General features: G+C 43.2%; 6 protein-coding genes and 3 long non-coding RNA genes across 18 annotated transcripts; 6 read left to right on the top strand and 3 right to left on the bottom strand.

The window, feature by feature from the left end:
* Nucleotides 1–15,224: 15,224 nt before the first annotated feature.
* Nucleotides 15,225–21,361, bottom strand: LOC143514169 (uncharacterized). Of its 4 annotated transcripts, none has more exons than XM_077005042.1 (9): nucleotides 20,951–21,361; nucleotides 20,342–20,467; nucleotides 19,997–20,089; nucleotides 18,940–19,011; nucleotides 18,610–18,702; nucleotides 17,535–17,606; nucleotides 17,373–17,435; nucleotides 17,050–17,142; nucleotides 15,225–16,869 (listed from the first exon to the last, which is right to left on the bottom strand). In XM_077005042.1, the coding sequence occupies exons 1-9, from the start codon at nucleotides 21,036–21,038 to the stop codon at nucleotides 16,328–16,330; spliced, it is 1,242 nt and encodes a 413-aa protein (XP_076861157.1). In that variant the 5' UTR covers nucleotides 21,039–21,361; the 3' UTR covers nucleotides 15,225–16,327. The 4 variants fall into 4 exon arrangements, with proteins under 4 accessions (XP_076861157.1, XP_076861156.1, XP_076861158.1 ...); XM_077005041.1 differs by having other exon boundaries at nucleotides 20,327–20,467; XM_077005043.1 differs by lacking the exon at nucleotides 17,373–17,435 and having other exon boundaries at nucleotides 20,327–20,467.
* An 11,436-nt stretch (nucleotides 21,362–32,797) lies between these two features.
* Nucleotides 32,798–33,704, bottom strand: LOC143514170 (uncharacterized). The gene is made up of 4 exons (XR_013130779.1): nucleotides 33,545–33,704; nucleotides 33,387–33,464; nucleotides 33,116–33,212; nucleotides 32,798–32,993 (listed from the first exon to the last, which is right to left on the bottom strand). It is a non-coding gene; the product is annotated as an uncharacterized LOC143514170 (long non-coding RNA).
* Nucleotides 33,705–33,784: 80 nt separating this feature from the next.
* LOC143514171 (uncharacterized) lies at nucleotides 33,785–38,361 on the top strand. Its single transcript, XR_013130780.1, has 2 exons — nucleotides 33,785–34,699; nucleotides 38,086–38,361. It is a non-coding gene; the product is annotated as an uncharacterized LOC143514171 (long non-coding RNA).
* Nucleotides 38,362–40,090: 1,729 nt separating this feature from the next.
* LOC143513792 (uncharacterized) lies at nucleotides 40,091–40,982 on the bottom strand. The gene is made up of 4 exons (XR_013130665.1): nucleotides 40,834–40,982; nucleotides 40,676–40,753; nucleotides 40,404–40,500; nucleotides 40,091–40,291 (listed from the first exon to the last, which is right to left on the bottom strand). It is a non-coding gene; the product is annotated as an uncharacterized LOC143513792 (long non-coding RNA).
* A 4,104-nt stretch (nucleotides 40,983–45,086) lies between these two features.
* Nucleotides 45,087–52,081, top strand: irak3 (interleukin-1 receptor-associated kinase 3). 4 transcript variants are annotated; one of them, XM_077005048.1, is made up of 13 exons: nucleotides 45,088–45,253; nucleotides 45,363–45,545; nucleotides 47,488–47,519; nucleotides 47,686–47,752; nucleotides 47,926–48,077; nucleotides 48,497–48,561; nucleotides 48,691–48,802; nucleotides 48,932–49,050; nucleotides 49,160–49,358; nucleotides 50,670–50,732; nucleotides 50,821–50,988; nucleotides 51,190–51,610; nucleotides 51,792–52,081. In XM_077005048.1, exons 1-13 carry the CDS (start codon nucleotides 45,139–45,141, stop codon nucleotides 51,917–51,919), a joined length of 1,824 nt encoding a protein of 607 aa, XP_076861163.1. In that variant the 5' UTR covers nucleotides 45,088–45,138; the 3' UTR covers nucleotides 51,920–52,081. The 4 variants fall into 4 exon arrangements, with proteins under 4 accessions (XP_076861162.1, XP_076861164.1, XP_076861163.1 ...); XM_077005047.1 differs by having other exon boundaries at nucleotides 45,087–45,253; nucleotides 50,670–50,988; nucleotides 51,239–51,610; XM_077005051.1 differs by having other exon boundaries at nucleotides 45,116–45,253; nucleotides 45,382–45,545; nucleotides 50,670–50,988; nucleotides 51,239–51,610.
* Nucleotides 52,082–52,267: 186 nt separating this feature from the next.
* helb (helicase (DNA) B) lies at nucleotides 52,268–61,721 on the top strand. 2 transcript variants are annotated; one of them, XM_077005045.1, is made up of 13 exons: nucleotides 52,268–52,654; nucleotides 54,997–55,365; nucleotides 55,834–56,069; nucleotides 56,181–57,092; nucleotides 57,189–57,357; nucleotides 57,549–57,690; nucleotides 57,831–57,967; nucleotides 58,880–58,967; nucleotides 59,234–59,293; nucleotides 59,506–59,656; nucleotides 59,870–60,028; nucleotides 60,204–60,689; nucleotides 60,839–61,721. In XM_077005045.1, exons 1-13 carry the CDS (start codon nucleotides 52,456–52,458, stop codon nucleotides 60,959–60,961), a joined length of 3,231 nt encoding a protein of 1,076 aa, XP_076861160.1. In that variant the 5' UTR covers nucleotides 52,268–52,455; the 3' UTR covers nucleotides 60,962–61,721. The 2 variants fall into 2 exon arrangements, with proteins under 2 accessions (XP_076861160.1, XP_076861161.1); XM_077005046.1 differs by lacking the exon at nucleotides 52,268–52,654 and adding an exon at nucleotides 53,310–54,362.
* A 208-nt stretch (nucleotides 61,722–61,929) lies between these two features.
* On the top strand, nucleotides 61,930–69,054 carry dera (deoxyribose-phosphate aldolase (putative)). The gene is made up of 9 exons (XM_077005052.1): nucleotides 61,930–62,089; nucleotides 62,446–62,543; nucleotides 62,635–62,782; nucleotides 64,840–64,935; nucleotides 65,056–65,190; nucleotides 65,401–65,529; nucleotides 67,357–67,469; nucleotides 67,663–67,812; nucleotides 68,626–69,054. Exons 1-9 carry the CDS (start codon nucleotides 62,059–62,061, stop codon nucleotides 68,680–68,682), a joined length of 957 nt encoding a protein of 318 aa, XP_076861167.1. The 5' UTR covers nucleotides 61,930–62,058; the 3' UTR covers nucleotides 68,683–69,054.
* An 18,336-nt stretch (nucleotides 69,055–87,390) lies between these two features.
* Nucleotides 87,391–90,215, top strand: LOC143513793 (microsomal glutathione S-transferase 1-like). Of its 2 annotated transcripts, none has more exons than XM_077004513.1 (4): nucleotides 87,391–87,476; nucleotides 88,565–88,703; nucleotides 89,370–89,464; nucleotides 89,544–90,215. In XM_077004513.1, exons 2-4 carry the CDS (start codon nucleotides 88,587–88,589, stop codon nucleotides 89,788–89,790), a joined length of 459 nt encoding a protein of 152 aa, XP_076860628.1. In that variant the 5' UTR covers nucleotides 87,391–87,476; nucleotides 88,565–88,586; the 3' UTR covers nucleotides 89,791–90,215. The 2 variants fall into 2 exon arrangements, with proteins under 2 accessions (XP_076860628.1, XP_076860627.1); XM_077004512.1 differs by lacking the exon at nucleotides 87,391–87,476 and adding an exon at nucleotides 87,504–87,610.
* An 87-nt stretch (nucleotides 90,216–90,302) lies between these two features.
* On the top strand, nucleotides 90,303–92,020 carry LOC143514176 (microsomal glutathione S-transferase 1-like). Of its 2 annotated transcripts, none has more exons than XM_077005053.1 (4): nucleotides 90,303–90,437; nucleotides 91,003–91,166; nucleotides 91,332–91,423; nucleotides 91,578–92,020. In XM_077005053.1, the coding sequence occupies exons 2-4, from the start codon at nucleotides 91,041–91,043 to the stop codon at nucleotides 91,822–91,824; spliced, it is 465 nt and encodes a 154-aa protein (XP_076861168.1). In that variant the 5' UTR covers nucleotides 90,303–90,437; nucleotides 91,003–91,040; the 3' UTR covers nucleotides 91,825–92,020. The 2 variants fall into 2 exon arrangements, with proteins under 2 accessions (XP_076861168.1, XP_076861169.1); XM_077005054.1 differs by having other exon boundaries at nucleotides 90,328–90,437; nucleotides 91,011–91,166.
* The last annotated feature ends 17,556 nt before the right edge of the window (nucleotides 92,021–109,576 follow it).

The raw sequence follows: 109,576 nt of genomic DNA on the forward strand, positions 1-109,576 counted from the left end.
AGTGCTCAAAACAAAGGCATGTAGCAACATCAAGGGCATGCACTCAAATCACAAACTTCCAAAGCCAGGTTAGAGAAAAATATTTACAGTGTGAAAGGGATTAGCTGATAAAGTATGTAAATACAAACGCAAACTGAAAACTTCACATCAAAATTACACACATCAGAATGTTGACACATTTAAGATTACATAACAGCATGTTATTGCATTGTGGGCATGTTAACAGGACATTCTGAAAAATCGACAACATGAGTGTATGGCAGCTGATATGAACGTCTGTGTCTTCCAAAAGCTGGGGACAGGAAGGTTGGTACTTTATAAAACATTCTTCTCTATAGGAATACTTGCAGTAGATTTTGGGCTTTTATAATATGTTTTCTCCACATCCAGGTCACTCTACCCTGAGGTAACACATCTCAAATGGGTGCAGTGTGAATCCTGCAAGGAATGGCTACACACAGATTGTGCTGGCGTGAGTGACGAGGCCATGGACGTAATTTTGATTTCAAAAGTGGGGGGGACATGGATTCGTTGCTATTTAAATATTTGGTTTTAACCGTAAAAACTGGGGGGGACCAAAACCGGCTTTTGAAAAAGTGGGGGGGACATGTCCCCCCTGTCCCCCCCCAAAATTACGTCCGTGGACGAGGCTACCAAGGATCCTTTCATGTGTGGCTGCAGAAAAAAAATGCCACTAAATGTTGATAGGTATGTGGTTACTTTGGTTTGGTTTTCTCTTGTTTCCAGTTTAAATGTCTCAGTCTCCTATTCATTTTAGGCTTTTATGAATGTTTGACTGACGACTCTTATTGTTTGTAGGACTCTTATGATACTGCATGAAGATGGAATGGAGGGTCCCACTGGCACTGAGGAAATAAAGGCAAGTCTAGCTCACTAAGCAAATATGGAAAATACACACCATCAAAACTGTTTTGTATGTCTAATACTCTGCATACAACCTCTCGGCAGAAAGTCCATCGAGAACTCCATTCAGATGAGCTAAAGTCAAGTCGGATGTATCTTTGGAAACATCCTGCAACATCATTACGACTCAAGCAGCTTTTAAAGCCAAAGTTCTGCCATTTCAGTGAAGAGAATGTATGTTTACATACACTTAATTAGTTAAGATATACTGCCCACAAGCACCCTGAATGATTTCTGCTTTCATATGTTCATTGCATTTCTGCATACAAAACATGCATGCATGTCTATACATTTAATGTGCATCTTGTCAAACATATGGCCAAATAATGAATGTGGGAAAACAGAATTGGTAATGTTATTTCATGTGAAACATTGCACCTTTATTTGGTGCTGGTAGTCACCAACAATGGTCAGTACCACATTTTTGAGAGTTCATTTAGTCTCTTATCCACTTTGGTGTGTCACACATACAAATATATGTGCAAAATAATTACTATGCAAGATTCCTTGTATATGCACCATTAGGCCATCAAACTGACTGAAATGATCAGGGCAGCTTTGAAAATGGGAAATGACCTTCAGGAACTGGATTTATTCTTTGATGTCGTGATGCCTGAAGTAAGGAAAAATCAACCCAAGGTACATCACAACATTACATTCCTTTATTAATCACAACTATTTCCTGTATTTGGTTTTGACATCTCTGATGCTATTATGTTTGATGTAATCTATAAATCAAGTTTTCATTATTGTTTTTCATAAGATGACCATCAACATCCTCATGAAACATGAAGGGTTCTCAAGGTACATGGCTGAGTTATTTATTGCATCAGGTTCTACACTTGAATAATGACTAGAAATGTAAGTATTCCGCATCAAACTAAATTCTGGTGATTCTTTAAAAATCTCTTTTGAATCTCTTATCTAAGTTTTTTAACCTTTTTTTGAACCGTATATATTTATTTATTTATTTATTATCTATTTTTTTATTTATATTTAATAAGAGAAATAACATTCTATTTTATTTTTAACAATAGTTTGTCACTGTAAAATAATTTTATTTTTTTTTGTTTAGTTTGTTTCCTCTTTGGTTATGTGAAATAAAGACTGTGGTATCCAACACTGGACAATTCAGTCTCAGTCTCTCTTTCTTATATATGGTACAAACAATTGCATACCGAAAATAGCCAAATAGGCTGTAGGAACTATGACAGTATCTCTGTTTAGGTACACTAGCAATATGTAATAATAGCGTATGTGTCAGACATGAGGAAATTGGGTGTATTTTTGGGTTATTTTGATGTGTGGATTTTTGTTGTGGATTTATTTGGATTATGTTTTTTTTGGTGTTTGTTTGCAGTGTGTTTCCACCTGGTGTACTATTGTCTGCGCTCATAGGACAATTCTTCCCCATTAGAAGGTTCCTATTTAATTGGCTTGATGGACAACTCGGTAGCGATTCATAGGACTCCTGGATAAAACTGACAACCAATGGCATTGCCGTAGGGTGGAGCATGCACTCGGTTGTTGGATAAAATACGCGGGTGAAACATTGGCAAAAGAGGGGCGGGCGACATACGAGAGCAGCGTGATACGCGCACGGACGGGGATAACCGGGCTGCACGATTGTACTGGGCTCGAACAGGAAGCTGCTGTCATTCCGCCAGCCTTGGGTAAGGGCATTGGGGGGCTGAATGACGGCAGTCTCAGCACCGCCATGAGAGAGTCACGCGGACCGAGACGCCGAGGCTGCTAGGAGCCGAAGCAGACGCTGCTAATCCAACCAGGCTTGAATCGCTCACCCTGGGAGTTGGTGGTATCCGCTCCCGGGTCAATTGTGAGTATTGTTCATTGATTTGGGGTGGAAGCTAGACATCTAAGCTTTGAATCAAACGGCGAGTTGTGTTGGAGTACTGCTCTTGGTGTTTGTCATCACAGTGGGCGGTTGCTGTGTCCTGTGGGACCGTCGGTCGGACGAAGTGGAGATCGCGCTGGCCGAAGAATCGCCCTGTACTACGGTTACCCCTCCGTCCGCTCGGATTGACTGTGTTCTGGCGACGGCCGTTCTTGTCCTCGTGATGTTTTTATTATTGTGTTTGAGTCATAACTACTGCATCTTAGTCGTACATTAAGCTGTCTGCCGTGTAGCCTGACGTTGGGTAAAGTTGTTCTTTTTATGATTTAAGTTAATGGGTTGCTGCAGCATTTCCAATTTCTGATTTTTGAGTTTCCATTTGTTATTGTGTCTTTTAAATAAATTGTTATTTCTTACATAATTTATGTTGGTGTCTGGAATTGCTCACCCCCAGATTTAAAGAACCTGCGAGTGGTAAACTTGAACACCTTGACGGTTTAAACTTAATGTAGAGTTCCTAGGCTCTTAAAACCCTAGGTGGCGTAGTTGGCTACATTGATTTATTGTAGTGACCCAGCGTGCGGCCCTACATATGCTGTATTTTCATTTGAAAACATTCAAGAAATTTATAACATGCAGGCGTGTACCCTAACGATATCCCACGGAATTGTTCGATCGAATATTTGTAGTTCCCATATTTTATCTACCGAAAATTACTACCAAAAGTATTTTTTGCTTTTTTGTTTACAAAAAGTGCGGGGCGCATGCGCAGCAAATACACTTGTTTAGAGGACACCGAACGCAAGCCAACAGAACTTTCGCGAGCCACCGCTCCATAACTGACGCGAGACAACGCTGTGAGCCACCAGGCAACTGTTGCGCGGCACTGAGCAATACCTGTTCGCGGCACAGGTATTGCTCTTGGTTAGTGGTGCGCGACAGCAGCAACAGTACAGTACAGTTTTTGCACTAACCGGTTCTCCAAATTTGGCGGCCTTAGTCCACCATTGGTCCACCATGACCAGTATGGAAGTATTATCACGAAAAAAAAATCCACGGACACAAATGGGTCCGCATGGGTCACATGGGCACACAAGACACACGACCCTACAAAATCCCTGACCTCCTGATCCATACTAGGCCACCAAAACCATCTCTGAAGGAGCTCGAGGGTGTACCGGAAGCCAGGATGGGCAGCAAAGGGCGAGTCATGTCCCCATTCCATGACTCGCTTACGTAGGTGTGGGTGGACAAACAATCACCCTGCAGGTTCACCACCCGGGCTAGGAGTAGTGGCTAGGGACTGCTTAACAGCAGCCTCAACATCCCACTGGATAGGAGCGGCAATCTTGGCCACACGGATGACGGTGCTGGGGCCTGACTGTTCCGGAGATGATGCGAATTGATGGGAGAGTGTATCTGGTTTAGCGTTCTTAGTCCAAGGGCGATAGGAGAGGATAAAATTAAATCGCCCAAAAAACATGGACCATCTAGCCTGCCTAGGGTTCAGGCGTTTGGCTTGTTGGAGGTAAGCCAGATTTTTATGGTCAGTCCAGGCCATGAACTGGTGTTTGGCCGCCTCCAACCAGTGCCTCCATTCCTCAAGAGCCAACTTAACGGCTAGTAGCTCTATCTCCCACGTCATAATTGTGCTCAGCAGGTGTAAGACGGTGGGAGTAATAGGCGCAAGTGTGTAACATAGGAGGGGTGCCCAAACGTTGGGACAAAATAGCCCCGACACCCTGGTCAGAGGCGTCAACCTCAACAACAAAGGGGAGATCCAGATCAGGCAAACAACACTGGGGCAGAAGTAAAGTGCTCATTGAGGGCATCGAAAGCCCATTGAGCCTCCTCAGTCCATCTGAACGGACCCGGCGTCTTCCTAGTAAGAGCTATGAGAGGCCCAGCCACATCACTGTAACCTTTAATAAACTGCTGGTAGAAGTTGGCAAAACCCAGAAACCTCTGAATCAGATGGAGTGACTTGAGGACTGGCCACTGAGTGACGGCCTTAACTTTAGCAGGATCCATGGCTAGGGTGTTCCTAGCCACAGTAAAACCCAAGAAATGTACTACTTGGGTATGGAACAGGGACTTCTCCAGCTTAACAAAGAGGTGATGTTCCATGAGGACCTGGAGAACCCTATGTACATGCTTAACATGTTCCTCTTTGGTTTTACTATAGATCGGGGCCCGGTACAGCGACAGCGCAGCCAGAGCTGACCTGAGAAGAGGTATCAGCGAGGCCAAGACGGTGTACAAAAGGAAGATAGAGGACCACTTCGCTGGAAATGACCATAGAATGATATGGCAGGGCAGAAATCACATCACTAACTACAGATGCAGGAAACCGGACAACGCTAGTACTGACTCCTCGCTGACAGAGGAGCTGAACCACTTCTTTGCCTGTGTAACCCAGGTGGGAAAAGAGACAAATAATTAAACAGATCAATAGATTTATATACATTATATAATAAGAATTCATATATAATAATTTGTATAAATAATTCTATTTCATTTATTCACGTCGGCAGAGTTTATTTATAATTATACATCAATCTGATCACGAGGTGTGGTTAGCCAATCAGCTTAGAGATGTGGAGCAGGTGAGCTGTTTCCGCGCTTTTTCTCGTCTTTTTTCCGGTTCTAGTGCGGTGGTGGAAGAAGCTGCGTTTCTAATACGTTGGTAAAGATAAAAAATATATATATTACTCTGAACTAGAAGGAAGTGGAAACCTTGCACTTATCTACTTATTTGAGAGTCGGGAGTCGAATGACTGAGTGAAAGACACGAGTTACGTCGGTAAGACGTGTTGATTATTATTATATAAAAGGATGCTAATTAATATTTACCGCTATTTATGCTAATGCTAGTCAGTCTAATCGTAGGTTAATCACTGCCGTCCATTTTGCGAGTCGCTGCAGCCCTGATGTCAGCGTGCTTGGCCTAGAAATGTAGAACAACGGTAAGAGGAAGAAAATACTTTCTGAATGCTGTGCGCTAACAAGTTGCTAATGAAGTGAACCTGGTGAATAATTATTAATATAATATATATTTAATTATATTAATAATTTTATTATTCTGTGCTGATGTGAATATTTATATGGATGTATGAAGACAAATATATATATATATATAGATATATAAGAAGGTGATTTATTTTGTTTAAGAATGTGAATCTAGATTAACTAGACAGATAATTTTTGGTGCTGTTCTATCACACCAGTAGGCTTGTAGCATATAGCTAACGGAGTATATTTCTCCAATATCTCTGAATATCTTACAGGATGTATAAGTGATACATCATCTGTTATTTGATTACATATATGTATCATTCAATTGATGTATAGTATACATATGAATAGGTAGATATATGACATGACATATTCTGATTGTTAATTGAACACTGTTCACATAAACAGTAAGTTCTTTAAATGAGTTCTTTAATGTTTAGCTCTCATAACTGAACTTTGGTATCTGTGTTGTACAACTAAAGTGAGACAACTGATAATAAGATTTAAAGATTGCTTGATGTTTGATGCAACTGTAGCATGTTAACATTTTAAACATATAATGATGCATCTATGATACTGAATACAGAGTTGAATGTGATATATATATGACCTTGTCTATAGGTCAGGTTTTTTTGAGAGGACAAGATCATTCGAGAACAGGATCATTTGAGGATCAGGTGATCCCGATTTCTGTAGATGGCGAGCCAGGATCTTTGAAGGAGAGACCCAGATAACAAGATCTACCGTACCTCTTTTCACACACTCACATTCATGAACATATAGAATCAGGTGCACCTGCTACTGCAACAATTTTTATTTTTTGAAGGATCCCAACGAACAGTTCATACTTTTTGATTTTCCGTGCACACACATTTTGTTTACTTGAGAATTGCTTTATAATATTGTACAGATTTTATATGCTTTGTTGTGTTATATTCAATTACAGTATTTTCATGTTACATTTAGTTCTGTGTCTGGGTCATTATTGTTGCTCAACCAATTGGCTCCCTACGAATTTGGTAATCTTCTGATTCTGGCCGTGGTTTATTACCTGTTAAACTATCTTATACTGTAATTCACTCTTAAACTGCTAAAGTAGGTTACAGAAGTGGCGAGCCAGCCAGGAGCCATTTGAGTTGAGCAGCAGTATTGACACAAGGATCAGTATGGATTTCATACATAAGTCTGGTATCAAAATTCCAAATGCAGTAATTGTTAGTGGTGTAAATGGAGTAACTGAACAAGATGAACCAGTGATTGACTTTCTCAAAGAGTATGGTAAAATCCAAAGAGTAATTCCTGTTGATGATCCATTGTCCGAGTTCTATCAAAACCTGATCGTTGAATATTCGAGTGGTGCAGCATTAGAAAGCTTAGAACCCCGCTTACCGTATATGTTCACTACACATATTGACCCCACCATTAGCTATGAAGTAAAGACACTAAGTAGCATATACACCACCAAAGTAGGGTCTGATGTTACAAAGATGTTCTTAACAGAGCTCAAGGACCTTGCTAAGCTAAGTGGCAAGGATTATGGTGAGGTGTTGAAAGAGATGATGTCGCAGATTGGAAGAGATGTTGAAGCGTTGCAACCCTCCACTGAACAAGCTTTCCCTACACATCTTGAAACCTCTAGTTTGTCACAAACTGCCCTTAAAGAGCAAGAACCTCAACCTTCATTCTTAGATGTCCCGGAAACCAATAGTGGTGTCACTGAACATGTTCTAGTGAGTAATGGTGGGAGAGCACTGTCCTTTCCATTAAGTGACATAAACCCACCTGACATCCAGAAGGTGGTAGTTGAGCATGTTGTACGAAGGCAGGAAGCCGTCCCACACATGCAGTCCCAAGTGCGTCTCCGTTCCTTCTCCGGAAAGACACCCAGACCTAATAGCGAGACGGATTATGACACTTGGCGTGCACATATTGAACTACTCCAAAATGATCCATTTATGTCCCCTCTACAAATCTCTAGGAAGATCTTTGAGAGCTTGCTCCCACCAGCAGCTGATGTAGTCAGGAGCTTAAGGCCTGAGTCACCACCTGTAGCTTACCTGCAGCTCCTAGACTCTGCCTTTGGGACAGTGGAAGATGGGGAGGAGCTTTTTGCTCAATTTCTAAACACTCTCCAAGATCCGGGTGAGAAATCATCCATTTATCTTCATCGCCTACAGCTAGCATTAAACCGAGTCACAAAGAGGGGAGGAGTTACAAGTGAAGATGTAGACAAGCATCTCATCAAGCAGTTCTGTAGAGGGTGTTGGGATCACACTCTTCTCAGTGTCCTGCAACTTGAACAAAAGAAGAGCAACCCACCTACCTTCTCAGACCTCTTATTAATGATCCGTTCTGAGGAAGATCGACAACATGCAAAAACCAATCGTATGAGGAAGCATATTGGCACCACAAAGCAACGAGCTCAGTTGCAGTTCCATAGTGCATATGATAGTGAACCAGAAGAGAGACAAGATGGCAGCCTCAGTGCTGTTGAAGATCTGAGAAGGCAGGTCGCTAGTCTGCAGAGTCAACTAACTATGTTCATGTCACAGAAAAAGACCAAGGGAGATAGCAGTAAGGGATCTGCAAAGAAACCTCCGAACAGAAGATCAAAATTAGATGATGTGGATATAGACCTGCCAAGGCAGACTAAAAAGAAGCAGGTACACAAACCTAAGCCTTGGTACTGTTTCAACTGCGGGGAAGATGGGCACATTGCCCCCTGCTGTACGGAACCTGCGAATCCCATTCTAGTGGCAGAGAAGAGAAGGCTGTTAGAGGAAAAACAGCACAAATGGGAAACACAAAATGATTCAAGTTTATCTTTAAACGACTAACAGTTCCTGTTGTGGGGCAGACAGGGACTGGGGCAAGTCAACAACGTCCCTCAGATGTAAAGACTAGCGGCAACCGAAAAAGAAAACCAGCTGAACCCAACAAAGGATGCAGTATACCGGCAGAGAATGTAAAAGCTCAAACATGTTCTGCTCTCCAGCACTCGAGACAAACTCAACCGTTCCAACTCCCTAAACGGCTGGTTGGCATCAAGAGTACAGCTCAAGTGACTGTAAGGGGCGAAGTCATCAACTGTTTGCTTGACTCAGGTTCACAAGTCACTACAGTACCAGAGTCGTTCTACAAGCAACATTTTTCAGACCAAAAGATTAAACCCCTGTATGATCTCTTAGAAGTTGAAGGTGCAAATGGCCAGCTTGTGCCCTACCTTGGCTATATCGAAATGACCATAACCTTCCCAAGGGAATTCACAGGCGTCCCTATAGATGTGAGCACACTCTCCCTGGTCGTTCCTGACAGTTCACAGTCCCTTGTGCTTATAGGCACGAACACACTAGACATATTGTTCGACATATACTCAGAGACTGACTTGACTTATCGTCAGCCTCTCCCACATGGCTACAAAGTAGTTTTTAAAGTTATTGAGCTAAGACGAAAGCAGGCACGTGACAACCACCAGGGGGTAGTCAAAATGCAAGGCAAGAACCCTCAAGTCATTCCAGCTGGCAGAACTGTGGTGCTGGAGGGGGTTGCCCTTGTCAGTGGCCTTCAAGACGAGAAGTCTGTTGTTGTTGAGTATCCATCGTCATCTCCCTTGCCAGGTGGTCTGTTAGTTAAAGCTGGTCTGGTAAATTTTCCTCTGCTACGACCTCATAAGCTGCCAGTCGTCATTAGCAATGAGTCTGATCATGATGTGGTCATCCCTGCAAAGTGCACTATTGCAGAAGTCAGTGTATATCAGACTATCCTTTCAAAAGTACATAGCACTGTCAAGCAATCAGAACCTCTCCAGAGACCTCCAGAGACCCAACCTACTTTAGATTTTAATTTTGGGAACTCCCCAATCCCATTTGAATGGAAGGAACGCATCATTCGGCAGCTCAATAACCTACCAGAGGTTTTTGCACATCATGACTTGGATTTTGGCCAGACGGATAAGGTGAAACATCGCATTAACCTCTCAGACCAAACACCCTTCAAACTACGTGGCCGACCGATACACCCACAGGACATTGAAGCAGTCCGAAAGCACATTCAGGAGTTGCTTGATGCAGGAGTTATCAGGGAGTCAGAGTCACCATTTGCGTCACCCATAGTAGTAGTCCGGAAAAAGAATGGGCAAGTACGATTGTGCATCGATTATAGGCGTCTAAACCTCCAGACTATAAAAGATGCATACAACCTTCCAAAGCTGGAGGACACATTCTCAGCCTTAAATGGTTCTCAGTGGTTCTCTGTTCTCGACCTCAAATCAGGGTACTACCAGATCGAGGTGGAAGAAACGGACAAACCAAAAACAGCCTTTGTATGTCCTCTCGGGTTCTGGGAGTTCAACAGGATGCCTCAAGGTGTGACTAATGCCCCTAGCACGTTCCAAAGATTAATGGAGAGGTGCATGGGTGATATGCACTTAAAAGATGCATTGGTCTTCTTAGATGATGTAATAGTGTTCTCCAGAACCCTTGAGGAGCACGAAAAGAGGCTGATGAAGGTGCTTACTCGTCTAAAGGAGTATGGGTTGAAGTTATCCCCAGAGAAATGTACCTTTTTCCAGACATCAGTACGCTACTTGGGCCACATAGTTTCCAGAAATGGCGTTCAGACCGATCCCGAAAAGATTTTGGCTCTGAAGACATGGCCTACCCCTAAGACTCTACGAGAGTTGAGGTCTTTCCTTGGTTTCGCCGGGTACTACCGGAGGTTCGTTGAAGGTTACTCCAACATCGTGAAACCTCTTCACAACTTAACCTCTGGTTACCCACCTCTCCACAAGAAATCAAAGGGAAAGCTGCTCAATGTCAGACAGAAAATAGGTCAATATCATGATCCCAAGCAACCTTTCGGAAGCCGGTGGACATCATCTTGCCAAAAGGCCTTTGAGACAGTAATTGAAAACCTCACCTCTGCTCCTGTTTTAGCCTTTGCTGACCTTCAGAAACCTTACATACTGCACACTGATGCCAGTACCACCGGGCTCGGTGCGGTGCTGTATCAAGAGCAAGAAGATCAACTTCGAGTCATAGGCTATGCAAGTAGAGGATTGTCACGAAGTGAGAGTCGCTATCCTGCACACAAGCTAGAATTTTTAGCACTAAAGTGGTCCGTGACAGAAAAGTTTAGTGACTATCTTTATGGCAATCACTTTACTGTTGTAACGGATAGCAACCCACTTACTTACATTTTGACCTCAGCAAAACTTGACGCGACCAGTTATAGGTGGCTAGCTGCTCTGTCCACATTCTCCTTTAAACTGCTTTATCGTCCAGGACGACAGAATGGAGATGCGGATGGATTGTCCCGCCGACCGCAAGGGGTGCTAGCAGATGATCTGAAATCACAGAAAGAGAGGGAGCGCATACAACAGTTCACCCAAGGTCACCTTTCTGATCCAAGTAACATTGATGCAGTAGACCAGTCTGTGGTAAAAGCGATCTGTGAGAGACAATTCGCTTACAGCGTTTGTTCAGATGAAAGAGATCGAGATTGTGTCGCCTTGGTGGAGACCCTTGCCATGTCCTCTAGTGCAGTACCTGACAGTTACGAGCAAGAGGAGCAGCTTGGAGGTTTACCAACCATTCCTCATCTGTCTGAAGCAGAGCTAGCACAAAAGCAAAGAGCCGATCAATGCATAAAGCATGTCATCTCCCAGATCAAACATGGTGAGACACCACCACCAAGCTTGCGCACAGAACTTCCTGACCTTCCACTCCTACTTCGAGAATTAAACCGGCTTGTGTTTCTTAAGGACATCTTGTATAGGCGACGTCAAGTCGGGTCCCAAACAGCTTACCAGCTTGTACTCCCAGCTGAACTTCGAGAGACAGTTCTGACGAGCCTGCATGACCATATGGGTCACATGGGAGTTGAACGTACATTGGACCTTACCAGAACCAGATTCTATTGGCCAAGGATGGCTATGGATGTTGAAAAGAAGGTAAGGACATGCGGCAGGTGCGTGCGGAGGAAGGCGCAACCTGAAAGAGCAGCTCCTTTGGTCAACATTAGTACCACTAGACCTCTTGAACTCCTCTGCATGGATTTTCTGTCCCTTGAAGCTGACAAAAGTGGGACTAAAGACATACTGGTGATAACGGATCATTTTACCAAGTTTGCGGTTGCCATTCCAACATCAAATCAAAAGGCCCGCACAGTGGCAAAATGTTTGTGGGAGAACTTCATGGTGCACTATGGTATCCCAGAAAAGCTACATAGTGACCAGGGTCCTGATTTTGAGTCCCGCACGATTAAAGAACTTTGCCAGGTAGCTGGTATCCACAAGGTTAGGACAACCCCGTACCATCCTAGAGGCAATCCTGTGGAGCGATTTAATCGCACGCTTCTTGACATGTTGGGCACTCTGCAGGATCAAGACAAGGCCAGTTGGCGGGATCATGTAAGACCTCTGGTCCACGCTTATAACTGTACTAAAAATGAGGTGACTGGTTTTACTCCATACGAACTCATGTTCGGGCGCCAACCTAGACTACCAGTTGACCTTGCATTTAGGTTGCCAGTACAAGAGGATCAACATTCGTCTCACTCTGAGTATGTACAAAACCTCAAGTCACGTCTTAGAGAAAGCTATAAAATAGCTATGGACAAGGCTGCAAAGATAGCTCATAAGAATAAAACAAGATTTGACAGACGTGTAATTACTTCAGACCTAGAACCCGGAGATCGAGTTTTGGTCAGAAATGTCCGTATCCGGGGCAAACATAAGATTTCAGACAAGTGGGAATCCTCTGTTCATACAGTAGTGAGAAGAGCAGGCACTCTCCCGGTTTACACGGTTAAACCTGAAGGCAGAGATGGTCCCTTAAGGACATTACATAGGGATCTGTTACTTCCTTGTGGGTACTTACCTGTCGACAGATGCAGTGAGTCTGTACAAAAGCCGGTACCATGCAGGCCAGCAACTCGTTCACACCCTGTTGTACAAGAAGAGAATTTTTCAGATGAGGATGATGTACTCATTCCCGTTTATTTAAGTCCTGCTGTTCCCACCATTTATGATAATCCTGTACCGGGTGATCTACCTACAACACATGGGCAAGATACTCAGCACACTGAATCTCCAGATGTTCGTCCAGTTGAGAGTCCTGTCAAAGGTCAGAATGATGAGAATACTCCTGACATTGACATCCCACCTGATATGTCCAGTAGTACTTCAGACAGTCCTTTGATGCACATAGATTACACTTCGCATCATAGTGATACTGAGCACTTACCCATCAATATAGACACATCAACCGAGCAAGCAGACAAAGCAGATTTGATTCAAGGTGTTTCAATAGAGGAAAGTCTTCCTGATGTCCTGGAAGAGCAGCCTTTGGTTTCTCCAGATTTGTTAGATAGTAATGCAGAAAGGGATGGTCTCAGTACTGCAAACCTTGGAGAGAGAATGGATGAAGTGGATATAACAGAAGGAAAGGATGAAACAATTCAATTGGATGCGAATGAGACACATCCAGAAAATTCTGCCAGGAGATCTGAGAGAACCCGTCAGCCACCACGACGGCTTGATTACACTGAGTTGGGACAACCATTGCTTACAGCAGTGAAGTCATTCTTTCAAGGACTGTCCTCGGCTTGGGCAGATGTTATTGTTGATGATGAAAAGCCTGGACAACCCCCGACCTTAGTTCCTCGAATAATTACTATTTAAATGGTTACCATGTACAGGGACGTACATGAGTTCAGGAGGGGAGGGTGTAACCCAGGTGGGAAAAGAGACAAATAATTAAACAGATCAATAGATTTATATACATTATATAATAAGAATTCATATATAATAATTTGTATAAATAATTCTATTTCATTTATTCACGTCGGCAGAGTTTATTTATAATTATACATCAATCTGATCACGAGGTGTGGTTAGCCAATCAGCTTAGAGATGTGGAGCAGGTGAGCTGTTTCCGCGCTTTTTCTCGTCTTTTTTCCGGTTCTAGTGCGGTGGTGGAAGAAGCTGCGTTTCTAATACGTTGGTAAAGATAAAAAATATATATATTACTCTGAACTAGAAGGAAGTGGAAACCTTGCACTTATCTACTTATTTGAGAGTCGGGAGTCGAATGACTGAGTGAAAGACACGAGTTACGTCGGTAAGACGTGTTGATTATTATTATATAAAAGGATGCTAATTAATATTTACCGCTATTTATGCTAATGCTAGTCAGTCTAATCGTAGGTTAATCACTGCCGTCCATTTTGCGAGTCGCTGCAGCCCTGATGTCAGCGTGCTTGGCCTAGAAATGTAGAACAACGGTAAGAGGAAGAAAATACTTTCTGAATGCTGTGCGCTAACAAGTTGCTAATGAAGTGAACCTGGTGAATAATTATTAATATAATATATATTTAATTATATTAATAATTTTATTATTCTGTGCTGATGTGAATATTTATATGGATGTATGAAGACAAATATATATATATATATAGATATATAAGAAGGTGATTTATTTTGTTTAAGAATGTGAATCTAGATTAACTAGACAGATAATTTTTGGTGCTGTTCTATCACACCAGTAGGCTTGTAGCATATAGCTAACGGAGTATATTTCTCCAATATCTCTGAATATCTTACAGGATGTATAAGTGATACATCATCTGTTATTTGATTACATATATGTATCATTCAATTGATGTATAGTATACATATGAATAGGTAGATATATGACATGACATATTCTGATTGTTAATTGAACACTGTTCACATAAACAGTAAGTTCTTTAAATGAGTTCTTTAATGTTTAGCTCTCATAACTGAACTTTGGTATCTGTGTTGTACAACTAAAGTGAGACAACTGATAATAAGATTTAAAGATTGCTTGATGTTTGATGCAACTGTAGCATGTTAACATTTTAAACATATAATGATGCATCTATGATACTGAATACAGAGTTGAATGTGATATATATATGACCTTGTCTATAGGTCAGGTTTTTTTGAGAGGACAAGATCATTCGAGAACAGGATCATTTGAGGATCAGGTGATCCCGATTTCTGTAGATGGCGAGCCAGGATCTTTGAAGGAGAGACCCAGATAACAAGATCTACCGTACCTCTTTTCACACACTCACATTCATGAACATATAGAATCAGGTGCACCTGCTACTGCAACAATTTTTATTTTTTGAAGGATCCCAACGAACAGTTCATACTTTTTGATTTTCCGTGCACACACATTTTGTTTACTTGAGAATTGCTTTATAATATTGTACAGATTTTATATGCTTTGTTGTGTTATATTCAATTACAGTATTTTCATGTTACATTTAGTTCTGTGTCTGGGTCATTATTGTTGCTCAACCAATTGGCTCCCTACGAATTTGGTAATCTTCTGATTCTGGCCGTGGTTTATTACCTGTTAAACTATCTTATACTGTAATTCACTCTTAAACTGCTAAAGTAGGTTACACCTGCTTCAATACAGTCAGACCAGCAACAACAACTACACATTCACCACTCTCAATTAGCACTAGCATGTTAACTCTTCAGGAACATGAAGTGAGACGAGTACTGAAGGCGGTGAATCCCAGGAAGGCGGCTGGCCCCGACGGCGTACCTGGAAAGGTGCTAAAAGCGTGTGCCGACCAACTGGCGGGGGTTTTCACCTGCATATTCAACATGTCCCTGTCACAAGCCAACATTTCCACCTTGCCTCAAGTCCTCCATCATCATACCAGTTCCGAAAAAAGTCCGTGGTGGAGAGCATAAATGAGGCCTGTTTACAGGCCTGTTGCACTTACACCAGTAGTCATGAAGTGCTTTGAAAGACTGGTCTCTAAACACCTCAGAGTCTGTCTATCTCCCAACCTGGACCCCCATCAGTTCGCCTACTACACCGTAGGCATGCACCGACTACACCTCCAGATGAGGGGTGATAAAAGGCATTTCGCATAGCCTTGGAGAACTGTTCACAGGTAGTGACAGTCTCTGATTGTTGTTCCCATACTGGCGTTGCCCAGTTTAACGCCTTCCCTGAGAGCAGAGTCATGACATAGGCTATCTTAGCCTTTTCTGTGGGAAACCGAGATGGTTGTTAAAAAATGAATGAACATTGTAGCAAGAATCCTCATTCTATAATGCAGTGACTGACTGAAACAGTAAGCACTGAAATTAAGTGGACGCGCTAAAGAGAAAATCAACTAAAGACGCCAGGGGAAGTATCCGGCTGGCAGGCGAACGCCACAACAAACAAAAAACCCTTCGTAAACTAAAGCAAAAACACACAGGAAGAGAAACAGCAGGGGAAAAACTTAAGAAAGGCCAGGGAGCGTCGCAGGAGGTAAGTACTCGAGCAGGAGACAGAACAACAAACATGAGATAAACTGGTGACAAAACACCAACGACCACAACCGGGAACCAAACTACATAAAAGGGCTGAGTGACATGAGACATAGAGAACAAAACAAATCAGCAGCACTACTGATTGCGGAGACCCCGCCTGGAACTGGCTTGTGGACTCCTCCTAGTGGTGGTCCGGGGAGTCGCATCCGAGCCAGCCCTGACACTCAGATAGAGAAGCCCATCTCTGCAGCTACATCCAGAATGTTCGGAATCCCCTCCAGCAGGTCTAGGATGTGCTCGGAGAAGATCACTTCTCCTTCCTTTGTAATGATGGCATCAAATATGTCCCGCTCCTCACTGAGAAGGTTTACGTGAGGTCTCTTGCTGGGAAAGGTCTCCCTCTTTCTCTTCCTCCTCATAGGTGGTTGAGTTGTCCTCTTTTGCCTGACAGCTTTCTCCATGCGGATTTGGTGGAAGGCCGCACGATATGACTCCATGTAGGACAGGTAGGAGGTGTGGCTGTGTTCATGCCAGTCCCTGTAGAGAGGCAGACACTGAGGATGCTGCTGGCAGAGCTGCTGCCAGTAGAGCTGCAGTCTGTAGTACTCTTTCAAGTACGGGTCCTGCAAGTAGAGCTGCTGCAGGTACAGCTCCTGGTCTGCATGAGGATCTTCTAGGCTGCCAGGCATCTGAGGACACTCAGTGACATAACCACCATCCCCAGTAAAGACAGGCACGGGGGGAGCTGAGAGCCAGGGTTTTGCACCTGTTATGGACACACATGGCATGATTCCAAAGACTGGTTGCTTTCATTACTGTACACAATGAATGACAATGTTTTGATTTTTGAGAATTTCAGTAAGTCAGTTCTAGCCCATTTGTACAGAATTAACAATATCTTATCAATGTTTATATGAAAGAAGACAGTTATCAATGAAGAACCCACCTGCAGGCTGGAGGTAGACTGGCTGCATCTGCCTCAGAACCTCCCCTTGAACATGGGGTTGAGGAAGGTGTCTCTGCCTCTCCATGTCAGGGTCTAAATGCAAAACACCAACGCAGGGCACAGAGAAAGTATGAGTGTGTACTGTTAAGATCATCGGGTCTATAAGAAGGGCTACAGTGCCATGTGAATTCATTACAATGTTGAGGAATATGTGATGTCATATTTTCTTTTCCATTTTTAAATTGTACACCATTGGATGATAATATTTTGATTACAATGTTCCCAGCTACAAAGATTGTGAAAAACCTGAAAGCATTTCTTACCTACTGATGTTTTCCTGGTCAGGTCATGTGCAGGAAGCTGGTGGTTCTGCACCTCTGCCAGACCTTACAAACAAATGTAATAAATGTTTTTGTTTTTTATTTTATCATGGATGGTTATTTGGTTTGTTGAATATGCATGTAATCTTCAGTGTTACACAGTACCAGTGTGGAGTGGACCTGTGGGAGGGTGGATGACCCATACAGATGGTCCTTCTTCAGGTGCCAGTCTGGGGTCTAATCAAGGCAAGATCAGGCAGGTGCGTCAAACTTACTTGTAAACTATTACATGTTACAAGTTTTGTAAAGTTTATTATGTCCCAGTACATATCACCTAAGGATTGTTTTTGCCAAAAGTTACAGATAAAAGCTAACAAAAATAATTCAAGTTAAATACAATTGATTTAAATAGAACAAAAATTAAATAACGAAATGTTAGAAACAAGGAAAATATATGATTAAAATAAAAATAAAATGAAGACATTTAAAAAACAAATTTGACATAAAAGATATAAAGTGCATCAAATCAAAGCTACAGAATAGCTATGCAAAACTTCACCTGAGAGCTAAAACAGCCGAATTAATCTGTAAGGCACGGGAGCACATGTTTTCAGTTTCTGAAAGTGGCTATAGTCTGTGCACATCTCATGACTTCAGGAAGCTTATTCCTCCTGACTGCAATGTAATGTAGGAGCAGTCATGGGCTGGTGTTAGGGAACTGGTCTTGTGACCGGAGGGTCATGGGTTCGATTCCCAGACCTGAGGCCATGATTGAGGTACCTTTGAGCAAGGCACCTAACCCAAACTGCTCCCCAGGTGCCGGGCTAGGGATGCCCAACGCTCTGGGCATGTGTGTGCCACAGCCCCCTAGTAATCACTAGTGTGTGTGTGTGTGTGTGTGTGTGTGTGTGTGTGTGTGTGTGTGTGTGTGTGTGTGTGTGTGTGTGTTCTAACTGCAAAGATGGGTAAGAAGTAGAGGACAAATTTCGATTGCGGTGAAAAAAATCACAATTAAAAAAATATATAAATATTTTTAAAAATAATAATAATGGCCGAAGGCCACGTCACCATATGTAGTCCTTATTTAGGGTCCGTTAATAAGTCAGACTCCACTGAGCCGAGGTGTGTGTATCGTTCCAGCATATCAGTAATGTAAGTCAGTTCTAGCCCATTTGTACAGAAGTAACAATATCTTATCAATGTTTATATGAAAGAAGACAGTTATCAATGAAGAACCCACCTGCAGGCTGGAGGTAGACTGGCTGCATCTGCCTCAGAACCTCCCCTTGAACATGGGGTTGAGGAAGGTGTCTCTGCCTCTCCATGTCAGGGTCTAAATGCAAAACACCAACCAAGGGCACAGAGAAAGTATGAGTGTGTACTGTTAAGATCATCAGGTCTATAAGAAGGGCTACAGTGCCATGTGTATGCATGGGTCTGCACCTCTGATGGTTCTGCACCTCTGCCAGACCTTACAAACAAATGTAATAAATGTTTTTTTTTTTTACTTTATCATGGATGGTTATTTGGTTTGTTGAATATGCATATAATCTTCAGTGTTACACAGTACCAGTGTGGAGTGGACCTGTGGGAGGGTGGATGACCCATACAGATGGTCCTTCTTCAGGTGCCAGTCTGGGGTCTAATCAAGGCAAGATCAGGCAGGTGCGTCAAACTTACTATTACATGTTACAAGTTTTGTAAAGTTTATTATGTCCCAGTACATATCACCTAAGGATTGTTTTTGCCAAAAGTTACAGATAAAAGCTAACAAAAATAATTCAAGTTAAATACAATTGATTTAAATCGAACAAAAATTAAATAACGAAATGTTAGAAACAAGGAAAATATATGATTAAAATAAAAATAAAATGAAGACATTTAAAAAACAAATTTGACATAAAAGATATAAAGTGCATCAAATCAAAGCTACAGAATAGCTATGCAAAACTTCACCTGAGAGCTAAAACAGCCGAATTAATCTGTAAGGCACGGGAGCACATGTTTTCAGTTTCTGAAAGTGGCTATAGTCTGTGCACATCTCATGACTTCAGGAAGCTTATTCCTCCTGACTGCAATGTAATGTAGGAGCAGTCATGGGCTGGTGTTAGGGAACTGGTCTTGTGACCGGAGGGTCATGGGTTCGATTCCCAGACCTGAGGCCATGATTGAGGTACCTTTGAGCAAGGCACCTAACCCAAACTGCTCCACAGGTGCCGGGCTAGGGATGCCCAACGCTCTGGGCATGTGTGTGCCACAGCCCCCTAGTAATCACTAGTGTGTGTGTGTGTGTGTGTGTGTGTGTGTGTGTGTGTGTGTGTGTGTGTGTGTGTGTTCTAACTGCAAAGATGGGTAAGAAGTAGAGGACAAATTTCGATTGCGGTGAAAAAAATCACAATTAAAAAAATATATAAATATTTTTAAAAATAATAATAATGGCCGAAGGCCACGTCACCATATGTAGTCCTTATTTAGGGTCCGTTAATAAGTCAGACTCCACTGAGCCGAGGTGTGTGTATCGTTCCAGCATATCAGTAATGTAAGTCAGTTCTAGCCCATTTGTACAGAAGTAACAATATCTTATCAATGTTTATATGAAAGAAGACAGTTATCAATGAAGAACCCACCTGCAGGCTGGAGGTAGACTGGCTGCATCTGCCTCAGAACCTCCCCTTGAACATGGGGTTGAGGAAGGTGTCTCTGCCTCTCCATGTCAGGGTCTAAATGCAAAACACCAACCAAGGGCACAGAGAAAGTATGAGTGTGTACTGTTAAGATCTTCAGGTCTATAAGAAGGGCTACAGTGCCATGTGTATGCATGGGTCTGCACCTCTGATGGTTCTGCACCTCTGCCAGACCTTACAAACAAATGTAATAAATGTTTTTTTTTTTTACTTTATCATGGACGGTTATTTGGTTTGTTGAATACGCATATAATCTTCAGTGTTACACAGTACCAGTGTGGAGTGGACCTGTGGGCTGGTGGATGACCCATACAGACGGTCCTTCAGGCATGTTAATATGGCCGACATTTGATGGTCCCGCCGTACTTCTGTGAGGGAAGGGTGCCGGTCCACCTTGGGAGTTGTAGGGCACACCTGAAAATCCCACAGCAGGTAAAGTAAAACCTAGCACAACGCACAGTGAGGCTCATATGCCTTGTAAGTGTTTCCCAATGAACAAGTGATTATAAGAAGGGCCATGGTGCCAAGTGATGTCATTAGAATGTGGGGAGAATGCTCTAGAATTTGTGATGTCATGTTTCCTAGAAACGTGTTTCTTTTTAAAAATGTTTATTTTTATTTGCTTTTTCCATGGCTGTGGGATTTATGAAAATTGTGCTGAGTCAAAGAAATAACCCATGATCCATTAATTATATTGTGCTGTACACAGGAAATAAATAGCTTGACAGTCATTAGTAGAAAAAATAGACATAGGTTATTTTTCTAAACCTTAGAAACCTACTACATATATTCAATTTTTATTATGAATAAGGAAATCCATACTCATAAGAACTAAATCTACTGTCTTATATAGAAATATAATATTATGTACAGTATATGAAAATGTATTTTTCTCACCATGAGTGGTAAACCCTGGTGTGTCTGTGAAGTAGTTCTGTTCTTCTCCAGGCCTTGGCAGGTGAGTTCTCTGGGGGTAAAAACTCATTCTCAAAATTAAAAGTAGAAAGAATAGAAAGATAGAAAGATTCAGAAAAAATAGAAAGATCTGGGATTGTAAATCAAAACTTGTTTGTAAGATTTGTAAAGCTTGTAAATCACAGAGCAAATTCTCATATGACCGGTTCTGAGCTTTTCAGCATCAAAACTGAAATCCAAACATTCCACCTTCCCAACCAAACATTCTAAACCAAACATTCCAAAGTTGCTCGTGATATCACAGTTTCCAATTTTTTAAAGGGAACCCCGGCTGATAACATATGTAAGCCTTAATATCGTGTGATTACTCTAAATTATTAAGACACGTTGTAAAAAATCACAAAAAGTAGCAGATTTATTAGATTTTCGGTAAATTCCCGCTGCACGTAGGTCGCCATTTTTATAACTGCTGACGGGCGCAGCAGGTAGTGACGTCAAATGGTTGCAGTGACTGGCCGTAACTTTTGTCTTACCGGTTTTTCTATGCTGACGTCGCATATAAGGTCAAAGGGCTTTCTTTTATACATGTCTAGTAGTGACTAAATTCCAATAGTAAGACTGAGTGACAGGCTAATATGTTGTGATTCACATTTAATTAACCCTAATCTTTTTGGCCGCTGCATCTGATGAAAACGTCATGTCCGAGTTGCGTTATCCGTCTTGGATGGAGAACACTACACCTACGGACTCCTCGACTATCTGTAATTGATTCGTATCTAGCAGATCGTCAGATTTATCAATGACCGCTAATTATATTAAACTATATTAAATTTTGAAAGGTTTAAACGTTAGCGGTAAACGTTGTTGCCGGGACGCCAGTAGAGAATCCAGCGCATGTTTATGTTCACGTTTCTTCGTGCGGCTCTCACTCCACATTCTGGGGCTTTTGGACTTTCTGTGTAGGAAAACTGTGGGCACTGCATTGTGTTTTAGTCTACGTTTAAAACCAACAGCACCCGTCAACTCTCTCACCAGTCGAGCTCTACTGAATGACTCAAACGCATCGGGACTGATGTGAGCAGAGCCGCGGGTCTTTTGGTAGCTGTATTCTAGTGATATGTCGGTCGCGGACGAACCGGTTCAAAGAGCCGGCTCTTTTAATTGAACGACGAGAGCGGGTTCCCCTCTAAGACTGAGCCGGTTCCCCTCTACATTCAGCAGCAAAATAAAATTTTCCAATACTCACTTTATTGGAAGTGCATTTTTAACAGTAACAATGTATTGAAGCAGGTTCGGTAACCGAGGCAGAAACTGCTTAATCCAAAAATCCAGAGGAGGAAAACTTTATTGATAACGCAACCCTGGCGCACGCAGGCTCCGCCCCCCCAGTGTCACTTAAAGGGCCAGACTCCTTGAGTGGCCAAGTGTCCGTTAGTGAACTCGCCGTGAGCAGTAGTAGTCGCTACAGTATCTCCTGACATTACGTTTGTGTAGCTGCGCGGTATTATTAGTACATTTATTTGTAAACGTAATACAAGCGAACTGTTCAAGTCAGACAGCTATTTGTTGTGAAACGAAATACCATTACAATTTCAAGCATTTTAAAGTAGGCTACGTTAGTCAAAATTCCAGCACTTGCAACACAAAGCAACATTAAAGTTCGTCAGGTAAATGTTCCTTCCACTGTTTTGAGAGGTGTTTCTTTATACTACCACATATCGTTACGGGAGGACACTGCAAAGAATGTCTTGTAAAACGTGCTTGCGCTCTCACAGGGTCACGCGCAACGTGCGGAGTCGAGCGCTACGGTCAGACGCAAAAGTAGAATTGAGACAAGAAGAAAGCAAAATATATATATTTACTAGGGAAAATAAAAATAGTAACGCACAGTTACTTGGGTAAGTAACTTTAATCTGATTACTGCACTGGAAATAGTAGCCCAACCCCCCCGTCAACAAAGTACGTTCGCCACCCCCCCCTAATAAGGAGCCATTTGGGAGCCGAAAGAGCCGACTCTTTATGAGGAGCTGAGCCAAAAGAACCGGCTCCCTAAAAAGAGCCGAAATTCCCATCACTACTGTATTCGTCCAGTCAAGTTTAGCGCGCTGCAACCCGTTTGACGTCATCTACCCAGCAGGCATTGCGCGTCAGAAAACATGACTGCGCCCATATGTCAAATATTTCGAATAAAAGCGTTGATTTGTAAATAAATCTGCTGCTTTTGTGATTTTTTTACAACATGTCTTAATAATTTAGATTAATTACAGCATATTAAGGCTTACAAGTGTTACCAGCCGGGGTTCCCTTTAAACCAAAACACCAAATCAGCCAGACTGCTACAATAACCTGGTTGTTGGTTCATACACATGGTTCATACATCTTTTCCCTGGTCAAATTCAAGCACTTTCAATGTCTATTTTCAATATTTTCCAGTACCTTCCAGCTTTAGTGAATTACAAATCAGTGATTCTTGAGACAAGGGACAAAACAAGTCTGCCAGATGAAACTCAGATTTGGGGTTACAAATATGCATAAAATTGTTTTTACATTCAACCAAAGGACAGACCAGGGCAATGTTGGCACAACTTATGATTTTATGTAGTTGTATAAATATTTTTTTCATTTTACAGTTTTTCTCAGTCGATTTGGATCATTTCTGAGATCAGAATTGAAATTCTCAAAACTGTTAATTCAATCTCCACATCTCCTTGTCACTTGTGCACATCATAATTGCATTTCTCATTGTGTTTCACATTTTGCAAATGCTTTTGTACATTTTGCAAATGAACATGGACAATTGTCTGTTGTTTTTTACATTATCAATTTCTTATATCATGTTTATCAAAATGTGTTGTACGGAATGTTTGTTGAGTTGTCTTACCCTCCAAAACATTTAGTCTTTAGGTCACCGCCTGGGTCATTGTATGCAAAAGTGCTGAACATGTCGTCATAATCTCTAAGTCATCATTTTACATTTAGTTATTTAGTTTATTTATTTGTTATATTTTGGTCATTTATCATAATTTGATTAAATTGTTTGCAGGTGAACATTCAGTTAAAGTAAGAAAGGGAATTGGTGAAGGTTTAGATCAACCAATGGTTTCAACCATAGGTCAGAGGTGCATCTCACCCTGGTTTAGCATTTTCCTCTTGGGTTGATTACTGCCAGTTGGGTTGATTATAAACCAGTTTGTGATGACATGAGAATGACAGAACGCTACATTGTCCCATCACAAATGTCCTAGTGTTTCCTCCCACCTGTTGACCAGTTGTTGGTAGAGTTCATTCAAAAACGAAAGAAGGAGGTCACTGTTATAGGGACCAATCTGGCATTTGTGAAGGACCAAACCAGCACTTGAGATTGCAGAACAAATAGTTATATTTGCTCCTCTCTTGACCAGGTACATTACTGTACTTCATTTTATTTAATTGTGTAATTGATCTATATGTACAAAAAAATATGTATTACAGTAATAGCTTTTCAGCTGCCTTTGTTTTTGGAGAACTTTGCATTTTATACAATATTTAAGGTTTTGAACCTTAGGTTTTCATTTTTGACATGCTGTGTGCAAGCATTTGTAAATAAGACAAAAATGATCCAGAATTTTGTTATTGGATATTGTGTGTATAGAAAATGTAAGCATTATAGAAACATGTAAAATGACTGGATTTTGTGCAAAAACAACATGAATTGTACTAATTGCATAGCCACTGAAGACTGATGTTGTGTTCACTGTGTTTAGAGTTTTGAAAATGTGACTACAGATTGGACAAACGCATGTTAGCAGTCATAAAAAACTGTAACAATATTAAAACATTTGTCAGTGCTCACTGATAAAGTAATGCATAACAAACCATATAGCTAAAAAAAAACAGCAAATGTTTTCTTCCCTTTGACAATAATGTATGTTGCACTGTTATGTTGCACTGCATTTACTTGACTTCTTGTTAATCACTGAGGACCAATCACTGGTTTTCCGTGTTTCCCTGCGTACACCAGCCTGTGGAGAATCTTCCTTTCCAGCGCCGTGGCCTCCTGTCCTTGACCCAGCCTCCAGAGGTCAGGGGAGCCTGGGGTGCTGATGTCTCAGTAACCCCCAATGCCCTGCCTGACAATTACAATTACCCACTATCAACTTTTATTGTGGACTTAAGATGTCCAGTGAAATGTACCTGACACTTGACAACAGGTTTTAGGTGTTTTCTTGTTTTAAAAAATTCCCCCAGAGTTTACTGACAAAGAGTTATCCCATCTATAAACACAAGTCACATGCAAAATTCAGAAAATGCTGTTGCTACCCCAAAACCGCTTCACCAGAATACAACCATGCTTCTGTTCATTCTTCACAGCAACCAAGAAGAAGATTTCTGCATGATATTTCTGCATGATATAACACAGTACACTGAGTGAAAACATTAGTGAAAGTGGTAAGCAATTCAGTAACAGTTTGTACAGCCCCAGAATACATTAACAGACAAACAAGAATGTAGAACAGTTTAATTTGCTAGATTTCATGCAAGTTTGGACAGTGTCAGGTTACAGAAACATTTGCTGGATGTTAGGGTAATGTCATCAGGCAATAGTGATATTTGAAGCAAAACAGGAGACTAAAGCTGTTCTGAAACACCTGGCTGCAGTTTTGTGGCGTGAGGGGAGAGCTGAAAAACAGCAATGCAGTGGTTACAGCAGCTCGATTATGCTTGACTGACAATAACACAATCAGTTAGATACCAGAATAATGCCTTCCCTTTACTGTATGCATGTGGAAGCGTAATTCATCTGGAAGAGAACAGACCAGGAGCAGAGCAGGAGCTAGCTTAATCCACCTGCTGAGCAATGGAAGATACACTCATGTGTATTTTTGAAAATACGGCAGCAGTTTTTTTTTTTATGAGAAAGGATCCAAATAGCCTTTTTTGCCAGTGATGCCTCATATACTAAAAGGGATTGTCTTCATTGGTTACTAAAGTGGATGTTCTTTGCGTGCCCATACACTCCAGTGACACTCTTGCATGCACCCACCAGGGTGTGCTGTTGGAACACAACGGTGGTTGGAGGCTGCCGGTATCCTCTTTCTATTAGACATCTGTCTCGTTAAACCTTCCAGACAGTGGGTTTTCTCTGGCTCCAATGATCAGCATGTCAGCATTATCTATCAGACAGAAGGGGGGAAGGGAACCTAACACATGAAAGACCAACTGTTGCAGATGCTTAAGTGAAAGTCAGAAACAGAGCGAACCTACTGCTGTTAAATATCATGCTCCATTCTTACTGTCATGTCATGTCCCTTGAAGTGTTGTTTTACCTTTTAAAACGTGTTATTGGCTTGTGTGCTTCACGAGTTCAAATCGTGTGTTTACACAGTTAGCTGCCGTGTTGACACATTAGTTGTTTTCTAGCTGTCCTCTTTGTGACAATTTGTCATTCCCTATTTTTATCCTAAACACAACCTTTTCGAAGAGCCTAAATGGTTTTAACACACAGGAATTTACAAACGTCCCCAGAACTATTCCCACTTGAAGTAACTCCCAGTCAGAGTTTTTAAGGTAAAACAGGACAGGCCTCCACAGTCTCCTCCATTTTACTCCAGTCTTGACATCGCAAGGGAAACTAAATCTGTCATCCACATTGACAGCAGTTGATATTTTGACTACTTAAAATGGAATCTATGAAAACTCTGTAAATACTGTAAAATGTCATGAAATCAGGGAGAGACAAACACAGATCATAGTTGAAATGTGTGGAAGAGTCCACCCAGCACTCTACAGTCATGGCCAAAAGTTTTGAGGCCTCAGGTTTTTATGGTGGCAATTTGTATTAACTCTAGATTGTGAAGAGTGATTAGATGAATTGCAATTAATAGCAAAGTCATTCCCTGTCATGAAAATGACCGTATCACAAAAAATACTGCATTCCAGCCACAGCATTCAGCAGACTGGTTGCTTTTAAAGAGAGTAAGTTACAGGGTGATCTGTGTAAAGTTAGAGATAGATGGGGTGATGATGAATGTCATCAGTGCTTACGCTCCTCAGGTAGGTTGTGACTTGGAGGAGAAAGAGGAATTCTGGAGAGAGTTAGATGAAGTTGTTTTGAAGGTTCCTAAAGAAGAGAGAGTGGTTATTGGAGCAGATTTAATGGGCATGTTGGTGGAGGGAACAGTGGTGATGAGGAGGTGTTGGGTAGATATGGTGTTAAATGAAAGGAATACAGAAGGACAAATGGTGGTAGATTTTGCTAAAAGGATAAAGATGGCTTTAGTTAACACTTAATTTACGAAAAAGGAAGAGCACAGGGTAAGGTATAAGAGTGGTGTTACCAGGGGAGAGTGTAGCTAAACAGAATAGGATGGTGATATGTAGGATGTAGATGGTGATGTGTAGGATGTAGATGGTGATATGTAGGATGTAGATGGTGATATGTAGGATGTAGATGGTGATATGTAGGATGTAGATGGTGATATGTAGGATGGTTTTGGAGGTGAAGAAGAGGAAGAGAGTGAGAGCAGAACCTAAGATCAGGTGGTGGAAGTTAAAGGATGAGGACTGTGGTGTAAAATTCAGGGATGAGGTGAGGCAGGTACTGGGTAACGGTGGTGGTGTTCTGGATACCTGGGATGAGACTTCAAATGCAGTGAGGGATGTGGCTAGGAAGGTACTTGGTGTGACCTCAGGACAGAGGAAGATAGACAAGGCGTCGTGGTGGTGGAATGAGGAAGTTCAGGAAAGTTTGAGAGGAAAGCGGTTGGCTAAAAAGAATTGGGATTTTCAGTGAGATGAAGAAAGTAGACAGAGGTACAAGGAGATGTGTCGTAAGGCAAAGAGAGCAGTGGCAGAAGCTAAAGAGAAGGCATATAGCAATCTCTATGAGAAGTTGGACACTAAGAAAGGGAAAGGATCTGAATGAATGAATGAATGAATGTTCGATTTATATAGCGCCTTTCCAAATTCCCAAGGCGCTTTACAATTTAACACAGGTACAAGTCACAGACAACCAATCACACACACACCGGCGAGAAGCGGCAGCCAATTGCGCACAGCGTACTCTCCACCAGAAGCCACAGTCCCCTGGGGGACTGAATGGGGTGCAGGAAGGGGAGAGAGGACAGACCCTAGTGGCAGAGCACCATCCACCACTGGGCATACAAGCACACACACACACACACACACACACTCAGACACTACTTTTTATTGAACATAGAGACACAGACACACACTCAGGGAGAATTTGTTGACTGCCAATTTACCCAGGATAGGATAGGATCTGTACAGATTGGCCAGACAGAGAAACCGTGATGGGCAGGATGTGCAGCAGGTTAGGATGATAAAGGATAAAGGTGGTAATGTGTTGTCTGATGAGGAGAGTGTCTTGGTGGAAGGAGGTGGAAGGAGTATTTTGAGGAACTGTTGAATCAAGAGAATGAAAGAGAAAGAAGGTTAGAAGAGGTAGAGGTTGTGAATCAGGAAGTGCCCCAGGTGAGTAAGGAGGAAGAAAGGGCTGCAATTCAGAGAATGAAGTGTGGTAAGGTAGTTGGACCGGATGATATTCCAGTGGAGGCATGGACATGTTTGGGAGAGACAGCAGTGGAGTTTTTGACTGGGTTATTTAACAGAATCTTGGAAGGTCAGAAGATGCCTAAAGAGTGGAGACTAGGGCTGGGTATCGATTCAAATTCCAAGAATCGATCCGATTCCGATTCTGAAGATTAAGAATCGATTTATTTCGATTTAATCCGATTTAATCGATTCGATCCGATTCGATCCAATTCGGGGTTTAGTGTTATTAAAAATGTATTTATTTGAGCTGTTTCCTGACTATGTACAGAAGCAACATGTTAAAACTAGTATTATATCAATATTAATCAGCAAATAGTTACTGGTAGTTGGTAGTTACTGATGGCTGGAAGACTGGTGAAAAGGGTAATCATAAATCTACCTTCAAGAAAGGTAATCCAGGACAATAAACAGAGGACATCTTTGAGGTGTCTATATCTGCAACAGTGGACTCCTACTGGGACACTAACCAGTGCATTATTATTATGATTGAAATAATTAAGAAGTCACCCAAAAGCTGTTGCTACCAAATGCATTTTTATTTTAAAAGTGCTCACACTTAATAAACTGAAAGTATAAAATGTAAACGTGTATTTTTCTTTAAAGTGAGAATATATTAACAGAACTGTCACGTTACGGTCCCCGACCCCTCCCTGTTGGGCGTGTGTTAACGTTGTCTGCGTCTACTCGTCTGCGTATCTCCGCGGGTGCGGGTGCGTCTTGTGATAATCCTCACCTGTCGCTCGTCTCGTCATCACGTGGGGTTTGTGTGGTTTGTCCATTTAATGTGCGTTCGCGCAGCGTCCTGTGCTCGTCGTTGTTTGAGTCACACATGTTCTATGTAAACGTGTTTTATGTGCGCTGTCTGCGCTTCGGTAAATGTAATAAACGTAATGATTTGGAAAGTGCAAAGGATTCTGTCTCGTCCATCGCCTTGCGCCCAACGTTACAAGAGCATTTTTAACTTTTTTAAACTGTAAAAACACTGGGTAAACTGTCAGTGACATGGACTAAATGTAAATAGTCACTGACACTGGATAAACTGTCCTTCTGTTTTTAGATTGCCGATTTGACTATCGTCGTTACCGTCACTGTCCGTCGCCATGTTGTTTTACAGTTAGTTAGACCGAGCACGCCTGGGTGAATTCAGTGACGAGGCGGGGGTAAAAGTTCACAAAAAAATCGATCTTTGGACGTACGAATCGATAATCAGATCATCATATGCGAATCAATTCTGAATCGGAAAATCGATTTTTTCAACAAAGGCCTAGTGGGGACCATGCATAATGGTGCAGATTTTCAAGAATAAGGGCAACATTCAAAGCTGTAGTAATTACAGAGGAATAAAGTTGATCAGTCACAGCCTGAAAATCTGGGAAAGAGTAGTGGAAGCTAGGCTTAGAGGAGAGGTAGAGATCTGTGAGCAACAGTATGGTTTCATACCAGCTAAGTGCACCACAGATGCTATGTTTGCTTTGAGAGTGTTAATGGAGAAGTATAGGGAAGGACAGAAGGAGTTACATTGTGTGTTTGTTGACTTAGAGAAAGCTTATGATAGCTGTGGTATTGTATGAGGAAGTCAGGAGTAGCAGAAAAGTATGTGAGGGTGGTGCAGGATATGTATGAGAACAGTGGGATAGCAGTGAGATGTGCGGTAGGAATGACAAACGGGTTTAAAGTGGGGGTAGGACTACAACAGGGATCAGCCCCGAGTCCCTTCCTGTTCGCAATTGTCATGGACAGACTGACGGATGAGGTTCGGCAGGAGTCCCCTTGGACTATGATGTTTGCTGATGACATTGTGATCTGCAGTGAGAGTAGGGAGCAGGTGGAGGTGAGCTTGGAAATATGGAGATATGCTTTGGAGAGCAGGGGAATGAAAGTGAAGAGGAGTAAAACAGAGTACATGTGTGTGAATGAGAGAGCAGACTCTCTTGAGATTCTCATTTGGAGTGACGAGGAAGGATAGGATCAGAAATGAGTTTATTAGAGGATCAGCACATGTAGCATGTTTTGGAGATAAAGCTAGAGAAGTGAGATTGAGATGGTTTGGACATGTACAGAGGAGGGAGGAGAGGTATATTGGTAGGAGGGTCTTGAGGATGGAACTTCCAGGCAAGAGGAGGAGAGGTAGACCTAAGAGGAGGTTTATGGATGCAGTGGTAGAGGATATGAAAGTGGCTGGTGCGTCAGTGGAGGACACTCAGGACAGGGCCAGATGGAGGAGTTTGATCCGCTGTGGCAACCTCTAAACGGGAATAGCCCAAAGAAGAAGTCTTGTATTTTATAAGTGCATGAATAAGTGAGATCTGGACACAGAGAGCTTTAGCCGCTGCACCAGTTTCACGTGCGACAAGACCTGCATAGGACACCACCTCAGAATAGCAGTGCTCACTACCTGAGGGCAGGAGCAGCTATATAACCACTGACACAACAGTAGCCGTATCAGAATTCGTAGGAGGTAAAAGGAACTTTGCGTTATCATTTCGGAACGGTTTAAGCCTGGCTACAGAGTGCAACAAAAGTTACATAAGAACGTAGCTACATTTTGGTTGGCGTTAAGATTCTGGTAGGGGGAGTAGACATCCAGTTATAGGCCAGACAGTCTGTTTATTCAGCTCCAGTCCTTTGCCTGAAAATACATTTAGGAAAGGGTGTAATGCATTCTATAGACTTCTATAGGACATGCAAGACTTAATTCTGCAAGATGTCGTCAACTCTGTTGAGTAAAATATTTATATTACAGACTTCCAGATAAAATAGGTGAGGTTTTTGTTGTTTTAATTTTGGAATTTGTATTGTCCTTTTGGGGATGTGACATCCTACATTAAGGGTTATTAAAGTCTGCATAGATGCTGATGTTTTCTATGGGGCATTTTGGCAGAAGACTATAGGCCTTTTCTATATTTTATGTATAAATAACTTGATTATACTGAGTATCCTGATTTATGAAATGGTCTAAATGATGGAGATAAGTTAAGACTGAATGTTTGTGTTCATTTAATGGAAGCTTAAATGAGATTTTACATGTCACGTTTAGCAAAATTATAAATGCTCAGTCTCTTTGACAGCTAGTATCAGGCCAAGATAAACATCAAAACTCAAAAGGAATGAAGAAAAGGATGAAAATGTACAATTCTTCGATGGCTCTCCAAAGACGTATCCTACATGTTTTGCACTGCTAGAATACTGTTCCAACAACCGCTGGCCAAAAACTTTTGTTAAATTGTTGTTGTATGTTCTTTCAATCCTAACATTTGGTTATAGACGGTGTCTTGAAACAAATCAGAGTCTATGACTCTCTAAGCCTCTATCTTTCTCCAAAAGACTGGGAAATGGATATACTAAGGTAACTAAAATATACTAGTTTTGTTAAGAAAGCAATTATAGACAGGGGTTTCAGGAGACCTGGAACCTTGCTGAATGGAGCATACAGTATCCACAACAGTGGCTCCAAAGAGATTGCCAAAACTGTGGTGTTTTCGTATGCACAGTAAGTAAACAAGTGTTGCTTTTTCTCCCCCTCTATACCTTAGAGTATTCTTTATTCCTCCATGTTTTCTGTTTTTTGCATAGATGGCTGAAATGGAGGTGCGGGGGATAAAACTTGGAGAAGGTATTGTAGTTGGGCCTATGGCTAATGCCCTCACAGGTAATCAGTAATCTTTAACCAAATACATTTACCATCCCAACCTCGTTACATTTTAATGGTTTAAACCTCACTCCGTTTTCATTAGCTGTGACATCCATCATATAGGTCCTAAAATAATATTTGGAGTGCTTTTAGAGCAAGACAACATGTAGTAGCCCAATTGTGTCCAAATACATTTTAGCATTGAAAATGCCCAAGTCTTTAAAAGCAGATGTCTTTTATACCAACTCCTCCAAACATGTTTTAGTACATAATACACACCTAAAAGGGTTAGAAATAGGCTATATTTGAACATAACATGTAAGAAGTCAGCACTTAGTGCAGATAAAATCTGCAAGAGAACATGGACCCTTATTACAAACCCTCTTCAATTTTTAAGTGTAGCAGATAACTTGAATCTGATAACCATGAATTGTTCTCCTGGTGCCAGTTATGGAACACAGAGGGCTCAAATTTACACTGCCATGTGAACCCTGATGGCTATGACCTACACACGATTTCAGGGTCTAAAAATGTACCACCTTGAATTCTACTCCAGAGCAGAATAAGGAAGTAGCTAGGGGCCATCTTACAGAACCATTAGTGGACTAGCTTTGTCTTTGAAAGAAGGCAAGTTGAGCAGCAAGTTCTCAAAAACATTTATTCACAAACCACAGGCAGAGCAGATTTGAAGTTGCTGGAGCCTTTGATCATGCACAGGTCTGTATCCAAGTACACAGAAGGTTGTGGTCTGGAGTGCTGCAGGACGTTCAGGGCACAGCAAAGAATGCCAGAGGTCCCAACCCCATAGAGATGGTCCCACTACATCTGCTTTATTAATGCCTGGGAGGAACATGGGGAAGTCGGTGAAAAGGAAGTTAGCTAAACAAAGTGAAGGCCAGGAACCATGCAAGGTCTCCAGAATGGGGAAAGCACAAGTAGTAAAGTAAAAGTAGTAAGACTACCTTCCAGGTCATTCTTTCACTTGCTCAAGGTCCAACTCAGTCCCTGACCCTTCCACAAGCAGCAGTTTCTTGAGCTGGCCTGGTTCACCACGAGCATCTATAAACAGAGATTGCACCCATAATGCAGATAGCTGTAAGGTTTAGGTCAAGCCACAAAAAACGCCACACTAACCAAATTAAAACTAGAAGCCATGAATACAGTGCATCCAAGACCTGATAGTTGTGTCCCAGTAACTGTTGGGAGACAGCGCTATACAGAAAACACTCAAACCTTTGTAGTCTCTGATCACTCGTGATAGCAGCAGGCCAGTTTCACGTCGTTGTTCTCGCTCTCCCGTCGAACCGAACGCTGCAACACGAGAGGACGACAAACTCAGAAACCCCATAACTGAACCAATACAAATACAACAACCACACAGATAAACTTACCGAGACTAACGACAGCGATCAGAGTCATAAAAATGAAGACTCGCTGAAGACCCATTACGACTACACACTAAAATATCAAACTCGTATTGAAACACATCTTTGCTGCTTGGATCGGACATTAAATAGCCGAGTACAAGTCGTGATCAGGTGTCCATCTCGCCTGGCCTTCATTAACAATTACCGTTCATTTATCTTTGGGAACTAAACAGTTAATCCGCGCAGTTTGTTATGAGCTCGTTTGAAGTGACGAATAAACGCGGTCTAACAAGAGGATGATGCGTAGATATTGCATGTGTGGCAGAGTGAGATTTTTGGGGGTAATCTCACTAATTCCCTCCCTAATTACAAATTGTGGTGGAGCCGTGTGAGTCGCGGGGTAGGTGTATCCTGGGGTTATAAATAGCAGGGGTGTGGTTATGTGGGCAGATCCCCTGCTGTCATCAGGTTTTTCCAGCACCTCTAATGGTGGCGAGTCATCATTGTTGGACCAGCTTAATACCGTCGAGTTCGGTGGGCGCGTCAAGAGAATTACTGTGCTGATATCTACCACGGGTGGGCAGTTGCTATTTGAGAACAACCTGGTTAGTCATCGCGCTGTTGTGAAGAATTCGCCGTGGCTGTTGGAGCAACCAGCGGATTCCAGTCATAAAGGGGAGAGAATACAACAGCAACTTTCACCCAAAAATAAAGTTTGCGCGTGGTTCCAGTAGCCGGCAGTGCTGCTGTTTTGTTTGGGCCGTTCGTGATTCACGTCGTTCGAGTGATCGTGTGTTTCGTGTTTTCTATTTGTTTTCCCTGTTACGTGTTTAGGCTCAGTTTGGCGGCGACCTTCTTCTTAGTTTTACATGTTTGATTTGGTTGAGTGTCTGGTTTTTATTTCTTTATCCCTTTTTCGTTTGCAGTGATTTTGTGGTGTGATTTGTTTCGTGGTTTCTTTAAATAGTGTTGGTGCCAAACTGCGCTGCAAAGCGTTTGGTTTTTTGGGTTGTGTTTGTGACTTATTGGTCTTCTTATTGTCCGGGTTTTGTTTAATTATTTGATTGTTTGTGTAGGGCAGGAGCTGCAGGCCGGACAGAGGCAGATGTCCCAGGTGGTGGAATCTCGTGCACGGGTGTGGTAGTGAGTGAAGAGTATTGAGTGTGAAGTGTGGTCACGGTGAGCGTACAGTATAGAGGTGATCTCATAGCTCTCATCTTAATTACCAAGGCCGCAGCCCTGTTCCCTCTTGTTTTACTTGTCATTGTGAGTCTGTGCAAATTATATATTTTTATATACGATCCATAAAGTGGTCGAAGTATATTTTTATATTAAAGAAATTATTGAAACTACCTCTCTGGTCCAGTGGTCTTGAACTTGTGTCCTTTTCGTTAATGGTTTTCGTTTGTGCTGAGGCTTTCATTTGCCCCAGTATAATTCCTTGGGGTGAAATTCCCCTAGGTGGCGTAGTCGTGCATCTTCTTTTTGGGTTTTTGTTAGTTCTGCTCGCCACATTTTGGCAGTAGTCGGCAGGATCCACTGAGTACCAGAGACGTAGAGTGTATTAGTTTGTATGTTTTGGGGATTGATTATTTTTTTTTTTTTCTCTTTTTTTTTTGATACAAAACAGCAGCATTTGTTTGAGGGACTGGTAGTTTGACTGGGTTGTTTTTGTGTTATAGCACACCTGCTATTAAAATGGAGGAAGAGATACAGCAGCTTCGAGACCTAGTCATGCAGCTTAAGGCTGATAATGAGCGATTACTCCAGGAAAGGGCTACTGTACCAACTGGTGCTAGTGTAGTTATCCCAGCTGTTCCTGTTGGTGTAAGTAATGCCCCTTCAACGGGTGCTAGTGTTACGGAGCGTTTGGTGGTTGTCCCTCGCGATCGTAAATGTTCGTTTTTTAATGGTAAGACTGGGATCGGTATAGTGGAATGGATAGAAGAAGTTAAAGCTTGTATGCGAGCCCGCCATCTCTCGGTATCCGATCAGGCTTTCTTTATTTTTGACCATTTGGAAGGGGAGGCAAGGGAAGAAATAAAGTACCGCTCTAATATAGAGAGGGGGGATCCAGCTAGCATTTTTACCATTTTAAAAGATCTTTACGAGTGCTCACAATCTTATGTAACATTACAGCAGGCCTTTTTCTCAAGAAAACAGCAGGAAGGGGAAACATTACAGGAGTTCTCATTAGCATTGATGGCGTTGATGGAACCGGTAAAGCAACAGGCCCCAGAGGGAATGTTAAACGCGCAGGTTTTACTTCGGGATCAGTTTGTAGAACATGTTTTAGACGGTGCTCTCCGTAGAGAGCTGAAGCAGTTTGTTCGGCAGCAGCCCACTGCCACATTGTTAGAGGTGCGTGGAGAGGCCATTCGATGGGAGAGGGAAGGATTGCCAGGGGGTGCCAGGGGACGTTGTCTCTCCCTACCATCTGCATATGGCTTACAGTATGGTGTGCAGGGGAGTCCCTGTTCAGTTTCACCCAGTGCGTCAAGGTCATCTGAGTTGCAAGAGTTGAAAGAGTTGATGAAGCGTCAGCAAGCTCAACTTGATAAGTTAACTCAAACTGTTGCTTCTTTGCAGACGTCCTCAGAACGTAATCGTCCCTTTCAACAAGGGCGTGTCATTTGTCGCCGATGCCAGCGGCCTGGTCATTTTGCAAGAGAGTGTGATGGGGAACGAGTGTTGCACTCCAATCGGGGCCCACCCTTAAGGGCAGCAGAGTCCGCTCACCATCAGCAGTCGGAAAACTAATGCCCACTGAGCTGCAGAGCCACAGTTCAGAAGGGGTATTTTTGGGCTCTGAGGCAGGTACTGTTTCTAGGCTAATGTCATCTTGCCCAGTCATTGATATTGTAATTGGGGGCGTTTCAGTCTCTTGTCTGTTGGACACGGGTTCTATGGTGTCTACTGTCACCGAGAGCTTCTTTTTGCAGCAGTTTGAACCTTGGGGTCAGGACCGCCTCCAGTCCTGTCATTGGCTACAACTACGGGTTGCTAATGGGTTTGATATCCCATATATCGGTTATCTGGAGTTGGATGTAGCACTTGTGCGGAGTTACCTTTTGGTCGCTCTGCTCTATTTGAACCTCCTGAGGCTGGGTTGCCAGCCGGGCTATCGGCCTCTTCCTGCCTAGTTCCGGTGGATAAGGGTACAGTGTATGTTCCTGTCGTCAATGAAGGAACAAACACACCTTGGGTTTTTAAGCAGTGTTCAGGTTGTTAGCCTTCCTACTGGGGTTATGGATGTTAGGTCCACCACTGCTGCAATGCGAACCTTCGTAGCAGCTACTGCTGTGCAGCCTGGAATAGAGGCTGTGGACTGATCGGCACTGACAGACCAGGAACCGAGTGAAGTGAAGTTTTTTCTACAGGATTACAATTCAGTTGTTAGCCCATGGGTGATCTGGGTTGCACCAACCTTATAGCACCTGAAATTCCTTTGTTGGATAGGGCACCAGTGTGGCAGAGGTATAGACACATTCCTCCATCCGAGTATGACGTCGTAAAGGCTCATATCGATCAGCTTCTCGAGTCTCGGGTAGTGAGAGGGAGTAGTAGTGTACGTGCCTCTCCTGTCGTGTTGGTGACGGGGAAGTATGGGAGTTTGCACATGTGTGTAGACTATCGGTTGCTTAATAGCAAGACCTGCAAGGATGCGTGCGGTCGGTGGGGTTTGTGAGGCAGACGAGCCACACAGCTCTGTGTCAAATGTACAGTTGGCCGTGTTTGGACCATGGCACTAGTGGTTTCTACATGGGTTCATCGTCGGGGCGACGATATTAAATGTGGGGGTAGAATGTGGCAGAGTGAGATTTTTGGGGGTAATCTCACTAATTCCCTCCCTAATTACAAATTGTGGTGGAGCCGTGTGAGTCGCGGGGTAGGTGTATCCTGGGGTTATAAATAGCAGGGGTGTGGTTATGTGGGCAGATCCCCTGCTGTCATCAGGTTTTTCCAGCACCTCTAATGGTGGCGAGTCATCATTGTTGGACCAGCTTAATACCGTCGAGTTCGGTGGGCGCGTCAAGAGAATTACTGTGCTGATATCTACCACGGGTGGGCAGTTGCTATTTGAGAACAACCTGGTTAGTCATCGCGCTGTTGTGAAGAATTCGCCGTGGCTGTTGGAGCAACCAGCGGATTCCAGTCATAAAGGGGAGAGAATACAACAGCAACTTTCACCCAAAAATAAAGTTTGCGCGTGGTTCCAGTAGCCGGCAGTGCTGCTGTTTTGTTTGGGCCGTTCGTGATTCACGTCGTTCGAGTGATCGTGTGTTTCGTGTTTTCTATTTGTTTTCCCTGTTACGTGTTTAGGCTCAGTTTGGCGGCGACCTTCTTCTTAGTTTTACATGTTTGATTTGGTTGAGTGTCTGGTTTTTATTTCTTTATCCCTTTTTCGTTTGCAGTGATTTTGTGGTGTGATTTGTTTCGTGGTTTCTTTAAATAGTGTTGGTGCCAAACTGCGCTGCAAAGCGTTTGGTTTTTTGGGTTGTGTTTGTGACTTATTGGTCTTCTTATTGTCCGGGTTTTGTTTAATTATTTGATTGTTTGTGTAGGGCAGGAGCTGCAGGCCGGACAGAGGCAGATGTCCCAGGTGGTGGAATCTCGTGCACGGGTGTGGTAGTGAGTGAAGAGTATTGAGTGTGAAGTGTGGTCACGGTGAGCGTACAGTATAGAGGTGATCTCATAGCTCTCATCTTAATTACCAAGGCCGCAGCCCTGTTCCCTCTTGTTTTACTTGTCATTGTGAGTCTGTGCAAATTATATATTTTTATATACGATCCATAAAGTGGTCGAAGTATATTTTTATATTAAAGAAATTATTGAAACTACCTCTCTGGTCCAGTGGTCTTGAACTTGTGTCCTTTTCGTTAATGGTTTTCGTTTGTGCTGAGGCTTTCATTTGCCCCAGTATAATTCCTTGGGGTGAAATTCCCCTAGGTGGCGTAGTCGTGCATCTTCTTTTTGGGTTTTTGTTAGTTCTGCTCGCCACACATGGTTAATCGTTATAGGTCTAGTGATGGGAATTCTAAGCTTTCTATCCAATTGTACTGAAAATAGGTTCACTTCATGAAGCCTCATGAACCAGTGGACAATACCGCCATCTGGTGGACAAAGAAAGCAGCGTATTTTATTAATTCATTTTTAGCGTTTAATTAAAGACTTTTGAGATGGGATGTTGTAAGTAGGATATAAAATTCTTACAAATTCCCTAAATTCTGCGTCGTCAACAATACTAAAGGGCTGTGAGTCTTTCAAAATCATATTTAGCAATGCCTTGTCAATAATTTGTCTTGTTCCTAAGAATTAATGTGACTCATTTTGTATCTAATATACTATTCATAAAAATATATAACATTTCCTATGCACATGAATACCGATTGGAAAACTTACACATTTAAATGTATTAGTGTTAACAGCATTAACAAAAAATGTATAAATAAAGCTTGAATATGTAAATGTAAACCAATATAGGCTCTTCATACCTACATGACAATGTGGCTTTGAGGATGTATGGTTTCATGTTTTGCCCAAAAATGTCTTAGCACTGATGATGTATTGTTGTTGTAAGCCAACTGCTGTGAGCATACTAGACACTTCACCTGAACTAAAACAGTATTCCTGCAGTATTTTAAATGTAAAATAAATGTAGGGATTGTTACCGGTTAAATATACTAAAGCTTATTAAACAGTTCTCAACCTTATTAGATGGCATAAGCTCAGTGATCCCAAACTTCAGAACGTCCTCTTTTTCTGGCAGGTTCCATCTTTGCTATTAGATATGACGGTGCTTGTATGTGTATGTTTGTAGGCAGTGGCGGACTTAGCAATTTGGGGGCTCAAGGCGAATTTAGCTAGGGGGCCCATCAACATTAATATGCGAGAAATAAGTTAGCTAGACAAGGGGGCCCTACAGTGGGAAGGGCCCAAGGCAATTGCCTAGCAACACCTCTATGCAAAGACCGCCTCTGTGTCTAGTCTATTTGTATTTCTCTCTCCCTCACACAACCATCGATGCGCGAGCGAAGATTTGCTCCTTTTGAACCAGCCTCTGAAACGGTCAAGTGAATGTGAGCCAAAATGAAGCTTCGGACATCATAGTCACGTGATCACTTCAGAATGAATCAAGCTCCAACTCAGTGGTTTGAGGAATTATCGTTTTTTGAGACATGCTGTGACCCAGGGTTGCAACTACATACTAGACACCCCCCCGCACTCCACTCCCCACCCCCAATCAACTCGGCAAATAATTTTCTGGCATCGATTTGGCGCCCCCTCTAGTGCAGCGCCCCTATGCGTTGCATACGCTGCATACCCCCTTTTTGCACCACTGCTGTGACCTCACTAATTATTAGTATGTGGTTAAAATAAAGTTCATGAATTTGGTACATACACTGAGGGCTCAACAAATTAACATTGCCATGTATCATGATCAGTAGGGTTCATATCTAGAAATCCTCCTTGAATTCTACTCCAGAGCAGAATAAGGAAATAGCTAGGGACCATCTTACAGAACCATTAGTGGACTAGCTTTGTCTTTGAAATAAGGCAAGTTGAGCAGCAAGTTCTCAAAAACATTTATTCACAAACCACAGGCAGAGCTGATTTGAATTTGCTGGAGCCTTTGATCATGCACAGGTCTGTATCCAAGTACACAGAAGGTTGTGGTCTGGAGTGCTGCAGGACGTTCAGGGCACAGCAAAGAATGCCAGAGGTCCCAACCCCATAGAGATGGTCCCACTACATCTGCTTTATTAATGCCTGGGAGGAACATGGGGGAAGTCAGTGAAAGGAAGTTAGCTAAACAAGGTGAAGGCCAGGAACCATGCAATGTCTCCAGAATGGGGAAAGCACAACAGTAGTAAGACTTTACCTTGCAGGTCATTCTTTCATTGGCTCAGGATTTGAACCAATCCCTGACCCTTCCACAAGCAGCAGTTTCGTGAGCTGGCCTGGTTCACCACGAGCATCTATAAACAGACATTGTATCCATAATGCAGATAGCTGCAAGTTTAGGTCAAGCCACAGATAAAAACACCACACTAACCAAATTAAACTAGCAGCCATGAATACAGTGCATCCAAGACCTGATAGTTGTGTCCCAGTAACTGTTGGGAGACAGCGCAATACAGACAACATTCAAACCTTTGTAGTCTCTGATCACTCGTGATAGCAGCAGGCCAGTTTCACGTCGTTGTTCTCGCTCTCCCGTCGAACCGAACGCTGCAACACGAGAGGACGACAAACTCAGAAACCCCATAACGGAAACAATACAAATACAACAGCCACACAGATAAACTTACCGAGACTAACGACAGCGATCAGAGTCATAAAAATGAAGACTCGCTGAAGACCCATTACGACTACACACTAAAATATCAAACTCGTATTGAAACACATCTTTGCTGCTTGGATCGGACATTAAATAGCCGAGTACAAATCGTGACCAGGTGTCCATCTCGCCTGGCCTTCATTAACAATTACCGTTCATTTATCTTTGGGAACTAAACAGTTAATCCGCGCAGTTATGAGCTCGTTTGAAGTGACGAATAAACGCGGTCTAACAAGTGGACGATGCGTAGATATTACATGGTTAATCGTTAGGTCTAGTTAGCTTTCCTTGCGTTGTAGAGTAGGAGGAGAAAGACGTATGGATAAGATGAATTTAAAATGAGGATGAATTAACGCCAAATTGACAAAAAATACTTTAGTCAGTTAAGTAGTGCTGTAGTGAAGTTGTAGGATACACAGGTGTTATGGACCGCCGTTTTAACATAAAATGGGCTTTACCCCACATACATTACAGATATATGTATATTTAACTCAAGATATCTCTAATCTGCACACTAGACTCGGTTCCCTCAAAGTTATTAAAAGGTATTACCAGCTGTAACTGAACCTCTTCTAACTATAGTTAACTCATCCATTACAATAGGTCACATGCCCAAATAATGTAAATTAGCAGTTATTAAACCTCTGATCAAGAAACCAAATCTTGATCTGACTGTGCTATCTAATTATAGACCCATTTCGAACACATCATATCTAAGATCATAGAAAAAGCTGTTGCCCAGCAATTATGCCTATATCTGCATAGGAATCACATATTCAAAAAGTTCCAATCAGGCTTTAGGCCCCATCACAGTACTGAAACAGCATTAGTCAAAGGAACAAATGATCTCCTCCTTGCTTCAAATCAAGGCTATGTATCACTGTTAGTGCTTCTTGATCTTAGTGCAGCTTTTGACACAATTGATCATAGGATCTTGCTAAAGTGGTTAGAATGCTGGGTTGGAGTCTCAGGCACAGCCCTTTCATGGTTTTACTCTTACTTATCAAATCGCCATCAGTTTGTAGAGCTCAATAATATTCCATCCAAATGTATTAAATGCTGGATGTCTCTAAACGTCCTCCAACTTAATGAGGACAAAACAGAAGTTCTCCTCCTGGGCCCTAAGGCCTCAAGACAGAAAATTGCAGATCGAATGCTTAATCTCGCAGACTACCCCATTACACCTGGCACAGTAGCCAAAAACCTAGGATAGCTATTCTACATTTCCGCAACATTACCAAGTTAAGAAATGCATTATCACAGGATGATGCAGAAAAATTGGTGCATGCCTTTGTTAGCTCTAGATTAGACTACTGTAACTCACTACTGTCAGGATGTTCAAATAGGAATCTAAATAAACTTCAATAGTTCAAAATGCCACAGCCAGAGTTCTGACCAGAACTTGAAAATTTCAGCACATTAGACCAGTCCTATCAGCCCTGCATTGGCTCCCAGTTAAATTCTGTATTGATTTAAAAATTCTATTATTAACTTATAAAGCACTGCATGGGCTTGCTCCTGAATACCTCCAGGAACTTATTTCCTACTATGAACCCCCACGTCCACTAAGATCACAGGGTACTGGTCTTTTATTAGTTCCACAAATTAATAAGGTAACAGCAAGGGGAAGAGCCTTTTCTTGTAAGGCCCCCCAGCTTTGGAACAACTTTCCAAAATGCGTCCGGGACTCTGACACAGTCACAATCATTAAGTCTAGGTTGAAAACCCACCTATTTGGTTTAGCGTTTGGACAGCAAGGCGGTCTGGGTTCGATTCTCGGTCTGGGCTGCTCTGTGTGGAGTTTGCATGTTCTCCCTGTGCCTGTGTGGGTTTTCTCTGGGTATTCCGGTTTCCTCCCACAGTCCAAAAACATGCGTGTTGGGTTGATTGGTCACTCTAAATTGCCCGTAGGTGTGCGTGTGTGTTGGCCATGCGGTGGACTGGTGACCTACCCATGGTGTACCCTGCCTTTGCCTGGAATTGCTGGGATTGGCTCCAGCCCCCCCGTGACCCTGACTAGTGGGATTAAGCGGTTTGGATAATGGATGGATGGATGGATAAAGGTACAGATCCAGGGGTTCATAGATGAAGGGTTTTATGGTAGACTGGGGCGATGGTGCTGTCATCCTGTCGTGGTCACTCAAGTTTGTTGACAGTGCAGTGGATGGATGCCATTGTCTCAGAATGCACCCAAGCCTATGTTACCTTCTGGTTCTGCCTTTTTTAACCGGGCTGTAATAATTTATCTTAATGGCGGAGTTGCTGCCACACTCCAGAAATGTTCATAATCTCATCTGTCCTGTATATGTACAGAACTAATTTTATTTTCTCCACATGGCTGCCCGCCTGCTCGAGGAAAAATGAGATGAGGAGAGACAAGCGATCCATCCTGTGCCAGCCACCTACTGCCTGACCGGATAAGCCTACACCATGATGGACATTATTACATCTTTTCCTTTTCTTTATTTCTTTGTCTAAACTGTTGTTGTTGTCATGGTGACCGGTGTTGGCCAGAGGAGAATGGGTTCCCCCCTGAGTCTTGGTTCCTCTCAAGGTTTCTTCCTCATGCAAAAAAACTAGGGAGTTTTTCCTTGCCACTGTCACCCTTGGCTTGCTCACTAGGGGCTAGGACTCGGCACTTGTAAAGCTGCTTTGTGACAACAACTGTTGTAAAAAGCGCTATATAAATAAAATTTGATTGATTGATTGATTGATTGATTTAAAGATATTGACAAATAAATTACAGATATCTTGAACATTTTTTATCTAGACATTTTTTTATTCCTGTTATCTTGAATAATTATTCTGACTAGTCGGAACGTGTTTGTAGATATCTTCAATAATTATTCTGTCTAGTCAATACGTCCCAGATTTACGTAGCATTTTGGCGCCAAGCTTGGCACTCTTTGTATTTGCTAATCAGTGGTCTGTATGCGATGTCAGGACAGTCGAACTTGCATTCTAGCGTTTTTAACACGATTTTTAGTGCCGCATAATCCATACTGTTGAGCTCTTTCAAAATTGTGGCATTTTCTGACTATTTTTTCAAGAAATCTTGTAAAAATTTTAGCCACCCAAAATTCCGCAGGCAGCAGTTTGAACCACTCAGCGACATCGCAAAAGGGGCATAATGCATGCACTTCTTTAATTCAGATATCTAAAAATGTCATTTTGACTAGTCATAATTACGTTAGAGATACCTTGAATAAGAATTATGGATGTGTGACTCTTAAAATGACGTCATTTTAGATATCTTAAAAGCCATTTTGATCTGTCAAATTGAAATTGAAGATATCTTGAATTGTGCTTCTTAATAGGTAGAATGTAAATGTAGATATCTTGAATTGTTATTCCGGATAGTCAAATTGTAATTGTTACTAGTCAAAACTAATATTTAGAAATCCAGAATGTAATTACAGATAATCAGACGAAGCCCATTTTATGTTAAAACGGCCTACCATACAGGTGTAGGCTATAGCAAAGTATAGGTGACACTTCAGTGGCTCTAGGGCATGAAATATTCGGGAGCTCCCGTAAAAAGAAGAATTTGGGCCTGCATAAGACATTAAGGGACCTATTCTCACTGTTGTTTCAGATAACGTGGATGCTGAAGTGTTCCATTTACCAGCATTTATGTAGCTATGTTAATGGTGTGAAATCAGTCATGGCCTGGTGGTTAGGGAACTGGTGACCGGAGGGTCATGGGTTTGATTCCCAGACCTGAGGCCATGACTGAGGTGCCCCTGAGCAAGGCCCTTAACCCTCAATTGCTCACTTGTATAAAAATGAGATAAAAATGTAAGTCGTTCTGGGAAAGGGCGTCTGCCAAAATGTTATAAATGTAAATGTAAAAATCATAATTGTCATTTGTCCCAGCACCTGCCCTTCTTGCATCCAGTGACAGGCTTTCTGCCTGACGTATCGCACAAACTTTTTTTTTTTTTACGTCACTCTCCCTTTTGAGACGTCACAACTTAATTACAAATAAGCAGTTAATCTTGTAAAATTTTAATCTCATCATTCAGCGTAATAATTTTATTGTTTATTTTTCATGAACATATACATGGACCTCCTTTTTTTTACGTATAAGCACCTATTTAGATCTTATGTTTCCTTTTTCTCCAACTTTGTATTCCACTTTCTCTACGCGAGTTGACGACAGTAATGACGTAAGCGCGCGTTTTTAGGAAGTGGGCGGAGCCAGGGTATTTCCAAATTGGTGAAACATCCAACTGACTACGTATGACACGCTGGCGCAGTTTACGTGATCAGAACCATGTCAACCAAGTCGGACTCTTCGATGCATCTTTTCGATGTGCCACCTTTGTTAATGGAAATGTTTTGTAAAGTAATGGACAGCTGTTCTGACAGTCTTGGGTGGAGAGGTTTGGGTAAGTAGTTTAACGCACTTTAAAATAGCGGTTATTTTCATTACACCCGAGTAAATATGTTACGGTACATCTCATTCTGTTTCCTGTTATCATAAACACGTCTCGTCAGCTGCGCGTATTCTGCCCAGCTGGTTAGACGTAAGGTGTATCGAGATGCACGCAGCTGGCGGCAGAAGTCCGACCCATGAACTTGTTTGGACTTGGGCACAACAGAATAAAACCGTGGGAGACTTGCTTCAGGTTCTGGAAGATATGGGTCAATATCGAGCGTTAAATCTTTTTCAGTCTCAAGGTTAGTAGGTTGTTGGCACTTCAGTTCATCTTATTTGAAGTCTATGTATTGATGATAGTAATTTACCTGTATATAAAATGTACCTATGTATTGATAGTAATTTACCTCTGTAACGAAGGACCTTTGTCCCAAACGTCATGTTTCTCTGTGTACTCTCTCTCTCTCTCTCTCTCTCTCTCTCTCTCTCTCTCTCTCTCTCTCTCTCTCTCTCTCTCTAGTATGGTACACTGCTGTTACTCACCTGCAGTCTTCTATATATTCTGTATATACAGTATTCTTCTATATATTGCATTTTGCTTTCATATCTGATGAAGGACCTGTTATTTATATATACAGGTGCACATCTCAGTAAATAAGAATACATTTATTTCAGTAATTCAATACAAATTATTATTACAAGACCAACAGAAAAAAATTATTTTTGATTGAGAAATGTATGTACAGTAAATGCACTCAGAACTTCGCCGGGGCTCCTGTTGCCTGAGTTACCGCATCAGTGCGGTGTGGCATGCAGGCGAGGTGTGTTATGGAATACCAGGTTGCTTTCATAGCAGCCATCAGCTCATCTGCACTGTTGGGTGTGGTGTCTCATCTTCCTCTTGTCAATACCCCATAGACTCTCCATGGGGTTTAGGTCAGGTGATTTCACTGGCCAATCAAGCACGGTGATACTGTGGTTATTATACCAGGTATTGGTACTTTTGGCAGTTTTATACGTTTCACTTTTTGTATAGAATTACTGAAATAAACCTTTTCATGATATTGTAATTTATTGAGATGCACCTGTATATATGAAAATGTAGATGTTTACTCTAAATCAAAAGATTCCTTCCATGGGATTCTGAAGATCAGTTCTTTCTCTTCGAAGTACCTAATTTCATTGCTGCCATAACAACAAGTAGCAATGCAAACAGAGATAGCATCAATGCGATGTCCATTCGTATTGAAATGCCCTGCCACTGCAAACGACAAATCCTCAATCATTATATACCAAACACATCAATAATTCTTTTGGATTCTCCTACATAATAGCTGATTAGATCTCTTGCAAACAATACAGTAATGATAGTTCCTGTAGTGCATTATGAGGAATATATTGCATTCCACCTGACCTGTCCATCAAATACAGCACGAAAATAGTGGAATGCATAAAATTTGTGCATTTCATCAGCAAGACAGATCAGTATATACCGTGATGTCCTTCTTGTTGTTTTGATCTAATTCTGTATTTCTGTTTCATTTCCCCTATATTTCTAAGATTCTGCATCCTGTTTTCGTCCTTTTGCTAGCAGTAACTTTAAATATCAGCAACTTGTACGCTCAATTTTCTGTAGTATCTGTCATTGCAGTACAGTCTCCTGATCACTTCTCTTAATTATTTATTCCCTTTTACGATATGATATATTTTAGGAATATATCATATTTGATGAGCTTTTTGACACAGAAAACGTTAATTAAGTTACCATAGCTACAAAGTCTGTTACAAAGATTTTCGGCCTGAATGTCATATAGAAAATTGTGGTGGTTCAGTGTCACTAGATAGTGTAATGCTCTTAAATTCAGTTAATTTATGGTGATAAATATACAGGTAGAAAAATAATGGATGATAACTCAGTTGGATATAACTCAATGTATGATAACTCAAATGGATAAAATCTATGAGGATTTAATCTTTCCAGTGTACATAATAGTGTTAAACTTAATTTCCTACAGTCAGATGGAAATCTTACAATTAGTCATCAGTCCCATGACTCAACAAAAATCCAATGTTGCAACAGTTTGGCTAATATTGTACCATAAAAATACACAACAAATTATGACATAAGAATTACTGGGCTATTGCACAGGAACATTTCTGTTATCTTAGAAAATATAATGTAAATAAAAAAAAACATTAGTTGAAAAACAGATTACTGACTTGACTGTTTTGGTCTTTTTTTAGACTTTAGTAGAAGAACTCCTACATTGTCTATGGTAATGCCTCAAATTCTAATCATTTTACACATTGTACACAAATTCCAAATCAGATTCACAAACTGTTACTAAAATGTTTTATGGCTTAAGACACCAGGTGAAAATCATGTAAGATCATGATACAAATTTTGTTTTTCAATATTTTTTGGCATGTGATTTAAATTAGCCTGAACCTTATAGTAAAGAGCCAGATGAAACATCAGTCCACCACTCAGACTGTCCTTTTAATGAAGGTACTGAACAGAATTTATTAACACCACTTTAATAGCCTCCTCCCATGAAATGTTTATAATTCTATTTTATACTGCAACTTCATGTATTTTTTTTTTCTTCATTTTAAAACAATGTAAAGTTGTTTAAGCATGGGATCTTTCTTATTGAAGCATTTTCCCCATTTCATTCATAGCCAGAAGACACAAAACTTTGTTGACTTACTCAGAAGTCATTCAGGGAACTAGGAACTTCCATCACGATTTGAAAATTGGGGAGAACACATTTGCAGATGTGTACCGTGGAAGATGGGGAAATGAGAGCTTTGTTGTAAAGGTTTTCAAGCAGGTATTGTATTACGTAACAACATGTAGGACAGATCAACATTAGGAAATATTCTGAAAATGTACTGTGCATTGTGTGTGTGGACTGTAGTGTGACGGACATAGATCATCACTACCCGACGGAAATGGAGGTGTGATGGAGAATGTCAATGAAGGTTAACATTTATTTAGCCTAGAAATGTGATTTCCCGAAATCCTCTGAATAAACCCATAACTCAGTGAAATATATTAGCCAAACATTCAAAGTCGTCACTCCTGTTAAAACCTTTTTTTTATTATAACATTCTGCTCCACAAAAGGTTGGTACAGGTGAGTTCATTTGAATGACTATGATGTTTTTACCTGTATAAAGTTTGGTTAGAATGTTTAAAAATGTACATTTTAGATTCAGCTCACACACCTTCTCAACTCTTTTGAGCACAGGCGAGCAAAGCATCATGGAAGACTTTGTGGGAGCAGTTCAAAACGGAGATTGAAGTACTACAGCTGTAAGTTCAATCAGGTTATACTTGTTTGTTATACTTAAATACTATGCATTATATTTCCATTTACTTATTTACTATTTACTTGTTTCTCTGTAATTCAGGTTGTAATGACATAAGTTTGTCCTCTTTCAGCTACCAGCATCCCAACATCTTGGATCTTTGGGGCAGCTTTTCAGAAGGGGAGCGTTACTGTTTGGTGTATCCGTTCCAGTGTAATGGATCACTGTTTCAAAGACTGCATGAGGTGAACCAGCATAATCAGCATATGCCACAGGACAACCACAGCTCTTAAAGATCTCAGCAGTGGTGGAGGTCTTCATGGGCTGGGCCTTGTGACCATCGAGCATTAGCGTGTGTGTCTCTGTTCACACAGGAAACCGAGAGGCCCCTGACATGGCAGGAGAGGCTTGACATTATTAAAGGTACAGCGAAGGCAGTGCACCATCTTCACACTGCCCAGCCCTGCATGGTCATCTGCGGTAACATTACGAGGTATCACTCCTGCGGTGTCAGGCTTGGGGCAGCTACACTGTACCAAAAAAGCCTCTATATGTTAAATCCTGTGAATCTAGTGACTTTTCCCACTGTGTTCTGCTGACAGTTCAAACGTACTACTGGACGAGCATTTGCAGCCCAAGCTGTCTGACTTCGGGATGGCTCGTTTGAGACCGCATTCCATTAACCAAAGCTGCACCATCACCATGGGAACAGCCTCCAGCAGCAACATGGGCTATCTGCCGGAGGAGTACATACGAGATGGCAAGCTGTCTGTCAAGTTGGATGTTTACAGTCTTGGGACGGTGAGTCCATGATCGTTATGTTGTAAATCTCCCCATTTCAAATTTCTTGACCAAGCAAAGCAAAGAAAGTTCGTCCACTAGGGAGAGATGTAGTTCTTCTGCATTCAAAAATCAGAAATGCAGACTGATCATTATATAATTATATAAGATAATAATTATATATATATATATATATATATATATATATATATATATATATATATATATATATATATATATATATATATATATTGTTGCGAATAACGCCGTTAAAAATAACGGCGTTAGGTAACGGCGTCATTTTGTCAGTAACGGAATAATATAATTAATTACTTTTCCTGTCGTTACAACGCCGTTGACGTTACTGGTCATTAAAAGCGGTGCGTTACTATATATCGATATACTAATGCGAGCGGACCGCTGCCCAGGCTAGTGAGGAGTAACAGATCCTGATAGGTCAGTTCTCCGTGTAACACCCGTTTAACTTAACAAGTCAGTAAGCGATTGGCTAAGGCAGCGTGATGATAGCTAATCAGAGCCAGTGTTTTTACACGCACACCGAAGCACGCGAGTGACACGACACAAACGAAGAGGTCGGAAGGGTGTCAGGTGCAAGCCGAAGAAAATTTAGCATTTTCAATGCGATATAAACATTATTTAAGAAAATACTTGAAGTTCCTGAATGTCTACCAGACTGGGTATTTGATTTATTTAATTAAGAATATAGGTTTAATTGTTAAGTTTACTTCTGTTGTGAACAAACCAGTTGTCTCAGGTTGAGAGAATTTAATTTAATTTCATAGATGTAAATGCACTTTATATAGTGTAACTGTTTACTTTTGCTTTTGTTTTTTTTTTTTTTTACAAAGATTTGGGATTTTAAAGGATTTTATCCTGCACTGGTCTGTGGATGTGCAATAAATATCAAAAGTTAAACAACTTTCTGATCTACTCATTTCAACTGACTGTGAAAACTGCTTAAAAAAATGTAATTAATTGGCATATAACCTTTTTTTAACTGTAACGCAAATAGTTACTTTCCCTGGTAACGAGTTACTTTTATTATAGAGTAATTCAGTTACTAACTATAACTAATTACTTTTTTAAAGTAACGTTCCCAACACTGTATATATATATATATATATATATATATATATATATATATATATATATATATATATATATATATATATATATATATATATATATATACAGTATAATATAATTTAAGTATATTAATTGTATTAATTTAAACAAGCATCCACTTATACATAGCACAGTCTGTACAAAGGTGTGATTAAATATATATAATGAATATTTATATGCTCGTAGGTGATTCTAGAGACATGCACGGGACGGAGAGTGATACTGGAGACACCAAGGAACATGTTATTGGTAAGAACCCACATCTGCAGTGAAGAGGTCTTCTGTAATAACTGTGCTCTTGCTCCACAGATTGCATTACCATATTTTCTTCTTCAAGAGGGACATGCTGAGTTTAGAGGCAGAAGAGAAGGGTGGCGTGGACGCCTGTCTGCACTTTCTGGATGCCAAAGCAGGCCAGTGGCCCCCTGCTGGAGCACTCTGTCTGCTCCGCCTGGGGCTGGACTGTACCACCAGCAGGGCCCGGTCCAGACCCTGCGTGGAGATAGTTAGTACCACCGACGCACTCATATATGCTCAGTAGGGGGAGAATGGTATAATTACAGGTGACAGGCATACAATATTAACCCTGTTTTTTCCTGGAAAATATCACAGATGAGCAACTGGGTAACAACAACAAAAAAAAAAACATGTGCAGTATTTCGCTAAGTATGAATTGAGATGTTTCTGTTTCTCATGCCTTCCCGAGGTGCTACAGACGCTAAGTCAGATACTTCCTCTGCCTTTCTGCCCTGAAGACCAGCCACGAAGCTTGGATGCAACCGCCCCTCCTAAACTTGTTTTCAGTAGCCTGGACTTGAGCTACAGTCTGCCTATGGAGGACGACGAATCGGAGCTGCCTCCGGTCCCAGAATCATCTGTGCTCTACCAGCGCAGCCAGTCAGGGGTCACTTGCCCGGGCACCGGGGACCAGAGCATGTGCCCGTCCAGTACCCCTCTGACAGAATGTGGGGGAGGGGCTGCACCGGTGAAGGTGAACCTTGAGCCCGAGCCTGATCTGTACGGAAGCTGGCCCGTGGAGTGCAGTTGCATCGTCGGAACACAAACAGAGGCCTGTGAGGACTGCTGGGCCAATGGCTTCAGACACACTCCACCGTTCATCCCACAAGGTACGTAGCATGTACTCAGTGGAGGTGCCTACAGAGCAATCACATGCTTTTCTACACTTGACCCCCTATGTAATCTAACCCTGTGATGATGACTTGATCAAAGTCATTTCAAGATGCAGAGTAATTTTTATGTACCGGTATGGTGTCATCAGCTTTGTATGACCTCTTCCTGTTGTTGTAGGGGCCAGGAACCAACCCTTTCAGAGCGTTGTTGAGACCCAAGTTAAGAAGAAGCTCAAAGAAAAAATCGAGCTATACAACCAAGGCATAATAAAGACAGAGGAACTTCTCTCAATGAATTCAGAGTGATTTAGTGACCACAGATCAACTCAAGATTGGATTTCATCAATACCTTTTTTGTTTGTCCAAGACCAAAACAAGCTCAGCTATTTAAGTCAATTTGAAAGACTAATTATTTTACATTTGTATACCTGTGTAATGCACTATTAATAAAATATTATTTATACAGTATTTTATAAATAGTTTTACACATTATATTCTAATATCAGATACGTTTGTGTATTTGTTTCAAGGCTTTATTCACTTATTGTTCAAAAAGTAAAACCATGTGGAAGTCAGACACTGCACTATGCTTTTAAGTAAATATGGTCCCCATGAAATCAATAATTAGAATCACCAGCCTCTGTAACATAAGATTTCTAAATAATGAAAACTAAATGCTAAATAGTTAACCAGAATAATTTGACGTTATATCGGTATGGAAGCTCATTTCGTGGCCGCTAGATGGCAGTAAGCCACTGCCGAGCCGAGAAAGTGCAAAAGCGGTAGACGAACGTGGAACTCGCGGTAAATACAAGTAGGAAATAGTGGACTCTAAAGGCGACATGGAGTTTCGAGGTAACATGTTGTGTTTGGTGGGCTACATTTTGCCAGACAAGGAAGATACCAGGGCGAGAGCTGAAGATTCAGAAATTGATGACGAAGAGGCAGAGAAAGAGCCAGAGTTTTTGGACATTAATGAAATGAATTCTGTGTCTTCTGGGGGATACATTTTTCAGTCATCTCTACCTGCGAGGACGGACGGTAATTGACCCTAGTTATCTACCACTATCTAATCCATGTTGCGTCAGCAGCTTTCAGTAGAGCTATGGAAGTGACCTTATTTTTACGTTTCTGACATGTTAAAGAGAACATGTAGCTATCTAGCCAACATGTAGAACATGTAGCCAAGAACGAGGTTCGTTACATAGACATAATGTCCACGTTTTTCCTGAAATCCCAAGGGGCGGGGGCTGCCATGACGTCACACTATTTTCCTTTGCCGGTTTTTAAGTTCCGCATTTCAGCATTGCTTTGCAAAAGGGGAAGGGAAGGAGCGGCACTGTAAAAAGTAAAAATACTTCTCCAGTAAAGTATTCTTTAAAAGGAAGAGTGGCCTGCTAGGAGCTGTGTCTACGCTATCTTTAAACTCTCTGTGTGACAGGTGATGTGGTGTTTTTGGGAGTGACTGGGATTCTATAGTCCTGTCCAGGTCTTGCTGGGGCCCGGGACAAGAAAGTTTCAGCGCATTACACCTGCGCTGTTCATCTATACATGTACTCCCTGTCTTTCCACTGACCACTGCATTTTGCATCTGAAATAGTAATAGTAACTTGCACCTTTTTAGTTTTTTAATAAGCACAATAGAAGCACTCACTTGTAAAAGTAAAACTACAAACAACAAACGAGATATTATACATATAATTTATTGTTTTTCAATGTTTCACAGCAAATACCTTCTGAGCTTATACCTACCTTCCACCAAACAGCTGCTGCGTGACCGCAGGTCTTCCCCAGCCCTGCAATGCACGAGCAACCCGCTGTCTCCACTACTTCACTTTCCCTCAGCATTACTCATGCCTGATGTTTACCTCGGCTGACGGTCTGACTTGGTTTTACCTCAGCTTTCAAAAAAATTAAGTCACCGTGTTTTTTAATACAATACCTTTACTATTTTGTTTCTATAAAGGTAGTTGTATGCCTCTGTGCTTTTATAGTTTCCGCCCTCGGAAAAGACGAAGTAATTGGCTGTGTTCGAAATAGTCTACTACATACTACTGGCATACTGATCAAGCCCCAAATCAGTATGTCGTATGCAGTATGTGACCAAAATGAAAATTTCCAGTACGCGAAACATACCCGAATGACCTACTACTTCCGCAAAATATTCCAGTACGCGAAACATACCCGGATGACCTACGACTTCCGCAAAATATACCAGTACGCGAAACATACCCGGATGACCTACTACTTCCGCAAAATATTCCAGTACGCGAACAGAGCTATCTTCGTGGTGTACTGCATCCCATCATGCAACGCTACGTTCACGTGACCCCGTAGTGTGCTTTGCTTTTGTCGCATACTGGAAACTGTACTGCATACTACTACGAGGACCAGTATGCAGTATCCAGTATATACTGAGTCCAGTATGCAGTATCCAGTATGTAGTAGTCTATTTCGAACACAGCCATTGACTGTATCAATATAGCTAACTTCAGGCCACAGCTTCATGTTATCAACCCACTCTGAGAGCGTGGAGGGGTGGGGCACTGTTAAAACACAGTCACCACAACTTTTTAAAGTGCTCGTACTGTGCAGCCACCTAGTATTCTTTGCCATGTTTTTTAATAAAGCAGCAATGAACGTCCACTTTCTGACTCTCTCATAATGTAAACACTACAACCGGAAACCAAAACCGGCTTCAGCTACGAATCATGGGAAAGGTTAAAGTTCAGGAAAATCGTGGATACATGTATGTATATTATGTCTATTTTGTTCGTTACATCACAGTTTTGAATCTTTTCGCGAGTTTTAGTCCGCATTTAAGTTCAAGCAGCTGGTCTGATATCAGAATGCTTACTGATTATTTGTAATGTTTAATAAATAAAGGATTACACAAGCATTTCCCTACCTTGCAATGTAAAATCAATAATGTCAGCTAAAAGTGTATCATAATGAAAAATGCATCTTAATGACAACAACACTGTTCTCTGCAAAATTGTTTTCATGACTAAAATTTATTTAGGGACACAATACGCTATGGGGAATATTTCAAGCCATTTTTCATAAAAAAAAAACACATTCCTTCTGTTTCTGTTAAAAAAACGTTGTGGATTTAGGACCTGGTTGCCCTCTACAAGTCACTGTGGCATGTGATGTGATGATTCGAACGTTTCACAAGATCGAATCAATTGGTTCAAAAGCCCCACTTTTGCCATCACTAGTTATAACCAACTACGTTAGTTACGCTAGCTAGTTGTATTTAGAGAGAGCTACCTAGACAGCAATAATGTGGTTAGCTTATCCAAAAGCCTGCGATAAACCACCACCGCTGTTCTCCTATATCACTTATTATTGTTTCTCTTTGTGTATGATGTCATCCGCAGTGGACTTCGTGGACTGCGGGGGAGCTGCTCGTGGTCTGACGCACAGGCTTCGAGGCTGCTTTCACCTCAAGGATCCGTGGTGGCAGATCTCATGCACTGCCAAAGAAATCGAACACAAGCTTGTATTAAAAGGGAACCCTTCATACAGCATACGGACAGATCTAAAAGAAGAAGGCCGGGCTATTGTGTCCCTGTTTCTGAATGCTTGTGGTGTTCACTCTGACTCTGTCAGAGAGTTCATGGAGTGGTTGCCTGAGAGCAGACACGTGGATCCCATAAATGTGTCCAAAGCTCTAAGTGACTTTGGGGAGGAAGATGAACAGAAAAGAAACGTAGCAAAAAATATCATGACTAGTCTGTCTCAGTCAGGTACAGAAGTACTTTGCTGAAATATTTACTTTTGTAGCCATAGCTTTCTAAACTAAAGTGAATTTTTATCATGTGTGGAAATATTAATTTATTGAGTAATTCTTCATTGATTATTAATTACCATGAAATGCATTGCACCAATGCATTGAAATAAGACGTGACTCAACTCAGATCTAGAAAACATTTTTGTTGTGCTCAGTAACTGTTGAGACTTCATCTCCGATGTCTTTAACTTATGAATGGAGAGTGCTTAGGAAACCTTTAGATATTTACACACATTCATAATTGTCAGAATGAGATTTCATGGGATTTGTTACACATTGTTAATTGCATGGTTAAATGTTAACATCAGAATAATGTGTTCAATATCTGTAGCAGACACAGTAAAAGTCCATAGCAAGTATCATTTGTGTATTTCTATAAATGATTAGCATGCCATTCACTGTTTAATCTTGTTCCATCAAATAGATGCAGGATTTCTTGTGAGCGCTGCCAACAAGTATCCTCTTATCATGAAGTACCTGCCAACATTGCTGCCTGGGCAGTTTTTGGATTTGCTAAATAAAGGAAAAGATGAGGAACTGGAGAAGAAACGGGATACAGATATCTCCGTCTCGGCTGTGCAGGACGAAAGGAATACAACCATGTTGGCCAAGCTGGAGGATGTCCTCAAGATGGACGCATGGAAGTTAGGATTTAACCACGTGAGTCAGCGTGTCTTGGGCAACTTCTCACTGAGTGAATTCAATATTTTCATATATTTTAAAACTTGCTGCATTTGATTTGTATTTGAGTTGATCATTTGTCATCCGCAGATCATTTTTAAGGACTTGCATTTGGTCAGGTGTGAGGCTAAACTCCAAGCCTTTAAAGATTGTGGGATATATAACAAAATGGCTTCTGAAAAGCAAGATGCTCTTCTGCTGTATGACTGTATAAAGGCCTACTGTAGGGATAGTGGCCACACCTACATCGATCGGGATCATCTGGAATGGAGGCTGCGGTGTAACATGCAGGAAGAGAGGACATGGGAGACGTTGGCCTTCCTCCGGAAACATGGAGTGCTAATCGTGGATAGACAGAAGATCGCGCTACAGAACCTCTACATGTACGAGACGGACATCGCCGCGTGTCTCGAAACCCTGGTGAATCGGGAACCCTGGAGGATCGAGCTGGATGTGCGGGAGGTCCTCCTGTCCATGCAGCGCCAGAGAATGAGAGGTAGCGCTGAAGCTGCCACAGGAACGTCTGCTTCAGCACAGTGTGCAGAAGAGCGAGAAGAAGCCATGGAAGAGGAGCTGGACCCCGCACCTGAGGTGCTAGACCCTGACCAGGTTCGAGCAGCGGAGATGATGTGTGCCAATCCTGTGGTTGTCATCAGTGGGAAGGGAGGCTGTGGGAAGACCGCTGTGGTCAGCTGTGTCTTTAAAGCTGCCATGGATCATCTGAAGAAAACCAAAGAGGCTGAGAGGCATGCTGGGAAGGACGAGGCTCCGAATGGGGAGGGCGAGGCTCCACCCGGGGAGGCCGAGGGCGAGGCTCCACCCGGGGAGGCCGAGGGCGAGGCTCCACCCGGGGAGGCCGAGGGCGAGGCTCCACCCGGGGAGGCCGAGGGCGAGGCTCCACCCGGGGAGGCCGAGGTAGAGGTTCTCCTCACTGCTCCCACAGGAAGAGCTGCTTCCCTGCTGTCCAAGAGGACCAGCTTTAATGCTTACACCATGCATCAGGTTGGTGGAACCTCTGTTTTTACATGTTTGTTGTTCTTGATGAATTTGTTTAAACATGAGGTTTACAGCATTTAATTCCCACATTTTGGCTTTTAGATCTTATGGAATTTCAGGCATACATCAAAGGATAAACTATTGAACTGGAAGTTTGCCCATGTCCGTGTGTTGGTGGTGGATGAGGGCAGTCTGGTGTGTGTTCAGATGCTTCAGTCCATCCTTAAAATACTTACTGAACATGCACAGCTGCAGAAATTCATCATCCTGGGTAAAGTCACAATACATGCATTAGTAGATGCAGTCTTGGCAATGAACTTGTTGGAGCCACTGTAGCAGTGTAGAAGTTCATGTTTCAGCTGGCAACACAGGAACAACTTGTAATGATTTTTGTGAACTGTGGGTAAACGAGTGACATGCGTATTAGAAAACATAACGTTATTTATTTATTTGTTCGTAAAGGGGATGTAAGGCAGTTGCCCAGCATTGCCCCAGGGAATGTTCTGAACGACCTCTTCAACGGTCTCCGGAGAGTAAACTGGGCGATTGAAATGCGTACTAACCACCGTGCTGAGTCGCAGCTTATCGTCAGCAATGCTGGACTGTAAGCAACACCCTCCTCATTATATAAAACTTGTACTGAAGTACACAAAGCACTAATTTCTAGAGAAATCAATATGTTTGTTTGTTTGTTTGTTTGTGTGTGTCTGTCCTGGAGCAGTAACTGTCTTTCTGATCTCTCAGTATTGCAGATATGGGGGAAAAGAAAATGTTTTGTTCTCTGAACTTTGATGCAGTTGTGGACCTGAGAACTGTCCCAGTGATCTCACCGGACAAGAAGTTCATTCTCATTCGTCTTCCACAAAATAAAAGAGAAGATGGTAAATACACCGATCTAAAGGGTTCATACAAATACATTAAGATGCATTTTCACATCCATGTCATCCCTTATTTTTTTTGAAAAAATAATTTAGTTGATCCATTTAAAAATGACCTACATTTCATTAGACCTTTACAAATATACCTATTTGCCTTCTGAAACCCTTGAATGATCCCAGCAGTAGTAGGTAAAATTGTAACTGCTACTTCACACAACAAAAATATTTATGCAAAAAAAAGAGAAAGAATCCTAGCCTGTTCCACAAACCCCTTGTGTTTCTTGGCTGTAGATGAACAAGGAATCTTCTGCAATGGAGAAATATGCTAGTATAAACTGAAACCCTGAAACTGCTCTAACATTTCTAAAATGTGGTGGCTATGTGCACCCCATCATTTATTTTAAGAACAAGCGACTGCGATTAAATGGGCCGCATGATTGAACCTTTCCAATGACTTCTTAAACCTATGATAACCCAGCCATAGGACACCAATCATTCCTACTCTCCTCTTCCCAATTCAACATAGGAATAACATCTAGTGTGAGATTAAAAAGCACTGGACAGTGGAATACAAAGCAGATTCCTTTAGGTCTGGACTGACTAGAAAACATTTTTATTCAATGGTAGCACCATCAGGATGAGTAATGGAAAAAAATATTATCATTTATATCCATGGATCAACTATATCTGTAGAAGACACAAAGCGTTATGGATCCTTTAAGGCAATGGAAATTCAAGCATCTGCAGAACAGCAGAGCAACGCCTTCTGCATGTTATGCTAGCCAGCTGTTTGTTTTAGCTTATTCTGTGCAATGTGGACATTTGGGCTGACTGAATTTCAGAGTAAATCTGGACAGCGGTCAGTTGGAACGGTTTGTGATTGAATTGAACAAAAATTGCATTTTTTTATTTTAGATCTACAGACTGCTATAAAGTTATTGCTAGATGGCCCGGCCCCTGGCCTGAAAGATGACAGAACCTCACAGTTTGTTGCCTTCAAGAGGTAAAAATGACATTTAGAAATGAATAAGAATGTTAAACCTTGTGTGTGGTCTCATTGCACAAAATCCTTAAAGGAAATCTAAAGTCTAAGACTAATTTTAATCTGTGTAGAAAACCGTTTCTCTAAATCTAACTAGTGATGAAAGACATACGACTTAGTTTATACCAACCTTAAATTGTTCTCTCCTTTTCTAAACTTAAATTGGTTATGTGCTAACCTGAGTTCTTGTATGCTAAAAATTAGTTCTTCTTTGTTCTTATTAACAGGGATGAATGTGCTCTGATCAATGAACTTTGCTGTATTCATTACTCGCAACATCATATAATGTAAGTTGGAGGTTCAGACATATACTGTAATTGATAAATGTTCACACGTTAATTTTAAGGTATCTGCATTTTTATAAAACACTGTATATCTTTTATGAAACCAAACGTCACTGCATTATTTAAAGATTCTTAACCAAAGGCTCCCAACAGATATGCAATTTGTAATATAACTTAAGTAAATTAAAGTATTTTGTCTCATTTTCACATGGCAGGACTGACAAAAGAAGAAAGGACTTTCAGATCAAGGATAAAGTTTGCTGTACAAGGAACGGCTACGTGGCACTTCAAGACCACCAAGGTGGGGAAGAGGAGAAGAAGGACAAACAGCGTCTGTGCAATGGAGAGATTTTCTTCATCGCAGACGTACGAGTTTCCCACATGACGCTTTATGTTTTTGCTTTTGCTCTTCAGCACAAGGGTTGTTAAGGCAGTTGAATGGTCTCTATTACTGACATTCCTTAGCCTCATTAACAAGAGTTAATAAGAACAGACTGTTAATAAGAACAGACGTGGGGTTAGTTCTCCGACACGGCGTTTTGCTGACCACGGAGTGGCCTGTGCGATTGTTCCTGGCAGGATGTGACCACGCAAGAGGGGGGAAAGGTCACGAGGCGGAAGCTGACCCTGGAGAGTGACGAGGCCGAGGACGGCAGGAGGCTGATTGTCGACTACAGAGAGCTGAACAGGGAGTGTAAACTGCAGCACGGCTGGGCTCGAACCATCCACACATTTCAGGTTGTGTAGCGCGTATTCTTCCACACACCCTCACTCACCCACGCTTCCTGTAGTACATATGCAGCACACGCATCTCAAAACATGAATACATGCAAGCAGACGGTCTTCCCTGTGCTACTTGTGTGTGAGCCAGCGAACACTGACCTAACGCCATCATGGATTTCTCTCCTGTCAGGGCTCGGAAGCGGAGACTGTCGTGTACGTTGTTGGGGACAGCAAGTATGAGACTTGGAAGCATGTCTACACCGCCGTAACTCGGGGACGGGCGCGAGTGTACGTGATCGCGAGAGAAGACAGCCTGGAAAAAGCTATCAAAACACAGGTCATCAGGCGCAACACACGACTAGCGGGCCTCGTCACAGAGATGGCCGCCAGACACGGGCCAGCACGGGGAGACAGGACCGGCCAGGCTCGGGCGGAGAGTCCGGTGCCAGGGTCTGGCTCCGGCCCTGTCCCTCTCCCACACCCGAGCGCTGGCCCGACCCAGACTCACCCTGCCGTGATGAGTGAGTATGGAAGAAGCCCTGACAGAGAGAGACGTGGGCAAAGCGTGGCCAGTGCCTGTAGTGATGAACTCGGCCCACTGCAGTCAGGAAGCCCAGCAGCCAGCAAGCGACAGAGCAGCGTTGACAACTGCACTACACCAAACAAAAGCTTAAAGGTAAGGACAAATTCAGTCCTCCCCTTTAAAAAGATCAAAAACAGCACCGAAACACCATTTATGGTGCCGAGTAGGTTTCGTTTTTCATGTTGCATTTGCCCAATACAACCGAGTAGCGTCTCTGCAGTAGCATAACTCTGTTCTTGTAGACCGCTGCAACAGACTCACCACTGGGCTGCTCCAGACTGGGGCGGCTGTCTTTGGACGGTCTCCATCGACCGCGACGACTCTACCTGGAACATCCTCCGCCCTGCCAGGATCAGACACCGTAACTCATAACAATAACAGGACACCAAAGGAAACGATGGGACTGTTTGCACTGTGCACACTCCTATGGGTTCAATTGTTCTGTTACATTTTTTCTTACAGTCTGCTTGATTGTCATTGATTGTGATTTAACTGTCTGCTAAGATCTTTTTTAGCATTAATTCTTAAACATCTTTTAAAATTATTTTAATTCTTAAAACAATGGGATGGTCACAATTGTTTTTAGCAGACGTCCATCAAAATGTTTAGAGCCAGTATATGTTGGAAGAACAAATGTCTCGAGAGGTTTGGAGCTGGTGCAATACCGTACATAAAGCCATACATCACTGTCACAATGATTAAAAAAAACGTTTTAATCAAATCAAGAATTTTTAAAATGTCTTTTTAATATATTTGCATATAATGCACATAGTGCTCATGATGATTGGCAAGACTGGTCTACATTTTATTTAATTTTATTTGCAGGTGTTGAAAGTCCATTAATATATGTAGCAACTTGGTTGTATTACAAAAACAAGCTTACCAGACTTGTTCTTTTATATTCCATGTATGCAGAAGTTTATTCAATTTATAAATGGTGAGAATTATAAACAAATTATGAAAAGTGCATGTTCTAAATCTGGAAGGTATTTTATATGAAGCATTATTTTTATGATAACGTCTGCTGCCTGTAAACTAGAGGACAGAAAATAAAGCAATACATTTAATGAAAGAATAAAATAAATTTTCTCTGCTTTGATAACGCATCACCAATATTAAATTAACCATATTTCAAAGAAATAAAACAGTATCTTTCTTTATGCTCGTCTCATTTTTTCACTGTATGTATGGTTAACGAAAGCAATGCTTTTCACAGATGAACAATTATTTTATATGACCCTAAACGCAGATTACGTTAACCTCTGCATAATAGATATCAGCTACGTCACTGTGCACGTGACTTAAGCACGAGCTGACGTGTGATAGGCCGAGAGAGGGGGCGGTGACGTAACAGTCACAGGCAGGAAGTAGGTTTGTGTGGGCTGTCAATGTGCAGGCACATTGGTCAATAAAGTTGACCGGGCTGGGGTTTTGTGTGTGTTTTCATCTTATACACTCAACCATGTCCGTGAAAAATCCCGGAATAGATCTGGGTAAGTGTTTAATCGCGCTCTTTCCAGCCTGCTTACATAACATTCATGTGCTGTAGATCTGCACGTGATGTTGCAAGACAGTTAGCTAGCTAGCTAATCTAACCTCGTACCTAGACTGCGTAGAGTGGGCTAAAGGTCATTTTATTAGTATTTTTAGTATTAGTAATTTTTAGTATTATTATTATTTTGTTGTTGTTTTTCTGTAAACAAGCTATTTCAGCAATGCTGCAGTATTCGCCAAAGTAGTCTAGTAATAAGGTTTGCTATTTAGTTTATATACAGGATTTAGTATTAAATTAACTAGTGTTTAAGGTATGCATTATGCAGCAGTGGTCTTTGTCTTTCCCTTTCATCAGATCTGGAGTGGGTGTCTCGAGCCCGAGTTAACACACAAGCCGTGCTGAAAAGAGCTCAACAGGTTCAAGGACGTAAAGTGGCCAAAAAGCAGTGGCAGGTGGGCTCGTGCTCCTCCCACGTAGCGACCACGCCCACGTCGCGTGCGCTCCTGCAGAACGCTCACGAGTCGCACCGTTCCGCTCTTACAGGCAGCCTGGCTCCTGAAGGCTGCGACGTGCATCGACTTGACGACCCTGGCCGGCGACGACACGCCGTCTAATGTCCACCGACTGTGCATGAAGGCCATACAGCCTGTACGCCGAGACTTGCTGAAGAGCATGGACATGCACGACAAAGGTTCCCTCGCCGCTCTGTGCAGAAGAGTTTATACGCTTCCTCATGTGACATTCCAGCACATTATTTATCTAGATAACCAGATAAATCCGAGTAACCGAATGACTGCAGTTTGATTAGGAGCACAAAGCACACGTGTTTTTAGGAGCCTTATGAATGAATGACTTCTCTAGCGCTTCATGGAACCCAAGGAGGTTTTACAATCAACACACAGCTTTTACACCCATCCACATGCTGGTGAGATAAAGTGCTTTAATTATGTGTGGAAATTGCAGATTTAAACAATATAAAACTTGTTTTATATAAAACAATATACAAACAGACATTAGGGTTTCGGAAATTATTTGAGAATATTCCAGGCCTGAAATGCTGATCTTCTTTAAGAGATGTCTGTTTTGCTTTATGATGACAGTGTACTGCAGCTTTATTACATGTTAAAACCAATCACAGCAAACATTTCTGTAAGCTAAATGCAGTGCACTACAAACAAGGCATGTAAATTGTGATGCCTGCCTGAATTCCACACTCATTGTGTGTTATTGGCCTGTATCTCAGCAGACGTAAGGTCCAAAAAACGGTTTTTGCATTTCCCTTGACACGGAATATCAGGATTTGTCTCTCCAGGTTATTACAAAATATGTTTACTTTGTCAGTGTCCTAAATTCCCTTACAGGTGCAACCATACTAACCATACTAATGAATGTCACATACTAGCAATTAACTTGTATAATTGTTTAATACTGTCACCATTCTCTGTTGTCACTGGCCTCTTCATTAGGTACATCTCAGGGGCGGACTGGCATACATTACTGCCGGGGATTTCTCTGGTGGTTTAACTCTGCCAGTGGAGGAGCCATTGCCACGCCCTGTGTCCCTGGCCCGTAGTCACGCTGCTGTTTAACGGGGCCTATTACCTCTCCCCCGCTCCAGTCAGGCAAACCTGCTCAGCACGGACTGGGTGACAGCTGATGCGGGCTGACAGCATGCAGCGGAGATCAGAAAAAAAAAAACTTGTCCCAGAAAACATACAGCAGCTGTGTCACTTATTAATACAAGTAGTCACGAACTGGAAAAGCCTTGTCCATACTAATGCCACATTAATTATATTTCCCTGTTTGTATCCCACGAGTGACAAGTCAAGAGAGAGACGCCAGTTGCACACTGACACTGCTGAGGGTCGAACTCATCATGTGATCCCTCCGCGACACGGTTGACACTACTGAAACGTGGAAAAATAAGTCTGCATTTGCGTAAAGATAGAGCAGTCTAAGCCAGGGCCTAAACAAACTTCGAAACGTAAAGGTGGCGCTGAAAAACTGAGAGAGAAAAAAAAAGCTGCAAAGGTTACTCACTGAGTGAACAATGTAGGTTTCAGTTGTTTTTCTCCTGTATTTTGTCAGGGCCAAGTTGTTAAGTTTGTTAGTTATTTTGTTATGCCACTATGTGGCTTCGTAATCATATTATTGCTGGAAGTAATATTGTCCATATGACTATAAAAGCCGATCATATACACTACGTGACATGTATAGATTCATACACACACACATACAGACACACACATACATGTATAGTGGGCCAGTCTGTCAGGAACTCCCGGGCCACTTTTTCTCCCCAGTCCGCTCCTGGTACGTCTATGTAATGCCTTGGTTCTTAGATAGGTGTTATGTACGTCGGCCCATGACCACAGGATCATGGTTGAGTGTTCTGTACATTTCAACAGAGATGACAGTGATATGGTGAGTAGGTGTTGGGCTGGTGCAGACTGTCGAGCACAGAAGTGTTGCAGAAGCTCTTAGACACATCCGTGTCATTGCTGACTTACCCGTCATCCAACAACACCTAGTCAACTGTCATCCTTTGCTCATTGATGAAACCTTAGAAGATGCAAATTGTGCAGTTTGAACTTGAGGTGACCTAGAACTTCTCAGCAGGGCAGTAAATCTCTATTAACAGAGCCGTGCGCACCTGGACAAGAGTCTATAAGTGAACCCAGAAGACGTTGATGGCTGCAATAAAGCTGTCAGTGAGCTTTGCTCCATGTTACTTGTGTGTATTTACAGGTATCACCACTGCAGCAGTGTGCGTGTACCCGTCTCGTGTGGCTGATGCAGTGAAGTCCCTGAAAGCAGCCAACTCCGGCCTTCCCGTTGCTTCTGGTGGGATTGCAGCACATTTAACACCCGAGAGAACACCTACAACAAAACTGATGCTGTAGTCTACTACACCAACGCCTGACCACGTTGCCCTGACATCACGCCCTCTGTGTCTGGCTGCAGTAGCGACTGGGTTCCCTGCCGGTCAGACGCCACTGAAGACGCGTCTGGATGAGGTGCGCATGGCCGTGCAGGACGGTGCCACCGAAATTGACATCGTCATTAACCGCACGCTGGCTCTCACCGGACAGTGGGCAGGTCTGGAATTGTCTTTGTTTGTGGGAAATCGATCCCTGTGTGCAAAAATCGACTTGCATGACTAGCTGAGCGGACAGTAGTCTGTCCTCTAATGTAAAGTGTGATTTCGGTTATTGCAGTTATGATTTAGTAACTATTGAATAAGGCAGAAAAACGTTCAGGTGGACGTGCTGAGGGTCTTTATTCTGTTTCATGCTCCCTGCTCTTCAGCCTTATACGATGAAGTCCGGCAGTTCCGAGAGGCTTGCGGGGACGCCCACATGAAAACCATCTTGGCAGTAGGAGAGTTGGGCACCTTCACCAACGTCTACAAAGCCAGTCTGGTGTCCATGATGGCAGGTAAAGGTCGATTCACCAGCCCTGGTTGACTACAGACCTGCACAGTTCAGGGCATTAAATTACATAACCTAATATATGAAAAGCCTCATGCTTAGTCGATCAGTTGAATTAGATGTGCTAAAGCCAACACTAGACTGCAATACTGTGCAGTTTGGGAGGCCGGCCTAGAGCAAAGGTGCCAAACCTGATCCACGGATGGTTGCACTGAGCCTCTCGGGCTGCCGTAGTGTCACCTGATTTCACGTATTAATGCTGGAATCAAGGACGGCACCAGTGCTGTCATCATGTCTTCAGTGGTCGTCAGGTGGACACCAAATGTCTTACGGTAACGTAAGGACAACTTGCGTGTTTGGGCATCTTAAGTGCTTGCTGCCATGCTGTCATTTCAAACAGGTGGACATTAAAGGATTCTGGGTTTCTGCAAGGCAGGGTCGTTATACGCTTGTACACCGTAGTTCCGAGAATAGTCAGCGCCTGTGCAGTGAGTGGTCCAGTCCACCGTGTGGCACTGTTGCACAACTGTTGCTTCACCTTCCCTTCTTCCAGATGGCCAACCATACTGGCCAACACACGCGCCAGGACACACACGCGCGCACACACAAAGCGAACCAGTGACTGTATGCTTAAATAGCCATTGCGTGTTAAGCCGATTACTGTACCCAATTGTCAGTGGCACTGATAGGGATCATTATTAAAATGCATTGCTTTTGTCGCCACGCTCACTCCTTAATCTCCCCTTGTTCCTATGAATTGCGTATGAGGTTTCTGAAATTGAATGATAATTTCGTCTATTAATCTGCTACGCCGCAGCTATTTTACCCGGCAGTGTAGCCCCGCGCCGCCGCAAATGAATAGAGCTTCATTACTGTCGGCCGCGTTTAATAACCGTTATCTATTATGGCGTAATTAAGACTCCCCAGAACGAATCTCAAGGATTATGCCAGTCTGAGGGCGAAGGGGAGCGAGAGAGTGAAAGAACGGCGGGAGCCAGGAGGAAGGGGGGGGGGGGGGGGAGGGGCGAGTGGAAAAACACATAGAACATCTTTAATGAACTGTAAAATGTTCATCTTGTCCTGTTCGGTAATGAACAGTCATTAGACATACGGCAGGGCAGGACGAGGTTGTGGTGGGGGTGGGAGTTCGAAAAACCGGCCCACAGTTTGTGGTTCATCCATTAAAAACGTCATTTTATCTTCTATTTTTATCGGAACGCTGATAAACCATAATAGGCTGCGGAGGAGAGGAAGGGAGAAATGAGCACTCTTATTGATGAGCGCGCCCGCACCCTCTGCGTTCCGCCGACGGGAGCATCTGTTCTTGTCTGGCCCGGCGCGCTCGCAGGACTAATGTCCTGTCCGTGTGCGGAACCCGTCGGGCCCCTGACGCGCGGAGACCGGCGCGCCTTCTAAAAATGTGCGTCTCGGCATCCGGATTTTCTATTCCTGAAGCTCTTTCGAGGCCCTGTCCTCCACGGCCAGCAGAGGAGCTGCTGCTCATTGGTCACTGAGGAAACGGGAGCTTTGACCCTTAACCTTTGGAACTTCTCATTAGTGCAAAGTAAGCAGGCTGTAATGTGCTCATCAAAAGCCGTTAAGCATGTATGAGCAATAACACAGTGTTCAGTTGTTGGGAATTCCATGCGGCTGAATTAAATTCACTTTATTGCTAATCAATTGGTGTCATGGTCAACAAAGTGCTTGCACAACGCTTAAATATAAACTCAGATAATCACTACGTAATTGTGACATATAAGTCATGTAGAAAAGTCCACGGTGCTGTTCGCAGTAGCAGGACACAAGTCTCACTCATCTTCCTGCTGACCACCAGGTTCTGACTTCATCAAAACCTCAACTGGCAAGGAGTCTGTCAACGCCACTTATCCTGTTGCCATAGTAATGGTTCGGGCCATCCGAGACTACTACTTGAGGACAGGCTACAAGGTACAGCCTGAGCAAAATAGTCAAACTATTTAAACCACTTCCTTCAAATGTCCAATACACCGTTTGCACCTCAACCAGTTCAGCATTCAGAACGTCAATTCTGCCTCCTCAGGCTAAATCATCACCTAACAGTGGAATGCAATTTGAGTAAGTGTGTGTGTTTGTGTGTGTTTGTCTGTATGCATGCATGCAGGTTGGTTTTAAGCCTGCGGGTGGGATTCGAACAGCGCAGGAGGCCTTGGTGTGGCTGGTCCTGATGCAGCAGGAGCTGGGTGATGATTGGCTGACTCCTACTCTCTTTCGCCTGGGAGCCAGCAGCCTGCTCGCAGACATCGAACGGCAGGTGGGTGTTGCCACGGCGCCCCCTGCTTAGAATGACATTCGGTGGTCTTAATGGATGAGAGTTGAGTCCAGAGACATTTGCGCTGGCGAGCAACTGCAGTGTACATCCAGACAGGAGTGACGCGGATCTCGGTTGAGATGAAGATTCCCAGTGCTCACTGAAGCTGGTCTTTTACTGCGCTTTCTCCTGGTGCTTGGCCTGCCCTAAGAACCCAGGAAAATGGGTTTGGTTTTTATACATAGCTATTACTGCGATGAAAGGAACTTTTAAGAAATCTCACTGCTTAACATGGGAAAGTGGTGTGCTTGTGCCAACTATGCATAGCTCTTTAAAAAAGACTTTCCTTATAAAAGCACTATTTGCCACCTTTTTTTGCTGAATTCATCAATGCTGAGTATTCAGAAAGTTAGTTTGCTGCTGTAAAAGCCATTATATATGCTCATGGAATAATTATAAACCCATGTCCGTGCAACCAATATTATTACATAAAGTTTTAGAAATGCACTGAACGCAGAAAGAAAACTTGCGTCTTAAAACTGAAATTATTAAATAAAAATGTAACTTGGGAAGTATGCGAAAGAAGACAAAACAGATGAGCAATAACGATTCAGCCATTGGTAACTTAAGTCTGGGTAGTCTAGATGACACGAAAGACTCTCAGGAGCAGAGCCAAAGTGAGTAGTAAGAACATGCCCACTCTGTTCATCTTCATGTTAGGTAGTTTACTGAGCTTCAGAGTCCATATAATCACATGTACAAATGATATTTTAAATCTTTTTTTTTAATATATACCTCGATTTCTTTGTTTCACAGATCTACCACTATGTAACTGGAAGCTATGCAGCGTATCATGAGCTTCCCATGGCCTGAACCGTTTGTGACCATCAAGATCCGGGATCTGTTCTAATCCACCAATCAGACAACAGACAAAAACCTCACAGCCTTCAGAGAACTTAATGTTATCTGATGCTGAAATTGTGACCAACATCCTTCAGAGTGTAGTACTACCTACACCATGCAGCCTATAGTTAATTCATTTTATTTAGATCAATCTAAATAAGGTTATGTAAGGTTTGACCAAATACAGTAAAATGTCCACTTGTTTTATTAGGAATAATTGCCAGAATGTATTAAATTAAAGATAAAGATGGATGAATTACCTATGTAATGTCCATAAGGTAACTGTAAAAACAAAAAATGTATGGCGATTAATTAAACAAACAAAAAAATCAAAATGTAAAATATTTTTTGCAGTTCTAATTTCAGACATAAAGCACAGTGCCACTTGCTCGTTTCATCACTGGAACAGGATTATCAACGTTTACTCTGTCCATGTTCTGACCCCGCCCCCTTCCGCTGGTCTTCTGTAATTCAACCGTCCGATGACAGCTGCCTTCCTTAAGCAGCTCTTCAGGCTCACCCGGGGTGCTTGGGTCACCATCGGAGGGATCCGTTATTTGACTTTGGCTGCACTAATTTCATTAGCTAGGCACGGAATGTGTGGAGTGTGTGCCGTGGATTAATTAAGATGGGTTAAGTGAGTTTAAATGATCAGCTTGAGCTGCGTGGCCGTTTGGGCTTCATTTGAAGATGGAGGAACTTCCCTTCTTCTCTTTTCCCCCTTTCTTCGTTAATTAAGAGATCCTGGGCCCTGGCCTTGACTGGAATGGAGGATAAATGAGTGAATTAATTGTGGAATGGAGAATGAGCTGAGAAGGGTTGAACGGAGGTGAAACCTTGGCAAAATGAAAGCCGACTCAGGCCAGTGTGACCCGGGAGACTGCAGGAATAATAAGGGCTGAATTCGCAGAGAAACGCTAATAGGCCCGTTTCGCACGCTGCCATTAGCCTCTCGAAAGGCCACGAGGTGGTTTGCGCAAGCATGGGCCATCTACAGAAATGAATGTTATTAAACGCTAAAGATGGATAAATGACCGCCTAATGCTTTCACCCACAAATGTGGCTCTTACTTTGCGAAGTCCATTATGGGAAGGAAGTTTGGGCTGAATGGAATTTCCGCGTGCTGCCATTGCAGTGGCCCATTGAACCAAGATTTAATATGAATCATCCTTTCAGCACAAGCATTAGATCCGGAACAAGGGGCCTGTCACTGGTGTATTCACTACTCACGCTAGTTTCTTATAAGCCAGATTAACATTTTACATGCTGATGAGTAGTGGGGACCGATCGGCCACCCCGCACGCGCGTTTCACGAGGAGGAGTTGGGTGGAGAAGCGCTCGAGCCCTTAGCAAAAGGGTTGAGCGAGAGTGATGGAGCATCGCGGCTCCGTCTGCATCTCTCCACCTCCCCGAGGCCGTGACAGATTAGCTCCACTTACATAAAGGCATGTAGATCATCTGCAATCTGGCGCGGCCGTCTGCACCAGTGCTCCAGATAAGACTGAAGGATTGAGTCAGCCTACAGATTGATTCCACCCTCCGCTGAGAGTACTCTTTCTTTTGCCTCTCTCTCTCTCCCGCTCTCTCTTTCTCTCGCTCATGGTCTGTGCTTGTGTGTTTTCATCTTAAACAAGAGGACATTATCTAGACACTACCACGGTGTTGTTGGTGAATTTCCATTTAGCTCTTACCACCTGTAAAATTTGCCAAAAATAATCAATAATAGACAGCCAAAAAGATATGGGTTATGTGGTGCCCCCCAAAAAGACCTAAAATCCAAAATGAGTTTTTTTGTTTAAGAGATTGATGCTTTTATGGATATATTCATCTGTCATAAATGTCTAATTTGATTATGAGGTCACACTGTGAATGAAATGTAAATTAATTAAGCAGGAAACAGATGCCATGGGGAATAGCTGAATTACAGCTGAATTATTCATTACAATGTGGAACTCTGATGCTTGGGGCACAGTTTTGCATTTGACATAACTCATTACATTTGACATATAATCTGACAAAGTCTTAAAAAATCTTGCACACAACTATTTTATATATCATTTAGATTATTATAAAATTAGAGTTTTACAAGTTGCCCAAGTATCACTTGAGACGTGGTATTTGTTCAAATGTTGTACGCAATAGCGTGTAAAGAGGGCTACGGCCCTGTCGATTTTTTATCTGGTTTGTCAAAGAGGAAATGAGGTGGCCGGTATACACGTGCCTTTGTAGCACATTATGACAAAGAATGGGGCAGCATGAAGGCCCTTTTAACAGAGTGTCTGAATCTGTCAGCTGGTCCGAGCGACGCTCACTCACTCTCTGACACATCCCTTTGCTCAGACTGATTGGTTTTCTGTTGTTTTATTCATCAGTGTTTTTTAGCCAGGGAGTGGATGTGAAAAATGGCATGGTCCTGGAGGTGTTTCCACACCGAAAAGCTGTTTGTAATGAGACGCTAGTCACATGTCAGCTACACTCATTACAGGCCAGGGCCTGGATATGTCATTTGTAGAGTTCGAAGTCATAGTGGGTGGGCAGGGGAGACATGTAAGGAGTTGACTTTTCATCAATTATCCAGGCTGGTAGCCATTGTGTTGTTTCTTATACTGATCCAGTTTAGTCCTTTGTGAGATTGAAATAGAACAATTCACGTTATAAATATATAAATATGTAACAGGTGTTGAAAACACATCCAAAAACACTAAAAAAATGGGGCAAGAGGACCTGGTGTAAAACATGTAGGACTAGTCATACCACTGCATTCTTGAGTGTGTCATTCTTGTTCTCTGACAGGCTGGTTTGCCCAGGCAAAGTCATTAAAATACCCAAAGACGGAGATATAGTGTAAAATGAAAAATGTGTAAAATGAAATGAACTAAAAATGTCATGAGCACACTTCAAAATGGTATCAGCCTTTGAAACCATGCATAATTGCGAGCTCGACGCTGTCCTTATAACGCACTTCACAATATAGCATGGCAGCAGGTGTCAGGTTCTGTCACAAGTATTTTGACATATGCTAGTTTGCAGACTGAAGAGGTGCAGCTGATTTGACCAAACATGAGAAAACAGGCAAAGACAACCAGTGCGAGATCTGTTTATGTGCAAACACATAGTATATTACCAGTGTACATTGCAAGCTCGTTTAACTCACTGATACTCAATTTGCTGTAAACATTTTTGCTGTAATTAACAGTCCACGAAATCAATAGAGTTTGTAAGATATGGAACTTCTAGATGAAAGAAAATAAACTCCTCTGAGTTAAAGGCCTATCAAACGCAAGCTGAAAGTCACTTTGCTTTGCAGGAGCCATCTGAGGTCTTCACTTACTGACAGTTTGCCTCAACTGCAGGAGTTCAGCTCATGCCTGGAGCCGAGAGAGTTGAGACAGCTCTTGTGGCCAACGCTTTCAAGATGCACAGCTGCCAGGCCTGTGGCTGTATGTGGCCCAGAACAGTTCATTTTGCCTGGGGAAAACTTCCTTGGTGAGGACGCTGCAAAGCAACACCAGTAAGAATGGGTGGAGACCGACCAAGGCTTTCGTCCGTGCTGTTGAATACAATTGCTTTAAATGAGGAGAGGAAATCGCAGACAGTTATGGTTGCCTATATATCTTTCTGCCTGACTTTCTTTTTTTTTGCCAGAAGAAAATGCATCATTAGCATTCCTGTCATTAGCTCTGGGTCTTTATGGACTGCTGCCTCATCAGTAAGGTCCACATGCAGTTTTTTTTTTCTTCAATCCACACGATGCTCGGACCCATGGACCAGATGAAAAATGGGATACTATAATTGGCTCTCCAGCTGTAATGGTATTATTGATGCAATTAAAACAACGGCTTGCTTCTCAGGGAGACGGAGAAACAGGCAGTGATGGCTGCTACCCCAGGGACTTCGCTAGTGTCAGTCTGGGCCTTCTGATGCCGCCCTGACAAGCACAAGAGGAAACGGGGTTGGAGAGGGCGTGGGCGACGCCTCACCGCTCAGCGTCTCCCATCGTGTGCGTTCGTCTTTGAGCGCTGACCTTGGCGCGGAGTTCCCCAGCGACCGAGAAGAGATGGAATACATGTATTCGAGATCAAACCCTCTGCTCAGGAGCTCACCTGGCTCTGAAGTCTCGCTCCCACACTGCAGCTGTATCGTCGTGCTCCACGGGTGCAAATTAAGGATAAAAGTTAATTAACTTTGTTAACCCAGCAGGTAAATCATTTCTCATTGACAGATTGGTGGAGTATTTATGACCCATTAGGGACCCAGTGTTTAAAGCAGAATATAGACACATTAAAGTGAGTTCATATAAGAAAATGGATACTCGTATACACTATATAGGCCCACAGAAAATGTGTGACACCTGTTTGTTTTCTTCATTAGGCCTCTGGGTTCTTTGGCTACTTCATTACCATGACATGTTTAGCAGTAATAACAATATCTCCGCTGAGACTACATTTAATTCCCATATTAGATGATCAATATCCCGACTTACCTGCTAAAATCCCTTAGCTGACTGTGTTAGAGTATCTTTACTGCGACAGTGGAATGGGCATGTCTGGTATTACCAATTTCACTTGCGTTTGCAAGGCTATGCTTTACACCGCAATTGGGTTTACCAAGCACAGAGGCCACAATCACAGACCAATCAATATGGAAATATCCTTCTGTGCTTCCAATAAATGAAATGCAGCCAGTGGAGGGACAGAGGTGGGGGTTGAAGTGCTTAGAGTCACACTCCCAAAATGCAACGTTTGATGGATACTCCAAAAACACGGCTCTGGTCCTTATTGATCCACCATTTCAATCGGCGGGAACATAATTATCGGTTTGGCTTCCGTCTCCTGTGAGCCGGTGGGAGCAATCCCAAAACGCTTCAGAAACTCAAGTTTAACAACCGGTGGCTCAAAAAAACAAAAAATATGGTGAACTCACTGATGAGCCCGAATTACTTCAACCGTGGCCCCGAGAGTGATGGCTGCTATGTGATTCTGCACCTGAGAGATTTCAGTGAGAATTATTATGCAGTGACAAGGACAAAACCACGGTGTAGACCTCTAGCCTGAGAACATTAGCATCTAGACATATGATGCTGTTTCAGGCCTCAACCCTTCTGATGTGCACCTGACACTGTAGACTCCCTTTGTGGGACAGTGCTGATGAAAGCCTGTTGACTGCAGGGGGAGGGTTCAACAGAAGCTCCTCCTTCTGCATGCTGCATAGGAACTCTACTATCTATACTGAATGATGTAGATCCACAGGACGGAAGAAGGGGGTTTGCTTGATACTATTTGAAGCAGTGGATATCTCCTGTCTGTTCTAGAGATTGAGAAGGAAAAGAGAGGAAAGAGAGTTTGCTTCTAAAATGTCCTGTCAGTGCTGATGGTCATATCTAAACTTGTAACAGCCAGTGAGGGCAGATGTTAGCCATGGACTATAGCGAAGGCTGGCTGAAGGGAGTTTTTAATTGTACTTGCTACTCTGCAGTCAAACAGGCAAGAGATCTACTGGTTAGTTGGGGATAGAATAATTGTTTGGAATTGGGATTCTCGGTGGACTCCTCTGAGCGTGTTGGCAGGCGTTTGAAGTTTGCCCTGACATTGGAAACACTCAAGGGTGGGGGCTGGGTAGGAAAAAAGAGGCTCTCAGACAAGACAGGAAAAAAGAAAGCAAAAACGAAAAGAAAAACCAGAGATGGAGACGAGTCAACTTCAAAAGTCATAAGTGGCATTTTATTTTGAAGTCAAAAGGAGGAATGAGCAGTCTTTGCACACTGAGCATGCTGTGTTTGTGTGTATATGTGTGTGTGTGGGTGTGACTGTATGTGTGTGTGTGTGTGGGTGTGAGTGTGTGAAGGAGAGAGTTCAGGATTGGGCCGGTTCTGAGCTCACAGCTCTCATTAAATATGAGAGACAACTGTTGCCCTGAGAGACTTCAGCAAGGCTCCAAAAGCCTGTGAACCTCAAGGACCCTGAGTAAGACCTTGAAAAAAAAAATCAACATAAAAATGCACCAGCTCATCACCTTGAGAGTCACCCTACAAGAACGAGAGAGGGGGGAGGCGAGGAGGCTTCTTTCCGGCTTCACACAGCCGGGCCGCCCTTCATCCCATATGAAGAAAAGACCACATTTAAATCCATTGTACCCTTAACTACCTTGAAAACGTTATCAAACGCCAGCCTGCCCTCCAGCGCGTGCGAGGATGATCGCCTTGTTGTGTCTGCTAACTGCTGGAGCTGGCTGGGCCTGAGCGGCGGGGATGCTGATTAAGGCTGCAGTGCCCTTAAGCTTGCACTGGGTGAGGCTCAGCTCCCTTTGGATTCTCCTCAATTACAGCGGTTGTATTCAGCTGCACTGTCTCTGGGTTCAATACATTTGGTCTGAAATGACATGAATGTAACAGGAGAACCATGGTCAATTAGCATATCTTAGAAATAAGATAAATATTTTTGGCCAAATAAAGAATTAGGTTTATATATAAATAAAGATTTAAATATATATATATAGGTAAGAACATAGGTAAGTGTGAAAATAAATATGTCCAGCAATATAGTAAGCTCTTTGTATTACTACATTTCCCAATATCCAAACGTGTCATTGTAAGCACATGGTAATATTTCAAAGGGACACAAAATATTGAGTTCACGAACTCCACGTAACACTGCAGCTGTGCTATTCTCGCACACTTCAGAGTGAAAGCATGTACTCTACCCAGAAACAAGGGGATAAATTATGGCAAAAAGTTGCAAGATGTTTCCTCGAGTGTCCTTGTGACAGGTAGCGAGGCAAGTAAAATGGCACGTTGTGATAAAGAGGACAAGCCACTAGACAGCAACTTAAGAAAGGCATCTGTGGTAAAAAAAAAAAAAAAAGACCCTTTTATTCTCTTCTCTGACACATATTAAAACTGAGCAAAACTGGAAACGATTAAACAAAATCTAGCATCGGGGGGAATATATGGCAAACTTTTTTATTCTATCAATCACGACTGACAGAACTGTCACGAGCTCTTTTGAAATCGGCGGTGGGAGCTAACTGGGGACCTCGCGAGGAAGTAAATAAAACATGGGATCTTCTCCCTCCCACTTCGCCTCCGCTGGTTAATAGGGCAGCTCCCGCTGATCAAAAGAACTTTAGCTTTGATTAATCAATCAATGGACCGGCAGCTGGCACTCTTGTCGATGACGAGGGCTTGTGGCGAGCGCAGTGGATGGAGGTGAGCGCATCCGAGAGGCCCCCGCGTGCGGCAGCCCGATACCGCGTTCTCACGCCGCACTGCGCCTGCTCAAATCCCCGCCCGTCGATTTTCACCCATTCTCACTGCGTTCTGTAACACGTTGCTTCTTGTTTCTCTCTTTCTTCATGTACAAAAACAAAACAACAGGAAAGCTCCCAACATCAGCCAATTCTGTAAAGGATGACATTACATGTAGTACATGTATAAAGTGAGACGTATGAATGTGTGAGCTAAAAGATATTTTCAGGACTTTTCAATCTTAATTGGCTACCTATAATTATAATAAGTCTTAGCACAATTTATATTTCAGCACAGTACAAGAGTATAGTGTATAGTGGCTTTGCTATTGATAAAGATTCCACTCTCTTCAGATTCTCACAGGGCTTAAGAACAGTCCAGTGGGGCAGTTATTTAAGCTTTTAACATCCTAGTCTTGCCTAGTCTAGTCCATCTTGCTTTGGAATTGCTAAATTCACAGTTTAGTCACGTTGGTCCTTAGATGTTCTACCAGAAGAAGAAATCAGCACATCCAGTGCTGGTATCACTCAGGTTTGGTTGAGTTTATCTGACATTTCTGCAAACATGTCCTCTTGTGTTTAGGTCCAATGAGAACTTGTAGAGGAGCGGTAAGTTCTCGGTACTAAAACTACTAACTAGGTTATACTGTAACAGCTGTAATTCAGATAGCAGTTTTAATAAGGATGGTCATACAAAACAGTGAAACTCTTCTTGACTCTGGTGTCCTTGAATGGCATAAACTTTAACCAGACTCAAACACTGGACACAGTCTTCATGGTATACCATATATCCTCTTTAACAATGCTAGGCCTCAGGTCTAATATAATAACCACCCAGTTATTGTAGCCCTCCTGTCTACAATTTGCTCTCCTGTCTACAATTTGATCGAAAATCATTTCAAAAGCTCTGAAGTAGTCATGTCCAAATTGTCCTTATGTATGAAGTCTGGTTGTAATTGTTCCTGTTGTGCATCTTATGAATAGCCCACTGCCAGAAATCTCAAACAACCAGGTAAAGTAGAACAGCCCAGGAACACTGGGACTTCAAGAACTCTGTCAGTTCTCTCCCTTGGTATAGGTCAGAGTTCACAAGTTCTTCACAGAACACAAGACAGAAATGGCAGTGTATTTGTGTCAGGTGTGTCACAGAACACATCATAGACAGTTTTGGAACACTGTTTTATGGCCATATGAGCAAAAAGGAATAACTACTATGTATGCCTAAAAACAGACACGAGTCAGTAATACGGACCACTTCAGTCACCGAATGCAGGTGCAAAATGACAACATTTGGAGTCACTGAACTCCATCAGGAACTGGCCAGAACTGCAAAGTGCTGACAGCATACCATAATGTGCTCTGCAGTCAATGTCTACAATTCTGTTTCTTAATACTAAAAGCTTTTAGACAGCTGTCGCAGGCCTTAGGTCAAGATTCAACAGTCTTACTGTTCCACGTCTTACTGTTCCAAAGTTGTCAAAGTTGGATTGGAAATTTTAAGAACTTATCTCTCAGATCTGGCTTTTTTAGCATATGTTTAAGTATAGACTTGAACTAAATTATCAAATCAGGAAAAATTTATTTAGGGCACATCTTCATTTGTGCCTATTTGTGGCACTTTAAGATCAGGGACTGGAAAAATACAAATAGATACAAATCCTAAATTATAAGCACTTGGTAAGATGCCAATTAATCCAGCTCAAGGTCATTAAGGCTCAAGCCATGTTGCTGCTAGGTAACATGAAGTCACGACTGACGTACTCGGCTGAGGTAAGAGGAGACGACCCGACTGCACTGCCACGGGTGCTTTGTTTACCAACACAAGAAGCGTCCGTAGGAAAGAGACCCGTCCTCCCTCTCATCTCATTGTTTTAGCACCACACTGTGTCTTCCCTCTCATGTGGCCTGCTTCTCCCTGCAAATGCAAATGAGCGTAATTTCGAATGACAAGGAAAGTAAACTTTCTTTTCAGAGTTGTGCGTGTGGCGGGCTCCCAGTGGGGGACAGTGAGCTGTGGAAGCCCTGCTCTAATTCTGTCATTGTCAAAGTTTGACATAATAAGCAACTGTTCACGTGCCTTTGTTGAGTGCTACAATGCAATGCAGTACGGGACCCCAATTCTTCCCTATTAATTTTTTTTTTAAAGCTCCCATTCCTTAAAGGAGTATTTGTCGCTGCTTATGCTAAACACTATAGCGTTCTTGGCATCATGTCTTTCTGAGCACCTCTTTTATCTCCCCGGATCCACAGGAGGTGTTTACCTTTGCCACACTGCCAAGTGTCGGCATATCCGATATAATTTAAGTAGCCCCTTTTTGAAAGAGCATGAGTATTTGAGAAAATGCATATCTAAGATCAAAGCCTCACAGCTGCATCGCCATTGGAGTATATGTTGACTTTCGGTTTCTACATGATGATCAAATGTTGAATTTTGTTAAAGGGCTGTCCTGGATCTCAAAGCATTGTCCATAATTCTCAGACTGGCTGCATATTCGCTGGCACGTGTATGTATGTACAGCAAATGAAGTGTCAAGATGAATGACATCCACAGATGGAGACCAGGAATTCATCATTTTACAACTTTATCACTGAGAGCAACATTAATATAATAATGTCAACACTGGTCACTTGCCGTGTTCGCTGATTTCCGAATGTCTTTACTACTTAAGTGGACAGTAAGCGCTTCCTTTTCTAACAAAAACTCAATTTTACATGATACATTTCTCACTCATTGTTTCTGTGAAGGTCAGATAGGCTATAGAAGTTAGATTTTTTTTGTTCTAACTTTCTCTATTCCTCCTTTTCTGACAGACATATCTGCAGGGATTTATTTTTTTTCGCTGCTTCTTATCCAAGAGCTTCTCTAATTTCATCAGCACCCCTGACTGACAAGCATCATTATGGATAAAATTATCTTGGTAATTATCCTGCCGAAAAGAGATTTATTTCCCTTTGTGAGGAGCAGCAAGGATTTGTGGGGCTGTGCAGTGATCTGCAGCAGGGAGATGCCTCGTTAAAATAAGCAACCTAATGATCCTTGGCCTCCCATAGAGCTCTGGGCTCTCAGCGTTGCAGTGAGCAAAACGCACACTTTCCTTCTGACATGCGTCAAGTAGAAGTGAACGCATAACCACCTGCATACTGAAGGCCACTGATGGGGGACCCTGCCATCTGTAATTATCTTAATTTGCACCCTCGGGCCATGTCCAATATAAAGTCTTCCCATCGAGATAACGCCTTATTCATAGGCGTGTATGTACTACTGCCGCAGAAAAAGAGATAATTCCTTAAAAATCTATAAGAGATAATCCCTTTAGAATATATTCTCTACAGGCCTCTGTGCAGCAAACTGACATCCTCTAAAAGCAGCAAACTGATGCTGGATGGGTGCGCTTGCTCTGGATTGTTGAAAGTCATCAAAACGTTCTCCTCTATATAATACAGGATTACTGAATTAAAAATTTCTTTATGTGAACACTGTAAAGGTGCCAAAGTTATAATGTGTATGCTTGTGGCTTAGCTGCGGTTGTGAATTGCAGGGCAGCTTAAACTATTTTTATGATAGAAAAAATAAATCAGTGTAACTACACAGGAGACGTGTCTATGTGTTATTTTTTTAAGAAGGTGTATATGCCAACTTAATGCATTCAGGGCCTCTTCCCATTTTAAAGTGACGCCCAAGGTCATTCTCTGAAACCTTAACGCACAATGACTTTGCAATACATATACCTCCTTAGCATAGTCTATTTAACCAACTTTTTCATCTTGCCCCAAGTACTCCGCCTTGATAAGGACTTTAAATCTTCTGAATCTTATGTCTTGACTCTTTTTAATTTGTGAAGAATTATATGGAACCACAAATGATATGACACTTGTGACTCTACGTCCAAAAGTAGCTTTCTTCAATGCTCCACTCACTCATTTTTCCCCACTCTCTCTAACAAATGCCTGAGGAGATTACCTTGACATGGAAGGTCTATTCCATAATGAATCCCATTCTAAAGCAGCACTTTATTTCACTCAACAATTTCACTCACACAACCACTCAAGACTGATACAAGGACAGTTAGTCAAGTTCGAACGAGAGAAGGAAAATGCCACTGAATGGTGATGTTTTATCAAGTCTCATGCTTTGTCTTACCTCTCAACCTTAACGAGTGGATTCTTTGTGAACATGTGTGCTGGAGATATTGATAGTTAGCTCTGATTATTATAAATTCTTTGGCATCTTACACTGGAGTGGATACCAGTGTTTCATTTTTATCTATTTGACCATTCAAAGTGAGGTATTTCAGTGTGTATATCTTCATAAATGTTCTGTTCCATTCTTTTTGTGTGTGGAATGTATGTATGTTTTTGAACCATAATCTCACATTTCAATTAAATATCCTGAGATTGAACAGAGTGTCTTGAATGGCTTGATTTTCCAGTGTTAAATGTCCTCCCCCATTAATAGATGTCTTGACTCTTTTGAGTTCACTCAGATGACATGAGGTAAACAAGAAGGCAAGGGTAAGCCAATGACTTATCTGGACAGAGTTGTGGTGTCTCTCCTGAAGCTAATGGAAAACATGCTCTTTGATGCCAGAAGACAGTGATGCCATAAATTAACAACCAGCAGCTAACTCAGGGATCAGTTCACAGCTGGTGAACGGACAGTAGGTCATGTTTAAGAGGACATTAAGGTTTACATTACAGGAGAAGTCAGCACTCTTAGATTTGCTAGAACCACTGTCTTAGTGTAGGCTCCGATGACCAGGTAGAGGCTGGGAAGTGAGAGGGTTACATTCAAAATGCATAGCACGTTACTAATCAATTAGCCAACATTGTCATTGTAAAGGCAATCTTAGAGACTGCATTCAATGTATGACTCTGCATTCATTTAAACATTCATGTCAGTTATTCACTCACCATCTGTCTTACAACAGTTAAGTGTAGCGTTAGTGCCTACCTGTGCATGGCAACTGTTGCGCTAAATGGTGCATCTATAAAATACACCTAGACATGTACCTGTAAGCAGCTAGTAGGTGTAGGTACAAAGTACGTTTTTCTTTTAAAGTGGGTGTTGAAGGTGTATACACAGTATCAGAGGTGGGGACTCGAGTCACATGACTTGGACTCGAGTCAGACTCGAGTCATTAATATTAAGACTTTTGACTTGACTTGAAAAAATATTCAGAGACTTAGACTTGACTTGGACTTTTACACCAATAACTTGGGACTTGAATTGGACTTGAACCTGTATACTTGCAAAGACTTGATTTTTTTTTACCCCAAATCTAAATTTTAAAACGCATATTAATATTTATAAAGTGCGCCCCATTAATTTCATTTCCGTCCTTCTGACGCAGACCGGCGTTACACCAGATTCTGTGACCGTCGAGTTTTGTGACCACAGGGGGCGCTATTTCACAGTTTCTGTTCAGAGGCACAAACGCTTTACGAATGCTACGTAAACTACGCTGATGCACTTTCTTTACTCGTTTTGTTGGTGTCCACGAGCCAAAATATGACAGATGTTTATATTTACATTTATCGTCTCTTAATTACATAAATGTACTTAAACAAGATTTACCATCCCCTCACCATTGCAGCCAACAAAGAAATCATGAATGGGATGTAGAGGTGAGCCTTTTTAACTGGGGTCACCAATTCTGACGGCAGCCATCAGAATATGTGACCCCACTGAATCTCCAGGTAACAATAGTAGCCTACACCGTGACCCCACAATAACAGGAAACAATGAAAAAATAACCCTAACCTTTTATTAGTCTACATTTAAACATTTTATTCAAATGTTTAGAATAACCATTCGTAATGACAGCATCTTGCTTACGATGAAGCTTGCTATTTTCGTGTAAAATGATGTAACGAAACATTCTTGTTCAAGTACATTTATGTAATTAAGAGAAGATAAAATGTAAATGATCTGTCATCTTTTGGCTGGCGGACACCAACAAAACGAGTAAAGAAACGCATCAGCGTAGCATTCATAAAGCGTTGGTGCCTGTAAAAAAAAAAAGACTCGAAAGGACTTGAAATTCCAAGTTTCAGACTTGGGACTTGACTTGACGGTTGCCTGGCTTGACTCGAGACTTGACTTGAGTTGACTGTCTTTGCTTGAGACTTGACTCGGGACTTGAGGATAAAGACTTGGACTTACTTGAGACTTGCAAAACACTGACTTGGTCCCACCTCTGCACAGTATACAAAAGTTTAAAATGTATGATGGCATTTATGATGACAGACTTCCTTCTGGGTCATTCTTACTGCCAGGCTGTCAAATTTAGCCATTCTTTTTTTGTATACATTTTCTCTTGTGTTGAGAATTTATGGGCTAGTATGTCACTTGAATAATTCTTCTGATCTGTTTCTCCCCCATACATTTTTCAAAGTATAATGGATCACCTGTTCTCGAGGCGTCCGAGCATAGCTTTGACAGTGAATATAGTTTTTAAAGACCAACTCCTCTGTCAACCTGTACAGCAAAGGGCAGACAGCCGAGTAGGTCCACGGGCCCTTTGACCATTTGACAAGGTGAGAGTATTACCTCCATACTCATAAGAGACATGAGTGGGAGTGAGAGCTTCATTTCCCATGATTCCTTCAGGAGTGAGAACTGTGTTTCCCAGTGCACACAAGTTTCACACTCATCTGCCCTGTCAGTGGAGGTCAAGTCTGCACAGTGCTCATGTGATGGAACAACTCTGGCACACATCTGCGTTCAGGTTGTGCTAATGCACACGCTCAGCATTCTGCGAGCGTGGATTGGTCGGGCACGGGGCATGTGACAGCGCAGGAAGAAATGTGGGCGCCACCCCGGATCGATAAAAAAATGTATGTGCTAGGAGCCAAGGAGGCTTTCAGTAATGAAATCAATAGCTGCGCTTGGCTCCGGGCATTAAGATCATCAGGCGGGCTGTTATTTAGTCATCGTTGTCCTAACAGCTCTAGCACAAGCTGGATACCAGTTAAAAATCAATAGAGTGACACCACAGCCAGCATCCCAATTACTGGTGAGTCTGGTGAGAGATCAATGCAAGAGTTTGGCATTACCAGGTCCTGGAGGGAAATCATATTGCATTATTTGTGTTGTGGTGTGTGTGTGCGTGTGTGTGTGTGTGTGTGTGTGTGTGTGTGTGTGTGTGTGTGTGTGTGTGTGTGTGTGTGTGTGTGTGTGTGTGTGTGTGTTGGATATGCCTGTCATCCAGAGCTGCTGAACTGTAAACATACAGGCATGCAGTACAACCTTATGCTAACGGTCATAACGAAACATACGGATATGACAAAAATATTATTTAACAATCAGAGTTTGGATTATGAATTATACAGTAAAATTACATTAAATGTCAACATTACACTCTTTCTGATACAGACACTGCTTCATGCATTTTTTGCAATTTTTGTTGTATCTAGTCTGTCTGACGTATAGGCTAAATGCGCAGAGTTGTGCATGTTTATATCAAACCGAGGAGCAGGAAAACAATATTCACGAAGGGAGAAATCACTGAAACTAAACCGAAAGCTTCACAGTCTCGTGTGCTCAGAAGAGCATGACTCACCAAGGCCCGCGAGAGCTCCTGTTGGCTTTCAACTCCCTAGCAGTACCGCTGATCAAACCGCGCGCTGCTCACGCGCGTCTCCGAGTATTACTGAAGTGACGGCGAGCGCCGCATCAGTTCCCCCCACTCTCGCTCGTGCCCCTCAGGCTAAAGAGGCACCCCCCCCCCCCCTCACCTCCTGTCCCGTTGCTGACTGACACCTCTCAAGTCTTCTTCTGACAACGAGGCCCCCACCCCCTATCACCAGTCTTTAGCATGTTAAATATCCAAGCAAGAGCAAAAACCACGTTACCGGTAGGGTTTCTAACCATTATTTATCGAGCACTTCTCTCCTCTGCAGTCTCTCGCTCTCTCTCTCTCTCTCATACATATGGAAAGGGGAAAATATGTTCTATCTGAGATAAGAACCTGTAACGCATTCCACAAAGTGGCACAATGGCAACATGACGGGGCCTCTTGTTTATCACTCATCTGGAGAGACTTAACTCACTCTGCTATGCGCATGGAACAAGACGGCAGGACACTGAAAAGATCGGATCACCGTTGAGGTGATTAGATTACTTTTAACGTGTTCGTTGGCAGTTTGTGCAAATGTCACGGCGGCCCAAACTACAGTAGCTGTTACCGCAGAGAAAAACGAGTCAAGACAGCGTAAACTGCATAGTAATATCATAATGCGTCTTGCACCCAACACGTGCACTAAAACACGTGCTTAAAACAAAACGTATCCTCTACATTCGTGACACTGGATCTACTGTCCTTTATAGCTACAGAGCACCGAGGAAACAAAATTCAAGACGTATTCGCAAGAAACGAAGGAGGGTGGAGAGCGAGAGCATGTTAACCCATCCTGATATTTTGTGCACCTCACACCTTATCAATTGGCGGCACGTCCTGCCTTGCCAATGACTGCCTTGCAAACCAGTGGAGACAGAGACATCACGATCTGACGCCACACCTTTTCTCCCATTAACCTTTCGTCTTCACTTCCTCCGGTGTACACGTGCAATGTTTTAAGCGGAGAAACAGTATTGGGTGTAACAACAAATCTTTGCGATGTGCGTTCATTCTTCAGCCAATCACAGAGAAATTGTCAATAAACTTAAGCGCCGAAGCGTGACTGGAACAAGGGACCAATAACTAAGGCAAGTGTGAGGGTCAGGCTTCTTGAAAAATCGCCGGGTGTAGCTGAGGATCTGTAGGTGTAAAGTGGCCTACATAGAGCAAGATTAACAAAGTTATTGCAGCGCGTGCTGACATCGTCTCATGATTAAAACATGATCAAACAAACCAGTCCCAGGGCAAAATGTGGACGTAATAGTTAACATTAGCTACTAATTGTTGTTTTCTACGAAACGATTGTCAACTACGGCTCAGGTCAAATTACATTATTTCTATAACATATTTCATTTTGATTTAAAAGTTTTCAACCAAAAACGACAAATACGAATCAGGTTTTCTTGTAGTTGATAAAACTTCAGTTGCAGATTGTTTTCTAAAAGTGCTGCAGCTGCGGGGGTGAAAAAACTCTTCTCTCTGTGTGGGAGGCAACCAGCCCACCAAGACGTCCTGTGACCTGGAGAAAACTTATCGGCAGCAGGAAAAGACAAAAGAAGAACATAAAAGTCTTCCACTGGCAGAAAATCCTGAGATGTTAAGAGCAGCGAGAGACAGTTGAGCCCTCAGGAAAAGAGGGGAAACAGGGTCTGAAGGCCAAAGCTAAGAGAGGAGCCATATCCTCTCAATGCTCTTTTAATAATGATGGGTCACAAAAAAACATTACTGGTGCGTCGTATGTAGGGTAGAAAATGCTTGCTGTCACCTGGGGATAGCAGATGTTACTAGTTATGTGAACAGCAAGGCCATCAAGAAAACTAGAAGGAACTGCAATGCAGCAGTAGTACCACTTCCTACCTGTCTGTCCAGGAAGTGATGCTTCATAATGCACCATGCAATTTGGGTCTACAGTGGAGGAGAATGACACTGTACTGTTTTATTAAGCTCTCTTCCTAATTAGAGTTTTGCCTTTTGTGGAGCTGCCATCAATTATCTGAATTAATTGCAACTGTCTTGTAGACATGGAGAGCAGAATGAAACATTGCTGACAAATCATTCCATATCACTGTCTGTCCCAGACCGGCTGCGACCGCTCATGAAAGATGGTTTCAAAGATCCAGCTACTTCACAAGGGTACAAACATGCAAGGGACAAGACTTCCTGGGTTATAGACCGGTGAGCCCACATTTCAAAAGCACACTGGTAACGCTGATGGGAGAGGCCAAACACCGTCATTACAGACAGTTCAAATGACACAGGTAGGAAAGAAATACCTTTAAATCCTGGTATCCACTGAGCATTCTTTTCTCTTTCTCTTTTGGCCATATTTTGAAACTATGAGCAGACTTAACTTTATTTCTGTAACTTTACACTATGTGTTTGATTTATATAAGAAGGCCCATTGGTTCCTTGCTGTGTTGACCACCACTGATCCAAGTTCTGGCACAGCAGAGCTCATCTTCCAAGAGATTGACGTCACCTTACAAGGCAGTAGTGTTCCATGGTACAACTGTGTTAGCCTCTCTGAAGGCAATATAGCCATGAATGTTCAATAATGAAATTCATCGACTTTTCTACAATACAACAGACATCAGCAGTATGTATGTACATTGTTGTCTGTGCCGTATTCTATGACTTTGCAAGACAGGCAGGTCAAACGTTTTTATATTGAGGTGATACACAAAGGGTGAATTCACTAAAATGTGTAATTGCAGATGCAAAATTCTGATCTAGAGGATGTTGTGGTCAATGTGGGCTTTTGGTTTAAAGATAGCACCACCATTAGGGCTTTTTGGCAGGTATCAACTTTCCAGCAAATTCCACACAAATGATACAAATGAAATTTAAAAAAGTTAACTGGTGTAACGTGACTGTCTTGTATTTTTGTTTTCTTTCACTTATAGAAGAGAAGCAACCGAAATTGAACTGGCTACGGGGAGTGCTTCTACCCCATGATAGAGTTACACTTCTAATTCTACCAGGCCACCATACTGCCCCCCCCCCCCCCCCCCCGAGAAATTACATATAAAAATAGATACTTGATACTTCTTCCAAACAACTACTAATTTTCACTTTCACTGATGTAAAAATCTTTTAACTTTATAGTTTTCTTTTGTGAAAATATGTGAAGGTATGTCCACCTTCTCCCATACCATAGCCCACAGGAACATGACACATGTGGGGAGAAGCTTCTAGACTATCAGACGCTTCATTTAGGGGCCTTAGGGGGGTCCAAGGATGTTGTGATGGGGCGTATTGGCCCCTCTGGCCCTCCCTAGAACTGCCAGTGATGCCTAGCTGGGCAGCAGACCCAGACATTGAGGGCTTATTGGTCAACATGGCAAGCTTAAAACACAAGGTCAGCAATGTATCATTCAGAGATTTGAACTCATTATCAGCAACTTCTCTAGTGTTAATGTTGCAGCTTAATCCTGTTGTCCATGTTTTACATGGTGATATGTTTGAAACTCTCTGCCATTACTAAACTGGTGTTAGTCCTGCCACACTCTGGTGTTAATGCAGAGTAGTCTGTATTGGAGGGATTGAACAAAACAAAAACTAGAATCAACTCATCTCTAATGAGAGTGCAGATGCAGCTGTTACAATCAGTGATCAAGTCTGCAAAGTCAGACATCAGCACTTGGAGCAGAGCACACAGGAATGTGTGAATCTGTTCCTGTTAAAACTTTCTGTGGGTTTTAGGAATTCAGAATGTTTTGTCATTGTCAATAAGTGAAAACAAAACAAAATAATACTACAAAAATTCCCACCTCCCTGGAACAAACTTCACTCATATATTAACTCCAAAGTTGGCATCCCCGTACTACGCGGTCCATTATGATGCTCGCATTGCAACAAGAATCAAAGTTCATAAACGGCTTTTTATTGAAGTTTACCTGGAATGTAAGTTTGAGCAATCTTTGGCTGCAGTTCAAGTAGGCTGTCCAGTAAAAACGTCAGCATAATTCCATAGATCCCTGACTAGTCTAGCCGTTCTGAGTCTTTGGCATAGAGTCTAGGTTTGATTCATTACCAAGGTAGGTTTTGTTATTTTTCTCGGTTTAACACGATTTCACGTTTAAAATTCATGCGCTAAATATTGTATGCGAAATAGGCGCAGCTCAGAACGTGTTTCATAATTTTTACAACTCGCTCAGCTCAGGAGAGGTTATATAAATATTTTCTTTAGTGCAACGGTCGGATCATAGCTTCCCCCAAACCAAAAGACCTGCGTAAAGGAAAGTTAATCAAATGTTTCCATACAGTCGAACAGCGTGATAATTGAAGCTATTTTATCAGTGAAATGTAAAATGCAAAACGTGAATCTAAGACACAATATCAAAATCGTCTACGAAAAAATATCTGTCAAACCCTACATGGTGTAAATACGCTAAAGAGATTTTCCCTCCAAGATAATTGACAGTATTATTTTTAAAATAACACAAAATGTTTAAACAGATTCTTTATTTGCTTTAGTTTACGTTCCGCTTTCATCAAAAATATTGTCGTTAAATCACAACCTTCAAAAATTAGTTTATAGCTATCTTCTGACTGGTGAAACCTGCTTTTTAAACCAGGCGTTCAAATTAATTCTATAGTCGCTTGAATGTGAATGTGGGGACCAGTCTACTGACAGGATTTTCAAGTTTGTTCTTAATCATTGCCCTGTTGCAAAATAAAGTTCTATACAATAATTCTAGGAACAGAGTAATACTGCTAGCCACCATATTTTTGACCTGATGACCTACAGGCATTACATTAACATTGTGTAGGCAGTAATACCCTCTTCAGGAATCTAAAGAATTTCTTTGATGGATTTCTTTGACTCTATTTCTTAGAGTCTCAGCTCTAGAACTAGGGTAGGCTGCATTATGGCTCATGTATTCAGGTGACTAAGAGAACCTTTTTCTCTAAAGTTAAAACTGATGGCAGGTTGAAAGTGTCGAGAGCATTTGCTTCTGGTAATTGCGATAAAATTTTGTCCTTGACAGAAATCTTCAAGCGAGCTTCAGGATGGCCGGTGTGTTTGACAGCGAGGTGTTCTTTGCATTCTCTACTTACGCCACCATCGTCATTCTTAAAATGATGCTGATGGCTCCTCTGACTGCGTATTTCAGGATCACCAGAAAGGTACTGTACATATCACAGGGTATAAGCTTTCGGTAAGCACACATCACACAGACATTTCTGAGTACTTTGGCTTATTTTTAAAACAGTAAAGGGCTTACAGAATTACTATAATTCACTCTGCAGCCCCTTGGAGGTGGGCCGGATGGGTCTGGGGGCTCTTAGACTAAATGTTGCCCAGTTGTGTTACCAAATATAATGACCAGGATAATAACATTTCAGGTTCTAGGTTTGTCTAGTAGCTTAGTTGACCATTGTTCATATCCACCAAACAACAGCATGCACTGGATCATGCCATTGCACAGTTCAGCCTTAGCACTACTGTATAAAACTGGACTCGTACGCTAACAATGAGCATGACTTAACTCAGATTACCTCAGAGAGTACTGTGGTTTTTCAGGAATGTTCACCTCCGTAATGGTATTTCAGGTATGTGGGTCACCAGTGTTTACTGGAAGTGAAGATATTTGCTTACACCAAAATAAGACTTTAATTTGCTGAGAAATATCTCCTAGTAAGGCATTTTATAAGAATTTTGGGCATAATAGTTTTACTGTGCACTGCTATGCATTACACATTGTATTATTCCACAAACCAGGACAGTTACTTTATTTCTTTATTCCTGGTTGTCCATGAGCTTTGCAAGAAGTGAAGTTTTTCCACCAACAGGCATTTGCAAACATGGAGGACATTCGGCCTGGTAATACTCCAGAGGAGAAGAAAAAGATGTTGCGGAGTCACGAAGATGTGGAACGTGTTAGAAGGTGCAACATCTCTTATAATACACACACACACGGTGACTGATTAATATTGCGCAAGTGAATATTTCCGGTCTGCTCACAGGTGTCATCAGAACGACCTGGAGAACATCATTCCCTTCGTGGTGGTCGGCCTGCTCTACGCTCTGACGGGACCAGACCTCTCCAGTGCGCTACTGCACTTCAGGCTCTTTGTGGGTTCTCGATGCATCCACACACTGGCCTACGTGATGTCACTGCCCCAGCCCAGCAGGGGCTTGTCCTGGATGGTGGGCATGGTCACCACTTTCTCTATGGCCTACAGGGTCCTCACCAGTGCACTACTCCTATAGGGAGAATGCGAGATGCACATCACCAGAGCTTCTTCCTGTCATGGTTTTACCTTTAATGCAGCACTGCGTGCTTTTCATATGCATACAAAAATACACACCCTTCTGTTCGGTGTGGACACATTTGGTCTAACCAAATGTGGTAGGGGGTGTTTTTAGGCAGGAATACTTCTGGATAGCATAATCCAAATTTGAATGCTAGACTACTTAAACAGGATATGCCTATGGAGACATCTATCTGAAGTTGCCTCTGTGACTCAGCAATAAAATACGACTACACCATGCTAGTGACATTCGTGCACACGGAATCATTAGTAAACTGCTAAACTGTTAAATTTTTTTTTTTAAATAAAGGTTATACATTTTCAATTGTATCATATGTACGATTGCGAAGTACTTTTGGAAAATTGTGGGTATCCAGTGTGGAAAAGTCAATAAAAAGTTTGTTTTTTTCCCCTTCGCGGGTCTTTATGGAACGCCTCTTTCCCCATCCCCCCCCCCCCTTACCTGCCGCACGCGCCTGTTCGCTCAGCACGGGCATTGCGCAACATGTAAGGCGGTCCTTTTGACCAATTCCAGAAGCATTCTGTAACACGCCCGTCGACGACGCGGTGAACTTCCTTCAAAATCTTTAAACCAGGCGTAAAAAGGTATGTATAAAACTTTACAGGTCGCTCTTTATTATTTAACGCCATTTATTTTTCAAATGCTCGTTTGACTTTATGCATTCTTGAAATCCCAACAACTGTACGTTGGAATCCGAACGCATTATACTCATTTCAGTGGAACATGCAAATACCGTGTTTTCATTAACTATACGTAAGAACTACATTTGCCAATTACTTAAATTATAGTTTTTCATCATCACCTTGTATAGTGAAGCAAATGCATAGGCTATTTTTAACAAATAGAAACATTCGGTTGGCAGTAATTAGGCAGCGTAAATTATGTTTTTTTCCCGCGATTTAACATGTACAGGAAAAAACACAAACCATTCGACCTTCGCAGTCCTCTACTATGATGGTTTTTTGTTTGACAGATTGTATCGCTCGTAGCTGTTCACATCTGGTCCTTGTGATCTACTGCCCTGCAGAGTTTAGAACCCTAATCTAACAGCCTTCATAATTATGTTCTTCAGTAACCAAGTGTAGACCAGACTAGTGTTGTAAACTAAACTAGCAGGGCGGTAATTAACCCGGTCTATCTTGTTTGTAGCGTTTCAGTTTCATTGTGACATTGCTGTCCAAGTAAAGATGGCGGAAATCGCGCACATGATTGACAGCGAGATCTTCATGGCCTTTTCCACCTATGCAACCATAGTAACCCTCAAGATGATGCTGCTGGGTCCCATGACCTCATACTTCCGCTTTAAAAATAAGGTAATAAAAAGTATAAATCCACGTGGATGACCTGCCCCATTTGTTCCATTTGTTTTGCAGTTTTATATTTTAGTATTGCATATTTTTTCTGTGATCAAATATTCCAAGCACTTTATATATCTTTGGTGGCATTTAGTGGCTCCTTTGTGGCGGTTAATACCACAGGTGTTTGCCAATATGGAAGATACTTTTGGGGGGACCACTGAGCAAAGGAAGAAGATGATTAGGGTGGACCCAGATGTTGAGCGTGTGCGAAGGTACAGTGGTCATTTGTTTTCGGGTTTCCATCTTAAGTACGACCCCTCTGTCTTTATGATCACATATTTGCGGCTTCTCGTTGGTGAGTGAACAACGGTGTTCCAGTCAGAGTCTGCATTTTGTGAATTTTCAACATTTTCGTTCTGCTCACAGGTGTCATCAGAACGACCTGGAGAACATCATTCCCTTCGTGGTGGTCGGCCTGCTCTACGCTCTGACCGGACCAGACCTCTCCAGTGCGCTACTGCACTTCCGGCTCTTTGTGGGTTCCCGATGCATCCACACACTGGCCTACGTGATGCCACTGCCCCAGCCCAGCAGGGCCTTGAGCTGGGTGGTGGGCATGATCACCACTTTCTCTATGGCCTACAGGGTCCTCACCACTGCACTCTATCTTTAAATAGCTAATCTGGATACCCAAAGTTGCTCTGTTTAATGTGATAAATGATGATGGCTGACGAATGCTGACCCTGTCAGTAAGGAGGTTCCTTAGCCTTTCAAACACTTTGTGCCTTTCACATAAAGCATTTCTGTAGGCAAGGTTTTTTTTTGTTTACACAAAACTAGTTTATTTGTTTAGCCTGAGTTTGCTTTTTTTTAAATAAACAATAAATGTACGAGTCAGTGCAATAAATTATACATAGCTGTAGAGGGAACGTATTTTTCCGTACAGCCTACGTTTAAGAGTGGGCAAAGACAAATGCACTTGAAAAGCCCCTACAAAAGATCTTGCTCTTAAAATGACATGTTAATAGAAGCGATGTGTCCTTTGTCCACTAGAGGGAGGTGTCTGAAAACCCAAAGTATTGCCAATGATCACGCTACACGTCCACGTCCAGCGCACCGACATACAAAGATCAGATCCTGTGAACTAGAATGTATTTAAGATACTGCTGGAGGGAAGTGCTTACACTGCTCAGCCATCAACCTACGCAAGTGAAGTATATTCAGTACCACTCTGGGCAACAGGAAGACAAGCTCTTCTACCTCACGAGGCCTCTGTAAGTTCTCAGAGACAACTGTATTTGTCCCAAACTGGTTCTGACTGCACAACAGACAGTAAAGCCTTATCCCACTTTGCATCAAGGTGAGGCGTAGCCGATCGTTCCTGGTCTCCTTTCCACGGCCTTCCCTTTGTAGCACATTAAACACTGCCACTTAGCTCCAAGGCCAAGCAGCCTGGCCATGCATACAGTCCACAGGCTGTCGTTCATTTGCTTTGGGTCTATGCCCAGCTCCGGGCCCTGCAATATTTCAGTCAAGCCGAGCGTTTTACAGCCAGGCCAGATGAGGAATGCCTAAGTCCTGCTCTGTGATCAATAGCGAGTGAACCTCCCCCTCGCCCCACACCACTGGCTCAGATCTGGCTCTGCCTGCACCTGTCCCTGAAACGGCAGCCTGATTTTATTTTATTTATTTATTTTTAAATGAACAGTCTTGGAAACTTTGCAGAACTCATCTTGGGGGGCTGTTGGCTTCAGCACTTGTGTGTATTTTTTGGTCAGGGTGACTCAGGTCAGAGTTGTATCCAGAGGACGGACTGACTGCAGCTCTTGGTGTCTGTCAGAATGTATCTGTGCTATCTGTGCCTGTATTACAGTATGTGTCATATTTCTCAAGATCGGCCCAATGCCTTATTGTTGGGCATATTAACTGTACAGGGGCTTAATTAGGCACAACTTCAAAGTAGCTTTACCAGAGATTTATATCACATGGTAGCTCAGTGGGTCCTGAAAAATGAATGAATGCTTAGCAGGGATGCGACTTATGGCTGACACGCCGCATTACAGATCAATGTGCGCCCGAACCTCGCTGTTTCGCTACCTTCTGCGTGCGACGCTGTGGACGCGCGGGAGGCGAGGGCGGCTCAGTGGCCGAGGGGTCAGAGGTCATGTGCCATGGGTGGCGCTACATGCAGCTCAGGTGAATGTGGGGTAAAAGGCCCCAGGCTCAAGAGAGGACACACACACACACACACACACACACACATCGTTTTCAGTGAGTGACGTGATAGCAGCAGTTTCCTCTGACAATGAGAAAGAGAGAGAAGACAGACCATAATGTAATGACCACATAATGAAGAGTAATTGCTTCCTTCTACAGCTGCATCTTTTACGTCACTAACAGCATCAGGACAAGTTGCTCATGTGCGTACTTTATGGACCTTTTGATATTCATCATATTACTCCATTAATTATGCAGCTGGAAGTGTAAAGGTTTGATGTGATGTTCCCTTGTAAGCAGAAATGTTTACCCACTGTTAAGAACCAGGCATATACACTGCTTTAGCCATGTAGTGTCTGTAGCCAGAGGCTCTCAATCCATAGCTGGCTGTACTCTCATCAATGTGAAAAGATAACCTCTTGTCCCCTTGATGCTATGTGACGTATAAAGCTAGTACAGTGCTGGGCTACTGGCAGTATTGAGACCGCTGTGTGGACCGACAGAATGGGCTGAATACATATACATCTAGAGAGAGGTGCACTCACAGTTTCATTGTAGTATAGTGACAAGACATTTGTGTGTAAGCATAAATGCCTTAAAATAAAATCCCTAAATGCACTGGACCGAAGCGCTTTAAGCTGTCCGATCACTGTCCAATCACATCACCGCGTAGCACGTGGAGCGTCATGCAGTAGCTGTTCCAAAGACTGTTCCTCCGCGAGCGGCTCCACGCGCTGGAGCTCAGCTCCTGCAGTGCACGCGCCTTCGGTGGCCGCGTCGCTCCCAGCTCGCCGCGTGCACGCGCAACTCATTCGTTTCAGGTAGGGGGGATCGTAAGTGCTGCTTCGGACGTGCTGTGAAAGCTTGGCTGGGCTCAGCAGATTGCTTATGCTGATCACAGTGATTGGAACGCAGGCGATTACCATAAGCAATTTAAATGTTATTGATTTAACCTCGCGGCTGCAGTAATTGAACACCCCGACCAAACCTCCCCAACCTTTGCTCGCGCTCTCTTTCCCTCCGTACAGATCCTTGCCCCTGTCCCTTCCTCGTGCATGTTGTCTTCGCTGAACTGAAATGCAGTTGCAGGATTAAAGAGCACAGACCACCGGCGGAAAGGTACAGACAAGGACTCGAAGGATCAATCAATAGCCAGTTTGTCATGGCAACAATGGAACGGTTCAATTAACATGCTGGGTCTGGTTAATTTAGCCGCTTAGCGCTGGGCCTCCCCCGCTCCATTCGAAGACGCAAGCGCAGACGGAGCCATGGGACCCCTCCCTCAATTAAAATCCAAACATCCTTATTGTATTTCATCTGGACAGGAATAAAAGACAAAAACACTATTCCATCAGCACCCCTAACCAGATAACTCGTCCCAAATGTAAAAACCTTTGGAGTTAATCACCTTTCTTTAAATCAAAGGTCCAAATTGGCTGATAGTTATAATTTGGCATTCAGATAACGCCTGACTGAGTGCGGTGAGGTCGACAACAGCACAATGCAGGACTAATGGCATTTACCTTCATGAAAGCTCCGTCAAATAAGTTTTGCGGTATCTACGAGATTCCACCTTGCCATTACATGGAGTTATATTTGGTGCTCTGATCAATTAATGAACGGCGAAAGCGGCACGTGGGAGAACACGCTAGCGCATTCTCCATTTTTCACTCACCTTTTTCAGCTCCCGAGGAGAGCGCGCAATTTCTTGTTTTAATATTTTAGCATTCTAACTTAAGCTTCAGACTTCTCTCCAGGTAGCGCACTAGATCATTTTGACATTTCAAAGTACTAAAACCTTTGGAATAAAGTGTTTTTTATTCCGTTCTATTAACATAATTTATGCTTGTCAGGGAGCCCACCTCAGTAGAAGCCAAGTGGGGGTGGTAGGGTAACCATCATATTTCAACCCACCCCCCCACGTGTGTGTGTGTGTGTGTGTGTGTGTATGTATGAGAGATAGAGAGAGCTGTGTTATAGGCTGCAGTGCCTAAGAGTTGGAGTACACATTCAACTTCATTACTTTAACTCTGAAAAATTGACGAAGAAAACAGCAGACTCAAATGAAAGCCAGCCGTCACCGTTTGGGAACCTGTTAACAGAGAACACCAGGACCTGCTGCTGGGCCAGACACACACTCCCAAAGTGCTTCCCTGATGTTCAGATCTGATCAACACCTCATAGTGTGTGAGTTGTTCAGTAGTAACACTTGCACATGTATCTGCACGTGCACAAACATCTGACGCAAAGTTGCAACAAAGGATTCCAGCACTCAGATAATTTACTGTGGCTCCATGTTCTACATTCTTGCCTGTCATTACAGGGGCCAACTGCTGTCAGCAAGCTTTATCCACTTAAACAGCCCAGAGCAAATCTAACAGTATAGAACATTACTGCAGCGTAGCACTAAATGTGTGTGGTAATTTACCTTCACCAAGTCATGTTTAAGACTAGTAGAGTGTCCGGGGAGAATGAGGCACATGTGTGATTTAGTTGACAATATTGTCGTATTGATTGGGCAGAATAGGTTTTTTACGCCAGTGGTTTCTGTGAACATGCCTGGTCCAGTCTGACGTGCCAGAGCTGCTCCTGAAACACTAACATCAGCATGCTTCATGAGCCCGGTGGGCATGTCTGCATCGCACTCCAGCCCTTCAGCTGTAATAAAGCCCTGCAGACAGGCTTGATTTCCCCTCGGCCCCAGACATGACCACTCCATCCACACACGTGCACGCATGTTTGAGTCGCTAGGCATGTTTTGAGACCAAAACTTTTCTCACGTGAACTTACTGTCTTCTACCCCCCCACCCCCTCTGCTCACATGTGATGATGACTTATTGCATAAGTCTCCCATTTTAATATCATCGCAGACTGCCTGCTCGTCTTAGCCGGACGGCGTTTGGCCTGCAGACCCGCCAGTCACCCGCGCTGCGGCTCTCAGAAGGCGAGCCGGAGCCGAGCGCGGTGCCTGCTCAAAGCTCGACGGCCTCCTGAAGGAAAATCAATAACCTGGAGGCAAGCTAATTAACTGCAAATCATTTAACCCTGTCTCAGCAATACATAAAATGTGGCCATTATGAGTAGCAGAGTTAATAATAGATAAATCTGCCTGCTTTTATGAAAGAAATAAAAGTTACCTCCGATAATATAAGGGGTGAGACGGAAGCGGCCGGGACTTCAATCACGCTGGAAATATGGGACAGGAAATACAAAGTCTTTCCATCTCAAAGGTTTGTGTCTGGACAGTGAACAAGTGGACTACCAGACATGAAGCACACCATAATCATGATAACACAGTGGCTTAATGGCATAAACAGGGTCACATGCACCGGTATGAGTTACGTGGGGGGATTTGGACATTTTAAATATATTCAAAGCTACTAAATGAAATTCCTGAAATCTTTAAAGAGTTTTTCTCAGTCAGTGCTGGGACAGTTACGAGTCTCCCAGGGGCAGGTTCAGCTCTGGAGCTTCTATGGGTTGATCTGCTCTTGACGTGACCGACCCCTGAGCTGCAGCAGGTTCAAGCCTCAGTGTGGTCATGGGAGACTGGGGAAGACAGAGAGATGGAGACACAGCCCCAAAAAGTCCAAACAGAGATTTATTTGGTCTGCGTGTTCTGCGCTCTCCCTCACCCTGTGGCACTCGCCGATCAATAATTGAACAGACCGAGGATAATAGCTTCTACACACACACCCGCACACAAACACACACAAACACACACATACACAGCACTGTTTCAGAGAAGGCAGGAACACAGGAGAAACTCATTTGGAGGCGAAAATAAATTCCCGCTCGAATTCCAGACACCGCCTCCCTTTGACGGACGGACAGAGAGCATCTCAGCGGTCTGCACATTAACTCGTGTCCAAAACATGCTTGCATGCCACCGATTCCGCTGCCCGCCCTTCTTTAACACGCACCGACTCACGGCAGCCATATACGCAGAGCTGCCCCGTGCGCGTGGCAGAAGGAGGAGACGGCCCCCGCGGTCCGGCTCCGTAGCCGGGGCAGCACCTTGGCTAATGGTGACTTTAATGGGGGCTTCGCTTTAGCGGCAGTGCAGTAGCATGTGCCCGTGCCAGCTGCGGAAAGTGGGGCTCAAACAATGGCACAATCCCTCCCGGAGATCAACTGGGCGGTGCTGGGGGCGACGAGAGAGGCAGGTGATGAGGGCGGACTGTTAAGTGCGCAGCTTGCGAGAGCATCCCCGAGCTGCGAAAGAGCCCCATTATTTTAGGGTAAAGAGGGGCTGAAATGCGGAGAAGCACTTCCCTGCCGGGAGTTCGACTTAATGCAGTGCAAATGGGTTTGAGTGCACTGTCACCTTTCAGAGTCGATGCCCTGCCTGCCCAGCACGACAGAGCCGGGGCAGTTTGTACCAACGCTACTACTCTGCTGCTGCAGATAGCCAACAACAGCTGCAGGATTTTTGTTTCGACGTTCATGTTTTGTGACTGGCCTTTTCTCTCTCTTTTTCCCCCATTTGAGATGGATAACACAATAAAGTCTAGTTTACAAGATGTGATTAACAGCTAAATAGACAGAGAAATCATTCTGGCGTTAAAGTGTTGGGGGGGGGGGGGGGGGTTGGTTTGAATAGGCAGAACTGTCAGTCATCCCTCATTTGGTGCTGGGGGGGGGGGGAGCTGGAGCCATCATTCATCTGTCCCAATTAGAGAGAGAAAAGAGGAGAGAGGCACCGATGGGTGTTTGGGCCCATGGGTTGGGCCACCCCATGTTAAAAAATGCCCTACTGAGAGCAAGAGTAGGGTCCTAAGATGAGAGAGAAAGAGACAGAAAGAGAGAGAGAGGGGAGAGAGAGAGAGAAAGAGGGAGTGAGAGAAGGGAATAGTTATATTCTGTGTGCTTATTACTTTGCTTCTCACCAACCTTGGCAGTGAGTCCGGGGTGCAGGGCAGGAGATTAATTTTTGACGATGCGATCGATGGAGAGAGATTTTTTTTCACCTCCCTCCCATCTCCCTGACACAGACACATCTAATTTGCTGCTTATCTAATACTTATTGAGTTTTGAGCATTGTTAAATCACACCTTTCAGCTGTTTAATTTCACCCGCCGCACACACTCCCCCTCCCCCTCGAGTGTACACAAGCACTTTATAACCCCCCCTCCCCACACACACACACACACACACACACACTAGAAAGAGAAGCTAGGAAGCTAGGGCACGAGTCACCCATGGGGTGATGAGAATCGTTCTCTTCCTAATACGACCTCCACCTCCTTCTCTAGCTCCCTTTCATGGCTGAGGTGCCTCTTATGAAATGCTGATGTGGTTCGCCCCTCCCGTCCTGCGGATTCTTCCCTCTCTCTTTCTCGCCCTCCCTTCCGTCTCTCCCTCAGGTCTTTCTTCTCCCTCTCTTCCCTGTGGCAATAGATCAGATTTCCTCTGGGGAAATCAGTACTTGGCATCATTACCATCTCCAACACTTTTATCTACCGGGCCTTGTTTCCAGCCCTCATCACTTGATTAAGTTTAGGGAGGAGAGCATAGGAAAGAGAGAGGGAGAAAGACAGAGAAGGAAAGAGAGATGAGGGAAAGAGAGATGAGAAATAGTAAGAGAGATGAGAAAGAGATAAGAAAGAAATGAGAAAGAGAGAGACTTAAGAAGAAGTAACTTGAAGGAGCTATTTTAATTGAGTGCAGTCAGGGTAGCAGGGCACTGTTTATTTATTAATTAATTAACTTAGCACCTGTTCTTAAACTTTTCAGACACACACACACACACACACACACACACATTTTTGTGTGGTCAAACAATATCCTCAGTGATGGCAAAAGCACTTGTATTGTAGATGGGATTAGGCCTAGCAGACCTTCATGCTCTTTCGTCTTATTAGCAATGCTAATGCGTGCTGAGGCTTGCTGATCTGGCATATGTCATTTGTTCCAAATGCTGCCATTTAGATCATACTGAACCCAAAGCAGTAAAATAGTGAAAATAGTGAAGTGAAATAGTTTTGAGTGTGGAAGGAATGATTTGGCATTGTTGGGATACTTTGTTCACACAATGACTGCAAGGGTCTTGGATGTCCCGATAATCAATAAATCCTATGCTTATTTGTTCATTTTACAGAAGAAAATTTGCATAATTTATTAACATAAAAAAACTACATTAGAATTAAATAACATTAGAATCGTCTTGCACTGGCTTGGAAGAAAGAGCTGCTCATTTTTGTAAGATTTGCTTGGAGGCTGAGTGACACACACACACACACACACGCACACACACACACTCATGTGCATGCGCGCTCACACACACACACGCACATGCACACACACACACATTCCATCCCACGTATCTGACCCGTAGCTGTTTGGTTCAAAATGCACAGCATGCACGTGGGCGTGCTTCACCAGGAGCGCACAGGGCACCATTCGAAGTGGAGAAAAGACATCTTTCTTTGCCACTACTAATATAAACATATCTAACTTACAAATAAGCAAACAAATAATCAGCAACACAGGACACACAGCAACTTCCTTCATTCTGTCGAATACGAACACCACATATGAGAGACAAGTGAAGTGATGCTCTCGTCATAGCGTTGTCAATATCGGAGAACGCACCTTTTCTTTTAACACAGACCCCCTAATTCTGCCCTTTTCTTAAGGGATACGTGAGGTCGATCAGGATGACCCCACTGTCTTCTCATGATGTCCAAGACCCCCTTGTGCCAGGAAGTGGCCTCCTGTGGAGCCTCTAAGCCCGGTTTGGTTAAGACACGCCCAGTCGGGTGCTGGCTGGCTCCAGGTTCCCTGAGCGGGTCAGGCTCTGAGAGAGGTCAGCTGCTTCTGCATGTCAGCTCGCTGTTTGTGGAGTCAACTCAACTTACGGAGCTGGAGCCGCTGGATTCGTACACGCCGGCTGATCCTATAGGCACTTGGGCCACGCTCAGGTACAAACATAACCTTCAGCTGTTGTTGTGTACACAAGCCCACCCCCCCCACCTCCCGCCCCATCCCCCTGGCAAATAAGACCATAAAAGCCAGAGTCCAATTACCCACCTGAAAATAAAGCCCTTATCCACTGGAGGATACAGCCTGACATACTGCTACCGCTTCAAGCATGCACTCAAGGCCATAGGTGTACAATAGGCTATACTGTGTGCTAATGCCTAGTAGATCCATGCTCTGCCTGCCTCGTTCATCACCTCTTTTTGGTGTTTGCTGCTAAGATAACGAGCCCATCATCTTCCAATAGGCCTCGGAGGAGAGTGCACGTGTCTGCGGCGGGAGGGGATCGGATAGGGAGCGTGTCAGCCTGGACTCCGCTCCAGCACTTTCTCCTCGGGTCCGTTAGGGAAGGCAGTTTCGCTCGATTACTCGCACGTCCGTGTTTGGGAAGAATTTAGATTTGCCTGGATATTTCAGTCCGGCTAAATAAAGACGTTTTAAGTCGCACGCTGCCCTCGGCCGGCCGCAAACGGGAGCCGTTCAAAAATGAACTTGCGTCGCGTTGTATCTCCTCTTTGACGGATTCTGGGAAGGTTATTTTCTGCCGTTTTGTGGCTCCAGCACCCCCTGCTGAATACAATCATCTCTCCAATTTGAGATTAGACTACATGGAAACACTGCAAGATAAACAAACAGGATTGCCGCAAGGACTGGTGGGTTTCTAGCTGTGAGACTGACAATCACAGTGTGTTCAACAGGACACCAAAACCAGCCACACGGTGCTGAGAGATGACTTGCAGTAGTAGTCTAATTACAACAGCTGTGCAGTTCCACAAAGCACATCCTGCCTCCTCTGGACATGTATATGATCAAAATATAGCACTACGCAGGCTGTTATTTTTTAGGTGTGTGTGTGAGACACACAGAAATAAACAGAGAGAGAGAGCCAGTGAGAGAGAGAGAGAGAGAGAGAGAGAGATTGGAGTTGTTGTTTTGGCATGTACATTCCTGTGTCATTGCCTGCTGGTCCAAGCCTTGTGCATCTGGTATAGGTTAGTGTGCCACATCAAAGGAGAACTTCAGAGAGGAGCTGCCCTCTGAATCTCCCCCATCCCATCTCCCTCAGCCATTTGCCCCATGCTCCACTATCCAGAGCACATTCCCGATAATGGCAGGCAGCCTTTGCAGATTGCTCACAGCCGATAACACATTGTGCATTTTTAACATGACACATCAGTGTACCGCGCCTCATGGAAGAAATTGCTAGTGGCATTTGAGTGTGTTTTAGGTGAAATTCCTATCATTCCTCCCGACTTACGGTTTCTTATGTGAGCCACTTATGTGAATCTGCTGAGTTAAGGCCGGGTTGAAAAATGGAACAGGACATTGGTGAGAATCTGTGTGCGTGTATGTATGAAACCAGGTGCATAACTGGCGTGTCAATCATCTTGAGTGACTTGATAGCTGCTGAATTTCTGAAATGCTTTTGTCTTGTGCTCTGCGCGGGGTTTTGCTGAATTTAAGGTCAGGATAATGCCTGGTGCTGTGAAAAAGCCCTAGTAATCATGCCCCTGCAAAAGACCATTCAAATGACCAATCTCTTATGAGAAACATTCAAAAACGCCGGGCTCTGATTCCAGCCAGTGCTTGATATGGAGAGATCCGCATTCCTGCTTCACTTCCAACGACTGACAGGGTCTCAAGGAAACCACATCATTCACTCCCAATCAATATCAGTTTTATTAAAACAAGCATGTCACTGTTTATTGGCAATACCAGTCAATGATCCCTGAGTCTGCAATAGCACACCGACCACTGCACATTGTTATTGGCGGCTGACTAATGTATCTGAAGGCTGTTTTTGCTGCGGGGTAGAACACACATGCACACAAACACACACGCGCGTGCACACACACAAAGTGGACCAAAAACACTCAAGTCTATTATCGCTGCAATAAAGAGATAATGATCCAACAGCGGGAATACATTTGCCAGGGCACCCATCTCTACAAAAGGGGCCGAAGGATAAGGAGTCATTAAGGCGGTGTTATCTGGTCCAGATAGCATTGGCATGTCTGCGTAGATCATTATTTTCGCCCCTGGAGCCGTTTGCCAAACGAGGAGCAGCGTGGCTAGCGGAGCCGCGCGGCCCAAGCGCAGACTCGGGGGTCGGCCGCCGCACGGGGATGAAGCCGCTAACGATACATGGCCTGGCAGCTAACACTTTTTTCTAAATGGTCCTAATGACTATTTTGTGGAGGAGACGCAGCTCTTTCCCCCTCTCTCCGTCTTCTGCACTGCTCCGCTGGCTCTATATTGCTGAGGGGGTCAAAACTAAGTGTTCATATTATATATATATACACACACACACACACACACACACACACACACTTTCCCTTCTTTCGTTTTTCTGTCAGGACTTCAACAAACGCCCAGGTGAGTAGCGAGGGTCTGATCCAATAACAGCGGTGTGTTAAATAAGACACCGTGCACTCCTGTCTCTCCGCCTGATCTAGAGGAGCTGGGGGTTCTGCTCCCTCTCTAAGGACAAAGAGCTGATGTAACGCCCCTTTATTCACAGCCATGTTGAAGTTACAAGGTGAGATGCACCAAATGCGCTGCAGACGTCTGGAACTTTCTTTCCCAGTACAGCAGCAGCTCCGAGTCTCCGCACCACAGGCAGCTGGCAGGGGCACGTGGTGTGTTAGCAGTGTCTCAGACTAACGCCGAGATGTACGAACACTCTGGCAATAAACACTTAACAAAGGTTTGGGCCCCAGTGCACCATAAATGCAGCATTAGGAGGTTTTTAGGTTAAAGAGTTTGTGAAAAACACAAGGTACATCAATACTTACTGCAATGCGGTAACCCGGTACCCTGGGTTAATGACAGTCGACACAAATTGCTGCAAAAACTTGTGTGAAACAGGAAACATTCAAAGTAGGACTCTTCGGTTCAGCAATGCATTGATTTATTGAGGTGTACGATGAAAAAACAATGGCGCTTTTTCTCGTCTCCCTGCTCTTCCAGGCTTCATGCAGTTCTGGAGCAGTCTACGTCTCTATTGAGACACTTAACATCTCGAGTCTAATCAAAGACATTTTTCCCTCTGTGTTTCAGGCTAAAGAAATTCAATTAGTTTAATTGGTCTACTTATTATGGGCTGTTATGTGATGAGTGTGCTGCTATTGTCAAACTTCACAGGCTACATTCAACTGCCTCCCTAATTAGAGGACGAACTTTAATCTCTGTGTTTTACTTGTACAGTAAAGAGTATCACAGCTCGCCTGGCTTCACTTGTAAATGAAACTACAAAAGGCTTTAAATGGCTTGAGTGTGGGCCTCTGTCGGAACCTGTAGAGCTTACAGAGCTTTAGTAAGAAATCAGCTTTCAGCCATTTTAAGGTGTTGCCATTTTCTTCCCACACAATACATTAAAAGCCCTCCGCATTTCAACCGAAGGCGATTACCGCCACTCCTCTATTCAGCTGATCCCCCTAAATGCACTCTACTGCTGACAGATTCCCTGCCCGATCCGTTTCTCCCTCCATACCCCTTGCTTTTCAGAAGGGGGGGGGGGGGGGGGGGTGGAGGGAAAATAGAGAGGGTGGCGATTTTTGAGGTGCAATGACAACAAAATGGCTGACGAAAACGATTGCACTTACGATCAATCACGGAGCGGAGAGCGCGGCACGGTCCGGCGGCTAGGCTAATGGAGTGGCGGCCGGAGGGGCCTCCGCACGCTCCTCTACCTCACCACTCGCACTCCTGAGTGTGGCACTTAACCCAAATTGCTTCAGTAAACACCCGGCGCTGTGAGTGGGCGTAAGGCTTACAGGGAAAACCGGACTGTTGTCTCACCCCCGGCAAGGACGCGTCGTCGGATCGGAGGCTAGAGATCGCGTGAAGAAAAGACCACCAGCACACGACGCTAACACAATAAAACTGTATTACGTTTGTGCTTAAAATGATTACAATACAGTATATACACATGTCCTAAAAATAAACATCTCATGCTGAGTGACACATCAAAAGAAAATCATTGTACAATAGCAAGCAAAAATGAATACGTCGTCTTTTACCCCCACCCCACCCCCTCGCCCCAAATATATACAATCACCATTTACAAACATTTTGTGTTTTGTCTGGGCTTTGCCCTCGGTTTTAAAAGGTAACTGAAGCATGTCAGAGGGAGGCTGCTTAAACATGGCACAGTAGCTAGTAACCACGAGCCGACAGCCAATCACCTGGCTGAGGCAAAAAGCCCCTGGAGACAGAAATCTGTATGTTATGCCAACACCCTACTGGCTTATGTGACCCAACCTGATCTTCAGATTATCACAGGTGTTGGCCCAGGGCTTGACCAGTGTGCAGGCCCAGAAACCGGAGAGTTCAGGGTATGAAGCCCAGCAACCAGATAGTGATTTAATTCAAGTATAAACATGACAAGGACAAAGCCTCGGTACGATGCGCAATGACAAAAGGAAAAAGAAAAAAAAAAAACGAACTAATAAATACAGTGTACAAAAGAAGTAAATCAGACCCCGCCCCACCCCAGCTCACTTGTGCCAAATTCCCCCAGAGTCCCAAAAATGATTTAGTGCATGTCCCTTCCCCAACACTGCCTCCACGAGGACAGTCACCTCTGGAGGCTGCATTTTAGTTACAAAGCACACTTTTTTTCTGCAGGACATGGATTATCTTACTAATAAAGCTGCGTCACTGAGTGTAGCCATCCCGGGCAGGTCTGCAGAACCCATGAGTCAAGTCAGAGAGAAAGGTGGGGAGTGGCCTGATGCACGGGGCTAGGGATGACTGCCTATCACACTCGGGGATTTTTTTTCTCTCTCTCACACAGGGAAAAGAGAAGTGTAATAGAAAAGAGAAATAAGGAAAGCCACTCAACCTGAGATCTTATGTTGACACAGCTCCCTCGTTCCTGGCTGCCGGGACCACACTCACACCTTTTCACCAATCAGTGTCCTGATTGTTTTCTCTTACTTTTGTTTTTTTTTTGTGGTCCTCAGCCTGTAAAGGGAGTGAAATGGGGGTCAGTGTGATTTGAGAGGGGTCTTGGAGAGGGCCTTGGCTGCGTTTTGCAGGGTTGGATGTGTGTGTGTGTGTGTGTATATGTGTGCATAAGAGAGAGAGAGAGAGAGAGAGAGAGAGAGAGAGAGAGAGAGAGAGAGAGAGAGAGAGAGAGAGAGAGAGAGAGAGAGAGAGAGAGAGAGAGAGAGAGTGTGTGTGTGTGTGTGTGTGTGTGTGTGTCGTGTGTGGCTGAGCTGTCAGGCCTTGGAGTCAAATGTCTCTTTAAGGCCATGGGTTCTTGGGGTGGCAGGGGAGGCAGGGTCATTTCAAAAGAGCCACAGCAATGTCCAAGAACACAGTCACTTTGCTCTTAGGGGGACGTGTGAAAACTCCCTTCCCACTCACAAAACGTCTCTATGGCTATTCTGTACAGCAGTGCCCCAGAAGTGGGCATTTCATAAGTACATTATCAAGGACAGGGGCTGGAGAGAAGGTTAGTGCTTTTGCTGTCTGATTGTATGTCCCCTCTCAGGTCCTCTCTCAGCTCTCTTCCCCACGTGTGGAGGGGTCGCGCGGGGGTCAGCGGACCTGCGGGGCGTAGCCTTCCTTCATCAGGCCCTCCTCGTAGTCCGTCTGGCACAAGATCATGTTGTTTTTCAGGAAGAATTTGTCTCCCACACAAAACCTGAGAAAGTAGCATAAGACAGGGAGAAGGAACGAGGGAGACAGAGTTGGGGTGAGAGAGAGAGAGAGAGAGAGAGAGAGAGAGAGAGAGAGAGAGAGAGAGGTTTATTTCATGTGAGTCACAGACAGGATCATCATTAGTGATCGGTGGTGGGCTTCCCACGGCACGGTGAATGAGGCTTGCTCTGAAGCTGAGGGAGTGGGGCTATGGGAGCTCGCCGATGAGCACTAACCCACCTCCTCACTGCTGTGTGAGGAGAACTTGACCTGTGGAAAGGCGACCTATGCGTGCGTGCGTGTGTGCGTGCGCAGCGTGTATTGCTGGAATGCCTCAACAGCATGGAGCTGCAGTAGCTACATAAATAAGGCTCCATAGCCTGCCCTGGTCTTCCCCTGTCCACCAGGCCAATATCTCACTCGACCTTTTAGAGAGGAGATTATGCTGGCCAAGAGAGAGAGGGAAGGGTGGGGAGATGTGTCCGTGTGTGTGTGTGTGTGTGTGTGTGTGTGTGTGGGGGGGGGGGGGGGGGGGGGGGGGGGGGGGGGGACGAGAGAGTTAGAATACAGAGTATAAAAGAAAGAATGCATGTAAGCGAATGACAGGTAAGCAGTGAGAGCGAGGAGGGAGAGATGAGGAAGAAAGGAGTGGATGGAGAGAAAGAGGAAGATGGGAGAGGGAGTGAGAGATGGAGCACTCTTCTGCACACTGAACGGTCCTAAGGGCCGCTTATCTTGCTCACAGCGAGAGCTCGACAAGGTCGGACTACGAGGGCGCGCTTCTGTTTACCAGACCCCCCCCACCCCCAACCCCCAATCCCCGGGCGCTCCTCTCTCACTTGGTACGTCTATATACCTGAGACTCCCCCATTGCTACTCTAACGGGAAGATTAAAAGCCAGGCTCATTCTGCGCTCGAGGCTCCACCAGGAGCACAAACAGTGCAGTATGCTTGAATCCCCCCGTGTGCCCATTTGCTTCCAATTCCGAGCCCTTACGCGCAGTTTGTTCGGCACGCTGCATTGTTTCGGGGGATAGAAAGATCAAGTAAGTGGGGATATGTTAACCTTTCCATCTTCCTGGCCCCTCACAAGCAGTCGAGGCAGACCAGAATAAACGGCACCTAATCTCACCCCCACCTCTCTCCCACCCCCCCACCGAAACTTTTGAGAACTTTTCCGTGAGTCACAGGTGACAATGATGGGCGGCAGCTGAAGCCATTAGGTGGGATCAAGTATCAACAAGTAATATCCATTCATCCTGCTTGTTGACATGGTGATTAACACAAGGCAGAGTTGGGCTTAATGTAATGGTGTCGTTGGCTCCAATAAAAATGTCCTGTTTAAATGACACATTCTTCCTGGGAATCCATTAGTGTCCGTCTTCTCTGACAGTCTGGCCTTCTCCTCCTCCCTGCACCTCCATCCCTCTCTCCCTCTTTCTTTCTCTCTCTCTGCTAATAGGATCCTTCTGTGTTTATTTAAAGCCCGTGTTTTCTGCTGCCTCTAAGGCTCGTCACCGCCCCGTTTCGTAGCGCCAAATTGTTTCTGCTTGGTGAAATGTCAACAGCGCTTGTGACATCTGTGCACCAATTATGACGAGGATATTGCAGGCAGCCCATCAGAGGCAGCAGTAATAAATGCCCTTGTGTTTGCCCTGTCTCGCGGCTCCTGCAGTCATTACAGATCACCACGTTCCAAGAACTGGCATTACCTTCGGCTTCAGTGGCGGCTGGCCTTCCTCACGCAGTTCAACTGCCTTAATTGGCTTTAAGTAGTTGTAGTTTTCAGAAATAACATGCAAGTTTGGTGTAGAGCTTTTACCGCCAGCATAGACCGATGGAATTCTCTTTTAAGATTCATTCATTTGCTCTCTCTTTCCCTTCTGCTTCCTTCTCTATACAGTCGTATCCCCCCCCCCCCCCCCCCCCACCCCCCCGTCTGACAGTCATGATGAATATGTCTACAGAGACTCATCTAGTTCAAGAGAAGATTCCAAGGCAGAACACTTAATGATGTATTGCTATGTCTGCGATTTGCCTTGGAGGGCCATGTTAACTATAGTGGTAACATCTTCTCGACAAAATAAGAGGCCGCCACTGAATGAGGGACAGTGAGAGCCAGACGGAATATGAGGTAGCTTGAGGGAATAGAACAGGACAGAATAGAATAGAACAGAATCAAATAGAATCAGCAGTTTTATGCAAGTCATTATTTGTAACCTCACAGCCACAGTGATCTATCGCAGGGAGGACACAGTCACTTAGGGACCACAGCCCAGCGAGTTGTCCTGAAGAAGAAAAGATCTCCAGCAATGTATGGCCAAGTTTGGCTTCGCCTATCTCGCCATTCTGACCCACGGAAGTGACGTCCTCGATCCTGGACCTCAGGCCGCGGGCCCCTGCGGCTATCCCCTGGGAGCCCCGCGTCAGCAGGCAGGCTCATCAGCCCGAGCTGGGCCGTGTGTTGTGGCTTGATGAGGCCCGGGTGGACCGACAAGCTCATCGATTAGCTGCTCGACCAGTGCTGATCTGTGGCTAACGGCTAGCTAGTATCTGCCAACCTTTAGCACACATGCTCGGACACGGACACACACGCACACACGCACAGCTATGACGGGCTGTTCTCATTAACTAAGCTAATGAAATAACACAAAGGCGATGAGACGGAGTCAAGGTGAATAAGTAAAACCAGGCTTCAGAAAATGAAAATTCACATACAGGTGTGTGATCTTCCATGGCCAACGCTGACAACGAATGATAATCTCCTTGTGCTGGGAGACACATAAATCATACCTGAAAATGTGCTATTTCGTGTGACTGACAATCACATTTTGTCCATCTAGCACCAGGGAGATGGATTCAGTGGAAGCTGAGGTTTTAGCCTGCCTCTTTATTAAAATCTCTCTAAATGGTATCCACTCCATTCCTGAGTATAACAGCCAGTCTGGTCCAGTACAGGCGGAAATCTGGCTAATCGCTGGAGGTATGTAACACTCTCTCCTCTCAGCTCTGCCTCTGTGTGGGCTGCAGTGACTAATAAAGCAGCTTCACAGGGGATGATGACTGTGTTGACGCTGAGAGGGAGATGGGGGGGGGAGCTCTGGTGTGTATATAAGCTTGATTGTGGCCATTTAACCACACAACACCAATGTTGGGCCTCTCTTGACCCTCCAGGGAGAGAATAATTACATGCTGTGACCCTACTAACCTCCAATAGTCCGTTCTGTGTATCAGAACCTGGCAATGAGAACAAGACGGCCATTTTGTTGATGGATTGTGTGTTTCTATCTTAACAGACACACATAAGGGTTAGGATTTTCCACTGTTATTTTAAACAGTATAATGAGGTAGCACAGGCATGGAGATGGATGACTGCTTATTTGTAAGGTGAAATTCCAAATTCTTTGTGCCTTTTCATTACTATTTTTGTCTGATTTTCTACCAGTTTTTTTGTAACCAATTCAATCGCTACATCAGCTGGGTTAATGTGTGAATGTGTGAATATGGCCAGTAGCAGTCTGTGACCGCAGACTCTGTCACAAGTGATTCATCGGTGCCCTGCTGTAGCGGTGCCGCGC

The sequence above is a fragment of the Brachyhypopomus gauderio genome, chromosome 5 (genome assembly GCF_052324685.1).
Source record: "Brachyhypopomus gauderio isolate BG-103 chromosome 5, BGAUD_0.2, whole genome shotgun sequence".
Classification (NCBI taxonomy): domain Eukaryota; kingdom Metazoa; phylum Chordata; class Actinopteri; order Gymnotiformes; family Hypopomidae; genus Brachyhypopomus; species Brachyhypopomus gauderio.

Excerpts from the sequence above, each read along its gene's own strand:
- LOC143514176 (XM_077005053.1), top strand. The coding sequence starts at position 91,041 with ATGGCGGAAATCGCGCACATGATTGACAGCGAGATCTTCATGGCCTTT. Across the intron at positions 91,167-91,331 it reads ACTTCCGCTTTAAAAATAAG|GTGTTTGCCAATATGGAAGA; the intron begins GTAATAAAAAGT and ends TTAATACCACAG. Across the intron at positions 91,424-91,577 it reads GATGTTGAGCGTGTGCGAAG|GTGTCATCAGAACGACCTGG; the intron begins GTACAGTGGTCA and ends TTCTGCTCACAG.
- LOC143514169 (XM_077005041.1), bottom strand. The coding sequence starts at position 21,038 with ATGAGTTTTTACCCCCAGAGAACTCACCTGCCAAGGCCTGGAGAAGAA. Across the intron at positions 20,468-20,950 it reads ACCAGGGTTTACCACTCATG|GTGTGCCCTACAACTCCCAA; the intron begins GTGAGAAAAATA and ends TGGGATTTTCAG. Across the intron at positions 16,870-17,049 it reads AGTCTACCTCCAGCCTGCAG|GTGCAAAACCCTGGCTCTCA; the intron begins GTGGGTTCTTCA and ends TGTCCATAACAG.
- helb (XM_077005045.1), top strand. The coding sequence starts at position 52,456 with ATGGAGTTTCGAGGTAACATGTTGTGTTTGGTGGGCTACATTTTGCCA. Across the intron at positions 56,070-56,180 it reads GGAAGTTAGGATTTAACCAC|ATCATTTTTAAGGACTTGCA; the intron begins GTGAGTCAGCGT and ends TGTCATCCGCAG. Across the intron at positions 60,690-60,838 it reads CACCAAACAAAAGCTTAAAG|ACCGCTGCAACAGACTCACC; the intron begins GTAAGGACAAAT and ends CTGTTCTTGTAG.
- LOC143513793 (XM_077004513.1), top strand. The coding sequence starts at position 88,587 with ATGGCCGGTGTGTTTGACAGCGAGGTGTTCTTTGCATTCTCTACTTAC. Across the intron at positions 88,704-89,369 it reads ATTTCAGGATCACCAGAAAG|GCATTTGCAAACATGGAGGA; the intron begins GTACTGTACATA and ends TTCCACCAACAG. Across the intron at positions 89,465-89,543 it reads GATGTGGAACGTGTTAGAAG|GTGTCATCAGAACGACCTGG; the intron begins GTGCAACATCTC and ends GTCTGCTCACAG.
- dera (XM_077005052.1), top strand. The coding sequence starts at position 62,059 with ATGTCCGTGAAAAATCCCGGAATAGATCTGG. Across the intron at positions 65,530-67,356 it reads TCTGGTGTCCATGATGGCAG|GTTCTGACTTCATCAAAACC; the intron begins GTAAAGGTCGAT and ends GCTGACCACCAG. Across the intron at positions 67,470-67,662 it reads ACTTGAGGACAGGCTACAAG|GTTGGTTTTAAGCCTGCGGG; the intron begins GTACAGCCTGAG and ends GCATGCATGCAG.
- irak3 (XM_077005047.1), top strand. The coding sequence starts at position 45,139 with ATGTCAACCAAGTCGGACTCTTCGATGCATCTTTTCGATGTGCCACCT. Across the intron at positions 47,753-47,925 it reads AGACTGTCCTTTTAATGAAG|CCAGAAGACACAAAACTTTG; the intron begins GTACTGAACAGA and ends TTTCATTCATAG. Across the intron at positions 49,051-49,159 it reads ATCTGCGGTAACATTACGAG|TTCAAACGTACTACTGGACG; the intron begins GTATCACTCCTG and ends TTCTGCTGACAG.